Raw genomic sequence first — 144,179 nt, forward strand, 5'->3', positions numbered from 1 at the left:
TTTTCCTAAAGGTCATATGAGGTCAGGTCATTTTCGTGACCTCACCATTATAAGTCAATGGGGAAAAATGAAAACTGCTATTCTGGCGCCGGGAACGATCTCAAACTATTTCAAGCACACAGAATCGTGATTTGATGCACTCCTTGCAAGGTTAGATGCGTCACTTTTGCAATGTTGACCTTGCGTGACGTCATTTATGACGTCATCAAGGTCATATTAGTTTTTCGTCAATAACTCTTGATGAAATTGAGCTAGCGAGTCGAGAAAGCCACCAATGGACTCAGGAAGACCTTCCAAATAGAATGATATGCAACATGACCTCTTTCGACCAACTTCGTGACCTGGGGGTGCTGACCTGACCTTGACCTGAGGTCAACACCCCAATTTGACCTGACCCGGACAAAAAGTATATTATTCGACGCGCCTGAGCGAGACGAACACGATGCTGCCAAAATCGCGGCTCTGCGGTCGTTTTTTGCGAAGTTATTCACCAAAAACTGAACCGTGCCCTGGGGCACTTGACCTGACCTCAGAGGTCACCGGTTGACCTAGGACCTTAATATCGGGTACCAATCGCTGCGTCTCGTAACGGCGCACATGCTCGTTTTTTCCGCGACGCGCTAGCTCCACCAGGGGCGAAACGGCGAGGGGGGGGGGTCGTACCCCCCCCCCCCCCTCGGCCGGCGCGTATGTAGAAAACCAATAGGTCCGGCGAGGGTTAAATTGTTGTGTATCTTGCTTCAGGCCGAAGGCCTGAAGCCTGATGCACAACCACTTAACCTAAAAATAATTGACTTATCATTGTCTGCAATCTATTTATGTGAGTATCTTCTTCCTTATCCACGGGTAGGGAAAAATCAGTAGGTCAGGTTAGGTAAGGTTTGGTTATGTTTTTCTTATACTTTGGTGACATGTAAGTGGGTTTCTTTACCTTTGAAAAGCGAGTCGGTCCTAAAGTTAATAATTACGGGTCAGGTTAGGTAAGGTAAGGTTAGGTTAGGTTAGGTTAATTTCGGCTAATTGGCATTTCGGCAAATTGACATTTCGACTTATTGACTTTTCGGTAAATTGACAGTTCGACTAATTGACACTTCGGCAAATTTACATTTCGACTAATTAGCGTTTCGGCAAATTAGCATTTCGGCGAATTGACATTTCGACTAATTGACTTTTCGGCAAATTGACATTTCGGCAAAGTTACATTTCGAATAATTAGCATTTCGGCAAATTGGCATTTCGGCGAATTGACATTTCGACTAATTGACTTTTCGACAAATTGACATTTCGGCAAATTGACATTTTCGACTTATTGCACGTCGGCAAAAAGGCATGTCGGCAAATTGCATTTCGACTTTTAGCACTTCGCCCTTTTGACACGTCGGCAAAAAGACACGTCGGCAAAATGCATTCGACATATTGACATTCGGCGAATAAGCATTCGGCAAAATGCAGTTCGGCAAATTGTCCTGTAACCGCGGCTGGCGGGTGCCGCGGAGGCCCAGCTGCCGCCGGGTTATGTAAAATTGTAAGGGAACTCATATTTGTTTTTCAATAGAAAAACACGATTCTAACGAATAGTTTTTAACGATTGACAACAAACCTTCGGTTAAGACATATTTGCCATCCTGACGCTTCAAATGAATGCTTAGAGCAAAATGGAGGCCATATTCGTGATCAGCGGTGGCTATGAATCCCTCATAAACGGCCTTTCATTTGCTGAGGCCAACCAAGGGTCATTCGACATCACATGAGGTCAACAATAACCCACGCCCGTATAGGGGGGGGTCGAACGGACCCCCCTCGTTTTTTCGCGAATACCTCGCGTAAAAAGCGGTCGATCGCGACGAAACTTTCAGTACCCTCGCGTTAATCAAATTTATACATAACCTAAAATTTTCATGACCCTGACCTTAATGACCTTTGACCGGTGACCTACTTTTCGAGACCATGTTTGGCCGGAATCGCGATTCGGCGTATGTCGGCTCGCATTAGCCGCGCGTTTGCAGTCTTTTCGTGGTTTTAACACGGCGCACCGACGCGACGGGGGGGGGGGCGGATATCCGCCCCCCCCCCCTGAGGTTTTTCGCGAATAGCGGGAAAACCGCGGCGCAAATTTAGTACGACTATTTTCTCATCAATTTTACACATGGTGTGCAAGTTTGAACCTCCTACATTTTAAGGTCAGATCACCAGGTCACTTTGAATGACCCAACCTCAAGTCACTTGTTTGCAACTTTATCACCGTGCCAGAGCTACAGTAGACGTCGGAGGCCTTTGAAAGTCGCAGTATGTTATGAAGTCATTAGTTGCTACAATTTGTATATCACGGAATTTTGATATCGGTGACCTAAGGTCAGGTCAATTCGCGACCTCCCCATTATAAGTCAATGGGGGAAAAATCAACTTCCTATTTTTACCACTAAAACGGGTCGGAATGGCCCCATATACCATACATGACTTCATATACGACCAACCCTAACTACCTTGAGGTCTGTTTTGCTGTTGGGCAGCTGTGAGGTCATGTGACGTCATCAAAGGTCACCAAAGGTTTTTGGCCAATAACTCCGTACAGGAACAAGATACAGCCGCGTGGATGGTCTCATTGTGTTCAGGTCGTCAAGACGCATCGAATGATATACATGATGACCTCGAGGTCATGTGACCTGAGGTCAACCTTTGACCTTGACCTTTCAAGGTCAACATATATATCATTCGATACGGATTGACGAGAGCGATTACGATGATGCCCTTAGTTTGTTCCTATCTTGACTAATTCGAAAGTTATTCGAGAAAAACTCTCTCCATATCTAGCGCCGCCATTTTGACTTTTTCGACCCCTGTGACGTCATCTTTGACCTGACCTGAAAATGACCTTTGTAAAAATTGTAGATCTTGGCCGTGCGTATCCGATGCCGTTTACCGCTTGTCGCTATCTTGCTTCGTTCTCGAGATCTCAGGGGGGGCGGTCATCCGCCCCCCCGTCGGTGCGAAGTTGTCGCAGACCCCCGTCGGTGCGCGGGTTAAACTTATGTGAGACCTTTTACGATGCATTATAAATGCTTGCTGACATATTATGGCATAGTTCCGCCTCTAAAAGTAAGGAGAACCAGCTTACGACGGGTGATGTGCTTACCAGGGCTCTGAAGTCGATGGATTTACTCCGACTAGGCTTTCAAAAGTCAATTTCAACTCTGACTCCGGGCAAAACTGTCGACTACGATCGACTCTTACTCTGACTCCGCAGCCATGGCAAGGCCACGCAGTCGATGGATTTTCGGTGACTCAGACTACGAATCTTGGTCCGGATTCCAAAATCGATTCCGATTCCGACTCTGACTGGGTTCAGAACTGTTGACTCCGAACGACTTCGACTCTGATTACGAAATCCTGAAATTTAACCGCATATAAGAGGCATAAAATTGTGGGTCCCAATAATGATGAATTTGGCATGTGGGGAGGAGGAATTGTTTACGAAATTCCCATCATTTCTCTGGTAAATTCTTATGACTGTCCAAAGTTTGCTTGAAAAAGTCAACATCTAATTATGTTTCTGTGTGAATGTTCCTGGTGAAGCACATGAATCGGTAGATGGTTGCTAAAATACACGCACCGATAGGACTGAACCTCAGCAATGGGAGTAAAAACAAAAACTCCTACACCGTAAGCACCTTCATGTCATTAACCCTCGCCCGTATTGGTGTTTTGCTAGCCGCGAACATTGGTCGGGTCAGGTCAGCCGTCAGGTCAGGCCAACCAGTAGGCGTCCTGCCGGGTATTCATAATTAATAGGTGTCAACCGCCACTGACAGCTTCGTTGCATGTTACGAAGGCACCAAACTTCTTCCTAAATGTTCAAATGGTTACTAAATTCTAAATCAGCTCCAAAAACTAGCCTGGAAGCATGTAAAACTAAAAAAGGTGAATCGAGGTCATCAAAGGTCATTGAACTGACCTGACCTTCAAGTGATCTTGATACCGACCATAATGCATGGGATCAACATCATAATATTACATGTTTAGACGCTTGAAACCACGAAAAGACTGCAAACGCGCGGCTAATGCAAGCAAACATACGCCGAATCGCGAATCCGGCCAAACACGGTCTCGAGAAATATATCACAGGTCAAAGGTCATTGGGGTCAGGGTCGTGAAATTTAACCCGCGCACCGACGGGGGGGGGGCGGATATCCGCCCCCCCCCCTGAGGTTTTTCGCGAATAGCGGGAAAACCGCGGCGCGTAGCGCCGCGAAATTTGGTATGACTATTCCCTTATCAATTTTACACATGGTGTGCAAGTTTGAACCTCCTACCTTTCAAGGTCAGGTCACCAGGTCACTTTGAATGACCCAACCTCAAGTCACTTTTTTGCAAATTTGTCACCGTGCCAGAGCTACAGTAGATGTCGGAGGCCTTTGAAAGTCGCAGGATGTTATTAGGTCATTAGTAGCTACAATTTGTATATCTCGGAATTTTGATATCGGTGACCTAAGGTCAGGTCGATTTCGCGACCTCCCCATTATAAGTCAATGGGGGAAAAATCAACTCCCTGTTTTTACCACTAAAACGGGTCGGAATGGCCCCATATACCATACATGACTTCATATACGATCAACCTTCACTACCTTGAGGTCTGTTTTGCTGTTGGGCAGCTGTGAGGTCATGTGACGTCATCAAAGGTCACCAAAGGTTTTTGGCCAATAACTCCGTACAGGAACAAGATACAGACGCGTGGATGGTCTCATTGTGTTCAGCTCGTCAAGACGCATCGAATGATATACATGATGACCTCGAGGTCACGTGACCTGAGGTCAACCTTTGACCTTGACCTTTCGAGGTCAACATAAATATCATTCGATGCGGATTGACGAGAGGATCACGATGATGCCCTTAGTTTGTTCCTATGGCTAATTCGAAAGTTATTCGAGAAAAACTCTCTCCATATTTAGCGCCGCCATTTTGACTTTTTCGACCCCTGTTACGTCATCTTTGACCTGACCTGAAAATGACCTTAGTAAAAATTGTAGATCTTGACCGTGCGTATCCGATGCCGTTTACCGCTTGTCGCTATCTTGCTTCGTTCTCGAGATCTCAGGGGGGGGGGCGGTCATCCGCCCCCCCCCCCCGTCGGTACTAAGTTGGCGCAGACCCCCGTCGGTGCGCGGGTTAAAGGGTAGGTGTAAAATTGATAAAATCGAGGGTACTGAAAGTTTCGTCGCAATCGGCCGCCTTTTACGCGAGCTTTTTGCGAAAAACCGAGAGAGGTCCGTTCGACCCCCACCCTCACCCCCTATATGGGCGAGGGTTAAAAAACTGCCAAGATTTATTCATCGGCGACCGTATTCTGCAATATAACAAGTCAGAAATAAAGCGGTTGAGCCATCCACGTAACGTTACGGAGCCGCCGCCGCGCCCACCCTGTAGCCGGACCTCCCCGGGCGGGCCAACCCGATACGTTCAAAGCTGAGCCAAAGGCCGGGGGGCAGGTTGGGGCAGGGTTTCTTGAATGGATCATGTCCAGAAAAGTGTGGCGAATCTTCTCATGGTAGATTTGGCGTGGAGTTTTTTGGCCATTTTCTTATATCTCTACGTTTTTACGATGGACAGTATTTTCAGGGGATGTCTGAAAAGGTAATTTCATAATGAGCATAACTCATCGGTTAGTCCAAGGATGCCTATAGAATTCGGGTATTCTATCAAACATAGGCTCAGTAGTCATATACCACTACATTTATTTCCAAACCTCTCCGACAATTACGCCAAAATGTGTTTTTTTTCTATGCATTTCAGCACAGCCGGGACCGGCATTGCGTATGTCCACTTTAGCTAGCTTTTTGGACACCGAAAGGAAGACATTGAACCAAAGTATTGTGATATTGATATACATTGGACAATTTCCTATCGACTGATAGGTATAAAAAGACAAAATTCCAAAATTCGTTTTTTGATTAAATTCGCGCTCATCTGGCGTTAGGCCACACTGTGCGTCGGTGCGAAGTTTGCGCAGACCCCCGTCGGTGCGCGGGTTAACCCGCGACCGCCGGGGGGGTCGGATCCGACCCCCCTCCGTTTTTCTTGAATAACTCATGAACCACTTTCGCTATCTACTTGAAACTTGACATACCTTCTCCCCCATCAATTTGATGTCTCCTGTGCAATTTTTATGAAAAAAATTTCCAAATTTTTTTGAGATATATCGATTTTAGTGATGTAACTGCATGGCGTTTTTAGTCAAAAAGTGGTAAATGTTTAAAAAAATCGCCAAAAAACAGGATTTAAAGCAAATTTCAAATTAAGGACAAGAAAAGACGCAGCTCAACGAGTTCTTTAAAATGGCTATCTCGGATTTTCCATAAAATGCGTTTTTTACCCCCAAAAATTCATAAACCTATATTTTTTTGGAATACAGCTAATAAAATCCAAAATTTTGGGAATTTCCAAAAAAAACGGAATATATGTTATAGAGCTCTATTAGAACATTAGATTCCCCAAATTTCAACTTTCTATCTTGATTTTTGACCCCCCAAATTGTAAAAAATAGCTCCAACATGCATAGGACATGGTGACGTCATAAGCATTTTCGTGAATTAGAGGCACTTCTGAACATCGCATGTTAAAAAAGGCACCACTAGATTCCTGGGACAAAGCTCGTCTAGAAAAGTTCATTTTTATGTCAAAAATAAAAAGTTGAAAAGTTGACTTTTTTCTTAGCCCTCGATTAGTTATGTATGGTATAAACGGTTTTTTATGCTTTCAATGCACACTTATCACCAGCACAGTGACTTGGGGTCACATATAACCATTACCATCGGATTCGGCGTGAAAAATAAGCCATAAAACATGTGTTGCACGCCCATGTGGCAGAAAGTGAAAACCGTGACCTTTCGTGACCTGACCTGACCTTGACCCGTACTTAGTATGACCCCTATACGCACATGGTATCTTCACTAGGCCTTTGAGGTCATTTTTGGTGAGTTTCGAGCACCAGCTATCGATTCCGCTGTCCGTAAGCCTAATCATGCAAAACCCCTGAATTTGACCTTTGACTTGACCTTGACCCGAAAGTTGACCTCAATCTTAAAATCTTAAGAGTGCTTTGAGAAGGTCTCGTAGAGACCTTTCGAACGCCGCCTCGCGGGGCTCGATACGACCATTGGTTCTCGAGATAACAGGGGGGTCGGATCCGACCCCCCCCAGGCTGTCGTGGGTACGGATATAGCCCAGGCGGTGCCGGGTTAAGCGTTCAAACATGGGATATGATGTTGCTCCCATGCATTAGGGTGGGTGTCAAGGTCACTGGAAGGTAGGTTAGGTCATTGACATTTGTTGTCCTCGGTTGACTTTTTGGAGTTTTACATGTTTCTAGGCCAGTTTTTAGAGCTAATTTCGAATTTAGCAACCATATGAACATTTACGAAGTAGTTATGGTGCCTTCGTAACATGTTACGAAGCTGTCAGAGGCGGTTGCCACTTACTACGAATACCCTTACTGGTTGACCTGACCTGACCTGACCCGACCTGGCCTAAATGCATGAAGACATCATCTGTGATCAAAACTAACATGATATTCGTGATCAGCACCCCGAAAAACCCCATAGCAGCCACGCTTTACGACTTTCTAACAGGTCCCGATTTACCCGACTTTTGGGTAATTGACCTGACCTGGAAGTTCAAGCGATGATCTAAGACACCCATTCTCGAAATTCGTATATGCATGGACGGAAGTAAAGTCCGTGTTTACAGGGACGTCCACGTTTTTCGGTGTCACGCCGTTGCCGTTGAATTTTCGACGATGCCCTCTTGACATGACAACAAGCGAAGTTGCCCGCTTGTTACTAGCCCGATTCTGTGCCGAAATTGACGTGTTTAAGGGTAGAGAATTCGACCGACATACATGGACCAAAAAAAGATGTGATAAGGGTGTTTGCATGGACAGTGGGCGGAGCCTAATTTCTCTATGAGTTATTTTCATATATCCATGGACTTGTGGGCGGAGCTTAACACAGTCCATGTAAGCACGTTTTTATTCGCTTACTCGATTCGAAAGCATGAACCCGTTCTAGTATCACCTTTAATCGTGTTTTATCGCCATTAGATTGTATGTCATGCGCGTAATTTAACCCTCGCCAGACCACATTGTTTTTCTACATATCGTTGGTACGACCCCCCCCCCACCTTTTCGGCCCTAATAAATAACCTGAACTCATGTGACCTTTAGGAAAAATCCGAGATGTACAAGGTGTGAGGCCTCTAGATGATATTAGCCATTAGGCACTGTAAGTTTCATCTCCCTTTGAAAGCTCCTCTGGCACTGAGATCGTTGCGAAGTTGCGACATTTTAGGACCGTGCAGATGCTCACTTATGTCGTAGGTCATTGACTTGACCTGACCTGAAAATGCGGATGATGTCACAAGATTCGGGTTGAATCAAATGTCAGGTATGCTAAGGTCCAGCTCTCTATCTCCAGCGTGTCCCGAGCTATCGTAAAAAAAAATATAAAAGGCGCGGCGCTCCCCCCCATCATTTGGCCGGCGAGCGTTAGTTAAACCGCGCCTGACAGGGAGGAGGGCTATTTAGAGCCCCTCCCCCTCCCTACACACTATACACAAACATATAAACACTAAAATGTGTGCAAATTTTATATAAAAATGTGTGGAGATCTGATGATTGTTCGGAATGATGAACTCGAGTGAAGCGTGAATTGTCGGCACCGATCACCCCGTCAAAGAGCAAGAAAGTAGCTGCTAAAGAGTTAAATGAGGTCATATCACATGGGCATGAATACACTTACTATCGACTGTTCGAATTATTCAAATGTATTGCTTAAGTCTCGCTCAGCTTCCAAATTCTTCAGAACAGAAAAGACTCGGTTGATTATTGTTGCGAGAACACAGATGAGTTTTGAAATAAGAAAAAAATGGAACGCTTCACACTATATATTATCAAATATCAGCCTCGCAAGACAGCATGAATGATCAAAGAATGATATTACCTGGCGAACTGAGGGCAAACAATTGCATAATTTTAAGCCAGCTGATAATGATTTTCTTCGCGGTGAAAGGTAATCCGTCTATGTGATTGCGTCATACCGCCGCTCGTCAGGTCCGCATGAGCCATGAACAGGGCCAGGTCATTCGTTCGCGCGCCACCAGCGCGAGCGGACGGCGAATGCCGAGCGCATCAGTTTACATAACAACTTTGCACATGTTGAGGCGGAACAAGCAAATCCGCTGCCACAGACGAGGCATCTTTGTCACCACGCACCTTCATGAATGTAGACAATTAACATGAGTGTATGCCTAAACCTTGAACATGAATCTCGAGCCGCAGTCAACGGCGGCAGAGCGCATATTCTGGGCGGGCACGCACACGCGGCGGCTGCCGACTGTGCGCGCGCGTGGGGCGGTGGCACCAGTGGACGGGCGTCTAGCGTGCGCGTGGCGGCATCGGCGCCGGTAGACGGCCGTCTTGGCGCGCGCGCGGCGGCGGCGGCGGCTGTCTTGGCACGCACTCGTCGGCCAGCTGGACGGAGTCAGAGCAGCCAGATTCCCAACCAGAACTGACGGTCTTCCGATGCAGCGTCTTCAGTACGGCCAGAGACAGACTCGTTGTCCAGCGCCTCAGTCTCCTCCGTCTGGCATCACACAGGGGTGGGGCTGGGTTAATACAGGCTGACACGGGGAGTAGTTAGGTTTAATACCGATCTGGCAAGAGAGAGGGTAATGGGTCAAACACTGAGCTGACACAGGAGGAACGGCTGGGTCGAACACCGAGCTGACAAGGGGTGGGGGCTGGGTCAAATACCGATCTGACACGGGGAGGGGTCTGGGTAAGACATCAGGCTGACACAGAAGAGAGGTTAGATCGAACACCGAGCTGGCACGTGGGAGTAGTTAGGTCTAATACCGACCTGACACGATGGAGGGGGCCGGGTCAAACACCGAGCAAACACGGGGAGAGGGCTGGGCGAACACCGAGCTTTCAACGCATAGGCGGTTACTCGACAGGCCGAAAAGGGAATGTCAGAGAGTAAGTCACCACAGGAGCTAATGCAAAAGGTAGCTGATATTAGGAAAGATAATTACTGACAGCACGGACACGGAAAAAGGCCAAGCTAGTAGTACGAGACACTATAAAGTATCACAAATTACCAAGAACACGTCGTTAGCGGTTCATGGTACGGCACATAATTGCCGCACAACTGCTATACGAGGCTCGGGAGACCAATTCCCCGCTGACCCTGCAGATGCACTATCAGCCAAGCCAGTTCAACAGCCATATCAGAGCGACCATGACGTACGGCCCTCCAGCAAAAGAGTGGTTGGTTAGCCTATGTGCTTTTGGTGTAATAACTTTGAATGACAGAGACACTCCTGTAAAATGACTTAATATAAATGAGAAGAGGGTTCGTGGACACACTTCAGCAATGGTTTTCAACAGCCATTAGACGTACTCATCAATGCAGATCGCTTCTTGTGATGTTTGCAACCAACCACTAAATACCTGGAGGGCCGTACATAGCTTCCATCGGCACCCCCCCCCCCACACCTAGTACCCACCTGTTCAGTATAATCAGCTGAGATGTAGATCAGTGGCCGCCCTGCCCGCAGGTGCGCATCTCTGGAGCCGCGGCCGCCGTCAGCTGTTGTGGTGTCCCCAAAGCTGCCGCCGTAGCCAAAACAAGGCTCTTGTGGGCCTCGTAGCCGGCGACCAAGATCGCCACCATGTCGTCGCGTTCGACATCGTGGGCCGCGCCGACGATGTTTCCCCGCGCACGGAGCCGGGGGCCGTAAAAGCACGGACACTCCAGCAACACGTGCGCCTAATTGTCTGCTGCTTCGCCGCAGACCAGGCAGCGGCCTGTTGGACATTCGGTGTCACTGCTGACTGCACTGGGCGCACTCGGACGTTGGCCTTCTTTCAATCCGGTGGAGATGCTGCCCCGATCATCCCCAGTGGCCCGACCAGCGCTGATAAGTGTAACAGCCTTCTCCCTGGTAGCAGCTCGGACCGGAGCGGGGGCGCCGTGAGCTCCGCGCGCGCACTGGAGCAGAAGCGGCCCGCCGGGACCCATATGTCCCAGTCGTCTCCATCTGGTAGCGGCTTGGACCGGGGCGGGGGCGCGGTGAGCTCCGCGCGCGCACTGGAGCAGAAGCGGCCCGCCGGAACCCGTATAACCCAGTCGTCTCCATCTGGTAAGCGGAGCAGGGAGCCACCGCCGCCAAACCATCCTCCGCCGGCCCGTCCGAACAGATCCAGACGGCCTCATCCAGCAGCTCCCGGATGCATTCCTCCGCGCAGCACGGCCACTACAGATGCTGCGAGGCTGGCCCGCGGGCCCACTGCCGTCTGGACGCGCGCGCGCAACGGCGGCGCCAGCGAGCTGCTGTGTAGGCACTCGCCCGTCGGCCAGCTGGACGGAGTCAGAGGTCTTCCGACGCAGCGTCTTCAGCACGGCAAGAGACAGGCTCGTCCAGCGCCTCACTCTCCTCCGTCTGGCATCACACAGGGGTGGAGCTGGGTTAATACAGGCTGACACGGGGAGTAGTTAGGTTTAATACCGATCTGACAAGAGACAGGGTACTGGTTCAAACACTGAGCTGACACAGGATGAACGGCTGGGTCGAACACCGAGCTGACAAGGGGTGGGGGCTGGGTCAAATACCGACCTGACACGGGGATTGGACTGGGTCAAATTTTAGACGTTTCTGTCACTGGCGGTGGACCTGCGCGTCGCCCTCCCCGTCGGCGCCCACCTTCGGGACCACGGCCGTAGCCAGCTCGGCCAGCTCCAGATCACCCTTGACATTCTATAGCTTAATCTGAACACCAGAACACACAGGTCAGGTCAATTATCAGTATTTTGAGTAAATCAATAACATTTTACCAGTTTCCCATGCCTTTACTTTGAAGTTTGATGCACTATAAGAAGCGGCGGTTGCTGTGCACAAACGTTTTCCCTGTAACTACCCCCCCCCCCACACACACACACAGGCCTGTACCTTCCTGCCGTCCTCTCTTCAGTTCTTGTGTGCGGGTTCCCTCGTCCGTAGCAAGCAAGCCCCCCAGACCCGACACACCTGTATCCGATGGGCGTCCGAGCGCGAGACTGTTGGTGATGGCGACGGCGTCGCCTGTATGAGCGCGCGCGAACAGTTTTTCTCTGGAATCCCTTGTGCACTGAAGGTTCATTTTTCTGGAGGTCGCATCCTGCAACGAGGAAAAAAATGTTAAAGAATAGCAAAATCCTAAGGGATGATGCATTACTTACCTATATGGCGGGCATCACCATACAGTTATGAAAATGCCATCAACATTTGACTCCCAAAAATGGAAATATGGCTTATGTGGCCTGCATCACTATGTTGTCATGAAAATGCCATCAAAATTCAAACATGACCATTGACCTTGAGTCTGAGTAGGTATCTTTGTACCGGGCATGAGCTGAGTTTCTGCTTAGCCTGAATACTCTGAAACTGGGCTTCAGCCTCTTGGGCTCGGATGGGCTCTTTGACAAAAGCTTATCACATGAGCAAGTCTCTGACTGAACCGGTCAGCGGTCTCTTCAACTCAATGTGCTATAAATTGAAAATTTTGATGGAAAACAACATGCAGTTCCATTGATATTTCACTTTTTGGGTCATTAACCTTTCTGTTCTCACAAACCGGAGCTGAGTTTTACATAGGCGTGGGGACAGGGGGAAAGGGGGCGACCGGAGGGCCATGCCCCCCCCCCACTTTCGGAGGTGGGGGGCAGCAATGTTAACTCCCCCATTTTTTGATGAACTTTTGCGCCTGTATATACCACTCGGCACCCTGAACAGTGAACACCAAAACTTGACGATTCTTCAGGTTCGGCTTCCCTTCGAAATTCGATGAAGATTTCCTTTTTGTATCTACAGCGTTAAAGTTAACGAGCGCAAATTTCCTTCACTCAATGTAGGAAACCATATCAGAAGCAACAAAAGAGGGCAGTATTACGTTGAATACGAGGCGAGGCGTATGATAGCAGTGAAAGAAAAGATTAGACAACAGTGGCCAGAGGACCGAAAAACCCATGCTTTGCTGCAAATAAAATAAAAATAAATCTGCTTTGCTGAGCCGAACGCATTGAAAATTGCAGATGCTTTCATCACACTGTCATCATCATGTCTCCATCAAAAGTTACTGTCAAAAACTTATGGTGGGCATTGGTGAGATTTCTGGTGACCTCTAGGCTCTACAGTCTACAGGCTTCTGCACACACTGCTAGGGGCCATGCTGGTCACTGAGGAGCCACGCTTGTCAGTGCCCTTACGCCGGTCTCTAAGAGCTCCAAGTGGTCGATCTCTGAGGATCCCACGCAGTCTTTGGAGGCTTCACGTCGGCCCCCTGGTTCTTAGGTCATTAAGGACTAAGCTGGTCGATTTTAAGCCTCAGCAGTCAGTATAGGTCTAAGAGCCTCAGGTCGCCCTAACGGAGCCAATATCGATCTCTTAGGGGCCCTTTGCTGGTTGAGAGCTGATGCCCTAAGCTTTAAGAGGTCCCAACTCGAGTTATGACACCTGCTCTGGCCCCTGATGGCTCCATGTCGTCCTCAGAGACCTCACTCCGACCTCTGAGGTCTCATGCTGGCCTTTGAAGGCCCCATACGAACAGATGAACCCACGCTGGCCCAGGGGCGGATCCAGAAAATCTCCAAGGGAGGGGCCATTAGAAACCAGGAGGCCCCCATAATCCCACCTGTTGGAGGCCCATCTTCCCACTTGTTGGCCCCCCCCAAAAAAAACTGCGTCTATTGAGCTTATCTAGCTGTTCAGGCAACATCTCAACATGAATAGCCACTTTATTTTCAGGAGGCCCCCTTTTCAGCTTTTTAACTTTTTATTTTATTTTTGAAAAAAAATCGGCCAAGGGGGGGGGGGGCCATGGCCCCCATGGCCCCCCCCCCTTGTATCCGCGCCTGCGCTGGCCTCAGGGCCCTACGAACGATGGCCTTAAGAGGCCCCTGCTGACCTCATGGAACCCAGGGAACATCTAGAAGCCTATACCGGCCTTTGAAGGCCTCGTGCCGGCCTCTAAGGGTCTTCTCCGAGAGCCCAGTTCTGCATAAGGGCTTAAAACGGCTGGCGAGGTCCTCGAGATGGCCTCTGATGGTTTCTGAGGGCTTAGCCGTCGGAGGACCGAGGAGAGCAATTAGATGCATCGAGAGTATTCCGATAGGGTTTTGGTAGAAGGGATGCAACTACCTGACATAATGACATAAATGACCGTGAATTGATCGACCTAGCGGCTGCGGAGATCTCTAAAAATAAGCCTCCAGGCTCTAAACAAGCCTAAAAATACATCACTTGAGCGGATCAACATTGACACCCATGACTTTCCACGTGGCACGGCAAGGGCCGGGCCGGAAGTTGCGGGGTCATAAAAATAGGTGGAGCGGTGTGTTCGAGACTTGCGGGTGCCAGCGAGGGCCGGGCAGCGAAGCAGCACAAGCTCCAGGACATAAAACTCTTCTCGGCACACGGCGCAGAGCGCAGCGGGGCACCGCTTGTCCAGGCACTGTTGGCCTGCCGCGGAGGGGAGACGGCCGATTTGGTGTACGTACTGGAGCGAGCGGCCCCAGTGGCCTGCCCTCATGTGGTGCACCGAAACGGCGTCCCCCCGGTCCTCTCAGAGGATGGGGACTGGTGCGTGCTCCCGAAGAGTGGCTTGAATAGTGACTCGGACCAGTTGCTGCACCATTGACGCGAGGCCTCCCGGCGTCCCAGAAGACCCTGCTAGGAGCCGCCATCTGGACCGAACTAGCGGCCCTGGCCGGTCCGTCCCGCCGGATCCACCTGCAGTGGGTGCCGTCCCATTGCGGCGTCGACGGTAACGAGCGCGCCGACCAGATCGCCCAGAAGGCGGCCGCGCTCCCCCAGGCGGCGGTCCCGGTGGACGTTGCTACCGCCCACCGTGCGGCCGTCAGAATGGCCCGCGACCGCACCACCGCCGTCTGGCCGGAGGGCTGGTACCGGACCCTGATGGGGAACCGGCTGCCGCTACCGGTCGCGACGGGGGACAGATCGTCGGCCGTCGACGTCCATCAACTTCGCGCGGGCCACTGGTCGGGCTCCCGCCAATACCTCCACCGGATTGGACGGAACTCTTCCGAAGATTGCCGCCAGTGCCCTGACTGTGCCCTGACTGTGCGGCGGGCCGGTGCACCGTGTGCCGGGAGGAGGCCGACACGCCCCGGCACCTCTTCTTCCGGTGCCCGGCCCTCATGGGCTAGCGTCTCCGGAGGTACGGGACGATTTTCCCGAGCCCGGAAGACGTCCGCGACGACGGAGAGGTGGCGGCCCTGGCGGCCGCCGTGAGGGACCTCCAGAGCCGCACGGCTACACCGCGGTAACGCGGCTGGAGGGAACAACAACAACAACAACAACAACAAGGCCGCACAATGAACCGCCCGGGTAGCGAGCGGGCGTCCGAGGGCGGGGCGACCGCTTGTTTCGCCACGTCGTTCGTGCTCTCATTCCCCTCGATCCTGCAGTGGGCAGGAGCCTGGAACCCACTGCAGGATTACTTCACGACGCTCGGCCATGTTTAACAAGGTCTTCCATGCCTATCTCCGCGCCGAGGGTGGAGGCCTCACCTGGGCGGAAGCTCCCCCCCCTGAATAGACTCAGGGCGGCTCGCAAGTCGAAGCACACGACGACCGAGGCGGGGGACGTCCCATCCCAAACCCTCTCCAGAGCCGCCCGCAGGTGAATCTGCTGCTAGACTGACAAGCGTGGCGAAAAATTCGCTGACCGCCATTCGCCGAAAAAATTCTGCGGCCGCCCTGCTCCGAAAACTTAGCGGCCGCCATGCGCTGAATTCGACGCATGCGAAGTTACGCCGGAGCTGAAATTTTCGGCGCAATCCCCGCCACCACGCCGGACATATTCGGCATCACGTGTATTTTTTCCAGTCTGGCAACAGGAACGGAAAAATTATGGTCATTTGATGTTTTAACTGGATGAATTGTTTTGAAATGTCCAAGGAAGTGGCCCTTGAAAGCCGCTCTTCTGTAAAACTAACTGGCGCAGTTCAGAAGCTACTTGACAGTTGCCACAGCCAAGTTGATTTCAATTTTCAAACTCATGGAAGACTTTAAAAATCCCAAATTTCATTCCACAGGTTCCACTTCATTTTAATTTTCAAATTTGCGGAATTTTAGCTCAAAATTAGGTAGGTAGATGTGGTAGGTATAGATTAATATTTGTGGTTCTCATTGCAATGTCAACCTGCAGATTTTACAGCATTAAGTGTTTCTGCTTTTTATGACACAGATGCTGGGTGAAGATGAGTAAATTCACAAAAGAGAGGAAACACTTTGACCAGAGCATGGCCATGGACATTCACCTAAGTTACAAGCTTGCATTTCATACAAGGCTATTGTGCCTTTTCAGTAACAGCAGCAGGTCAGCAAACTCATCCACCAACTGTGCCCCTGCAACTGGGGGAAGCAGGGAAATGAAGTGTGACTAATGGTTGGTGACAAAGCCTATCTATTCATCTGAGTCTGTCTCAGCTGAGTCTTCATGGGTGGAAGCACTAATAGTTATGCAATGTCTGTAATAGTTATGAGGTAAAACAGTAGCTGCAATGTTGGATTATATACATAAAACATACCTATGAGGCAGAATAAAAGAAATCTGCCAAGTTAAATGCAAATAATTTTATAAAAAGGTAAATATCATCAACCATGGTGATCAACCATGTCTCTGAATATAGAGAATTGACAAAAGTCAAAGCAAGGTTGTCAAACAGCACAGCTGCCACATACCAAAAATACTCTATTAATTCAGATTTAAAAATGGATACACCCATAAATGATCACATTGATACATGCTTATGCAATCTCCAAATTAACATTTCCATACAATGTCCAGCAAAAATCCGCAGCATAGTAGGTACCTATCAAAATTAGGTGCCGGGGACTCCAAAATCCTTAAAACTATCAATTGACACCTCAGGCAGAATTTGAGGATTTTATAATTTATAAAACAATGTATGATTTTTCCCCTTTATCATAAAGAGCACAGGCCAGCCAATGACCATGCGCAACAACACAATTGGACAGTGATGAAATTTAACTATGTATGCCTCTGGGAAAAAAATCACATTTTCATTGCTCTAATCTACTCTGGATATTACCTTCAAAAAATTGAGCCAAGATGGTCTAGACCCTACCAACCAGGACTTCGGAAATGGCATTCGGAATTATGTCTAGTGTAGGTACTACACATGGCTACAGTTTATTATTTCTTGACAATAAAATGGCTAATAACATTTTCTTTTGTAGGTAATCAGATAGATCAGCACCACTGATAGGCAATATAACATCTATATATAAAAGTAAAGGAACACTCAGTAGCTGGCAACGCTGCAGACCTGTGCCGTCTGCAGTGTTTAACTTTGTGACTCTGCCTAAGAGGTTGGTAAATTGATTGATTTTCCCCAAATATTCCAAACTGACTTTGGAGCATAAGCAAGATAATGCTGTTCTTGCAACAAAACTAGATTTTAAGGATTCATAACTGTGACTGTGACTGTCTTGAGCAGGCTCAGCTCAACAGCCCCTATTAGTGTACAAATATAGAACAGCATGTCAATATATTGACAGTGGTAGTCTATTTATCATTAGGAAAAGGTCATCTCATTCAAGCACAGGAAAATCAAGCTTGACAAACATGGCATGCCTAAGTCTAATGCTGTGGCCATGCTCAGGGCTTAGAAAAGTGGGGCAACAATACAAAATACAAAAAGACATAGAAGTATGCCATACAGCCGAATGCTTACCTTTCTATTTCCACCCATCGTTATCCACTCGCCTAGAGCACAATCCAAACGCCAACCAAACGCGACACGACTCTTCCAACACAGAAAAACGGACATGGAAATTGCCGCGAGAACTTTCTCGGCGCCGCCGATGTTGCTTACCAACGGCTTCAAGCCTTGCAACAGCTGACGATTAGTGAGAACTGACTTCTTTTCATGGACGACCAATCAGAACCGGTCTTACAAAAATGCCAACCAATCAAAATGTCGCTCTAAAAGGGCGATGCTATCGCCACGTGGTGGTGAAAAAACACACTAATCTAGGATAGCATTTTACATAGGAGTATTCTCAAGGACGAACGGGCGCGTCCATGCATTTCGGATGATTGGTATATCGCTTCATCGTCCATGATAATGCCCGAAACTGCTATTAGGAATTCATGGACAGCGAGACGTCCATGCAATCCCAGCCGTCCACGTTAATACCCTAAAAATGTCCATGGGTTTACAACATTTCAAGCACCTTAACCCTCGCCAGACCTATTGGTTTTCTACATACGCGCCGGCCAAAGGGGGGGGGGGCGGGTACGACCCCCCCCCCACGCCGTTTCGCGCCTGGTGGAGCTAGCGCATCGCGGAAAAAACGAGCGTGTGCGCCGTTACGAGACGCTGAGATTGGCACCTGATTTTAAGGTCCTAGGTCAACCGGTGACCTCTGAGGTCAGGTCAAGTGCCCCAAGGTACGGTTCAGTTTTTGGTGAATAACTTTGCAAAAAAAACGGCCGCAGAGCCGCGAATTTGGCAGCATCGTGTTCGCCTCGCTCAGGCGCGTCGAATGATATACTTTTTGTTCGGGCCAGGTCAACTTAGGGTGTTGACCTCAGGTCAAGGTCAGGTCAGCACCCCCAGGTCACGAAGTTAGTCAAAAGATGTCATGTCGCATATCATTCGATTCGGCAGGTTTTCCTGAGTCCACTAGTCGCTTTCTCGACTCGCTAGCTCAATTTGATCGGGAGATATTGACGAAAAACTAATATGACCTTGATGACGTCATAAATGACGTCACACAAGGTCAACATCGCAAAAGTGACGCATCTAACCTTGCAAGGAGTGCATCAAATCACGATTCTGTGTGCTTGAGATAGTTGGAGATCGTTCCCGGCGCCAGAATAGCAGTTTTCATTTTTCCCCATTGACTTATAATGGTGAGGTCACGATATTGACCTGACCTCATATGACCTTTAGGAAAAACCCGAGATAAACAAGTTGTGAGACTCATAATCGATACTAGATCCTGCAAGTTTCATTTCCCTGTGACATCTCCTCTGGCAGTGAGGGCGTTGCGAAGTTGCGACATCTGAAGACCGTGCAGAGGTTCACTTATGACGTCATAGATCAGTGACCTGACCTGACCCAAAAATGCGGTTGGTGTCAAAAGATGCGGCTTGGATCAAAGGTCAGGTATGCTAAGTTTCATTTCTCCATCGCCAGCGTGTTCGGAGCTATCGCGAAAAAAACCTATGGGGGGCGGCACCCGCCCCCCCCCCCCTCGGCCGGCGAGGGTTAACCCTCGCATGTGTGCGGCGTTTGCCAGCTTCTAATGTGTAGGGGGGGGGGGTCGGTTGGACCCCCCCCTTGCCGTTTGGCCCCTGATCGAGCTAGAGCTTCGCGGAAAAAACGAGCGTGTTGCCCGCGACGAGAGGAAGCCGATGATACCCAATTTTAAGGTCCTAGGTCATTGGTTGACCTTCCAGGTCAGGTCAATGACCCAAAGTCGGGAAAATCGGGACCTGTTAGAAAGTCGTAAAGTGTGGCTGCTAAGGGGTTTTTCGGGGTGCTGATCACGAATATCGTGTTAGTTTTGATCACAGATGATGTCTTGAAGCATTTAGACCAGGTCGGGTCAGGTCAGGTCAGGTCAACCAGTAGGCGTCGTGATGGGTATTCGTAGTACGTGTCAACCGCCTCTGACAGCTTCGTAACATGTTACGAAGTCACCAAAACTACTTCGTAAATGTTCAAATGGTTGCTAAATTCGAATTCAGCACCAAAAACTAGCCTAGAAACATGTAAAACTCGAAAAAGTGACCCGAGGTCACCCGAGGTCACCAAAGGTCAATGACCTGACCTGACCTTCAGGTGACCTTGACACACACGGGAGTAACATCAAATCACATGTTTGAACGTTTGAAACCACGAAAAGCTTGCAAACACGCGGCTAGTGCGAGCCGACATACGCGAAATCGCGATTCCGGCCAAACATGGTCTCGGAAAAGAGGTCACAGGTCAAAGGTCATTTGGGTCAGGGTCATGAAATTTTCAGGGTAGGTGTAAAATTGATCAATGCGAGGGTACTGAAAGTTTCGTCGCGATCGGCCGCTTTTTACGCGAGTTATTCGCGAAAAACCATGGGGGGGGGTCCATCCGACCCCCCCCTACACATGCGAGGGTTAAAATTGGGTATCATCGGCTTCCTCTCGTCACGGGCAATACGCTCGTTTTTTTCTGCAAAGCCCTAGCTTGATCAGGGGCGAAACGGCAAGGGGTGGTCCAAGGGACCCCTCTCCCTCATACGTTCGCGGCTGGAAAAACACCAATACGGGCGAGGGAAAAATTTGACCTTTTTCAAACAAAATTTATGTGGTTCGACGCGTCTTGACAGGGCGAATGCGACGGTACCACTGCCGTAGCTCTAGGCCTATTTTTTGTTGAATTTATTTTCGAAAGAAATAAAACTCCAGCTCGGGGTCGTTGACCTGACCTCTGACCTCAGCTTAGCAAAGCTATTTTTGTATTTTTCCCTAGGTCATACACTACACAACTGTGCTTTTAATTTGTCTTTATCTCTAAAGCTATATTTTTGGCAGCTGTTCGAAATTCACGTTTGTGACGTCGAATGTTGCTGAACAGGGGTCTGGGAAAATCGACCCTGTGACGTGTTTTATAGGTGCTAGGTCCATTTTTCACTCCAGAAGATGTCAGATTGATGTGGGTAAGGCACTGAAAGTTCCGTCGTTTCGTCTTGGGGTGCTTTACGATTGGCATTGCTTTGTTTACTGTTGATTTACTGTTGTTTACTGTTATGTTTTACTGTTGATAGCATGCTTTGGTTCACGTGCAACGAAATCAACAGTTTTGCACCTTTTTTGCAGATTCACCACTTCGATGAACTGCCTGAAAAGGTACGATCCAATGTGGGTCACACTCCGAGTGGACTTGTCGACTATATAGCTGGCATGTTCCCTCTTCTGCTGGTGCATGTGTGGGAGGCAGCAAGAATCCGTCGGACAAAAACACACCTATCGAAGTTCTACACTGGTGAGTTTTTGGTTTAGCAGTCAGCAGTGTTGTACAGCCCTCTGCTCACTGCATGGTAGGCTATACTTGTTTCAACAAAACCGGCCAATATCTCAAAGGTTCTGCCATCGAGCGTGCGGAAGTCCTAACGGAGGGACGCGCAATACCACACCACTTTGTTATAGCCCCTTGTTGACTAGAGCTACCTCCCCGACCTCCCCGTGCGGCTGCAGTTGACATGGCTATCGAATGGGCGGCGGTCAGAGGTCGGCGGGAGGTGCTGTCTGAGTCAGTACTGAAAACTAACTGACGCACCGTCCGGCGGGAGCTCCTGACCTCGGCTCGGCCTATCACGTGACAGCACACTCGTTTCACATACGCGAGCACCCGCAACGGTGGCCGCGCGGAGCGGCCGCGCGAGCCGTGCTCAAAGTACCGGTGCACCCAGCCGCCGTGCCGGGTAAAGCCACAATCACCGGATGGAGAGCGTTACATAACCGCAACACGACCGTCACTTTTGGCAAAAGTCTGTATTTTCCGTCCTGAGACTAAGTTTTTTGCCCCCTCCTAGAACCGTCCCTGTCATGCCTTCAATGAGCTCAGCTGACAGTCGCTTACTACGGAATGGTAAAATCATTTGAAAACAAACACAACAACAAAAACAACAGTTGCAGAGTATCAATATTTGCACGCTGCACATCGGTCAGTTGACATAAGTCGCCTCTCTTCAATTAACCCATTAGATACGCTTGGGTTATTATAGGTATTAGATACGCAATCAGAACGTCTATCATTCCCGTTCGATAAAAGCTCCCCCAACCTTACTTCATCTGTAATAGTGGTGCCAATCGAAACCTGGACATTCGGAGTTCCGTAGCGTTGTCAGCGCGGCCACCGGCTGGGCGCCTTCCGTAATAACGGAACACCCGGGCCGCACGCACAGGGGTGAGACTAAATGCTTACTTCGAAATCTAAGCTGCGTTGCGGCATTGGCGGTTATGTGCGGCGTGTATGCCGCATGATAAGTAAGCGGCGACCACTTAATTAACCCTCGCCCTGGCAGGGCATTTTTCATAACACGGCCTGGCAGGGGGGGGGTCGATGCGACCCCCCCCTCGCGATTGGCTCCTATGGCACCTAGAAACACCAAATTTTATAGATAGGTGGGCCCCCTGGAGTTCTCGCCCCTGTGCAAATTTGGTTGCTCTAGGTCAATATTTAGGGGGTTTTGGGGGTTATAAATGTAAAAATTTCGCTTAAAACAGGTCAAAAGTTTTTCGCTTATAACTTTTGATCTAATTAAGATAGAGCAAAAAGAAAAGCACCAGTGAACTCAGCACGTCAAGGCGCGTCGAATGATGTACTTTTTAGCTTGCTGAAGTGCACGAAAAGTTTTTCTTAAATTTTAAATAAACTTAAATTGATAAATTAAGTTAAAGTTAACCGAATTGCATCATATCGCATATCAGTCGATTCAGCTGATCACCAGGAACACAATGATACCATTTTTTAAGCTCTAGCGTCATTATGTGCCAAGTTATTGGAAAAACGTCATTTGACCTCAGTTGACCTCATTTGACCTGACCCATGGATAAGTACACCAAACAAAGAAGCACCAAGTGACCTGCTGTTAAGTACTGTGGTTTCAAAGCACAAAAGTGATAGAACGAAGCGGATATCTCCAGTATTTTCCGAATTTAGTATTTTCCCATAGGCTTAACATTACGACGTAATGACCTCTAACTGACCTCAGGTCAGTGACCTCAAAAAACCCGACCTATATGTTATACAACTCGGTGAACTTAGCACATCCTGGAAGTTTGAAGGAAATCAGTGCAAAACTGTGAGTTGGACAGGTGCAAAAAGAAAATTGAAATTTGACCATGACCTTGTACCGTTTTTCTGACCTGGTGACCTGACCCAAGGTCACCCGGACCTGAAATTTTCAGGTCATATGTAAAAAGGCTGCCCCATAGGCTGTGCCAAATTTGGCGGCGCTGCGCGCCGCCGTTTTTACGCCATCTTCGAAAAACCTAAGGGGGGGTCGCATCGACCCCCCCTGCCAGGGCGAGGGTTAACACGCGCAGTGGAAGGGGGGGGGGGGCGGATTTCGCCCACTCCTCCTGTTTTTCGCCAATAACTCGCGCCGCAAGCATAATATCAATGTGAAATTTCGGCTACCTGTCCAGAATTGAATTGCGGATCTTCTCGTGCAAGAAGTAAGAAAATCGGTTCACAACTTTTCTAGTAATAGCAGTGTAAAGTCAAACATCCTGCCGCCGCGGCGGCGCGGCGGCGCGGCGGCCGGCGTTAGCCGTTACGCGCCGCCTGAATTGTAGACTGTGCCGGGGCGGGACGGTTCCGTCTTTACATCGCGCTCCTTACCGCTGATTATATCAGATTCGCGTCAAATTCGGTGAGAAGACTGAGAAATGTACAGGCAATCATATGGTCAAAGAATTTTGAAAATCGGCCGGTAACAACTTGAGTTATGAGTGTGTAAACACAAAATTGCGATTGCCGCGTTTCCCGCGTCGGCCGATGCCGCTTCAGCCGGCGACATCTTACCCTTAGCAGGCTTCTAACTGCCATATTTATTGTTGGATTATCTAGAAATTCACCATAAATACTCACGAATGTTTGTTCTTTCGTATAGTGAAAGATGTAAAAAAATCGGCCGGTAACTTTTTGAGTTATCGTCGTGTAAACGCAAAAAAGTCGCTAATATGGCAGATTTGACCACATTTGACCTCATTTGACCTTGAAGATATTGACCTAGGGTCATGAAATTCACACACAACAGAGTTCCCCATGGCCCCCACCTACCCTCCAAATTTCGTTTTTCTAGCTCCAGTGGGAGCTGAGATCTTAGGGGGGGGGCGACATCCGCCCCCCCTTCCACTGGGCGTAGTACACCTTTTTGCACTCAAAATAGGCATCTTTTCATTCAATTTCGGCGAATTACATTCAATTTTAGCGATCTCTCATTTGCTTCGAATAGAGAGATCGCTAAAATTGAATGCAATTCGCCGAAATTGAATGAAAAGATGCCTATTTTGAGTGCAAAAAGGTGTACTCGCAACCCTTCCACTGTGCGTGTTAAAGACTCAAACGCTCCGACCGGTTTTCAATGAATAACACTGCATACCAAGAATGCCGACCGCTCTCGTCGTAAGATAGTTAGCTTTAAATAACTAGGTTATGTATAGTCACTTTTCGGATTATTCTCTGGGATAATAATATCTAGCTCACAAGTCCATATATTTCGGATGATGTTGCTCACCCTTGGTCACTGGACAAAATAAAAACAATTACATATATGAAAAACCACACACCAAAATTATTCCCTAGACGGGTTAAATTTTTCAAAAATATATCACTTGCCAAAAAACTGACACGGTCTTTTAGCTTGCATGTTCCTCTACATAACAAGTAGTGCAACCAATCTTCTATATGGATACCTACTACCTTACTTGTGTCTACAGAGATACATACATCGGACACAATAGATCAATTTGCACAACCGGGTGTATGTTTAGTTCCTATGGATGACATCTTATGCTCATGTCGACCTATCTCTAAGGGTGAAATCCCATATTGGACTAAGGCCAAATTTTCCTACATCTATGTTCATGTATGGATCTTTTTCTTTTATTTCTATTGCTTCGCGCACGATTCTCTTTTTCCAGTTACTCTCACATGCCAAAGTTTTGCCTTCCATGGGGTGCATGTTTCTACCGCACTGCCTAGTGTGCCGAGCGGGTGCCGACTTTTGTACCCGCCCGTGCTCGATGTCTTTAGCATGCTCGTTGAGCCTGACATCTTTTGGGCGCCCTGTTTCTCCAATGTAAATTTCGCCACACTCACATTGCATTTCATATATCGTACCCTTTTGCTTGGCCTTGGGAATCCTATCTTTCACGTTAACTAGGTTATAACTAGGTTATCTACATCATCATAACTAGGTTATGAGTGATGTAGATAACTAGGTTATCTACATCATCATTTTGAACCAAATTGATACTTTCAACTTAACCCTCGCCGGCACAGGGGGAGGGGTTGATGCAGCCCCCCTGAGGTTTTTCGCAAACTCGCGTAAAAAGCGGCCGATCGCGACGAAACTTTCAGTACTCTCGCATTGCTCAATTTTACACCCACCCTGAAAATTTCATGACCCTGACCCAAATGACCTTTGACCTGTGACCTACCTTCCGAGACCATATTTGGCCGGAATCGCGATTCGGCGTATGTCGGCTCGCATTAGCCGCGCGTTTGCAAGCTTTTCGTGGTTTCAAACGTTCAAACATGTGATTTGATGCTGCTCCCATGCATTGGGGTGGATGTCAAGGTCACCTGAAGGTCAGGTCAGGTCAATGACCTTTCGTGACCTCGGTTCACTTTTTCAAGTTTTACATGTTTCTAGGCTAGTTTTTAGAGCTGATTTCGAATTTAGCAACCATTTGAACATTAACGAAGTAGTTTTGGTGCATTCGTAACATGTTACGAAGCTGCAGAAGCGGTTGACACGTATTACGAATACCCGTCACGACCCCTACCGGTTGACCTGACGTGACCTGACCTGACCCGACCTGGTCTAAATGCTTAACCCGGCAGTTGCTGGGGTATTTCGCCACCCACCGTTTGCTGGGGGGGGGGGGGGGGCGTTAAACGCCCCCAGCCGATAACTCGAGAACCAATAGGCGCAGCGAAACGCACGAGGCGGCAAACGAAAGAACGCGACGAGACGCTTCAGGTGAGTACTTTAACCCTCGCATGTGTGCGGCGTTTGCCAGCTTCTAATGTGTAGGGGGGGGGGGGGTTGGTTGGACCCCCCCTTGCCGTTTGGCCCCTGATCGAGCTAGAGCTTCGCGGAAAAAACGAGCGTGTTGCCCGTGACGAGAGGAAGCCGATGATACCCAATTTTAAGGTCCTAGGTCATTGATTGACCTTCCAGGTCAGGTCAATGACCCAAAGTCGGGAAAATCGGGACCTGTTAGAAAGTCGTAAAGTGTGGCTGCTAAGGGGTTTTTCGGGGTGCTGATCACGAATATCGTGTTAGTTTTGATCACAGATGATGTCTTGAAGCATTTAGACCAGGTCGGGTCAGGTCAGGTCAGGTCAACCAGTAGGCGTCGTGACGGGTATTCGTAGTACATGTCAACCGCCTCTGACAGCTTCGTAACATGTTACGAAGTCACCAAAACTACTTCGTAAATGTTCAAATGGTTGCTAAATTCGAATTCAGCTCCAAAAACTAGCCTAGAAACATGTAAAACTCGAAAAAGTGACCCGAGGTCACCAAAGGTCAATGACCTGACCTGACCTTCAGGTGACCTTGACACACACGGGAGTAACATCAAATCACATGTTTGAACGCTTGAAACCACGAAAAGCTTGCAAACACGCGGCTAGTGCGAGCCGACATACGCGAAATCGCGATTCCGGCCAAACATGGTCTTGGAAAAGAGGTCACAGGTCAAAGGTCATTTGGGTCAGGGTCATGAAATTTTCAGGGTAGGTGTAAAATTGATCAATGCGAGGGTACTGAAAATTTCGTCGCGATCGGCCGCTTTTTACGCGAGTTATTCGCGAAAAACCATGGGGGGGGGTCCATCCGACCCCCCCCCTACACATGCGAGGGTTAAAGTTGAATTTTGAGGTCACAGGTCGGGTCAAGGTCAGGTCAAACACCTGAAATCGGCCTTTCAGTAGCATGGACTTCAGGACTTCGCAATGAGCGCCTCTCGTCATAAACTCTGTCAAAACTTTGCACAATCCATCATATAAGGCCTACAAGAGTGTCAGCCCCATGTAGGTGTCAGTCAAGCATAGGTCAGGGTCAAGGTCAGGTCAACCGGGTAGGCACATATCCCCGAAAATCAAAACTGATATTCGCAGCATGTGACACGTGTTTTATGGGTAATTTGGGGCGTAGAACACGATGGTGACATTAATTTTATCATATGTGTACGTGTTTGGCTCGAAAAGTTCAATTTAAAAAATGTGTGTATCATGGTCGTGAAATAGTCACAAGAAATTGCCAAGATTCAGATCAAGATTTTGGCAAATGCGAAACGATAATCAATGATCGAAGATAGCCATTTGATTGCTCTTGGTATTGGCAGTCTAATGCCGTTTACGGCATGTCTGTATGTCTATTCAGTGATTTTATATGATTTTTTGAACATATGCCGTTTTTGGTCGAAAACTCAGAAATCATGACGTCACTAAAACCTCGATATCTCAAAATTTTCTGACCGATTTTTTTTTAATTTTGTCACAATAGACTTCAATCAATTCCGTACAGGTACCCAAAATTTAGCGCGCCTGCGGCGCGCCGTTTTTATGCTATGGCCCGGCGAAAAAAGTGGGGGCGTTTAACGTCCCCCCAGCAACTCGCGGGTTAAAGACATCATCTCTGATCGAAAGCAACTCGCGGGTTGAAGACATCATCTCTGATTGAAACTAACACGATATTCGCACCCCGGAAAACCCCATGGCAGCCACACTTATATGATATGGCCTTGTTTTTCAGGTCATGTCATGACCCAAATGGCCAATTCTCAACATCTTGCGTTGGCTATGGGCCTTGTGAGCTTTTGACACCTTGATTTCGGCCTTTTTTGCCATTCTTACCTCCCACCTATCATGGAACATGCTGTTCGACGATGTACAGGTGTCAAGGTCAGGGTCAAGGTCAACCTAGGTCATCTGAGATAATTGCGTTTTAGGCAAGTTGAATTTACTTTTTGTGAAGTTTTTTGACTGGATTTTTGGTAAAAGCTTCTCAGATCATGATTTCATGTAATATGGACACAAAAACAATCGGTGCACATATAGACGGTGTTACTGATTTAGGCGCCTCTTTCGGGAATTATTGGTGATGCCGACGAATAGAGGTCGCCTCGATCGGCGCTGACCGTCTGATCCGGTCGGTGCTGCCGAGAGACGGCGTCTGCGAGCTCTGATTGGTCGCCTCTGGCGGTCAGCGGACCGACGGCCGGGGACGAACGGCGGCCCGAAGGTTCGGGAGTCGGGTTTTCTATAGCCTTGGTCGGGTTGGAGGTTTTGTTGTGGTTGATGGCGGCGGTGTGCCGTGGTTGCTTGCTTGGTTTCTTGTCTGATGGCGGCGGTGTGCCGTGGTTACTGGTTTTGATGGCGGCGGTGTGCCGTGGTTACTGGTTTTGATGGCGGCGGTGTGCCGTGTTTTCTGTGCCGTGGTTCAAGTTTGAGTTATAAACGGCCTACAAGAATGAGCTGAGATTTTTGATGCTGAGTTCCGTGACATTTTGGTGCCGAAACCCGGGACGGAGCCTTTGGATGTGCAGTGAGTGCAAGCCGGTGACAGCCAGTTGAGATGGGGTGCTGTGAGCTTGCTTTGTTTTGCACCAGGCTGATGGTGATTGACTTTGGTCAAGTGAGTAGGTACTGGACCTTACTCTGATGAGTTTTGAGCTCCCAGTTGTTTGGCTCTGTGCCAAGAAGAGTTTCAAGATCTGTTGATTTTTCTTTTGCTGTTACTGTGGACCATTTGCTTTAACTCTTGCTGTTTTCACGCCTAAGCCATGGCGTTGGTCCCAGACTTGTCCATGATGTATAAGAAACGAGTGGCTGCCAAGGGGTGGCTTTCAAGAACTGTGAACAAGGCTCAAGAACTCCTGGATGCGGATCAGCCCGATCAGGAGGCCCTGAGAGTGATCCAGAAGGAGCTGGAGACCAGACTGAGCAACCTGGATGGACTACAGAGTGACTTGGAGCTGATGATCGAGTCGGAGAGCGAGATGCTGGATGACATCGAGAAGGCTGGAGTTTTTCGTGATTCTGTACTCTGCGTGCTCTCCAATGTGGTGAAAGCTGTGAGTGGTTCAGGGACTGACTCTGCATCGGGCGGCATCTCTGTGAGTAGCCACACTGTAAAGCTGCCTAAACTGGACTTGCCCAAGTTTGGGGGTGATGTACTTGAGTGGCAAGCCTTTTGGGAGATGTTCAGAGCATCCGTACATGACAGTGACTTGCCTGATATACAGGGTGGGGCAGAAAGATTTACCTCTTGATTTTCTTAAATACAGGGTGTCCCAAAAGTAAGGTCATCATTTGTTTTGGCCACACCGCCAAAAATGCGCGATGGATAGAGATAAATAGGACATCATATGAAAGAGCATTTTATAAAATTTTATTCTGATATACATATGAGTCAATACATTCGCTCGTAGCCCCACATTTGCTGCTTTTCTGCATGGCTACCATTTCGGGCCGCGTGCACGAATAGACTGCGTTATACTTCCTCCACTATTCTGGAGCGATTCTCTGGTGAGATGCCGCTTATGTTTGCTCGGAGGGATCATCCTTTAGTTCTTCCCGGCTCGTTGGGTTGTCCTAAAAGACAACCTTTCCGTTGTGTACCCAGAGAATAAAAATATGAAGATGTAACGTCAGGTGACCACGGAGGCCATTCAATGGCGTTGCCCTGGCTGAAAATTACGCGATCTCACATCCACTCTCGGAGACAATGCATGATCTTCAGGACGGTGCAAGCATAGTCCCCATCCTGCTGAAGCCACTGCTGGTTAATGGTGTCGGCACAGCTGCGTTGCGACGAGCAGAAGAACCACTGGGAGGACTCTCGGCCACCTCTCTTGATTTATTTTCACCCGATTCCCGCTGTCGTCCTCAGGACCTCGAAGCACAGGTGGCTAAGTATACATGCCCTGTGCGTACATTATACCTTTTTTTCTGACGTTTTACCGGTTGAGGCGAAACTATGCATCAGTTCAGAGATAGGGCGAGCTGATAGGGTCTGCTTAGGGCCGAAAACTGGGCGGTATTTACCCTTTGTTTTAATGACGGACCCTCTCTAAGAGTTGAATTTCGACCTTCTCGGTTTTATGCCTACTGCTCAGTGTAGTTATGATGAAAAATGGTTTAAGCATGCAAGAAAATAATTTTATGGATATACCTTGCACGTGTTAAAATTGGAAGTGATTCGGACTCATACTTCTCGAGATATTTAAGCTTTAAATCATGACCTTACTTTTGGGACACCCTGTATTTCGGCCCTGAACAAAGATATCAAATTGATTTCTGGCACATATGTGCAGTAGCATGTACACTTCTCAGCGACGGCATTATGGCTCAATATGGTCACCTTGTCCTTCACCACTGCCTCGAAACGTTCCTCTGCGGAGGGGCACGAGCGCCGCATGGTGTCCCCGCCAAGATTTGACGGTGCCGTCTCAAGGGCCAGCTTCAGGGCGGCGATTCTGCTGTGTGCTGCTGCGCACACCCTCCTCTCCAAGATGGTCCATATTGCGAAGTCCATCGGGTTCAGGTCTGGACTTGATGATGGCCGAATGTCTGTGTCCCAGAACCCAGGCATGTGGGTCTTCCACCACGGTTGAGCGATGTTGGCCGTTTGCGGCGGCGCACCGTCCTGGACGAAGACGTATCCGTCTCGGAACGACTGAGTGACCCAAGGCAAAACATGTTCCTCCAGCAGATGGACTTAAACCTGTACATTAACTTTCACAGCCTCCTTGATGAATACCAAGGATCCTTTTGAGCCGTCGGATGCGACGGCAGCCCAAACCAAGACACCAGCAGGCTTCTGGCGACGAAAAATGGTGCGAATAGCAGGATCAATACTGGATGAACCATCTGCCAAAAATTTGACGTTTTGGGAGTGTCTCTGGGGCTCAAGCATGAACATGTTGTCATTGGACCAGAAGAATGCCTTGTTACCGGCGCTCCTGATTTCCTCCCGTACCGGGACGGCTGGGATCACTTCTGCGCCTGCCATCTATCGGGCAGTGTTTGGAACTACAGCGGGCGCTGGCCGGCCGGGCCGCGCGGCGCCGTTACCGGGCTATGGAGGCGAATGAAGCGGTGTAAAACCAGACGAATTTTACGCTTGCAAAGCAAAAAACGAAAAATGTACACTCACCACAGTGTTCAGCAAAGTACTGGGAACAATATGGACATAATTTAAAGCCAGTACGATGCGAGCTGTTGGTTCCCTAGGGCAGTATTTACATACTTGTAGGAGATAGAACTTTAGCATTACGGGACCTTCTAAACTGCGCTTGCAAAGTACTTGATTGTAAATATTTTCATTTAGAGGCAAAAAACTAAAAATGTACAGTCAGAGCGTTGTTTCCAATGCTTCTAGGTACACAATGAGCATAAATTTAGCTCGAAATGTCATCACACATTGGTTCCCAGTCCAGTTTAAAACGACACTTTGTGCCGCAGAGCCTATCTCTTCCAATGGAGGGCGGCTGGGTGGCGGTTATAGTGGTGGACAAGACAATTCTTGAGTGAAATGAAATCATTTGCTTTCAAAGAAGATCTTTGAGGAACTTGTAATAATTGACAAATGATCGTTAATTACAGTGTATAATTTCAAGTTCATGGCAAATGAAAATATTTTAAACAATGCTAGTGAACTCCAGTACCGCCACGCGAGAAAGCAAGTACTCGACGCACGGTCTGCCCGCCACTTCTGAAAATGGTCCGCGGCCGGCCGGCCGCGACCCGACACGCAATGTTTTTTTTGGGTCCTGTGTAGCCGCTTTTCCCTGGATGCCGCCGAAATTAGGTGCCGATGTTCCATCCTGTATGAAATAAAGCCAAAGCCGTCGTTTATGATTCTCTTGGCGGTTCTGGGCGAAACACTGAGCTCCCTTGGCAGTTTGCGCATGCTTCGCCTAGAACTTGAAACACCTTCTTGTGCACGATATTAACCAGCTTTTTGAAGCAGATATCCCTTATTCTGCCTGGCATGGACTTCGTCGACACCAACCCTGTCTTTTTAAGTCATTTATTTACACTGTTAACAGTTTTTACGGCAACACCGAGCTGTTTGGCAACGCTTCAGGAGCTATGGCCAACCTACTTAAGCGACGCAATTTGGGCTCTCTTAGTCAGCTTCGCCATAGCTCACCAACAAATATTACGAAATGCAAAAACGATCTTAAGTTGATACATGAGTCAGTTGGGAAGCTGCATGCAAAATTTTATCAAAATCCGTTCAAAACTTTTTGAGTTATGGACTGAAAACAAACAGGTAAATCTTTCTGCCCCACCCTGTAACGAAGTTCTCGTATCTGAGATCACTGCTAGTGGGGGAGGCTAGCACATGTATTGCTGGGTTGCCACTGAGTGCCCCTAACTATGCATCCGCATGTAAGATCCTTACTGATCGTTTCGGTAGGACGGAACGTATCATCTTCAACCACATCCAGCAACTCCTTTCTATTCCTGCTCCTTCCGTTCCTGATGTCCATGCCCTTCGTGTCCTACAGGACAACCTTTTGTCGCATGTGAGAGCTTTGGAAGCGTTGGGAGTGCAGGGTGAAGCGTATGGCGTGATGATGGTGACTGTGCTCTTACAACGACTGCCGACTGCCATCAGGATGGAGTGGGCGAGGGATGGTGTGGGTCATGAGGCGGACCTGAACTGGTTGCTGGAGTCTTTGGACTCTGAGATCGGCCGTCGTGAGCGCTCAGGTGCGTACTCTGCTGCATCAGCTCCGGAGTCCCGGCGCAGCCCCGCTGGGACCCGCCAGAAGAGGAGCAGGGTGCAGCGCGCCCCTGCAGCAGCAGCAGCACTCTCGACTTCAACGGCGGTCTGTGGCTTTTGTGCTTAGGCCCACAGGTCAGACCAGTGCCCGTCTCTTGTGCCTCTAAATGTGCCTCAGCGGCTTGACAGAGTGCGTCAAGCAGGCCTGTGCTTCCGCTGCCTTCAGCGCGGACACAGGGCCAACAGATGTAGGATGAACTGCTCAGAGTGTGGTGGCAGGCACCATGCGGTGTGCTGCTCCAGAGTGATACGTGGATCGAACAGTGTCCCACCTCAGCGGGCTGAGCAGCAGGCCAGCCCAGCTATGACTGCAGTTAGTGCTAGTGTGCCGACAGATGCAGTGTTACCTTGTGGTAGTGACGGTGCAGTCACTGCACTGCCGCTTGTGAGAGCCCTAGTGAAAGACAAGCATGGTCAGGAGCTCTCAGTAAATGTACTGTTTGACTCTGCCTCGGATAGGAGCTATGTTTCAGCTGATGTGGTGAAGCAGGTGAGCCCAAAGTGGGTCAGATCAGAAAGTGTGGCCTATGCTGCGTTTGGAGGGAGGAGCTCTGGTGTTGTTGATCGTGATGTGTTCGAGCTGTCGCTGTCGAGTGCTAATGCTGATGTACCTTCCTCAGTGACGATGCAGGCCATCGAGGTTCCTGTGATCTGTGCGCCCCTGTCCCGGCCCAGCCTGCCTGCCTCTGTTATGGCGGAGCTGTCTCACCTCCCGATGGCTGGCCGCCCTCCTCCCGATGAGCCGCTGCACGTGCACATCCTCATCGGTATGGACTACTTTTGGAGTATGGTAAGGCCAGCGGCGCACTGCAACCAGGGGGGCCCTGTAGCTCAGGAGACAGTGCTCGGCTGGATGGTGTCCGGCCTGGTGGGTGACTGTGAGGGACAGAGGGGCTCACAGCTGGGGTGTCAATGCTCTGTCTGGGAGACCTGCATGAGAGCCGTCTCCGCCAGTTCTGGGATCTAGAAGGGATAGGGATCCATGATTCGAGTGATGCTCATTCTTCAGCTGAGGTTCAGGCTAAGTTTCGCGATTCCATTCGAATGGACGATGGGCGGTATGAGGTAGCTCTGCCGTGGAAGAGAGACCCAGGCGAGCTAGTCGACAATAGGCAGGCTGCTGAGGTACGACTGGCTGGTCTCTCGAGGAAGCTTGGAAAGGACTCCAAGCTGGGTGAGGAGTATGATCAGGCTCTGAAGGAGATGGAGGCGAATGGGGTGATCGCAGAGGTGCCACGAGAGGAGCTCGTGTCAGAGAATCCCACTTTCTACCTACCGCACAGGCCGGTAGTGAAGGAAAGTAGCACCTCAACGCGCGTGCGTCCGGTGTTTGACGCGTCGGCGACTGACAGGCACGGTCTTTCGCTCAATGATTGTCTCGAGGTTGGTCCGAATCTGATCCCCAACTTGTGTGAGGTGCTGTTGAGGTTTCGCCGGTGGAGATTCGCGGTCACCGGCGATATCCGGAAAGCTTTCCTGCAGATCCGGGTGAGGAGACCAGATCAGGACGTTCTCCGCTTTCTGTGGGAGCTGGACGGTCGTATTCGGACCATGCGGTTTCAGCGAGTCATTTTCGGAGCGGCGTGCTCGCCGTTCTTGCTGATCGCAACCATCCAGTACCATCTGGATAAGTATCCACCCTCTCGCGCTGTTCGAGAGCTCCAGACTTCTCTGTACATGGATGACTTTGTGTCTGGGTGTGATACCGAGCAGGGTGCTCGTGAGCTGCTCACCGAGGCCCAGTCTATCCTCAGTGACGCTGGGATGGAGCTCACGAAGTGCACATCCAATAGTGAGCTCGTACTCGATCGAACTCACGCGCTAGCCGGCAGTCCTGAGGACGAGAGTGTGAAGGTTCTCGGACTGAGATGGCTACCTGATCGGGACGTGTTCGTGTTTGAGGGTGTCAGCCTGCCTGACAATGTGGTGCCCACCAAGCGAGTCTTGTTGAGTCTGATCGCGAGGTTGTTTGATCCGATGCAGTGGCTGGCTCCTCACACAATGGTGGCAAAATGTCTGTTTCAGGAGCTGTGGCGGATCGGCCTGGGCTGGGACGAGATCCTGCCTCCTGAGCTCTGTGACGTGTTTTCTGACTGGGTGAGAGGCCTGGAGGTCCTGAAGCAGATGGAGATTCCTCGGAGCTACTTCAGCTCAGGTTGGAACGGTGGGGAGGGTGTGAGCCTTCACGCCTTTGGTGACGCCTCGCCAAAGGGATACGGGGCGGTGGTCTATGTGTGTGCCCCTCGTGAGGATGGCTCTCGTGACGTGTGTCTGGTCATGGCGAAGGCACGTGTGGCGCCGATCGCCGCTCACACTCTGCCTCGTTTGGAGCTGTTGGGCAGCCTGCTGGCGGCCAGGCTGGTGGTGTTCGTCCGGCGGGTACTGCAGCTGCCGGAGACCACGCCCTCGCACTGCTGGACTGACAGCAGAATTGTCCTCGGCTGGGTACAGGCGGACCCAGCGAGATGGAAACAGTTCGTGTCGAACAGGGTGAGAGAGATTCAGTCTCTCACGAGCCAGTCTGACTGGGGACACTGCAGCGGTGAGCTCAACCCTGCAGACCTGCTCACGCGCGGTGTGTCCGCCGAGTCCCTCCTGGAGTCGGATGTTTGGCTGAGGGGCCCTGTTTGGCTCAGGTCGGGTGACTCAGACGGCTCTGCGGCTCAGCAGAGCGCAGATGAGACTGAGGAGGAGTCGGCAGCTCTGACGTCACCGACGGCAGCTCTGACGTCACCGAGTGTGACGAAGCATGAGCCTGTGTTCCCAGTGGAGAGGTGGGGGTCTATGTGTAAGGCTGTGCGTATCGCTGGTTGGGTGCGCCGGTTTGTGCACAACGCTCGGAACCCCTCTGAGAGGAGAGATGGTGAGCTCACAACTGGTGAGTTGGACGAGGCGCGACTGGCTCTGATCAGAGACGTACAGGGTGACGTCTTTTCTGACGAGATCAGGCTGCTGCATGCCGGAAAGGCCCTTCCGCGGGGCTCGAGCCTCACTAAGCTGACTCCCTTCATCGACAGTGACGGTTTGGTCCGTATGACTGGCAGGTTACAGCTCTCAGATCTGTCGTATGCTGAGAAGCACCCTGTGATCTTGCCGAAGTGTCGTCTTTCAGAACTGTTAGTCAGAGAGCAGCACCTGCTGATGAGACATGCCGGTGTTTCGACGATGATCACCGCTCTGCGCGAGCGGTTCTGGATCGTGGGGCTGAGGTGTTTGGCGAAGCGGGTGAAACGCCAGTGTGTCGCCTGTCGGAGACATGACGCACGTGCGTGTAACGAGCCGGCGGCGCCGCTCCCCGCTGCTCGTGTCAGCGAGTCTCCTTGTTTTTCGACCGTCGGTGTGGATATGGCCGGACCTCTGTTCTGTGTTGATTTTCCGAACAAGAAGTTCTATGTGGCTCTGTTCACGTGTGCGCAGGTGCGTGCGGTGCATCTCGAGCTGACGGAGTCTCTGTCGCAGGCAGACATTTTGTTAGCATTCCGACGGTTCGCTGCCAGACGTGGCTTTCCGTCCCGTGTTATTTCTGATAATGCGAAATATTTCAAGGCCGCAGACGTGTCCCTGCGGAGGTATTTCGGAGACAAAGCTCCGGAGTGGAGTTTCACGACGCCGGTGGCGCCGTGGCACGGTGGTTTCTACGAGCGGCTCATTCGCTCTGTCAAGGTGGGTCTCAGGAAGTCCCTGGGGACCCGCTGTGTGACTCGGACTGAGTTGGAGACCATGCTGTCTGAGATAGAGGCATGCGTCAACTCACGGCCGCTCACGGCCGTCACAGACGACCCTGAGGACCCAGACGCGCTCACCCCGAGTCATTTTCTGATCGGCCGAGGCGCGGGCTTCCAGAGCCGGGTTGAGAGTGCCCGGTCGGTTGACGGCAGTGCGCTCCAGGAGAGGGCGCGGATCAGATAACGTCGTCTGAACCGATTTTGGCAGGTTTGGCGGAAGGAGTATTTGCGTAGCCTCCCACCCACTGTGCGCCAGTTCCGTTCTCACGGTAAGTTGACAGAGGGGTCAGTAGTGCTGCTGGAGGAGGACCATGTTCCCCGGCAGAAGTGGGTCATGGGCAGGGTCACGAGACTGCTCCCTGGGCGAGATGGGAAGACTAGGTCAGTGGAGGTAAGTACAGAGAAAGGACTGAGGACGCGCGCTGTGCAGCGGCTGTACGACCTGGAGGTCGTTCCCTCTCTATCCTCCCAGGATCCTACGCGAGCTCAGGAGTGATTCGGATCCTTGTGTTCCTGAGAGCCGGATCCAGCGTGCCTTTTATGGTCTGGTACGTCACTGAGTCGAAAGGGGACGTTGTGCTGACGCACGTCGTGCTGCGCGATTTGTTTTACGATTGATCGAAGTGATTTATTTCTGTTTGTAATCGTATAGCTTATAGGTTGTGTGGTGGCGTTGACTGGGAATGTGTTCCATTGTCGCTGTGCCTCACTCATGCTAGACTTATCGCCGATGATTGTCCTATTGATGGCTGATCAAACCTGTTTGCTAGTGTTACGAAGCTGTTTTGTGTTGACCTGAGGGTCAAGGTGGGGAGTATGTTACTGATTTAGGCGCCTCTTTCGGGAATTATTGGTGATGCCGACGAATAGAGGTCGCCTCGATCGGCGCTGACCGTCTGATCCGGTCGGTGCTACCGAGAGACGGCGTCTGCGAGCTCTGATTGGTCGCCTCTGGCGGTCAGCGGACCGACGGCCGGGGGCGAGCGGCGGCCCGAAGGTTCGGGAGTCGGGTTTTCTATAGCCTTGGTCGGGTTGGAGGTTTTGTTGTGGTTGATGGCGGCGGTGTGCCGTGGTTGCTTGCTTGGTTTCTTGTCTGATGGCGGCGGTGTGCCGTGGTTACTGGTTTTGATGGCGGCGGTGTGCCGTGGTTACTGGTTTTGATGGCGGCGGTGTGCCGTGTTTTCTGTGCCGTGGTTCAAGTTTGAGTTATAAACGGCCTACAAGAATGAGCTGAGATTTTTGATGCTGAATTCCGTGACAGACGGCTGAGTTTCGCCGCCCGCATCCGTCCGCGGGAGGAGGCCGTCGGCTGTCTCCTAGCAACTGTTGCTAGGGCAACGCCACCCCGCTCCCCGCTTGGGCAGTGACAGCTGACCAGAGACCAGAGAGAGTCGGCAGAGCAGGGGCCGGCCGTGCTTGTGCCTGTTTTGGGTTGTTTTAGCTAATATAGCAAACATGTGATTTTAAATATCGGCTTTGTCATAAGAGACTAAACCCCAAAGGCTACATGTGGCAACGGTGCGTGTTTATCGCAAAACTATGCCTTTTGAGAGCGCCGCTACAAAGTGAGAAGATTGAGATGTAAAGCCGATTGTTTTCTGCGCCTTTTGCACTGACATTTATCGCCCGCTTGATGCGTGGCGAGACAGTGAAGACTGAGCTAGCTTGCTTGCTGGCCATTATGAAACCAGATGAGACTACCACAGCTGCGGTGGCCAGCTACCACACCGTCTGCACTGCAACATCTTCGAAGACTGCGCCATGAGACAGGTCAACTTCGAGCTTTCGTCCATTGAGGTTGGTGACACGCTGCTCCATGACCTGTGTGCGCATATTCAACATGCCGCTCGTAGAAACTGTCACGGCTCCGGACAATGACTGCACAGTGGCAGTGAGTCGCGCAGTTTCTGTGAATATTGTCGAGCACCATTTGGCGCTTCGGAACTTGCGCTACGGTGCAGAGGAGCCCCTGGATGCATTCGTCATTCGTTTAAAAAAGCTGATGAAGCTGGCCTTCCCTACTGTAGATGACCTCACTCCTCTCCTGTTGTCACTTCCTCGCTACGCTTCCGCAGGAGTATTACACTGCCGTAATTGCCGACGGCATTTCTTCCTTTGACTCTGCCGTCACAAAGGTGCGCAACATTCAATGTTCACGAGTAACAATCGATGCTGCAGCATCCCCGCTTTCTTCCGCTGTGTCTCCCGACCAGCGTGCTCCAGGCTCTCAGTCATCTGTGAAACCAGTCCGTGTTCTTGAGTCTGAACAGTCTGTTGTCGATGCTCTAAACAAACGTGTCTCTGAGCTTAAGGCCCGCCTGGCTGCAGTGACGCACCAGGCCCAGATGAACCCAACCGTGTCAAACCGTCCCAACCGTGTCCAGCGTCCGAGAGGTGACGCCGCTGCTTCAGTGACGTGTCACTGTTGTGGCCGCGCCGGTCATGTCCGTAACCGGTGCTGTCTGAATCGCTGTCGATGTTTTGTGTGTGGCGGTGAAGGTCACATCGCTAGAGTGTGCCCAGAACGACAGCAGGGAAACGACCTAGGGTCCGGTCGTTCACACGGGGTCGCCGGTCGGACCCAGTAAGTAACGATGAAAAGTCAATCCCGATCACTGATACGATGCGCATTACGGCAAGCGTGTCTGGTGTCAAGTGCGAGTGTTTGTTGGACACCGGCAGTTCGATCAGTATTTTGCATAGCTCAGTGTTTGATGCCCTTCCAAATGTGACCCTGAAACGTACCAGTGTAACGGCCAAGACTGCGTCTCAAGAAGACTTGCCTTTGTTGGGTCGGGTCGTAGTGCCATTCCAGATCGGTGATGTCACTTACCCCCTTCCCCTTTTTGTGTCTGACGCAATTGACGTGCCTTGTTCGTTGGGAGTGGATTTCCTTCAACATTGTCCGTGTGTGATCGATTTGAGTCGGAGACGTCTTGTCATGGTTCCCAACGTGTCCGTTCGCTCAGTTTCTGCACAGGCTGTGAGTTTGGGCAATGTGTCTCTGAGCTGTGACCGTGTGATTGCTCCTGGTAGTGAAATGGTCCTACAAGGTCTTGTGCCAAATTGCGATTACGTCGGCCCAGCTCTGATTGAGCCAGATGATGTCCCCTCTGGTGTTGAGGTGGTGCGTGCTATTGTCAATGTTGATCGTGCTTGTATTCCCGTGGTCGTTCGGAATGTGACAGCAGAGCCGATCACGCTCTTCAAAAAGCGAAGTCTGGCTTCGGTCGAGGTTGGATTTGTAGAGCAGGCACCGGAGCTCTCGGCGTCGACAGATTTTGATGTGAAGAAACTGGCCAAACTCGATCAGTCTCTCCTCACTGACGAACAGCGTCAGAGAGTCCACGAGCTGTTGTCCCGCTATGCGGATATGTTTGACGGCCATATCGGCTTCACTGATGTGGTCACCCACGACATAGACACCGGCGATCACCCGCCCATTCGACAGGCACCCAGACGTGTTCCCCCTCACCTTGCAGCCGAGGTCAAGGCACAGATCAGTGAGCTGGTGGACCAAGGGATTCTCGAGGAGTCGAATGGCACATGGTCGTCCCCAATCGTTATGGTTCGAAAGAAGAATGGAAAGTTTCGTTTGGTTGCTGATCTGAGACGTTTGAATGCTTGCAGTAAGATTCCTGTGTATCAGATCCCGCGTATTGATGATACGCTGGATGCGCTGTCTGGTTCTGATACGTTTTGCCAACTTGACATGAACAGCGCGTATTTTCAGATCGGTGTCTCCGAGAAAGATAGAGATAAGACCACCATCACTACACCCTTCGGTTCGTACCGCTTTCGAAGGATGATTTTTGGTTTGGCGGGAGGACCTGCTACCTGTGCTCGTCTGCTTGATCGTGTGTTGGGAGATATCACGCCGAAAGACTGTGTTCATTATTTTGATGACATTGTGGTTCACGGGAATGGAGTGGAGGATGTGCTGGCCAAACTTGATAAGGTGCTGCAGAGGTTGCAGGCCGCAGGGCTTACACTGAATCTGGAGAAATGTTCTTTCTTTGTTTTGTAAAGAGGTCAACTTTTTGGGTCATGTAGTGTCAGGTGGTGGCGTGAGAGCTGATCCCGAAAAAGTAGCCAAGGTAGTAGACTGGCCTGTTCCTCGTACAGTCAAGAAACTGTCGAGCTTTTTGGGACTCGCGTCATATTTCAGAAAGTTTGTGCGCAATTTCGCCGAAATAACTGCTCCTCTGTTTCAGCTGACGCACAAAGATGCAAAGTTTCAATGGGGTGACATGCAGCAGAGTGCGTTTGAGCAGCTGAAGTGTGCGCTGACGAGCGCACCAGTGGTCTCATTTCCCAGATTTTCAGCTGGTGCTGGCCGATTCCGGCTGGATACCGATGCTTCTGACACAGGCATTGGTGCTACTCTCTTCCAGGAGCAGGATGGAGAGGACAAGGTGATCGCGTTCGCGTCTCACAGGCTGTCGAAGGCGCAACGCAACTACAGCACCACACGAAAGGAGTTGCTGGCTTGTGTTATTTTCGTCCAGCATTTCAGACACTACCTGCTTGGTAGGCGTTTTGAGCTGAGGACTGACCATGCGAGCCTTCGCTGGCTTCTCAATTTCAAAAATGCCTCAGGAGTGCTGGCGAGATGGCTGGAGATACTGTCCGAATATGACTTCGAGATCATCTTTCGTCCAGGGTCTGAGAACGTACCAGCTGATGTGATGAGCCGACGTCCGCCGGTAACTCAGGATGCCTCGACTCAAACTGTACCAGAGAGTGTCCCGGTCCGGAGAGTGTCTCCTGGCTCGTGGTCAAATGGCTTTCTTCGCCACGAGCAGGACCAGGACCCTGCGATAGCTGACATTGCGAGACACATGTCGACAGGAAAGAGGCCGAGATCGACGAACGTGACCCCCAGCGCTGTGACGCTGCTGAGACAGTGGCACCGCCTGAAGCTGCTGGACGGTGTGCTGTTCCGTTTGTATCGTGCCCGTGCAGGTGGAGAGGAGCAGTTGCAGCTGGTCGTACCGCAGCAACTTGTTCCCGGTGTGCTGACCTCTCTGCACGCAGGTCCAGCTGGAGGCCACTACAGTGCTGAGGCCCTTGTCGCGACTGCCAGACGCGAGTTCTGGTGGCCCAATATGGACGAATCCGTGAAGGATTTTTGCAGCCGATGCGAGCGCTGCAACACGAGAGCTGCCCCAGTGCCCCGACCGACAGCGTCGATGGGCGATCTATACGCTGAGAAGCCTCTGGAGACTATTTCAATCGATTTCCTTCCAGGTTTGCCGACTACTTCACAGGGCAATCGACATTTGCTTGTGGTTGTTGACCATTTCACCAGGTGGTGTGAGGCTTACCCAGCGCCAGACATGAAGGCAGTAACAGTAGCAGACGTCCTGGTGAATCAGTTTATTTCTCGTTTTGGCTGCCCGAGACGAATTCATTCTGATAACGCTGCCAATTTCACAGGAGCTCTCATCGAAGAGGTTTGTCGCCTGCCAGGCGTTGAGAAAACTAAGATTTCCCCCTATCATCCGGAGGGTAACGCCAAGTGTGAGCGCATGATGAGAACCATTTTGGGAATGCTTTCAAAGCATCTGGACGGTAACCATGATGACTGGGATGTCCATCTGCCGCTATTGATGTTGGGCTACCGTGCAAAGGTGCATTCGTCGATTGGTTACTCACCGTATTTCATGCTGTTCGGCAGGAACCCAACGATGCCTGCCACTCTTCAGTTTCATGTGCCGTCAACGAAGGCTAAAACAGCCACTGTGTCAGAGTACCTGGAGAAGCTCACGCAACGGTTGAAACTGACCCACGACATCGCTATCCAGTCTTCCAACAGCAGACATCAGCGCAACAAGAGGCTTTACGAGAAGAAGCTGACACAGCATCAGTTCGAGGTTGGTGACCCTGTTTATTTGTTCAAAGCTGTAGTACCACGTGGTGAATACTACAAGTTCGTCAGGCCGTGGAAGGCAGCTATTGTGACCGCGAAGCTGTCGGATTTGAATTACAGAGTTCGTTTGCTGGGTGGCAGAAAATCGGTTATTGTACATCATAACAGGTTGAAGCCCAGACCCGACGGCTCAGTGGTTCCAGTCCCAGATAGTGACCTTACCTTTTCAGAGACTGCTAACCTAAACGTGGCGGCCGGAGAGGCGATTGATTCCACAGATGCCCTCCAGCCGAATGGGAGGACTGCAGGTTCTCCGCTGGCCGCCGGGCCAGCTGGTCCGTCTCACCCACAGACTGTGTGGCCCACAGGAGATGATTATGTCCCACCGCCTCCTCTCGGCATTTCAGACGCTGATGAGCCTGCTGGCGTGACGGACGTCACTGATGACTTGTCGACAGGCATTGCAGTTGCAGGTGATGACTCCGCTGTGACGGTTCCTTCCGATGTCGCTGCTGGGTTTGCGATTGGTGTCGCAGACGTCACCGAGGCCGTAGAGCCGGTGGCCGCCAGCAACGCTGGTTCAGCGCCGGTGCCGGCGCCACGCCACAGCTCCCGGATTCCCAAGCCTGTCGATCGTTTTGTTCCCGGGTGATGTGCTAGATTAAGAGATTGTTGATTGTGAGATATGTCATTGTGCTGTGTTGTGACTGAGTTGTAAGTTGGTCTGTGAAATCGTAGTTGGTGTGCTGTTAGGCTTATTGGGACTGTGCAGAAACAGAAGGAAGTTGTCGAGTTTGGTAATGGTGTAGCACCGATGTGTTGTCCGAGTGGCCACGACGACATCGCTTGGTTCCCTGTGAACGGGGATAATGCAGAGCACCATTGACTTGCCGATTTGCGACTTCTGAGAACGCACTTATCCTTCTTCCTTTAGCCACACTGCCCTATCCTCTCAAGTCTTAGACCGGTTAAAAGAGATAATTTGATAAAGAGTACCTGCACCAGGCAAACCTCTGTTTCTGCTGTCGTAGGGTATCGACAGTCGACACGCTTTGTGGTGGGTACTGTGTTCACCGTTGTGTTCTTTTGCGCCCGAACTAGTGCCCGCCGTTGCGAGTTACCTGTAGTTTTGTTCCGGATATCACGTTGCTCCGGCTACTGTTCAGCTGTGGCTCCGCGAGCCATAGCCTGGCCTGCGGATTGTGTGGCCGACAGCAAGGACCGACGGCTCGCCATGCCGTCGCCGCTTTTCGCCTGGGACTGGCGTTCCGGGCGCGCCTGCCGCCGTCTGATCTGCACGCCCAGGACAGGCGGGCCGCAGTGAGACGGACACAGTGACACATCGGATGGTTGCCCCGGTGCACTGGACAGTGAAGTGCGGGAGTACCAGTATATGTGGTGTTTTATGCGTGGGACCAGGGACATGCGCTTCCGCGATGTGCTGTGTTTGATTAGGTGAGCGCTCGCTTTCGTGGATTGTTTCGTGTACCAGTGTGTCGTTTTTTATGGTGCGTCGGATATAGCGGCTGAGTTTCGCCGCCCGCATCCGTCCGCGGGAGGAGGCCGTCGGCCGTCTCCTAGCAACTGTTGCTAGGGCAACGCCAGCCCGCTCCCCGCTTGGGCAGCGACAGCTGACCAGAGACCAGAGAGAGAGTCGGCAGAGCAGGGGCCGGCCGTGCTTGTGCCTGTTTTGGGTTGTTTTAGCTAATATAGCAAACATGTGATTTTAAATATCGGCTTTGTCATAAGAGACTAAACCCCAAAGGCTACACACACATCAGTTTACACACAGACACACACAGACATACAAACGCATATAACTGACCTTGACCTAACTTGACCTGAAATGACCTCAGCAGCAAAAATCTGGTCGGGTAGTGTGACAAAGAGGTTCTAGCTAGCTTGGCACCAGAAAACGGCATCGTCATCGGTATATGATAAGCAGCGCACTTGATATCCAACGGTGACCCAAAACAGCAATATTTTTTTAGTTTGACCTGACCTGGAAGGTCAATGACTGACCTGAGAGGGTAAAACTGGGTATCATTGGATTCGTCTCTTCCCAAAGAATCTTTTTGGTCTTTACCGCTAAGCTCTGTCTCCAACTGGAACGAAATGGCGCGGGGGGGTGGCAACCCCCCTCCCCATGTGCGTTCTAGGATGGGAAATGGCATGTGCGGGCGAGGGTTAAATCTAAATATCTTATGACGAGAGCGATTGGCATTTTTGGTATGCAGTGTTATTCACTGGCGGATCCAAGGGGGGACCAACCGGGCCAAAATCAGGTTTAGGGGGGGGGGGCAAAATGGGATTTGGCCCCCCCTTTCTGCAACTGATTTCATCCCTGTAAAATCGCCTCTGGGACGCGATCGGCAACATGTGACAAATAGGGTGGTGGCCCTATCGTAGCACGTTGAGTCGAGAGGTGGACGTTTCGGTAGGAATGACAGAATCGCAAATTTCTTAGAGGCATGATTACTTATACTTGATCTGGTGACCTGCCCTTAGGTGACCTAGGGTCAAAATCTTATGCCCGATGCAAAATATATAATTAGCTGTGCTGTTTCGCGGCGCTGCATGTCGTTGTTTTCTTGACTTACGCAAAAGCCTGGAGTGTGGCCATGCCAACCCGGCCCTTTCCATCAGGGCGAATATCAACCCGCGCGCCCTGCTGGGGGTCCTGGATTTCCACGCTATGCTGGGGGGCGGGGGTGTTTGAACACCCCCCCCTTCTAACTCGGCTCCAGGGCCATGTAGCGATACGGGGAAGGCAGCGTTCGAAAGAGTGTCAAAATAATGACGAACTTAACCCTCGCCGGACCTATTGGTTTTCTACATACACGCCGGCCGAGGGGCGGGGGGGGCGGGTACGACCCCCCTCGCCGTTTCGCCCCTGGTGGAGCTAGCGCGTCGCGGAAAAAACGAGCGTGTGCGCCGTTACGAGACACAGAGATTGGTACCCGATTTTAAGGTCCTAGGTCAACCGGTGACCTCTGTGGTCAGGTAAGTGCCCCAAGGTACGGTTCAGTTTTTGGTGAATAACTTCGCAAAAAAACTGCCGCAGAGCCGCGATTTTGGCAGCATCTGAGTCCATTAGTGGCTTTCCCGACTCGCTAGCTCAATTTGATCAAGAGTTATTGACGAAAAACTAATATAACCTTGATGACGTCATAAAAGACGTGACGCAAGGTCAAAATTGCAAAAGTGACGCATCTTACCTTGCAAGGAGTGCATTAAATCACGATCCGGTGTGCTTGAGATAGTTGGAGATCGTTCCCGGCGCCAGAATAGCAGTTTTCATTTTTCCCCATTGACTTATAATGGTGAGGTCACGAAAATGACCTGACCTCATATGGCCTTTAGGAAAAATCCGAGACATGCAAGTTGTGAGACTCATAATGGATACTAGATCCTGCAAGTTTCATTTCCCTGTGACATCTCCTCTGGCAGTGAGGGCGTTGCGAAGTTGCGACATCTGAAGACCGTGCAGAGGTTCACTTATGACGTCATAGGTCAGTGACCTGACCTGACCCAAAAATGAGGTTGGTGTCAAAAGATCCGGCTTGAATCAAGTATCAGGTATACCAAGCTCAGCTCTCTATCGCCAGCGTGTTCGGAGCTATCGCGAAAAAAAAACCTTTGGGGGGGGGCGGCACCCTCCCCCCCTCGGCCGGCGAGGGTTAATCTGGTCACATTTTGGTCAGGTCAAAGATCAGATCACTAGAGCCCAAAGGTCATCGAAGGCCAAATTTTCAGGCTGAAGCCAAGTTTCAACAAACAGGCGCATAACTCGGAAACCAATAGAGTTACAGTGCCCCGGAAAAGCGTATTTTATAGCCCTATTTGCGCTCTTTCTGGAAAATTCTTTCAGATTTGACCCAAGGACAACGGTTTTACCTGCAGGGGGAAAAACTAGCAAAATAGACGATTTTTGCGGAAACAGTTTTTCTGCAATAACTTTTGACTCAAACCTTGCACGAGGTCACATTTACGGTGGACGGTGAAAACAGGACGCCGAAGCGTATATACCTACCTACAGTCAATTGACCATCAAGAAGTTCTCCCCCTCCCTATTCCTTCCACACGCCACTTGTCACGTGCTCTATCCAAGTGAATTTCAAAAGTCTTGATCAAATCGCCCCAGGCGCCCGGTTTTAACGTCCACCACTTTTACCGGCATCGTGGTCCTCTCGTCAAGAAACATCGAGTGAACTATAATTTGACCTCGAAAAGCCAGCTTGAAAATTTGACCTCAGGTTAGCCCTCGCCGGCACAGGCCATTTTGAGTCCTTCGACGGCACAAGGGGGGGGGGGGGTGGTACGACCCCCCCCCCCTCGCGTTTGGCCCCTGATCGAGCTAGAGCTTCGCGGAAAAAACGAGCGTGTTGCCCGTCACGAGAGGAAGCCGATGATACCCAATTTTAACCTTCGCCCGTAAACGGTGTTTTGCCACCTTCGCCCATGCAGGGGGGGGGGGTGCGACCCCCCCCCTGGCGTTTGAAAACGGAGCGTCGTAGAGCTTAGCGGAAAAGACCAACGGATTGCTCTCAACGAGATCTCGCGATTGGTGGTATATTTTTTGGTCCTAGGTCAACATTTGACCTACTTATGACCGGTCAAAGGTCAAATTTTAGGAAAAATCTAACTTTTTCAGATTTCCGCGCCGATTGCGGCAAAACAGTAAGAGATATCGACTTGAAACCTTCACTATCGTGATCCTTGATCAATTCTCTATCGTTTGGTGTATATTTCGATGTCATAACTCTAAAAATGATGCGTTGGGAGCATCGGAAGTCTGCAAGGTCATTTGTGCATTGGGTCACGTCAGGCGTGTGACGTCACTGACCTGACCCTGACCCAAAATGAACTAAAAGAAACAACCGACGAGGCCTGAAATGGATAGCAATTTCGAATTCAGGGCATCAAAATACCCCGAAAAGGCATACAAGTGCAAGAAGTCATTACAGGTCAACCGAGGTCACTGACCTGACCTTGACCTTTAGTAACCTTCAAAATGTCAACGGACATTGTGCCAATGTCAAATCAGCCAGTTGTGATTCTAAAACAATCCATCAGTGTGTCAGGTCAGTCGACATTTATACCAATGTGAAGCAATCTCCAATTTAGCGTAAATCTGGCCGGAGGTTGTACCCTTTATGACGTCATAACTCCGTGACCTGACATGACCTTGACAATTTTTTTTTACTGAAAGTTGCGCAAAGGATGCCCCAAAGGGTACTGAAAATTTGAGCAGGCTATCTGAAACGGTTCGGCGTGTAGCTAAGAAAAACCTCAGGGGGGGGTTGCACCAACCCCCCCCCCCTACATGGGCGAGGGTTAAGGTCCTATCATTATCGGGTCACCTTCCAGGTCGGTCAATGACCCGAAAACCGGGAAAATCGGGACCTGTTAGAAAGTCGTAAAGTGCGGCTGCTATGTGGTTTTCCGGGGTGCTGATCACGAATATCGTGTTAGTTTTGATCATAGATGATGTCTTTAAGCATTTAGACCAGGTCGGGTCAGGTCAGGTCAGGTCAACCGGTAGGGGTTGTGGCGGGTATTCGTAATACGTGTCAACCGCCTCGGACAGCTTCGTAACATGTTACGAAGGCACCATAAATACTTCGTAAATGTTCAAATGGTTGCTAAATTCGAATTCAGCTCCAAAAACTAGCCTAGAAACATGTAAAACTCGAAAAAGTGAACCGAGGTCACCCGAGGTCACCAAAGGTCAATGACCTGACCTGACCTTCAGGTGACCTTGACACCCACCCTAATGCATGGGAGCAACATCAAATCACATGTTTGAACGTTTGAAACCACGAAAAGCTTGCAAACGCGCGGCTAATGCGAGCCGACATGCGCCGAACCGCGATTTCGGCCAAACATGGTCACAGAAAAGAGGTCACAGGTCAAAGGTCATTGGGGTCAGGGTCATGAAATTTTCAGGGTAGGTGTAACATTGACCAATGCGAGGGTACTGAAAGATTCGTCGCGATCCGCCGCTTTTTACGCGAGTTATTCGCCAAAAACCGTAGGGTTGCATCAACCACCCCCCCCCCCCTGTGCCGACGGCGGCCCCCGGCCCGGCGGACCGGCAGAGGACGGCGAGGGTGTAAACTGAGGGAGAGAGAGTCGTCCCAGTTTACAGTCATCCGATCGTGGTGATCGGGAAACGTGTTCCTTTCCGAGCACTCGTCAGCCACCAGGGCTCTTCATGTCGCCCTCGCTTCCTCGTCTTCCGTCTTCCTCCAAAGCCTTCGTTTGATGAGTAGAGAAGTGTATTTACAAATGCTTTGCTTTATTGTGGTACCTGGCCTGCCGCTAACAAGCGATGTCGGCCGAGCTTGAGTTTTGTGGGTTGTGCTCGGTGTGGCTGGCGTCGTTGCGGGTGGCGTTCTCCATTTACGCCCTGAGAGCGTCGCGGGTCTCCTTGTGTTCTTGGGTGCGCTTGGCACCGCCATGGCGTGCTAGGCGTAGCGCACCAGAACTGTGGATCAGCTTGTTCTTCATCTTCGCTTTCATCTTCATGTCTTTTTTTTGGGCGGGTGATCTGCGGTTGTGACAAACAAACATTATTTATTTTTTTTTTCGTTTTTTTAATAATTTTTTTATTATTATTTTTATAATATATATATATTTTTTGTGGGCTTTCATTTCATTTTTTTTTTGCCTCTTTTGAAATGTACACGTTAATACACACGAATATACAAACACTCATTTTTTTAAGGGCAATTATTTCATCTTTTTTTTTGCCTCTTTTTTTAGCTCTTTTTTTTAATTTTTCTTGGGGGCGGCCCGGGGGACGGGCGGCGCTCTCGGAGTTGAAGTTCGCGCCAGACCGCCCCCCCCCCCAGACCGCCCCGTTGCTCTCCCAGATGTGATGGCAGATGCCGGTCCGGGGGACGGGCAGCGCTCTCGGAGTTGATGTTTGAAGTTTGCGCCGGCCCGCCCCCCAGATCGGCCCGTTGCTTCTTCAGATGTTAGAAGTAGGCCCGGGGGGACAGGCAGCGCTCTCGGAGTTGAAGTCAGCAACGCCCTGCCCCCCCGGACCTCCGAGCGCTGTCAGAAGCCGGTCCGGCGGACGGGCAGCGCTCTTGGAGTTGAAGCTTGCGCCGCCCGGCCCCCAGACCGGCCCGTTGCTTCTCGAGATGTTGTTAGAAGCCGGTCCGGGGGGGGGGCGGGCAGCGCTCTCGGAGTTGAAGTCCGCGCCGCCCGGCCCCCCAGACCGGCCCCCGGCTTATCCTTTGCTTGTTTCTGAGCCAGCCCGGGGGCGGGCAGCAGCCCCCGAGTTGAAGTCCGTGCTGCCCCCGCCCCCAGGCCGGCTCGCCTCCTCCTGGATGATGTCCGGGGCCAGCCCGGGAGGCCGGCAGCATCCCCGAGCGGCGGTTATTGCTGCCCCCGCCCCCCGGGCCGGCCCGCCGGCGCGCTGTTGCTGATTCCTTTGTGCATTGGATGAAAACGATTGATGCGTACATTCAAATATAAGAACACTTTTTTTCACATTTGCACGTACATATATACATGTATCCACTTTTTTTCCTCTTTTTTTTCTTTTTTTCCCTCTCTCTCTGTCTTTTTTTTCTCTTTTTTTTTAACTCTTGCATTTCTTTTTCTTTTTCTCTCCTCTATCTTTGAGAGAGAAGAGATAATAATTTTCTGGCACATGGCTGCACATCGCTGGAATGTGCGCCTGTGCCCGAAAATTTACACAACATTGCTTGTCTCTTTTAGAGCCAAGGCCGTTTCTGATTATTCCTTTTCTACTACGCGAGAGCAGTTTTTTTCTCTCTCTCTGTTTTTTTTTGAGCTGCTGATTCATTTTTTTTTAGCTCGTTTTTTTTTTTCTTTCTTTTCTGGGGGCGGCCCGGGGGACGTGCGGCGCTCTCGGAGTTGAAGTTCGCGCCAGACCGCCCCCCAGACCGCCCCGTTGCTCTCCCAGATGTGATGGCAGATTCCGGTCCGGGGGACGGGCAGCGCTCTCGGAGTTGAAGTTTGAAGTTTGCGCCGGCCCGCCCCCCAGATCGGCCCGTTGCTTCTTCAGATGTTAGAAGTAGGCCCGGGGGGACAGGCAGCGCTCTCGGAGTTGAAGTCAGCAATGCCCTGCCCCCCGGACCTCCGAGCGCTGTCAGAAGCCGGTCCGGCGGACGGGCAGCGCTCTTGGAGTTGAAGCTTGCGCCGCCCGGCCCCCAGACCGGCCCGTTGCTTCTCGAGATGTTGTTAGAAGTCGGTCGAGGGGGGGGGGGTGGGCGGGCAGCGCTCTCGGAGTTGAAGTCCGCGCCGCCCGGCCCCCCAGACCGGCCCACCGCTCGTCCTTTGCTTGTTTCTGAGCCAGCCCGGGGGCGGGCAGCAGCCCCCGAGTTGAAGTCCGTGCTGCCCCCACCCCCAGGCCAACTCGCCTCCTCCTGGATGATGTCTGGGGCCAGCCCGGGGGGCCGGCAGCATCCCCGAGCGGCGGTTATGGCCGCCCCCGCCCCCCGGGCCGGTCCGCCGGCGCGCTGTTGCTGCTTTGCTTTGTGCAGTGGACGAAAACGATTGATGCGTACATTCAAACATAAAAAAGACACCTTCTTTGATTTTTTTTCTCTCTCTTTTTTTACATTTGCACGTACATATATACATGTATCCATTTTTTTTTCTCTCTCTCTCTCCCTCTTTTTTTGTTTTTTTTTTGTCTTTTCTTTCTTCCTTTTTTTTCTCTCTCTCTCTCTCGATTTTTTTTTCTCTCTTTTTTTATCTTTTTTTGTCTTTTCTTTCTTTCTTTTTTTTTCTCTCTCTCTCTCTCTCTCTCGATTTTTTCTCTCTCTCTTTTTTTTCTCTGTCTATTTTTTTTTCTCTCTCTGTTTTTTTTCACTCTTTCATTTCCTTTTTTTTCTTTTTCTCTCCTCTCTCTTTAAAAGAGAGAAGAGATCGTAATTTTCTGGCACATGGCTGCACATCGCCGGAATGTGCGCCTGTGCCAGAAAATTTACCCAACATTGCTTGTCTCTTTTAGAGCCAAGGCCGTTTCTGATTATTCCTTTTCTGCTAAGCGAGAGCAGTTTTTTTTTTTAAATTTGATTTTCTAGTCCGGTTTTTGATAAGAAGTCGAAAAGATGAGTAATTAACTGAGGATATTTATCTCCGAGTAAATTTGTTAGGTTGAAGTTGATGTTATTTCTGGTGCAATAGTTAATGATTGTTTGTCTCTGCTGGTTGTAATTTTGGCAATCTAATAGAATATGTTTTATTGTTATTCGGGTGTTACAATCGGGGCAATGTGGTGGAATTTGATCTAAGAGAATAAAAGAGTGTGTTATTTTTGTGTGACCAAGACGAAGTCTGCTTAGACACCTTTCCTTTGTTCTTGATGGTTGGTTTACAGAATTCCACCATTCTATTTTTGGATGTATTTGTTTTAGACTTGTGTTTGTTTCGTCCCAGATTTTTTGATTCACTAATTTTATTTGTTTTGGAATTGTTAACAGAAAATCATCTGGATTTGGAGGGATGCTTGTGATATTTTCTAGGGTTAGGGCTTCTTTTGCTAATTTGTCAACATATTCATTTAATGGTATGCCCATGTGGGACGGGATCCAGAGTAGAATCGGTAGCTGGTTTAGTGTGTTTTTTATTTTAAGGATTTCTGTAATAAGTGGGTGTTTTTGAGATAGGTCTGTTGAGATTGATTGCAAGGCTGATAGAGAGTCGGAGATAATTATCGCTCTAGTTATATTATCTTTTTTGATTTTCTGAAATGCTGCTCGAATTGCGAATAGTTCAGCCGAGAAGATTGATGTGCCGTTTGGCAGTCTGGCTCTTACCGTCGTGTTAGCGCGAGCCCCCGTACGACTGATCGCCGCCGCTGCCGTTCGTTCGTTTATTTTGCTCCCGTCTGTGTAGAAGTGCGTGTAGTTTTGGTATTGTGCCATGAACTCGTTGAAAAGTGATTGTATTTCTATGTTGCTGTAGGAGGATTTTTTGCTGTCAAGGAGGAGGAGAAGTCTTGGGTATTTTTGGCCCCACCACGCCACCGGGCGCTGCGTTGGAGTAATGGTGGGGAGTGTGATGTTAAGTGTTCGTGAGTGTTTTGTGATGTTTGAGCCGTATGCGAGTCTGCGTTGTTTCTTTTTAGTGATGTATCGAGGGTGAGATCTGAATTTGATGAGTGGGATGCATGGGTGGTTGGGGATTTTTTGAACTTTGTAGAAGTATCTGAGTAGTGCAATGATTCGTCGATGTGCAAGTGTTTGTGTGTCTGTGTATGTGTGTAGGCTAATTGTTGGTGTAGTGTGTAGTGCTGCTGTTGAGATTCTGAGGGCGGTGTTTTGGATTATGTCTAATTTTTTGAGGTGTGTCCTAGCTGCATTGTCAAAAGCTATTGCGGCATATTCTAGGATAGGGCGGATTAAGGATTTGTAAAGGTTGAGTAATGTCTGTGTGTCTCCTCCGAAATGTGTTCCTGATAGTGTTTTTAGAATGTTTAGTCTTTTTGATGCTTTAGTGGTGGTGTTGGAGATGTGTGTGTTAAAGGTTAGTGAGCGGTCCAGAGTTATGCCAAGGAATTTTGCCTCCTCAACCATTGGTATGTCGTTTCCGTTAATAGAAAGGGGTAAAGGATGGTAAGGTTTATGGTTACTAAAAAGGACGCATTTTGTTTTCTCTGGGGATATGTGGAGGTTAAGTGGTTGAAGAGCTTGGTGCACGTGTTTCAGGGCTTTGTCGAGTTGTTGGAGGGCGTTGTTTTGGTGTTTTGAAGTTGTCCAGATCGCAATGTCATCAGCGTAGAGGACAATTTTGGCTGGATGTGGGACATGTCTAAGGGTTGAATTTAGAGCAATGATGAATAGGATGGGGCTGAGAACGGACCCTTGCATTAGGCCTGAGGTTGGATTTTTGGAGTCGGATATGGAATTCAGGTATTTCACTTGAAAGGATCTTTTAGTTAGATAGTTGTTCAAGTAATGTAGGAGGTGTCCGGAAATTTTGTGCTGGAGATAGTTCAAAAGGAAGGAGGTGTTCAGGGTGTCGTATGCATTTTTAAGGTCGAGGAAGAGAGCTGCTGTGGTCTGACTTGTGTGTAAGCTGTGTTTTATGTCTGCTGTAATGGATATTATGTTGTCTAGGGTGTTTTTGCCGGGGAGGAAGCCGCTTTGTTGTGGGATTATTAGGTTTTGAGTCTGTATGATGAAGAGTAGTCGGTGTTTTATTATGCGTTCAAAAATTTTGTGGATGGTATTTGTTAGAGAGATTGGTCTGTAGCTTGATAGGGAGGTTGCGTCTTTTTGTGGTTTTTGTATTGGAATGATATGTGCTTCGAACCATGTCTCTGGATATGTGTGTGTGGTGAATGCGTGGTTTAATGTGTGGAGTAGTAGTGTCTTGCCTCTTTTGCCCAAGTGTTTGTAGAGCTGGTAGTGTATTTTGTCCGGGCCTGGTGCTGTGTTGCCGGCCCTGTTGAGGGCGTTATCGAGCTCGGTAAGGGTGAATGGGAGGTTGTATGGGTGTCGGTCTGTTTGCTGTGGGATGTGAAGGGGGATAGGGGCTGTGCATTGTGATGAGATTTCGTTGTAATGGTTAGCAAATTGTTGGGAGATTTCTTCTGGAGTTGTGTATGTGGTGTTGTTGTGTGTTATGAAGGATGCTTTGTTGATAGGTGTTGTGATTCCTTTAAAGGCTTTTATGGTTCGCCAAATTTTGGATAGTGGGGTAAATCTGTTGAAACTGTTTGCTATTTCTTTAAAAGATGATTTTTTGGCCTCTCTAATAAGTCTCCGGCATCGCGCTTTGGCTTTTTGGTAGACGAGAAGGTTCTCGTCTGTTCTATTTTTCTCATATCTGTGTCGTGTCGTGTTTCTAAATGTAATGGCTCGCTGGCAGTCGTAGTTCCACCATGGGGCAGATCTGGGGCGGGGATGGTTTGTTTTGGTAACTGGTATGTGTTGTTCGGCTGCTTGTGTTATCATGGCTGTAAGTTGGGTGGCTGTTGGATTATTTATTGGTGTTTTATCAAAGTGTTCAGTGAAGGCTGTCCAATTGGCTCTTTTGAAGTTGAATTTTGTAACTCTGTTGGGAGGTGCGGTGGAGTGTTGTATGGTGATGTGTATGGGGCGGTGGTCTGAGCAGAGGGGGTCTGGTGATGTGCTCCATGTTGTGTAGAGTGCTAGTGCTGGTGTTGTTGCTGTGATATCAGGTGTTGTGTCGTGTTGTTGTGTTCGTCTTGCTGCAGGGAGCGTCGGGGATCCATCATTGTTTATAATTAGATTTTGTCTATCTGTCAATTCGAGAAATAATTGGCCTTTTTCATCCGGGGTTGTTCTTGTTCTGTCCCATAATGGGTGGTGTGCGTTAATATCTCCGCATGAAATGTATGCAGTTGTTATGTTAGCTAATGTTCTTTCAAGGTCGGTCAGAAATTCTTGGAAATTAACAGTTGGAGGTGCGTAAAAGTTGACAATCGTTATGTAGGGGAGAGCGGGGCCAGTTGAAACACGGGGTCAGGTGAAACATGGCTTTATTTTCAACAGTATGCAACATATGGCGTTGCCGACACCACTGCGCATCCGCGCTCGACCACTTCCTTTGTCAACGGCGTTTGGGCGGCAAACGGACGGTAATTTTGATTTGACACTTGATTTTGTGTTTTCGAGGGGCGTTTGGGAGAAATCGTTTTTATGAATATTTTGTGATATCTCATATACCTTTGTTTGCTGAAAGAAGAACTCCTGGCTCCGGAATAACACCTTATTTGGCCCTTCATTCAGCATGATGCCGTCCCTCCAGCTCGTTTGACATGTGCTTTACGGCGCGTGCGAGATGGCGGGAGCGGATGGGGTCAATTGAAACGCTTCTCTGAGGGTCAGTTGAAACATGGCCACAGACCGTTTCAATGGACCCCGGTGACCTTTGCAATGGTTATTGTTCAGGGGCTGTAAACATTAAAGGAAATAGTCCACCTTTGAAATGAGCTTTTAAACTGAAATAGTAGTTTAATAGAGCTCAATTTTTGACCCCTTTTCTCCAGCCTTTTGCTTGAAAGCACACTATAGCCTGAGATATTTCTGATTTTCCTCATCCGCCCATTTTACCATAGTCTATGTACTTTATGTCACCTATTATGAGGAACTTTGCATTTTTAGCTTTCCAACGACCTATTGAATGCAGCATTTGGAAAAGTAAACCGGACAAAATATCTCCTTAAAGGAAGACTGCCACCTTCAAAAAGTTTTCTCAGATTGGCCTATGATTTATTCCCTGGACAAAACAAAATTTTAGAATTCACCTGACAAAGTATCATCACGTGAATCGCGAAAAAAATTGTTGATTATCATACAATTATCAATCGGTTAATGTCTAGCGACAATGTTTACACATCACTAGACTTCAAGGTCATAAGATTATTACATTTTATTATTTATTTTATTTGAAAAAGTAAGGTATTTTATGATTTACTACTATATGATTTCATAAGAAATTGGCCATGTTTAATTTATTTTGCATTTAAGTTCGTAAAACATTTAAAAATCATGGCTCATTTGGAATGGGTCTGCCGCCCATGTTAAACCCCATTTCCCACACTTTTTTGGAAAAAATGAACTACTGAATATATAGGTTTAACTTTTATTTTGACACTTCAAAATTCTTCTCTGATCTCGAAACAATCAAAGTTTTGACATATATTTACCAAAAGATAAGAAAATTCGTGTTTCAAATTTATCGATAAACAGTAGAGATGTCGGTTTTCTTGGACTAAAAAAATGGCATCAAACTGAACTTTGGTCTCCGATTTCTCGCAAACGGGTTCGAATTTCGGAAAACCGACTTCAGTCTGGGACATAGGTGGCTCAGCTCTAGTGAAAACCGTTTTGTGGAAAAAAGGTGGCAGTCTACCTTTAAGAAAGTGGCCTTAAAGAGGAAAACATCCCATTGTTAAGGATAGGTGCAATTGACCCCATGGGCTGGTTCAATTGACCCTCGCATCGGGGTCATTTGAAACGGGCGTAGAGCTGTTTTATAAGCATGCGTTTGACAGCAAAATATGTTTGAATCATAATTTTACATATCTTAAAATAAAGCCAAAAGAGCATATTTTTTCATGGCATTGTGCATTTTTCGATATGACAACCAGATCTCGCTGTGCATGTCAATATATAAAAAGTGGTTCAACTGGCCCCGCTCTCCCCTATCGCTGCGTTGTTTTTATTTCAATAGCTTGTATGTCAAAGTTTGTTGGGAGATCAATGCTTTTAAAAGGGATGTGTTTCTCAATGAATGTGCACACTCCTCCTCTTCTTCTTTGTTCTGGAGAGATAGAGGCGTCTTTTCGAATGAGGGTGTAATTGGAAATAGAGAATTTGTAGGGATCGTTTTGTTTTAAGTGGGTTTCTTGGAGGCAATAGATTGATTTTTTGAATTTGAAAAGTGCCTGTTTAATTTCATGCCAGTTTCCGATAAGACCCCGGACGTTCCACTGCAGCAAGGATGTGTCAGTGTAGTGTCTGGCGTGGTGAGGATTTGTGTACATGTGGTTCTACTTTACTGTTTGTGTCTTAGAGTGTAGGTGTGTGTTTCTGCGGGTGCCGACTGGAGCCTCTTGCGGCGAGGTCGGCCCGGCGGGGTGGTGGGGCTGGGCGAGGAGGATTGGTCGGTGTTGGTCGAGTCGGAGGGCTCGGTATCGGACCCACTGCTGCCCGGCGCCGGGTTCACGTCGTTATCCTCCGGCTGTGCTGCCGGTGGCGCCGGGTGTTCATGGGCGGGTGCGGGTGCGGATGTGCCGTGGCCGTCGGCACCGGCGATCCGGGGGGATCGCGGCGGCACAGGGGAAGGCCTGGCCGCGCTGTCCGGTCGGGGAGGGAGTGGAGGAGGGGGGTTGGGAGTCGACCGGCCGGGTGCGGGAGTAAGGCGGGGGTCGAGGCGACGAGGTGGGACAGGGTTGGGTTTCTGGGGGAGCGGAGGGTACTCAGAGTGGGTGAGGGGTGGGGGATGACGTGTGGAGTCTGGGTTGGAGGACATGGTGGTAGGATCGACGTCCGGGTGGGTTACCACGTAATGGCGGGCTTCCCTTGGTTCCCAGCCCCGGCGGATGAGGAGGGATATGCGGCACTCAGCCAGCCACCGAGGGCAGCCGGTGTCGTCGGCGGTGTGGTCGTCTCCGCAACCGGCGCAGCACAAGGAAGAGGATGAGCAGGAGGGAGAGTCGTGCCCCTGCTGGGCGCAGGAGGAGCAGACGGGGTATGGGGCACGACAGTGCTGCTGGCGGTGCCCGTAGCGCTGGCACCGCCGGCAGCGGAGGGGTTTGGGGAGGACAGGGCGGACGGAGAAGGACAGGTAGGCGGCTCTGACAGAGGATGGTGGTTCAGGGGTGTCAAAGGTCAGGATCAGGATCTGAGCGGGGAGGGCGATACACCCCGCGGACGCCCACGCGGCGAAAGCCCTCCTCCAGCTCCGGGATGGACAGGGGTTGGAGGGATGGGGCGAAAATGGATCCCTGGCTGGTGTTGAGGTGTGGAGGGGCCCACGCCCGCACCTCCGCCCCCACGACCCGGGTGATCGCCAGCAGACGCTGGCGCTCCCCCGGATCGCACCGGACCATCAAGTCGCCGCCGCGGAGCGGCCGGGCGCTGAGACAGCGTCCGACCGCCCCGACGAAGGCGTCCTCGACGGCCCAGGGCGAAAGCCCGGACATGGGCGACCCGTCCAGGAGTCGGAACCGGATGAAGGATTGGGCAGAAGGAAAGGGGTTGGTGGGGTAGGAGGACATGGTGGAGAGGTAGGTGTAAGGTGTTGTGGGTGTTGGGGTAGTGGTGTTGTTAGGTGGTGAGGTGGGTGAATGTCAGTGGTGATGTGCGAGTGTGTTGCTGCAGGTGTATGTGTGCGTGTGCAAAAAGCAAGTGAAAAATTTACGTTAGGTGTGGAGGGTGAATCTTACTTGCGGCGGAGATCTGTCGTAGTCGGAGTCGAAGGCGCTGACAAGACGTGTATTTACAAATTTCAGATTTTACTAATGTACAGCACACACGGACGTTAGACGGTATACTAAAACTACGCGCATGCGCTAGACGGTCTATCTAGTAACGTGAGACATGCGCACTGCGCAGCGTGTGTGCGCGGATATACGAGTATACATAAGCAATGTCGCACCGACACATGCGCAGCAGGTGTGCGCGGCTGTAGGGAACTCCTACACTACCCCCTCCCTAGACGGGTCGCGAACGTGACGCGTCGAGATCGCTGTGGGGATCGAACGTCGCGATCGGTGCGAGAGCGCAAGATAGATCGCGGTGGAGCTGGTCCCGGTGCTGCTGCTCTTGGAGATGGTTGTTCTGCAGGCGGCGTGTCTTGTGGCAGCATCAGCTCCAGGCCGTCCGACCGGGCAGCTGATGGTGGCAGAGTCGCAGAGGCAGGAGACTGCTGCGTAGACTGGTGTGGCGTCTCTTCCGGAGACGCAGGCTCGCAGTGGTCGATGTTGCTGGTTGGCGCGCTGGCGGCTACCGGCTGCTTGTTGGGTGGAGCTGGCGTCGGCGTCGGTTGCTTCGGTAAGTTGCCGCGAGGAGATGCGCTAAGTGAGGCGTCAGCGTCGATCTGGTGCTGCTTGGCAGTCTTCGTGTTCTGTTTGTTAATTGGGGCTTAAGGGCGCGCCGACTACAAGGTCATTTTGCGCCCATAACTATATACAAGTAAAGCAAGTGTGTCACAAGAAAACCGACGTAATAAAAGGCTTAAAAAAGCCTAAAAGCTGGTTAAAAAGAGCAAAGAAGGGTAAAATACTCCAAGCGTATCGTAAAAGACAGCTGACTAGGCGTAAGGACTAGATTAGAATAGGCGTATGGACTAGTTGGTTTGGTATCAGATCGAGTAGATTACTTGGAATTTGATTGAACGGATAAAGGAAAAGATGTTGCCAGATAAAACCCAGGGTGACTCGTCACCCAGCAAGTGGCGGACGGTGATATCCGGAGCGATGCGGCCCAGGTAGCGAGTCCGGTCCGGTTCCAAGCGTCGACAAGATAAAAGCACGTGGGCGACGGTGAGAGGCACGGCGCACCCGCCGCAAACGGGCTGCTCATCTCCGCGGAGAAGGTGGCCATGCGTCGCATACGTATGACCGATGCGGAGCCTGCATAAAATCACTTCGTTTGACCCGTTGTCTTGCGAGCAAGACCTCCAATGCTCCAGAGTCGGCTTCACCTCTCGGAGCTTCCTGCCTCCACGCAGGCGCCACTCTGCCTGCCACTCCGTTAGAATAAAAGATCGTACAGCAGGGTAAAAATCACGCGCCGGCAATGGCAACCGACGAGTGCAGGGTGCTGCAGCAGCACGCCTTGCAGCCGCGTCTGCCAGCTCATTGCCATGAACGCCAACGTGACTGGGAATCCAGCAGAACTGAACAGATTTACCCGATTGTTCTACTGACTGAAGCCGAGCTAAAATGTCTTGAACGATCGGGTCGGCTGGATTAAAACTCCGTAGGGCCAACAGGCTGCTTAGGGAGTCCGATAAAATCAAGTAAAAAGGTCCGTCCGATACCTCAATAAAACACAAAGCCTTCTCGATGGCAACAAGTTCCGATGAAAACACCGAGGCGAAAGATGGCAACGAAAATGAACGGGTATCGTCGCCAGCGACGAAAGAACAGCCCGCTCCCTCAGGTGTTTTAGAGCCGTCTGTGAATACAGGAATAAAACCATCGTAAGAGGCAAGGTGTTCCAAGGCTCGGACTCGTGCCTCTGCAGGCAGCAACTTGCCCTTTGGAACTGCAGAAAGCGAAAGATCCACCTGTGGACTGACACTTTTCCACGGTGGAGGGGGCGCAGCCCAGGTACGACGAACGTTACGCAATGCTATGTCAACTATTGAAAACAGTTCTTTCATGCGCACTCCGAACGAGGGTCGTAACCTTCCGTTACATCGGGTGGCATGCCGTGAAAAAACGTATGGGTACGTCGGGTGCATAGGAAATTGGCGCAGTTTCAGCGCGTACCGCATACCCAACATCTGACGGCGGAGTGAAAGTGGCGGTTCATGCGCCTCAGCAAGAATGCTGCTCCTGGGCGAGGTGCGGAATGCTCCGGTGGCTACTCGGAGTGCTGCATGATGGACTGTATCCAGGACCCTCTTGCTAGATTCACTCGCTGAATCGTAGACAAAAGAAGCGTAATCTAGCTTCGATCGTACAATAGATCGATATAGAAGAAGAAGGGTCCTGCGGTCCGCACCATAAGATGTGCGGGCGACACATTTTAAAACGTTCAGGGATTTAAAACATCGTTCCCGAAGCGTTCTAAAATGTTCTTTATACGTTAAACGACTGTCAAAAAAGATCCCAAGAAACTTCGCCACCGGACGGGTAGGAATCACCTGTCCATAGAGCTGGATTCCCAAGGGAAGGTCGCCGCAGCGGCGGCGGCAAAAGTGCATAGCGACGGTCTTCGTTGTTGAAAAACGAAGACCGTTGTCACGACTCCATCTCTCCAACCGCGTCACTGCAAGCTGCAGCTGTCTGGCCATATGCCGAGCGCTTGAAGCGGCAAACCAAATGGCAAAATCATCCACGAAGAGCGATCTACCGATCGAGACCGGCAGATCATCAGCGATGTCATTAATCGCCACTGCAAAGAGAGCCACACTAAGCACCCCGCCCTGGGGAACTCCGTTCTCTTGAGTAAAACTGCTCGAAAGACTACTGCCAACTCGGACTTTGAACCGACGACCCCATAAAAAGTTCTTAATAAAGAGGCCCATCCGGCCGCGTATGCCGTACTTGTGTACTTTGGAAAGTATTCTGTGTCGTAACACTGTATCATTGGCCGCCTCAATATCAAAGAACAGTGCTCCAAGGTGCTTCTTTTCAGTAAAACAGGTGCGTATCTCGGTGTCGAGGGCTAAAATGTGGTCAACAGGGCTGCGGTGCGTTCTAAAACCGCACTGGGCGTTTGTAAAAACACCGTGATGTTCCAAAAACCAGCTAAGACGCACATTGACCATCTTCTCCATCAGCTTTGAAAGCGATGATGTGAGAGAGATGGGCCGATAGTGGAGAGGGTCATGTCCCGACTTGCCAGCCTTCAAGATAGGAATGATAGTGGCTTCCCGCCAGGTCTCAGGGAAAGTGCCAGTCTCCCAAAGCGAATTGAAAGTTGCTAGCAGCGCCTCGAGGGCAACCGCCGGGAGATGACGGAGCATGTCGTTGTGGACAGCATCCGGACCTTCTGAGACGCTGCGCAACGAGCTGATGGCAGACGTGAGCTCAGCCATAGAGAAAGGCTCGTTGTACACCAAATTTTCAGCTGTGCTGAAGTCCACGGCGGCTGGTGCAGGTCGTGAGGACGGCTCTCCTCGGCAGCGCTGATAGAGTGCACGGCCTATCGTCTCTGCGACGTCTAAAGGGTGGGATATGTCCGTGTTGTTCACTCTTAAAACCGGAAGCGGAACAGAGCTGAACCGGCCTTCAATGCGCTTCATGCGTGCCCATATCTGGGTCGTAGGAGTAAAACGGTTTAAGGAACTCACGTACGTGCGCCATGAAACAGCCTTTGCCTCTTTTAAAACGCGACGGGCAAAAGCCCGCGCTTTCTTAAAAGCGATGAGGTTCTCAGTAGTACTGCTCCGGTCAAACTTTCTAAAAGCGCGCTTCCTGGCACGAATCGCATCTCCGCATTCCTTGGTCCACCACGGGACCGGAGGACGACGAGGCTGACTCGACGTCTTGGGTATGCACCCGTTTGCGGAGTCAATGAGTAAACATGTAAAATCCTCTGTAGACATCACAGAGGCGTCGGCTCTGGATAAAACCGTGGCCTCTACGGCGGCCTGGAATTCGCCCCAGTCGGCCTTCCGAACATTCCACCTGGGTGGACGGTTGCCTGACACTGGGGTCTCCTGGTGCTCCAGCCACACTGGGAAGTGGTCGCTCCCGAGTGGGTCGTCATGGACGGACCAGGTAAAAAGCTGAGCTAGCCGCGGACTGACTAAGCTCAGGTCCAGAGCCGATGTTTGACCGGAGGGTGTTGTAAAATGGGTGCGCTGTCCTGTATTTAAAATACACAGCGCCTCATCGCGGATAAAAGATTCTAAAAGTCGACCACGAGTGCCAGTCGTGTCGCATCCCCACGCCAGGCTATGGGCATTAAAATCGCCGACTACCAGGACCGGAGGTGGAAGCTCATCGACAAGTCGATGCAGCTCAACCACCGGGAGCGCTATACCTGGTGGAAGGTATAAAGAACAAACTGTCAGCTCCCGGTGGTTGAAATCAACTCTAGCGGCTACCGCCTGCAGAGGAGTCTGCAGCGGAACCTGACGTGCGGGCACACTGTGGTGCACTGCCAAAAGTACACCTCCATGGGCAATGGTCGGGGTGTCTAAGTCTCTTCTAAAAACAGAGTAACCCTTGATGGCAAAGGTAACGTTTGGCGCTAGCTTGGTCTCCTGGAGACCTAAAACAAGGGGTGTGCGCCAACGGATAAGAGACTGTAGGTCCTGGTAGTTGGCCCGGAGGCCTCTACAGTTCCACTGTAGAATAAAAGGCGTGGTTAAAAAGGCGCAAAAAGGGCGCGTATAACATGAGGCAAAGGCGCACGCAGATACCTGACTGGCCACAAAAAAGGTAAAAAACACCGAGAGAAACGCACCTGGTAAAAAAGCGCAATAGCGCGAAAAAGATAAAAGGATAAAAGAGGAAATGACTAGAGTAAATGACTAGACTAAGTCCTCTTTTTCCAAAGAGGCGCTCCCCCCGTAGCGGATACGGGGGTGCCCCGAGCCCTCTCGGTGGAGTCTGCCTTCTGCGGAGGCAGATCGGGCGTGACTCAAGCCCTGCTGGGGCTTTTTCGCCCGAGGAGCGTCACCCTCCGAGGGCGACCAGCTCGGGGGCGTCTGCCGTTTGGCAAGGCGCCCCGGAGCCGCAGGGGGCTGAGGCTGCCCCGACGGGGATGTCGGGGCGGCGGCCTGTGTCCTTGACACAGGTGTGTCTGGCAGCGACGGCGGAGGCCGCCGCTGCTGCGAGAGCGAGGGAGGGGGCGGGGGACCCATGATGGGCCGAGTCCCCGCCTGAGGGGTCTCCGGGGTGTCAGCGGCGACAGCCGCATTGGCACTCCCGGAGGCGGAGGCGGCAACAGAGGCCTCCTTAGCCTCGATGGCCTTTTGAACGAGGCGAGCCCTCCTCGCCTCTCGTGCCCTCCTCTCCTCCTCTCCCCGCCGCAGAGCCTCCTGCACCGCCGTGGGCGGTCGGGGGCGGGGCGGGGTGGATGGCGCCTTACCCTGCGCCGGGGGGCGCTGACCACCCTGTCGGCGCTGGACGACGGTCCAATCGTCTCCTTCACCGCTCGCAGCTGGAGCGGGACTGGGTGGACCCCACACTGACTCTTGAGCAGTCTGCTCTGTGTCACTCGGCGGCGCACCAGGCGCCGAAGAGACCACGGAGTCACCAGTGGCTACGACAGTGAGGCCAAATCTTTTGAGAAGCTGCACGAGCTGTGCCACGCTCATCTGGGAGGCATCGGTAGCGTTTGTCACTTTCACCTTCTGGGCATACGAGGTCTTCGGGTGATTTTGGTTATATACCTCCCGGGCCTCTTTGAATGACAGATTCCTGGTAGCCTTGATGGTGTTAATCTCCTTCTCCTTGACGTATGTAGGGCAGGACCTGTCATACGCGGAGTGCGGTTTCTGCCCTTCTCCGCAGTTGACGCATCGAGGGGTCTCCGAGTCGCACGTATCGTCAGTGTGGTCCTGAGAAGCGCACTTGGAGCATGTGGGTCTACCCCGGCAGTTGTCCTTCGTGTGGCCGAACCTCTGGCACCGATAGCAGCGCATGGGTGCCGGGACGTATGGGCGCACGCGGACCTTGATGTACCCCACACGGACCTCGTTCGGCATGTCGGTGGTGTCAAATGTCAGAATGATGTTATTTGTCGGGACCGTGCCTCTCTTCGTCATGATGCGGCGAGCCGCTGTCACGCCGAAATCGGCGAGCCCGTCCGCAATGTCCTCGTCGCTCACTCCCCTCAGGTCGAAACAGTTAATGACCCCTCGTGAGGAGTTCTTAGAGCGGTGGGACTCCACTGTAAGCGGGATGGAGACGAGCCTCCGGCCGGATGCCCGTCCCTCGGAGAATACGAAGCGAGTAGCGTCCAACGCTTTCGCCGCCTCCTCGCTTTTCCTGAATTCGACCTCCAGCGCGCCATCACGCATCCGGTCACAACGAACGATCGAACCAAACCGGTCGCAGCCATCCTTCCGCTGGAAGGGCGTCAAGGAGCTCAGCTCCCTGTCGGCGCTCCGGAAGATGAGGATTTTTGGATTTTTCGGTCTTGGATCGTGCACCGTTCGCCCGTCGGCCGAGGCCGGCGGGCGAGAATCGGCCGAAGCCGAGGGATTGGTGAGAGAGGGGGAGGAGGGGTTGGTCTGGTTATCCATGTGAGTCTGTTGGTCTCCGCCAGCTCGGCCGCCGACGCTCCGCAACGGCGCCGCTACAAGGCCTAGGACGGCCGAGCTGACTGTACGGGACTTGGCGGCACCTTCCGCGGGGGAGAGAGAGACTCACCACCCCCCACGGTCGGATACCGCCTCCTCTCTTGACGCCTCGCCGAGTCACCGCCAGGGGCAGCGACAGATCAGTCCCACCGACGGAGGACGAGCACAAGTGCCCGAACCCCGCCGGCGACACTTCTCCGACACCACCCCCGGCGGCATCACGACTGGGAATGGCTCCTCAAGTGCGGCGCCCCACTGAGTGTCCCGCCCTTACAGAACTCAGGGCCAAAGAGGCGTGTTGCCCAGCCACCGCGACTGGCTCCGCACGGTGGGGGGCTCAACCTCCAGGATCCCGTTGTCCTGGGGTACGGGTCGGCTCGCCTAGCCTAGTAAAACCGGCTGGTACCCGAGGGGACGCCACTCCCCTTACACTAGCCCAACTCGGCTGTGTTCCTGCGGGTGCAAAAACAACGAAAAAGGTAGGAAAAGAATCAGAAAGCTGTGATCGAACGAAACGCGGACATCCGGTGAGAAGCAAAGCAAAAGCAAACAAAGACCGCTCAGGAGAAACAAAACCACGAAAAACCAAGAAAAGTCGGACCGTACCATCTGTCCATCCATCGATCAAAGCAAGTCATAAGCAAGCATGGGTCAAGCTGGGGCCGAGGGGGCGCTACTCCCCTTGCTGGCCGAGGCCAGGGCCGCCGCGGGGCAAAGGCCCAAGGAACCCAGTCCAACAGCGACCCCGGCCACTGCCAACCCCCTGCGGGGCCAATCCTGCAGACAATCCATCCAGTAAGCAAGGCAAGTCCAGGTCAAAACGCGCGTCAAGCTGGGGCCGAGGGGGCGCTACTCCCCTTACTGGCCGAAGTCACAGCCGCCGCACAGCCGGAGCCAGATGACCCCGGCTAAGCAGCAGCCCCGACCACGGTCAGCCCCCTGCGGGGGGCGTTCCGCACGAAGAGAAGTGTTGCGGCGGCAGATGCTTTTGCCCGGCTGCACGGAGGTTCGCAGCGGCGGGCCTTGTTGCCGAAACGCTGGTGGTACCAGCAGACAGAGCTGTCTGGGTACGTCGGCGTCGGAGGGCGTGACGGGCGAGGCGTCTGACGGCTGCGATGTCGACCTTTGTTGCGGTGGGAGAAACTGCACGGCGCTTTGCAGCGACGCGCTCTGGCACCGAAGCGCTGGTGGTACCAGCAGATCTCGTAGGTTGACGGATGCGCTGGCTTTAGAGGGCGGTTTTCATGGCGTCGTTGATGCTGGCTTCGTCCAAGTTGCGATGCTGCGCCTTTGAGTCGACGCTGGGTGGCCTCCATTTGCTGTACTCGGACGATGAGGGTCGCGATGGTGGCTAGCAGGGCTGTGAGCCGACCTGCTGCCTCGGGTTCGGGTGCCGGCGAGCTGAAGCTGGTTGCGGGAGGAGCGGTGTGCTGCCGGGTGGCTTCGCTCGACTCCATGGTGTGGTCCACGAGTAGCCCGGATCACGTCGGGGTCACCAGTGTAAACTGAGTCGTCCCAGTTTACAGTCATCCGATCGTGGTGATCGGGAAACGTGTTCCTTTCCGAGCACTCGTCAGCCACCAGGGCTCTTCATGTCGCCCTCGCTTCCTCGTCTTCCGTCTTCCTCCAAAGCCTTGGTTTGATGAGTAGAGAAGTGTATTTACAAATGAAGTGAAGTGAATGTGAATGATAGAAAAGTGAAAATGATAGAAAGTGAAAGTGAATGATAGAAAAACAAATAAAAAGCGATGATCCGTACCATTTCCTTAATGATGAAAAATTAATTGGAAAATTTGATTCGCGCGGAGCGCGTTGTCCTTTACAACATCAAAACGTATTGAAAACGCTGATCAGTCGCTATGAAACGTACATATTCGGAAAGAGCATTCTTTTCTGACCAATATCCACCCAAAATATTATCGAAAAGTCAATAAACTTTTGTGAAAATGACACAAACATACGACCGTGTTTTGTTAACGCTACAGGTATTTTTCGACAAAATGCGATCGATGGCTTATGGCCGGCAGGTCATACAACTTTTGACAATAGCTATCAAAGCATGGGCTGCAATGCACCGCCCGCAAAGGGGAATTACAAATACTGAAAATAAGCGCCTACCAGTAAACAGCACATTATTGTACTAGGAATCACTTAGCTGCTACTGGGCCGATTGCGCTGAAACTTGGACTGTGGGTGGAGGGGGCACTCACCTGGCGATGCATGGTCGTTTGTCACAGGTAGGGTGGATCGATTGCACGTGCGCACGTGAGGGGTCCACTTATACATCTTAGGAACGGCTGGGCCGATTTCGCTCAAATTTTGTACACTGTTGGGGACCATTTAGAAAGGTGGCTGGCACAAGTCATCTAGAGTCTCAGCGCGTGCGCACGTGCAAAGGGCCAGTTTTATATCTCAAGAACGGCTGGGCCGATTGCGCTCAAATTTGGTACGTTACTTTAATCGAGTATGAGAAGGGTAACTATGTGTAGGTTATTAGTAAGGTAGGGTATGGGTAGGTTAGGGTAGGGTAGGGTGTGTTTGAGTTCGATAAAGGCAAACCATGAGAAAGGTCTAACAACCCGCAACCAGCACCAGCATACCATGCCGTTCAAACAAATGTCCAACTCGAACAAAAGAAGACAAATAAAAATTATAAGTTCCCACACCCAAACTAATGCCCCCTCAAACGCATCTATCAAAACGCACAGTTATAGCGCAAAACATGCCATCTAGTTATTGTCTGAAGGACAAGACTGCATGGCCATTTAACAACTTTGAGGAGGTGAAGACCAGTTGGCCTCTCTTAATTTTGAATCTCTCCTGTCTGCGCGCGACTGGCACCAAGCTTGGACCAGCGCACGGCTGAGTGGTGTGGTGAATGTCGGCCGGAGTAACTGGCACCAAGCTTGGACTAGCGCCCGGCTGAGTGGTGTAGTGAGTATCAGCCGGCGTATCTAGCACCAAGCTTGGACCAGCGCACGGTTGAGTGGTGTACTGGGTGTCAGCCGGCGTAACTGGCACCAAGCTTGGACCAGCGCACAGCGGAGCCAGGAGAATTCTCGAGTGTGATTACCGCTAAGTCTACTGTTGAGATGTTGGGCACGGCACTTAACTGTTCGTTTATGTGTGCTTTAGAGTGCTCCTGTTAGCTTAGTGTCTTGTAAATATCTAAAGAGAAGTGCTAATAGCTAAGTGCTAATAAATGCCTTTTCGTTTCCAGAGATAGAAGCATGTCCAGGGATCCAAAGAAATTTAATGTTTCGTTTTTCAGGGATAGAATTTTGAATGCGAGAAATGATGAAATGTGTTGGGCTTGTGATGTTACTCAGGGCTTGTAAGACTGATTTTGAGTCGGTGCAGATTACTACGTTACTAAGCTTTTCATGGGTACATAATTTGACGGCGAATAAGAGGGCCATGGCCTCAGCTGTGAAAATGGAGAAGTTATCCGGTAAACGTCTGCTTAATTCAAAGTGCGGAGTCGTCAGTGCAAAAGCTACTTTGTGTTCCTGTTTTGAGCCGTCAGTGTACATGAATGTTTTGTTTGGGCGCTGTGCTTTGTATTCGTTAAATTTCGACTGCATTTCTGTTGGTGTGATGTCTGATTTGTTTCCAGAGAAAAGATATTCGATTTTGGGTGGTGCCTTTAGCCAGAAGGGTTTTGCTCGAGGCCTGGGTGCCAGATCCGGTAAAGTAAATTGCAGTTTAGATAAGCAGGTGCTCAACTGATCATTTAGTGATGGGTGTCGTAATCGGGAATGTCTATGACATCCGAGTCTGCTTATCGGCCGGAAGCAGTGTTGCACTGGGTGGTTCGGAGTTGTTTTAACGTTAATGGCATATCGGCAAAGTTGTTGCATACGTCTTTCCTGGCAATTCAACATGTTGACGTCGGCCAGAAGTGTCGTGTTTCGTGTACTGGGTATGGCCCCGGTTGCAATGCGCAGACATGTGTTCTGGATGGCTTCTATTTGTTTTATCTGGTGATCTGTTAGGCTTCCGTGATAAGCTATACTGCAGTACTCTAAAATGGGTCTGATGATGGCCTTGTATAGTTGCAAAATGGTTTTTCGGTCGCCGCCCCAGTCTGTGCCTGTGAGCGCACGGAGGAGGTTCATGCGCTTTGCGCACTTGTTTTTGATGTCTTTGATGTGCTTAGAAAATGTTAAGTTTCGATCTATGCGGACTCCTAAGAATTTGAAATCTTTGGCTTCCTTAACTGCTTTGCCGTTAAGGTTTAACCTAGTGTTAGTGGTTTTCCGGTTTCTAGTGAAGGTTACAGAGGCGGACTTCTCGGTTGATATGGTGAAGCCCCATTCTTTGCACCATAATGCAATTTTGTTCAGGCCAAGTTGGACGTCTTTTTCGACCTTGAAGAGGTCGTGGTGTGTAGCCCAAATGGCCACGTCGTCCGCAAAAAGTGAGTATTTTACATAGTACTTTGCTGTGGTGAACATGTCGTTGATCATAATAAGGAAGAGCGTTGGTGACAGAACACTACCTTGAGGGAGACCTTGATCCTGAGATGTTGCTGGTGAGAGTGTTGTGCCGCACCTAGCTTGGAAGGTTCGGTCCGCAAGAAAGTTGATGATGAAGTGAGCGAGATGTCCGCGCAGTCCTAGTTGGTGAAGCTTGTAAATAATTGCCGGTTTTTGTACTCGATCGAAAGCTGCTGTGATATCTAGAAATACTGCTACTGTTGTCCGTTTGCGGTAAAATCCTGTGCTGATGTCTGAGATGAGTCTAATGATGTTGTCTGTTGTTGACTTTCCGCGCCTGAAGCCGCATTGGTGTTCGTCGAGCAGGTCATTTGTTTCCAGGTGGTGTATGAGGCGTGTGTTGACCATGCGCTCGACTACCTTACTGGCGCAGCTAGTGAGTGAGATGGGGCGATAGCCACTGGGATGTTGCTTGTCTTTGTTTGGTTTTGAAATTGGTATGATAGTGCTTTCCCGCCAAGTGGTCGGGTAGGAGTGGTTTATGAAGAGGTTATTAATGGCCGCTAAGAGGTACGTTAATGATTGTTTACTGAGGCGTCGGAAAAATTCGTAATGTATGTCGTCCGGCCCAACCGACGTGTTTCCGCACTTGCTGATGGCATGTGATAACTCGTGTAGTGTAAATGGTTTGTTATAAATTTCGTAGTTGTTGGAGGTGAAGTCGCAGCTATTGGCAAGATTTCCTAGTCGTGACCTGAGTTGTGGTGGGTATGAGCTGTTAGCTGACACTGAATGGTAATGTTTCGCAAATTCCATCATGACTTGCTCTGGGTCAGTAATTTCCTGCCCTCTTACTTTAAGCGAAGGGAATGGCCCTGGGGGTGCGCGTTTGAGGTGGAAAGCTTTAAGAAGCTTCCAGATTTTTGCTGTTGGTGTGAAGCGATTGAATTTGGATGCAAATGATTGCCATGAGAGTTAGTGCGCTCTGTTTTAAAGATAGTTTTGCAAGATGCAGCAGCTTGTTTGTACGCTAGGCGGTGCGCCTCGCATATGCAACGTTTAAATTGTTTTAGTGCTCTTTTCCTGATTGCTATTGCTTGGCTGCAGGCTGGAGTCCACCATGGCGCTGATGCCTTTTTGGGTGGTTGCTTACTTTTGGGCACACTGGCTTGTGCTGCGGAGCCGATGGCTCTTAGAATTACTGAAATGTCTGGATGATCTGTGTCACCCAGTGAGAGGTTCACCATTTCCTCAAATTTCGACCAGTCAGCCCTTTTTAAATTCCAACCTGGAGTAAAGGTTTTAACGTGGCGAATTGACCTCGGACTAAGTGTAAGTTTAATTTGGTAGTGGTCACTGGGCCCTGGGTCTGACGATATTGCCCAATCAAATAGGTGATGGATTGAACTTGTGCAGCACGTTAGGTCTATGGCTCGGTCGATGCCCCTTAGGTTAAGCCTGGTGCCTTCGCCTGTGTTGAGTACTGTAAGGTTGTGTTTGTTTATGGCTGCTTCGATGGTGTTACCGCGGGGGTCGCTGCACGGGCTTCCCCATGCTGGGTGTTGTGCATTGACGTCGCCCATGAGAAGTAAGGGTGCTGGGAGCTGGCTGATTAAGTCATCCAGCTCCTGTGGTGTTGGGTTGGCTTGGCAAGGTGGTATGTATATTGACAGTGTGGTGACTTGTGTGTAGCCTATCCTTAAACGTATAGCAACGCAGTTGAGTGGTGTGTTGATAGCTACTCTATTGTGCGGGACACTGTTGGCTATGAGGATGGCCGCTCCTCCTCGTCTGTTTTGTTCGTTAACGTTATGTGTATGCCAAGTGTACCCTGGGATTTTAAACCATTGGTCTGAATCTCGAAAATGGGTCTCTTGGAGTGCAGCCAGGACCGGGTTCGTTCGGAGAATTTCACCTTTGAACTCCGGCCACTTCGTAAGTAGCCCGCGTGTGTTCCATTGTAGCAAGTGCGTCATTTAGAGGGAACTGCGCGGTTGATATGAGTAGTCTCTGACACATAGTGCGAGACTGGAGTAGGATTGGATTGGTCAGCCAGATCCCTCGCCTTTCGTTTGCGGGAGGCGCGTGTCATGAGAGGGGAGGGAAGAGGTTGGTGGAGGGATTCGATGTTTCGCTGAACGGGAGATAAAGAGCGTGAGCGGACGTGTTTTGGAGGCGAGATGGGACGAGGAATCCGTGTGTTTGAGGCTGGGCCTGAACTTGGGTTCGAAGCGGATGATCGGGTTGAGGAGTTGGAGGGAGTGATGTATAGGCTGGAGCTGCTCTGAGAGCATGGATGGGGATCAGGGTCAGTCTGCGTGTAAACAGACCGCAGAGTGGGTGGAGGAGGAGGGTCTGTGGAAGTGGAGACGGTCTGGGTGATTGGTGGGGGGCCGGTGGAGGTTGCAGTGGTGCGGGTTGGAGGCTTGGGTCGGGTGGACGGAGGCTGGTTAGGGTGGGTGGGAGGTATACAGTGTGGAGGTGGAGGTAGGAGCGGGAAGTCCCGCCTCAAGAACGGGGGTCCCGGCAGCGGACCGGGCACTCTCCATCCCTGTGGCGGTCTGGGGTGAGGCGGATAGGGCGGTGTAGGAAGGAGGGCCTCCCTGGTGGGGATCCAGCGAGGTGGGTGAGGTGGTGTTGGGATGATGGCAGGTCGGCGACAGCTCGGTGGGTGCTGTGCTAGTGGCTGGAGTTTTGCGTTGGTGCGTGAAGCGACTGAGGCGTAGGTGCTTCCTGTTACGTTTGCGTGTTTAAATGTTTCGGCTAGATGTACTGCTGGTGCCTTGGAGACCAGGGTGCGTGAAAGGGCTGGTGGTACATGCATGCTCGCCGCGTACCTGGTCACTTCCCGCTCAAATAGCCACTTAGGGCATTTGGAGTCAGTGACCGGGTGCGATCCGTCACAGGCAGCGCATCGAAAGGGACGAGTGCACCCCTCTGACGGATGCCCCTCGCCACAACGTGCACAGCGTGCAGTACGGGAGGTGCAAGCACGTTCTCCGTGACCGTAGCGCTGACACTTCTTGCAGCGAAGGGGCAGTGGCGCGTGAAGACGTGTGCTGTATCGGCAGTGTTGTAGTGTAACGTGAGGAGGTAGGATCGTGGTGTTAAAGGTGAGTTGCAGGATGGTGTAGTGGTGGGTGGAAGCCAGTCGACGAATTGAGCTGACGCCCTGGGACGCCAACTCGTCTCCGATGACTGCTAGTGGTGTGTCTAGTGGGTTCGTGCGGATAGTGGCTCGGGTCGTGTTGAGGGTGCGGTGTAGTGTGAAGGATGCGTCGTGATTGGCGAAGGTGGTGGTGGACAGAAGTGCTTTTGTCTGTGTTTCGTTGGATGTCTTGATGAGGATGCATTTGTGCTGGGGTGTGATGCGTAGCGTAGTGCTTTTTGTGATGTCTCTGAGTGTGCGATTTATTTTGAATGCGGACTCCTTGGCCATATTCAGCCGGGGGTCCGTGTATTGGCCGACGACGTAGGAGCCGAGATGGTGCAGTTCGATGTCTTGTGTTGTGGTGGTGTATGAGTCCATGTCTGTTAGAGTTATTTGTAGAGTGGAGAATCAGGCGCAAAAAAAGAATAGAAAATTAAACAGATGTAATTTTAGTGGTTGTATTTGGCAATTTCAAGGTCGGTAGGTTGATGAGAGATAGTGAGTTTTGGAAAGCCGTTCGTTAAGCTCCAGCTGCTCATAGAAGACGCAGCCTGTTACGCCCTGGCTTGACGAACCCGACCGAAGTCAGGTTCTTAGGCCCCAAGCGTGGAGGTATCACCGTTAGGTATCCCGGCTGGGTGGTGGATAGTTGGATCTGAATTGAAGGAGAAAGAGGGAGGCGTAGGAAGGGTGACCGGTCACGCCGGTTGGTAGGTAGACGGCAAGGGCAGCGCCGGACCACACCTTCAATCCAACGGTAGCTCCGAGCCGGCTTTCCGTCAGTCAGATGTAGCCCTATGGAACGCTTTGCCGGTGCCGTATCTCGAACGCTTGCTGCTTCTTCTTCCTGCGGCTTCACCCTTTCGCTGCTGCACTTGCTGCCGGCGCGAACTGACGTGTATTTACAAATTTCAGATTTTACTAATGTACAGCACACACGGACGTTAGACGGTATACTAAAACTACGCGCATGCGCTAGACGGTCTATCTAGTAACGTGAGACATGCGCACTGCGCAGCGTGTGTGCGCGGATATACGAGTATACATAAGCAATGTCGCACCGACACATGCGCAGCAGGTGTGCGCGGCTGTAGGGAACTCCGTGTAAACTGAGGTGTGTGAAGGTCGTCCCAGTTTACAGTCATCCGATCGTGGTGATCGGGAAACGTGTTCCTTTCCGAGCACTCGTCAGCCACCAGGGCTCTTCATGTCGCCCTCGCTTCCTCGTCTTCCGTCTTCCTCCAAAGCCTTGGTTTGATGAGTAGAGAAGTGTATTTACAAAGAGTGAAAATGAGGTTTTAAGGCGTCCCTGTCCATTGGACATTCGGCCGCCTGTAAAGAATCTGTTTGCTAGAAAAATATCGAATTGCTTGAATTTTGATATTGCAAGTGCTCATTTACTTCAATTAAGTGTGTGAGTTCTAAAATTTTGACCTTTAAAGTGCTCGGTAACGCGTTGTGGGTTTCTTGGGAGGTGAGTGGGATCCTGGGACTTACTTTACCTACTGTTAGAATTAGTTTTACGTTATAGTTACTTTAAAGGGTTGTTAAGATACCATTTTGTCCTCCATCAAGACAATAAATTCGATTTGGGATTAATTTTGCCATGGTGCCGGCACATGGCCTACTCTTCACGAACTACACCATGGGTTCTTTATCGTGCGGGTTAGGAGGCAATCCCCACACCCCCTCTCACGCCGGGTGTCGCGTTCACCCTACAATGCCGGGTGGTGCATGGGCCTAAATAATTATTGTCTGAAGGACAAGACTGCATGGCCATTTAACAACTTTGAAGAGGTGAAGACCAGTTGGCCTCTCTTAATTTTGAATCTCTCCTGTCTGCGCGCGACTGGCACCAAGCTTGGACCAGCGCACGGCTGAGTGGTGTGGTGAATGTCGGCCGGCGTAACTGGCACCAAGCTTGGACTAGCGCCCGGCTGAGTGGTGTTGTGAGTATCAGCCGGCGTATCTAGCACCAAGCTTGGACCAGCGCACGGTTTAGTGGTGTACTGGGTGTCAGCCGGCGTAACTGGCACCAAGCTTGGACCAGCGCCCAGCGGAGCCAGGAGAATTCTCGAGTGTGATTACCGCTAAGTCTACTGTTGAGATGTTGGGCACGGCACTTAACTGTTCGTTTATGTGTGCTTTAGAGTGCTCCTGTTAGCTTAGTGTCTTGTAAATATCTGAAGAGAAGTGCTAATAGCTCTGGGTGTCTGTCACCTAAAAGCTGATCTAAGCTCAACGTTACGTTCTCCTGCCGACAGAAGGCAATGATGTGTTGTCGGTGGAGGTTGAAGTGAGAGCACTCTAGCAGGATGTGTTGAACTGTAGGCACTGTGTTGACATTGCAGAAGGCACAAATGTTATATTGTTGTGGTTCTAGCCATGGTGCGTTGAGTCTGGTGCGTCCGGTTCTAAGTCTGGTGAGCATTACTTCCTTTTGCCTTGTGTTTTGTTTTGAGGTCGCCCAGAAGCCTAATCGGGGTTTGATTGAGTGCATGTGTGCTGGTCCTATCTCGTCCCATGTCGTTTGTCGTAGTTGTTGTATGTGAAGTTCGAGGATGGCCTTGCAGTCGTCTGCCGGGTACTGTATTGCAAGTGGTTCTGCTAGATGCAATGCTTGCTTTGCTAGTTTGTCTGCCTTTTCGTTTCCAGAGATAGAAGCATGTCCAGGAATCCAAAGAAATTTAATATTTCGTTTTTCAGGGACAGAATTTTGAATGCTAGAAATGATGAAATGTGTTGGGCTTGTGGTGTTACTCAGGGCTTGTAAGACTGATTTTGAGTCTGTGCAGATTACTACGTTACTAAGCTTTTCATGGGTACATAATTTGACGGCGAATAAGAGGGCCATGGCCTCAGCTGTGAAAATGGAGAAGTTATCCGGTAAACGTCTGCTTAATTCAAAGTGTGGAGTCGTCAGTGCAAAAGCTACTTTGTGTTCCTGTTTTGAGCCGTCAGTGTACATGAATGTTTTGTTTGGGCGCTGTGCTTTGTATTCGTTAAATTTCGACTGCATTTCTGTTGGTGTGATGTCTGATTTGTTTCCAGAGAAAAGATATTCGATTTTGGGTGGTGCCTTTAGCCAGAAGGGTTTTGCTCGAGGCCTGGGTGCCAGATCCGGTAAAGTAAATTGCAGTTTAGATAAGCAGGTGCTCAACTGTTCATTTAGTGATGGGTGTCGTAATCGGGAATGTCTATGACATCCGAGTCTGCTTATCGGCCGGAAGCAGTGTTGCACTGGGTGGTTCGGAGTTGTTTTAACGTTAATGGCATATCGGCAAAGTTGTTGCATACGTCTTTCCTGGCAATTCAACATGTTGACGTCGGCCAGAAGTGTCGCGTTTCGTGTACTGGGTATGGCCCCGGTTGCAATGCGCAGACATGTGTTCTGGATGGCTTCTATTTGTTTTATCTGGTGATCTGTTAGGCTTCCGTGATAAGCTATACTGCAGTACTCTAAAATGGGTCTGATGATGGCCTTGTATAGTTGCAAAATGGTTTTTTCGGTCGCCGCCCCAGTCTGTGCCTGTGAGCGCACGGAGGAGGTTCATGCGTTTTGCGCTGTATTTACAAATTTCAGATTTTACTAATGTACAGCACACACGGACGTTAGACGGTATACTAAAACTACGCGCATGCGCTAGACGGTCTATCTAGTAACGTGAGACATGCGCACTGCGCAGCGTGTGTGCGCGGATATACGAGTATACATAAGCAATGTCGCACCGACACATGCGCAGCAGGTGTGCGCGGCTGTAGGGAACTCCTACACTGGCGGCAACGTGGAGACCTTGGAAACGGTCTCGTGAGATAAATCGCGCGACAACCGCCAACGCCGTACAGCGGCCGACGCGCTCGCTAGCTTGATCGAAGGAAGGAGAATATCAGGGTTTGGGATACTATGAGGGGGTGCCAATGTGTATTGTGTTATAAGAGTATAGGTGGCGGTAATGTGTTCATGTGACTGTGCAGTGTGTTTGTGTGTTGTGTATGTGTGTGTGTATGTGTTTTTTTTCTTCATGTCCTATTCATTTTTAATACAGTCTTCACTGTTTAAGCATTGATATGCCTAAGTGCTCCCCATTTCTCTTGAAAGTTATTTTGTTTGCCGAGCAACTCGCCAACTTTGCTTTCTGTTTCGATTTCTTGTTTTAACATGTTCATCCAGTGTGTGATGTGTGGTGTGCTATCTTTGCAGCGCGCTCTGTATATTGCTATTTTTGCTAATGTGAATATCAATGTTTCCCTGGCTGGTAAATCTGTGGGAAATAACCATGTTTTTAAATGTACACTTACACTTACGTTGTACTTGTTTAGAAGTTCAGTTTTCACTGCCGTGATAAATTCTTTTGTTATGGGACAGTACCAAAATAAGTATGATATTGTCTCGGGCTCAGCATTACAGAAAGTACAGTTTTCGCTTTCTTTCACATTGATCATCCGCAAGTATTTGTTGGTAACTGTGATGCGATTTACAATTTTATATTGAAACATTCTGTTGTAACTTGAGTTCGTAGCATTGACGGCTTCGACAAAACTGCTAGCTTCGAAGCAACCTACATCCCTGAGCCACTTTTGCTCTAGACGTTCATTTGCATCTTTTATTTCCTTTTGCCTATGGATCACGAATTGCATGTAGGCGAAGCGTGTGAAATAAGTGTGATTTAGTGCCAAGTTCATCCTTGGCGGCATGTTTGGTTCAGATCTTTTCTTAATTGAGGCGTTTTTTATTGAATCAGGTAAGCTTCTTACCAGGCTCGCGTAACAGAGAAATGTCATCTTAATGTTGTATGCTTTTTCTAAACTTTCTTTGGTGTGAAGATGTCCTGTATTTTCATCGAATAAATCATAAATGAAGCGTATTCCTCTTGAGTGCCAACTTCTTATCATCGATCCCGTGAATTTTGTGTAATCCGAAAACCATATGCTTTCAGACAGTATTTCTTCTGTGTCGGAGGTGTGTTCTCGGGTAAAAAATTCGAACGCTTCTAACACGTCTTTCCAAAAGTGGTTTGTAACTTTCACCTTGATTTTCCTTATAAATTTGCTTCCGTGGGACATTATTTCTTGGATTGGTTTGGGTAATTCCAAGACCGAAACTTTTGTCCATTGAGCCTGACTTTGCATGAGTCTCTTCAACCATGTGAGCTTCATGCTGTTAACGAACGCTTGGATATCGATCATAGATAACCCTCCATTGGTGTAGTTTTGGATGAGCTTGGCACGTTTAATGGGGTCTCGCCTACCCGCCCATATGAACTGATATAGTAACTTATTTAAATTTTTAAGGTCTTTTTTAGGTGGATTTGGCAAGGCTGTGAACAAGTGGACTAACTTCGATATCAGTAACGATTTGACTACGGTTATTCGCCCCAGAACTGTTAAATTTCTTCTACGCCAGTGCGCGATCTCTTTCTGTATTTGAAGCAATTTGGGTTGCAAGTTGACTTCGGTTATATTAGTGTTAAGGTTCAGCAGGGTTCCGTGAGTTCACACACTGGTGGCTTATTCGACTCGCGAGATTAATTCCATTCAAATTTATTGACAAAAAGAAAAACGATGACCTCAAACGACCATACAAAGTACCAGCATATACGACGTCATGGAAGGTCCTCAATGCAAAACCTAAGAATCGCTCTTTGCAAAGTGTATGAACTCACGATTACAGGTGTTTGATAATTGATTATAGGCTTCGATCGTTTCCGGCGTCAAAATAACAGTTTCAAATGTTTCAATATTTCCCATTGACTTGTAATAGTGAAGTCACGTGACCAGCTTGAACTCGGGTGAAAGTTAGGAAAGTTGGAGGAATTGATGTGAAATCTCAAGAGCCGTTACTATATGCCGTTACTTGTTTCATCCCCTGCAAAAGGTTCACTGAGGGCGCTGTAAAGCTGCAACTTCTTGCATCGTTCCGAGATTTATTTGTGACGTCATAGGTCAGTAAGCTGACCTCAGCCTCAAAATTATGTTGGCGTAAAAAAATCCGGCTTAAGCCAATGTTCAGGTACAGGTAGGCTTGTCAAATTTCAGCTCTCCAGCCTTACCGCGTTGCAAACGATCTCGAGAAAACCGTTGGGGCTGCACATCAAACCCTCCCCTTCGGCCAGGTGGGAATAAAAATACTATGAAAGTGAATGTTAGTGAAACATGGAGCATCCCAACTCCCAAGCCACTTAACCCGCGCACCGACGGGGGTCTGCGCCAACTTAGTACCGGTGTCCGGACAATTTGCCGAAAGGCGATTTACCGAATGTCATTTTGCCGAATGCATTTCGCCGAATGTCATTTTGCCGATGTGCTTTTTGCCGACGTGTCAAAAAGTCGAAATGCTAAAAGTCGAAATGCCATTTGCCGACATGCCTTTTTGCCGAAATGCCAATTTGCCGAAATGCTTATTAGTCGAAATGTAAATTTGCCGAAATGCGATTTGCCGAAATGTCGATTAGTCGAAATGTCAATTAGTCGAAATGTCAATTAGTCGAAATGTCAATTAGTCGAAATGTAAATTTGCCGAACTGTCAATTTGCCGAAATGTCAATTTGCCGAAATGTCAATTTGCCGAAATGTCAATTTGCCGAAATATCAATCTGCCGAATTGGCAGTTTGCCGAAATGTCAATTAGTTGAAATATAACTTCGCCGAAATGTCAATCTGCAAACCTAGGTTAGGTTAGGTTAGGTTAGGTTAGGTGGTGTTTATTTACTTAGGACCGATCACCAATTTACTTTTGGTGCAATCCCCAAGTAAGAAGCAAATCACATGATAGGTATCCTTTGACCTCCTGATTTCATAACTAATAATTAGGTATTCATGGCACAAGCAAGTTTAACCCGCGCACCGACGGGGGTCTGCGCCAACTTCGTACCGACGGGGGGGGGGGCGGATGACCGCCCCCCCCTGAGATCTCGAGAACGAAGCAAGATAGCGACAAGCGGTAAACGGCATCGGATACGCACGGCCAAGATCTACAATTTTTACACAGGTCATTTTCAGGTCAGGTCAAAGATGACGTCACAGGGGTCGAAAAAGTCAAAATGGCGGCGCTAGATATGGAGAGAGTTTTTATCGAATAACTTTCGAATTAGTCAAGATAGGAACAAACTAAGGGCATCATCGTGATCCTCTCGTCAATCCGCATCGAATGATATATATGTTGACCTCGAAAGGTCAAGGTCAAAGGTTGACCTCAGGTCACGTGACCTCGAGGTCATCATGTACATCATTCGATGCGTCTTGACGAGCTGAACACAATGAGACCATCCACGCGTCTGTATCTTGTTCCTGTACGGAGTTATTGGCCAAAAACCTTTGGTGACCTTTGATGACGTCACATGACCTCACAGCTGCCCAACAGCAAAACAGACCTCAAGGTAGTGAAGGTTGATCGTATATGAAGTCATGTATGGTATATGGGGCCATTCCGACCCGTTTTAGTGGTAAAAACAGGGAGTTGATTTTTCCCCCATTGACTTATAATGGGGAGGTCGCGAAATTGACCTGACCTTAGGTCACCGATATCAAAATTCCGAGATATACAAATTGTAGCTACTAATGACCTAATTATATCCTGTGAGTTTTAAAGGCCTCCGACATCTACTGTAGCTCTGGCACGGTGACAAAGTTGCAAAAAAGTGACTTGAGGTTGGGTCATTCAAAGTGACCTGGTGACCTGACCTTAAAAGGTAGGAGGTTCAAACTTGCACACCATGTGTAAAATTGATGAGGTGATAGTCATACCAAATTTCGCGGCGCTACGCGCCGCGGTTTTCCCGCTATTCGCGAAAAACCTCAGGGGGGGGCGGATATCCGCCCCCCCCCGTCGGTGCGCGGGTTAAAAGCACCAATACCATGTGGAAATAAACATCAAATTGCTCGTGGCGAAGCAGTGCAGTGCCGAAGGCAATGCCTTAGGAGAGATTACAGGCAAAGGTAAGTCAAATATTTTCAGGTTAACCCTCGCCGGCCAAGGGGGGTGCGGGTGCCGCACCCCCATAGGGTTTTTCGCGATAGCTCCGAACACGCTGGCGATAGAGAGCTGAAACGTGGCATAGCTGACCTTTGATTCAAGTCGGATCTTTTTACACCAACCGCATTTTCGGGTCAGGTCAGGTCACCGACCTATGACGTCATAAGTGAACCTCTGCAAGGTCTTCAGATGTCGCAACTTCGCAACGCCCTCACGGCCAGAGGAGCTTTCACAGGGAAATGAAACATGCAGGACCTAATATCCATTACGAGTCTCAAAGCTTGTATATCTCAGATTTTCCTAAAGGTTATTTGAAGTCAGGTCATTTTCGTGACCTCACCATTATAAGTCAAGAAGAAAAATGAAAACTGCTATTCTGGCGCCGGGAACGACCTCTAACTATCTCAAGCACACAGAATCGTGATTTGACGCCTTTCTTGCAAGGTAAGATGCGTAACTTTTGCAATGTTGACCTTGCGTGACGTCATTTATGACGTCATCAAAGTCATATTAGTTTTTCGTCAATAACTCCCGATCAAATTGAGCTATCGAGTCGGGAAAGCCACCAATGGACTCAGGAAGACCTGCAGAATCGAATGATATGCGACATGACCTCTTTCCACCAACTTCATGATCTTGGGGTGCTGACCTGACCGTGACCTGAGGTCAACACCCTAAGTTGACCTGACCCAAACAAAAATTATATCATTTGACGCGCCTAAGCAAGGCAAACACGATGCTGCCAAAATCGCGGCTGTTTTTGGCTAAGTTATTCGCCAAAAACTGAACCACCTTGGGGCATTTGACCTGACCTCAGAGGTCACCGGTTGACGTAGTACCTTAAAACAGGTATCAATCTCTGCGTCTCATAACGGCGCACACGCTCGTTTTTTCCGCGACGCGCCAGCTCCACCAGGGGCGAAACGACTAATAAGCATTTCGGCAAAAAGGCATGTTGGCAAATGGCATTTCGACTTTTTGACACGTCGGCAAAAAGCACATCGGCAAAATGACATTCGGCGAAATGCATTCGGCAAAATGACATTCGGCAAATCGCCTTTCAGCAATTACCACCTCGGCCGGCGCGTATGTAGAAAACCAATAGGTCCGGTGAGGGTTAAATTGTTGTGTATCTGGCTTCAGGCCTTCGGCCTGAAGCCTGATGCACAACCACTTAACCTAAAAATAATTGACTTATCATTGTCTGCAATCTATTCATGTGAGTATCTTCTTCCTTATCCACGGGTAGGCAAAAATCAGTATGTCAGGCTAGGTAAGGTTTGGTTATGTTTTTCTTATACTTTGGTGACATGTAAGTGTAAAGTGTGTTTTTTTTTTACCTTTGAAAAGCGAGTCGGTCCTAAAGTTAATACTTACGGGTCACGTTAGGTTAGGTTAATTTCGGCTAATTGGCATTTCGGCAAATTGACATTTCGACTAATTGACTTTTCGGTAAATTGACATTTCGACTAATTGACACTTCGGCAAATTTACATTTTGACTAATTAGCATTTCGGCAAATTAGCATTTCGGCGAATTGACATTTCGACTAATTGAATTTTCGGCAAATTGACATTTCGGCAAATTAACATTTCGACTAATAACATTTCGGCAAATTAGCATTTCGGCGAATTGACATTTCGACTAATTGACTTTTCGGCAAATTGACATTTCGGCAAATTGACATTTTCGACTTATTGCACGTCGGCAAAAAGGCATGTCGGCAAATTGCATTTCGACTTTTAGCACTTCGCCCTTTTGACACGTCGGCAAAAAGACACGTCGGCAAAATGCATTCGACATATTGACATTCGGCGAATAAGCATTCGGCAAAATGCAGTTCGGCAAATTGTCCTGTAACCCTTAGTACCGACGGGGGGGGGCGGATGACCGCCCCCCCTGAGATCTCGAGAACGAAGCAAGATAGCGACAAGCGGTAAACGGCATCGGATACGCACGGTCAAGATCTACAATTTTTACACAGGTCATTTTCAGGTCAGGTCAAAGATGACGTCACAGGGGTCGAAAAAGTCAAAATGGCGGCGCTAAATATGGAGAGAGTTTTTCTCGAATAACTTTCGAATTAGTCAAGATAGGAACAAACTAAGGGCATCATCGTGATCCTCTCGTCAATCCGCATCGAATGATATATATGTTGACCTCGAAAGGTCAAGGTCAAAGGTTGACCTCAGGTCACGTGACCTCGAGGTCATCATATATCATTCGATGCGTCTTGACGAGCTGAACACAATGAGACCATCCACGCGTCTGTATCTTGTTCCTGTACGGAGTAATTGGCCAAAAACCTTTGGTGACCTTTGATGACGTCACATGACCTCACAGCTGCCCAACAGCAAAACAGACCTCAAGGTAGTGAAGGTTGATCGTATATGAAGTCATGTATGGTATATGGGGCCATTCCGACCCGTTTTAGTGGTAAAAACAGGGAGTTGATTTTTCCCCCATTGACTTATAATGGGGAGGTCGCGAAATTGACCTGACCTTAGGTCACCGATATCAAAATTCCGAGATATACAAATTGTAGCTACTAATGACCTAATAACATCCTGCGACTTTCAAAGGCCTCCGACATCTACTGTAGCTCTGGCACGGTGACAAAGTTGCAAAAAAGTGACTTGAGGTTGGGTCATTCAAAGTGACCTAGTGACCTGACCTTGAAAGGTAGGAGGTTCAAACTTGCACACCATGTGTAAAATTGATAAGGGAATAGTCATACCAAATTTCGCGGCGCTACGCGCCGCGGTTTTCCCGCTATTCGCGAAAAACCTCAGGGGGGCGGATATCCGCCCCCCCGTCGGTGCGCGGGTTAACCCTCGCCCATGTAGGGGGGGTGCAACCCCCCTAAGGTTTTTCGGAAATAGTGCAAAAACGGCGGCGCGCAGCGCCGCCAAATTTTGGGTACCTTATGGGGCAAACCTTGCGCATCTTTTGCTAAAAAAAATTGACCGGGTCATGTCAGGTCACGGAGTTATGACGTCACAAAGGGAACAGCCTCCGGCCGGATTTTCACAAACTGAGTGCCAACGCCCGAGGTTTCCTGCCGGTGGTACGGACATCGGTTGATGGATCGTGATGAAACTTCCCATGCATGTTGGGGCAAGTATTGGCTATCATATGGTATAAGAAACTTGACCGGGTCAGGTCAGGTCACGGAGCTATGACGTCACAAGAGGAACAGCGTCCGGTACTATTTTTGAAAAGCGCCCGAACCACTATTTTGCTAATTCTTGTCACCTCAATGGGAATATGCAGCAATATTAGCTTCTATAGGGAGCAAATGGACATCCCAAATCCAAAAATACAATCAGATTTCAAAAATTTAAATTTTGATTTTTCGAATTTCTGCCGCCGACTGTGACCTTGCCGACTTCCGGCGCTCCCAACGCGCCATTTTTAGAGCTAGGGAAACGAAATACATACCAAACGATAGAGAATTGATCAAGGAACACGATAGTGAAGGTTTCAAGTCGACATCTCCCACCGTTTTGCCGCAATCGCCGCGGAAAATTTGAAAAAGTCTATTTTTCCGAAAATTTGACCTTTGACCGGTCAAAAGTAGGTCAAATGTTGACCTAGGACCAAAAAATATACCACCAATCGCGAGATCTCGGCGAGAGCAATCCGTTGATCTTTTCCGCTAAGCTCTACGACGCTCCGTTTTCAAACGCCAAGGGGGGGGGGTCGCACCAACCCCCCCCCCCTGCATGGGCGAAGGTGGCAGATCGCCGTTTACGGGCGAGGGTTAATACCTTGAAATACGTTAATCCAAAACGTTAGAGATGCTTCCAGTTCCAGGAACACAATACAATCTCGGCCAGTTTTCACGTAGGTACTTGTAATTTTGTTACCTCTACCCTCTCTGACCTGGTCACGCCCCTGGCAATTGCAATGAGTTACTTCCAAATGCCGCACTTTTGTCTGCATATATTTTGTGTGTGGCATATTCAATAAGCAAAATCACTGAAAGCTCATTATTACATGGACAGAGCGAACTTCATGCGATTACTAGGGCGAGCCTTCTCCTCACTTGACCCTAACACAGCCTCGGCTGTTATGAACGGATTTTTTTTTTTTTTTGCATGTCCGCCCACAACGTCCGATTTGCATTTTTGATAATTCCTAGCCTTTTATCAGAGCAAGCTGCATAGAAGCGCGTCAGAATTACATGCAAGGCAGCACACATCGGTGTTCGGCTCTAAATTAACTTTCTTGACCTTGAACAATGCCCGAAAGTGAAGCGAAAGTGAAATGAAAGTGAAGCAAAGATCATTGAATAATCGTATGCCGGTTGTGTGAGTGTGAGTTCCAGGCTTTTATTTCCAATTTTCATAACCTATTTCGAGGGCATGAGGGTAGGAGAATGACTGGTTTCGGAACGTGTCACCAAATGTTCCCTTTTACCCTAAACATTGCCGTAAATAAAAAAAATATAAAAACTTAAAGGCAAAACACCTCTCCAAATTTTTTACATTAAATTTCCATATCCAGAGGCATCTTTTGGTGTAATCTTTTTGTCAAAACTTTAATGGCCACATTTTAAAAATGAAAAATCAAAAACGTATTACTAAAAAAATGTTCAGATTTGGAAAATTTTCAAAATATTTTGATTGATTAATTTTCTACAGTCAATGAGGATTCAAATGATATGCATCATAATGTAAGTTACTGGCCACATTTTATATAATATGAATCAAAAAGAGGGTTACTCTGAGCATTTTGAAAAATGCCACTGACTTTAACCCGCGCCCGGCTGGGGGTCCTGGATTTCCACGCCCTGCTGGGGGGGGGGGGGTGTTTGAACACCCCCCTTGTAACTCGGCTCCTGGGCCACGTAGCGATACGCGGAAGGCGGCGTTCGAAAGAGCGTAAAAAATAATGACGAAATCACTTAACCCTATTCCTGGCGGGGGGGGCCTCAGGAGCCCCCCCCCCTGAGGTTTTTTGGTTATATCTCCCAAACGCGTTGAGCTAGGAAGCTCAAATTTTCTGACTTTTCCTAAAAGGCTTCTACGCAACATGTCTGAAAATTTTGAGTTGATCTGACCTCAGGTCAGGTCACCAGAGGCGGTTTGGTGACGCTACCTCAGAAAAGTTTGCAACCACGCCAGAGCTAGAGTTTTTGACCGATCAATTTCTTCTCTTCAGGGTTTAGTTAGGGTACCAGTATGTGCAATTTGTATATCTCGGAATTTTGATATCGGTGACCTAAGGTCAGGTCAATTTCGCGACCTCCCCATTATAAGTCAATGGGGGAAAAATCAACTCCCTGTTTTTACCACTAAAACGGGTCGGAATGGCCCCATATACCATACATGACTTCATATACGATCAACCTTCACTACCTTGAGGTCTGTTTTGCTGTTGGGCAGCTGTGAGGTCATGTGACGTCATCAAAGGTCACCAAAGGTTTTTTGGCCAATAACTCCGTACAGGAACAAGATACAGACGCGTGGATGGTCTCATTGTGTTCAGCTCGTCAAGACGCATCGAATGATATACATGATGACCTCTAGGTCACGTGACCTGAGGTCAACCTTTGACCTTGACCTTTCGAGGTCAACATATATATCATTCGATGCGGATTGACGAGAGGATCACGATGATGCCCTTAGTTTGTTCCTATCTTGACTAATTCGAAAGTTATTCGAGAAAAACTCTCCATATCTAGTGCCGCCATTTTGACTTTTTCGACCCCTGTGCAGACTTGTAAACGATTCAAAAAAATTCAATCAATTCAATCACGACTCACTTGATGAAATGACCGATTCAATCATAACTCAATCAAACAGTCTGATTTTCCAAGCGATTCAATCACGACTCATGGACCCTGTGATTCAACTCAATCACGACTCATCCCATTATCAGTGATTCAGGGAATGACTCAACTCATGATTTAACTCAACGCGATTCAATCAAGATATTATCTAAAATTTATACATATGTGATATCAATTTAAGTCATTTTTGGAAACTGATACCAAACAGATACCAACCAAATACACTAAGAAAATACCAAAAATCATAAAAAAGTACTGAATCTATACTGAACTCAACAAAGTTGTAGATATTTATATAAATACGGTGTAAAGATGATAATTTAAGTACAGAAAAGACAAGCTCTGTTACAAATGAAGCTACCAGAGACTTATAAAAATCCATTTATCTGCTTGGCACTTGCAAAAGGAAACATGCAAAATTGCACAGGACACTACCACATATTATCAGCATCATCGAAAAGGAACAAAATTTGCAAATCAATTGTGATACCCAAACTTAAATAGCTGGTGATCAGCCATTAAAAAAAAATATATTGATTGATACTTTATGAAGCAGTGGTAAAGCCAGTAAAGCATTATACAGGACTAGACATTTTCGGCGTGCTACAAGTTTTCTTTACTATCAAGAATACGGAATATCGACACATACGAAGTTATTCAATAGTTACATAATATAAACTGAATGCTCTCATGATAAAACTACCTCAACCATCCATATTTTCAATGACAAAATAACAATTCCAAGCCCGCCCCACGAGACACCAAACTTCATACGCGGCGGCCGGGGCGGAGCTGAGTTGCAAGTTGTAAAGGCCTGGCTACCAGGACGCGTTTTCTTCGTGCGTTTTTTGCTTTTGCGAGTTTGCGTGATTTGCATAATACGGTTCTAGAAAGGAACGATATTATGTTTTGTTTTTGTTATATTTTTTATAAAAATTTTAATTAATACATTATCATGAAAGGTTTTATTAACGTTTATATAATATACGCAAAACATGCAAGCTCGCAAAAAACGCACGCAGAACACGCGTAGTGTAGCCAGGCCTTTAGTACTGAAGTACGCATGCGCTAAGTGGGCAGCCATCTTTAATTTAGCAGCAGAACCATGGATTAGTTAACTATATAAAATACATAGTTTATATTTTTAGATTCAATTAAGCATATTTATGCATGCGTGTAAAACAGTTTTTTATCCTGTCCAATTCATTAAAGAAAAAATATCCAACAATAGAAATCTAAATTGGTTTGGCAATATGTATTTAGCCCAGCACTAGGTAGTTGCAGCGTATATTGACGCAGCTGCGACATAAAAAGCGTATTTTGCGTGGTTTGCATGTGGCAAATATTGCGAGCAGTCTGGCAAATCTCTAATCCGAATTTAGCATCGAATGCAAAACTGTTAGCGGTCCTCAAAACTAGAAGGTGAAGAACACCAAATGGATAAAGATTGTTTGTTGAGCTATGAAAACAATAGTTTTTGGGTGATGGTGGAGGTGATGGGAAGGTGGTTGTTTTTTAATACCTAGTAGGGTATGTATCTACTTTTTGCCATTGTATCTTTACTTTTGTGTAATTAGGAGCCACCACGGCAATATGTGACAGATCCATCAACGCTCATAAGCCAAGGTATTCCAATTATTTACGTTGATAGGTAAACGCTGATTCTGCTGGGAAATGTAAAGTGAGTGAGAAGACCATGGGTTAGATCAAGCAATTTATGACCCTTAGCCCAAAATCAAATCAGTAACTAAGGTTACCAAATTATAATGTAAACATGCATTGTGTATTCATCAATATGTTTTGCTTACTCACAAATGTCCTGATGAAACAGGGTATTGAAAATATAAAGATTAACATGATATCTAAAACATGTGTGTTGAGCAATGTGCGCCTGCTGACTACTACTGTTAACTTGATTACTATACTGATTTTAGGGCACTGGAAAGAAACATTACATTTATTTTTTCATCTACATGCACTGAAATTTATGTATAATTTGTGTTCACAGTTTGATTAAAAACTTAAAACAAAATTTTTATGTTTTTTTCAATAATGATAGCTGTGCGCATTTATAATACTGACAAAATACCTAAAAATTTTGCAGTGCATTGTGTGTGACTATGATGCAAATGCCACATATATTTCTACATAATATAGTACTAAATATGGTCATAACTTCAATTTCCAGCACATGGTGATTGAATCATTTTGTTAATTCAATCAACTTGAATCGATGAGTTGCCGATTCAATCACTTGCAGTTGCCATGTGTGACCGATTCAATCAGGATTCATATGGTGACAAGAGGTGATTCAACCGACTCAATCACAGCGAGTCGGCATTTTCAAGCGATTCATGAGAATCGATTCAATCAGAGTTGAATCGCTTACAAGTCTGCCCCTGTGACGTCATCTTTGACCTGACCTGAAAATGACCTTAGTAAAAATTGTAGATTTTGGCCGTGCGTATCCGATGCCGTTTACCGCTTGTCGCTATCTTGCTTCGTTCTCGAGATCTCAGGGGGGGGGGCCGAATCGGCCCCCCCCGCCAGTTTCTTGTCCCGGCGGAGCCCGCCAGGAATAGGGTTAAGCCAATTTTTTGGTCAGGTCAAAGGTGACGTCACCAGAGGTCATTGAAGGCAAAATTTCGCCGATTTCCAGGTCGAATGTCGAAAATTTCCAAGAAGCCAACGCATTACTCAGGAACCAATAGAGCTACAGCGCCGCGGAAAAGTGCATTCGATAGCCCTATTGACGCCCTTTCTGAGTAATTCCCTCAGATTAGACATAACGTGAACGGTTTTGTCTGCAGGGGGCAAAAACTGCAAAAATAGCCGATTTTTTTCGGAAACAGTTTTTCTGCAATAACTTTTGACCCAAGCCATGTACGAGCTTACTTTTACCGGCATCGTGTTCCTCTCGTCAAGACGCATCGAATGAACTATAACTTGACCTTGAACGGTCAACTTGAAAATTTGACTTCAGGTCAAGGTACATGACCGGAAAGGGTCATGTTGCATATCAGTCGATCCGTATCGTCGAGCTGAACACATGTAAGGCGTTTTCACCGCTCTAGCATGCATGCCTCTATCAAAAGTTATTTGCGAAAAAAACTGTTAGATACCATTCGTGACCTAAGATGACCTCAGGGCACAAACAAGGGTCACGGACACCATTTTCATGTTCAGTGTGTCTAAACCACTTGTAATTCGGTGTTTTGGAGTGTTTATAATGTCTTTCGTCCAAAAGAGGCGCATTTCAATTTTCTCCCATTGACTTATAATGGGGAGGTCGCAAAATTGACCTGACCTTAGGTCATCGATATCAAAATTCTGAGATAAACATTTTGTACATGGTATTGCTCTTAGCAATCGCTGAAAGTTTCATAGCGATCGGTCACTCGGTGTAGCTATGACAGACATTGAAACTTTTTATGAGGTGAGGTCACTTCAAGTGGCCTGGTGACCTGACCTTGAATGACCTTGGTCTGAAATTTTCACAGCATGTGTAGAATTAATGTATGATAAGGTGTACCAAAAACGGCGGCGCTCCGCGCCGCCGTTTTTGAGATATTCTTGAAAAACCACAAGACCCCCCCCAGCAGGGCGCGGGTTAACTCGTAAACCGTTTGTAGCATAACACTGAAAATGGGAGATTAACCCTCGCCCATGTAGGGGTGGGGGTTGGTGCAACCCCCCCCCCCCTGAGGTTTTTCGGAAATAGTGCAAAAACGGCGGCGCGCAGCGCCGCCAAATTTTGGGTACCTTATGGGGCAAACCTTGCGCATCTTTTGATAAAAAAAAATTTGACCGGGTCATGTCAGGTCACGAAGTTATGACGTCACAAAGGGAACAGCCTCCGGCCGGATTTTCACAAACTGAGTGCCAACGCCCGAGGTTTCCTGCCGGTGGTACGGACATCGGTTAATAGATCGTGATGAAACTTCCCATGCATGTTGGGGCAAGTATTGGCTATCATATGGTATAAGAAACTTGACCGGGTCAGGTCAGGTCACGGAGCTATGACGTCACAAGAGGAACAGCGTCCGGTACTATTTTTGAAAAGCGCCCGAACCACTATTTTGCTAATTCTTGTCACCTCAATGGGAATATGCAGCAATATTAGCTTCTATAGGGAGCAAATGGACCTTCCAAATCCAAAAATACAATCAGATTTCAAAAATTTAAATTTTGATTTTTCGAATTTCTGCCGCCGACTGTGACCTTGCCGACTTCCGGCGCTCCCAACGCGCCATTTTTAGAGCTAGGGAAACGAAATACATACCAAACGATAGAGAATTGATCAAGGAACACGATAGTGAAGGTTTCAAGTCGATATCTCTCACCGTTTTGCCGCAATCGCCGCGGAAAGTTGAAAAAAGTCTATTTTTCCGAAAATTTGACCTTTGACCGGTCAAAAGTAGGTCAAATGTTGACCTAGGACCAAAAAATATACCACCAATCGCGAGATCTCGGCGAGAGCAATCCGTTGGTCTTTTCCGCTAAGCTCTACGACGCTCCGTTTTCAAACGCCAAGGGGGGGGGGTCGCACCAACCCCCCCCCCCCTGCATGGGCGAAGGTGGCAGATCGCCGTTTACGGGCGAGGGTTAAGAATCTACGGTACAGATTACAGTTCACCCCCTGGACGCAATTTCATCAAAATCTGAAAGGTAGGGTGGTATGGCTTGGTCGATCTGTCATGGAACGCACCAGTTGCTAAGTCATTCGTGCTTCAAGCCAACCAGTTCTGAACAGCTGGTTTATAGGTTTGTTGTACTACGAAGGCCTCGTTTTGCTTTATGTTTTGTTCGCCCCTCCTGCCACACCACAACTATGGCGTTTAGCGCTCGCTGGCTGTGACGTCACGGCCACGCCGGCGGGCCGCGGCCCGGCTGACCTCCAGTGACCTTGAGACGCGCTGCCGGCCGCGTCAGCTGATTGTCGGCGGTGCGTGGCGACCCCAAACGCTGCCGGACTGGTCAGGTGCAGGTGGCGCTGCCGGGCGCTCCTGAACGGGGCTGGGGGCTACACGGTGACACCAAGAACGGAAGAGCTGAAGACATACGGTACGGTGACAGGAACGATACGGTGACACGAAGAACGGAAGAACAGGCCGGCTGCTCCGTACTTTGCTCGTGATTTTTGCTCAAAGGTACTGCCTTTTTTGCAAATATCCATAAATCATGTGGAGAAGGCAGGAGCAGTTTATTCCTGAAACTCTGAACTGAAGCCTAAATCAAACAAGGAATCACTGGATCCAACACATACATGTGTAGGTAATGCTACCTGATCCTAAGGTAAGAGTAAGACGAAAGTCGTAACTCGTAAGCCATGGTAAGCCCTAGGATAACAAGTCGGGTGGTGACTGGACACTGGTGAATGGTGATGGTCAATGATTTGAGCCTGTATCCGACGAAGGATTTAACATAACATAACATAACATGTATTCCATGTAACAGCAGGCCACTTGGGCCCAACAAGGTTACAGGTAGATGAAGAAACACTGTATGTAAAACACGGTACAATTACACCATTTCATCGAACACTAGCCCACGCTGTTTATGATACAAGTTTAGCTCATTTTTAAAATTACTTAAGGAGGAACTATTGATAACTCTAGGAGGTAAACCGTTCCAAGCTTCTATGACCCTACTGGTAAAAAAGGACTGTCTTAACTTGGTTCTGGAAAATTTCTTTACTAGTTTGCACCCATTTCCTCTCGTGGAATTTGTATTGAGTGTAAACATCTTCCCAAAATCTAACTTATCAATCCCTTTGTATATTTTAAAAAGTTCAATCAAATCCCCTCTTATCCTGCGGTAATGAAGTGAAAACATATTTAAGGAAGCCAGGCGTTCTCTGTAGCTCATTTCACCCAGCCCACGAACCATCTTTGTTGCCCTCCTCTGCACACGCTCCAAAAGTTTTATATCCTTTTTTAGAGACGAGTGGCATGCTTGTGCACAGTATTCAAGATGAGGCCGAACTAATGAACAATAGAGTCTTTTCATTACTTCTTTACTTTTATATGATACATTTTTATTTATAACCCCCAACATTTTTAAAGCCTTTTTTCGAGCTTGTACATAATGGCCACTGAACTTCAGATCATTTGTCACCAAAACACCCAGGTCCTTTTCTTCCCTCACAGTTGCCAACTTAGTTCCATTCAAATAATATGCATCGTTACTTTTTACTCCCAGATGAAGAACTTTGCATTTATCAGCATTAAATTCCATCTGCCATTCCTTGCTCCATTTTAAAAGAACATCTAAGTCTGCCTGTAGTGCTCTTCTATCGTCATCTGAAGTAATATTTTTAGCTATCTTGATATCATCCGCGAATTTCCATATGTTACTTGTTAAGTCAGAGTCTATAAGATCTACAAAAATAATGAAAAGCAATGGTGCTAAAACAGTTCCCTGAGGCACACCACTCTTGACAGCTTTCCAGTCAGCTTGATGGCCATTTAGAATGACTCGCTGCCTGCGACCTACTAGCCAGGCCCCTATCCATTTGAGCAGAGGACCGTCTAAACCATGACGCTCTAATGTGATCAAGAGTCTTTTGTGTGGAACTTTATCGAATGCCTTGCTGAAGTCTAAATAAACTACTGATACACTGTTACTCCTGTCCAAAAGGTCTGTCGAATATTCAAGGAAATCTAATAAGTTTGTCAAACAGGAGCGTCCACTACAAAAACCATGTTGAGATGGAAGTAAAATCTCGTGTTCCTCAAAATGAGCAACTATTTGACGTTTCATGATTCTTTCTAGCACTTTACACACGACCGAACTTAAACTTACTGGTCTATAATTGCTCACTACAGTTTTGTTTCCACCTTTGAAGATTGGAATGACATTCGCACACTTCCAATCATCATGAATTTCACCTGATTCTAATGACTCTTTAAAGATAGTGTAAAGTGGAACAGATAATTCTCTTGCTCCTTCTTTTAAGACCCTAGTGCTAATATTATCTGGACCACTTGTCTTATTTGCTTTAAGATTACACGTGATTTGCTTTAAGATTATTTGTGATAAAACATTGGCAACAATACAAAGCTGAAATGATAACTTTACACATAAAGGATGAGCAAAATATATAAACACATTTTGAAGGTCAGATTGAAAATGTGACAAGATAAAGTTATCCTTCTTACGGAATACACTGTTATTCCGCGCCCCAGTGGCGGTCTCAGCCAACTTCGCCCTAGTGGGGGGGGGGGGCATATGTTACCACCCACCTCTAACTCAAAAACTAAGAGGGCTAGAAAGACGCGGTAAAAAGCGGTCGATAGCTCTTAATGCATACGTTTGAAAGTATTTCAGTCATTTTTCACCTTAGAGCAATATTGGGGTCACCAGAGGTCATCAAAGGTCAAAATTTGCCAATCGTCATTATATTTTTCAGAAAACATGCCGCTTTCTCAGGAACTATGGAAGCTAGAAAAACGCATGGAACAGCAATCGATAGCTTTTGAACTCTTCTTTTGAAAAGGTCAGTATCAATATTGCCCTCAGGTCAACGGTTTAGCCTCCAGAGGGCAAAAACTCCAAAAATAACTGTTTTTACGAAAAGTGTTTTTCGACCATAACTTTCGACTACAGAAAGCCAGGACATTTCTATTGCCAGAATCGTGTTCCTCTCGCCGAGACGCGTCGAATGAACTATAATTTGACCTTGAAAGGTCAACTTGAAAATTTGACCTCAGGTCAAGGTCATGACCTGACCGGAAAAGGTCATGTTGCATATCAGTCGATGCGTCTCAACACGACAAACACAATGAGACCAACCCCAGCGTTCTATCTCTTTCCAATCGCGAGTTATTGGCAAAAAACTGTTTGTAGCCTCAAATGACCTCGGATGACCTTTCTAGAGGCTATCAGCAAAAATGACACCTTGGTCATCACGAGTGGACTAAGTCGTGATTCTGAAATATTTGGACTGTTCCTATGCGTACACACGGATCTAACATTTTCATTTTTCTCCATTGACTTGTAATGGAAAGGTCACGCCACTGACCTGACCTTAGATCACGGATATAAAAAATCCGAGATATACAAATTGTAGGAGTCCATAACAGCATGCAACCCACCAAGTTTGAAACCTTTCTGACAAACACTGCAGACTGGACATGATTGCAAACTTTTTTAGGCTTGGTCAGTTAACTTGACCTGGTGACCTGACCTGACATGACCTGGGGTCAAACATTTCACACATTGTCCAAACTTGATGTACCAAAAGCTACCCCAAGCGGCGCGGCGCTACGCGCCGCGGTTTTTTATTCACACGCAAAAAACGCGACAGGGTGGTAACATATGCCCCCCCCCACTGGGCGAAGGTTATAAATTAACCCTCGCCGGCACAGGCCATTTTGAGTCCTTCGACGGCACAAGGGGAGGGGTGGGTTGGTACGACCCCCCTCGCGTTTGGTCCCTGATCGAGCTAGAGCTTCGCGGAAGAAACGAGCGTGTTGCCCGTCACGAGAGGAAGCTGATGATACCCAATTTTAAGGTCCTTGGTCATCGGGTGACCTTCCAGGTCAGGTCAATGACCCGAAAACCGGGGAAATCGGGACCTGTTAGAAAGTCGTAAAGTGTGGCTGCTATGTGGTTTTCCTGGGTGCTGATCACGAATATCGTGTTAGTTTTGATCATAGATGATGTCTTTAAGCATTTAGACCAGGTCGGGTCAGGTCAGGTCAGGTCAACCGGTAGGGGTTGTGACGGGTATTCGTAATACGTGTCAACCGCCTCGGACAGCTTCGTAACATGTTACGAAGGCACCACAACTACCTCGTAAATGTTCAAATGGTTGCTAAATTCGAATTCAGCTCCAAAAACTAGCCTAGAAACATGTAAAACTCGAAAAAGTGAACCGAGGTCACCCGAGGTCACCAAGGTCAATGACCTGACCTGACCTTCAGGTGACCTTGACACCCACCCTAATGCAGGGAGCAACATCAAATCACATGTTTGAACGTTTGAAACCACGAAAAGCTTGCAAACGCGCGGCTAATGCGAGCCGACATGCGCCGAACCGCGATTTCGGCCAAACATGGTCTCGGAAAAGAGGTCACAGGTCAAAGGTCATTGGGGTCAGGGTCATGGAATTTTCAGGGTAGGTGTAAAATTGATCAATGCGAAGGTACTAAAAGTTTCGTTGCGATCCGCCGCTTTTTACGCGAGTTATTCGCGAAAAACCTTAGGGGGGGGGGGGTTGCATTCTCTGCCGGCGAGGGTTAACCCGCGCATGGCTGGGGTAGTGGGGTATTTTCCATAACGCGAGTGACTGAGGGGGGGCTCTCCAGAGCCCCCCTTCTATCTCCGAAACTACTTGGCCGATCGTCAAAATTCAAACGGCTTCTGATAGCCCTGGAAAAACTGATGAGCAAAACCTATTTTCATTGACCTCGAGGTCACCGATGACGTCACAGGTCAGGTCAAGTAAAAATTATCGGCATTTTTGCTTGTTTACAATTTAGGCTCTGGCCGCCGACTGACAAGTCCCATCAGGGTCATGTTTGGTTTACGCACTCCTTGATATGTGCCTACCCTGAGGGTACCGAACTTTTAATTTGAATTTTTCAGGTCAAGCCCAGGTCATCCTAGGTCACGAAATTGTATATCATGTATCGGTCACGTGACGCATGTTTTATGGTCCATTTTACACGTAGATTTCGCAAACTATGTCGTCTGTGTCATTTGAGGTCATTTTCAGCTGAATTTACCGGAGGTCAGGTCAAGTTCAAGTCAGAAAAGGTCAAATTGTAAAAATCAAATGTTTCAACAAAAAGGTGCCTATCAGATGCAGTTTGAGCTCAGGAACACCGCGATGGTACAATTCATTTTGCTGTACAATGTAAAAAAACGTACTAAAAATGGTTTTGAAAAATTAAATAATTATAAAATTTTGACAATTGCGGCTGCATTGCCGATCAGCAGATATTGCATATAAATTCTTTGCTTGGACTTTCCAACTCTGACTGGTCTCATCGCTGATGACATTTTAACCCACGAGCCGCTGGGGGGCATAAAGTTGCCCCCCCTTAACCCTATTAGTGGCAGGCTCCTGGCTACCCCTATTAGTGGCAGGGGGGGCTGTTTACGACCCCCCCTTGATATCTCGAGATCTAACGGGCCGATTTTCAAAATTCAAACGGCATTCGATTTCGCTCAACGTGATCTACATTTCTATAAAATAAAAATTAAAAAATGTCAATTGGGGGGGTAGAGGGGGGTAAAAACGGGCAAATTGCAGATACATTTTAGACTGTTTATCACGGCCAGGTTTCTGAACCAATCTTAACGCAACTTTTGCCGATCGATAGAGAATGAACCAGGAATTCACATGGATCCTAAAAATATGCATTTTCAAAAATCATAGGCGGATACAGATCATTGAGATTTGGGGTACACAAAAAGTATAGTAAATAAGGTTTTTGTTGGTACTGTTTCTAAAAAGGGTGGTAATGGTCTTGTTATGTTACAATTTTCTTATGAGAGAGCGACTACAATTGTATTGGTCATGCATAGGCGGTGTCAGGGCACCTATGTTGGGAGGTAAAGCATAACCCCCCTTTTTGGACGCCTGGATCCGCCTATTATAGCAAAAACGTGTCAAAAGAGGATGCACAATAACTGTATATGTTATCACATGATGCCTTTCATTCACTGTTCGTAAAACTGGTGCAGCATCGTGATCTTCGCCCAAATGACTCGCTTCACGAATAGGACCCCCCAATTCCCAGTGCTCTGGAGCCGCCCCTGGTAAAGTTATGAACTTGAAATTTTCAGGGAATGTGCCCAATTTAGTTTTAGGAAAAGTCAGAAAGTTTCAGCATCGTAGCTTCAGCGGTTTCGGAGATATTCCCGAAAAACCTGAGGGGTGGATGAAAACAACCCCCCCTGCCACTAATAGGGTTAACGTTTTGTAAAATATCTCCGAAACCTGATGAGCTACGAACGTGAAACTTGGCATAGCTTCAAATGAATACCTAGGCAATGTTTGAGGAAAGTTTGGTGGTTGAAGCACCTAAGATGACGTCACAGTGACGTCATAAAGTTTTGTCGTTTTCCGATATGGACCGTTTCTGATGACGCTGAGCATATAACTCAACTGTAAATGAACTAGACAGCACCTGCTGTCATCTTAAAACATCTAACTACACTTCCATCTAGTTTCTGACCAATAATCGACCCTTTATATTCGGTCCCAAATATCTGATGTATGAGATAATAATAAGAATATGAGAGACGTAAAGAATATGAGAGACGCAAATCTATAATTTCACTTATGACGTCACTGTGACGTCATTTTAAATGGGATCGACACTAAATTTCGACACAACCTCGGCTAGGTATTCAGGAAGATGTGTGCAAAGTTTCGCTTCTCTATCTCTTCGCGTTGCGACGATATCGTCGCAGAAGTAAAGGGGGGCAACTATATGCCCCCCCCCCCCCCAGCGGCCGGTGGGTGGCGCGGAGGCCCAGCAGCCGCCGGGTTAATGTTTCGCGTCACGTGCGAATTTTACAGTCTGTGCTGCGCGCGCAATATTCTCGGCCCTCGTCAACCTCCGGTCTAGCAGCATGGTTTACGCATTTTTGGAGGCTCGGTTGTAAATTAACCTTCGCCCCAGTGGGGGGGGGGGGGCATATGTTACCAACCTGTCGCGTTTTTTGCGTATAAATAACAAACCGCTGCGCATAGCTTTTTGTACATCAATTTTGGACAATGTGTGAAATTTTTGACCCCAGGTCATGTCAGGTCAGGTCACCAGGTCAAGTTAACTGACCAGGCCTAAAAAGAAGTTTGCAATCATGTCCAGCCTGCAGTGTTTGTCAGAAAGGTTTTAAACTTGGTGGATTGCATGATGTTATGGAAGCCTACAATTTGTATATCTCGGATTTTTTATATCCGTTACCTAAGGTCAGGTCAGTGGCGTGACCTTACCATTATAAGTCAATGGAGAAAAATGAAAATGCCTCTAGATCCGTGTGTACGCATAGGAACAGTCCAAATATTTCAGAATCACAATGAATTGGACCACCCGTGATGACCAAGGTGTCCTTTTTGCTGATAGCCTCTACAAAGGTCATCCGAGGTGTCACCGCAACGGTGGAGAATTGATAACACTACATATTGGAAATTGGCGTGGATATATATTGCGGTACAACGTTGGTAGTCAGTGTAGACGAAGTATCGCTCAAACGCCTTCAACTTGACATGTAGGTTTCTGAGAAACAAAGAAAATCCTAATTAACCCTCGCATGTGTGCGGCGTTTGCCAGCTTCTAATGTGTAGGGGGGGGGGGGTCGGTTGGACCCCCCCTTGCCGTTTGGCCCCTGATCGAGCTAGAGCTTCGCGGAAAAAAACGAGCGTGTTGCCCGTGACGAGAGGAAGCCGATGATACCCAATTTTAAGGTCCTAGGTCATTGGTTGACCTTCCAGGTCAGGTCAATGACCCAAAGTCGGGAAAATCGGGACCTGTTAGAAAGTCGTAAAGTGTGGCTGCTAAGGGGTTTTTCGGGGTGCTGATCACGAATATCGTGTTAGTTTTGATCACAGATGATGTCTTGAAGCATTTAGACCAGGTCGGGTCAGGTCAGGTCAGGTCAACCAGTAGGTGTCGTGACGGGTATTCGTAGTACGTGTCAACCGCCTCTGACAGCTTCGTAACATGTTACGAAGTCACCAAAACTACTTCGTAAATGTTCAAATGGTTGCTAAATTCGAATTCAGCTCCAAAAACTAGCCTAGAAACATGTAAAACTCGAAAAAGTGACCCGAGGTCACCCGAGGTCACCAAAGGTCAATGACCTGACCTGACCTTCAGGTGACCTTGACACACACGGGAGTAACATCAAATCACATGTTTGAACGTTTGAAACCACGAAAAGCTTGCAAACACGCGGCTAGTGCGAGCCGACATACGCGAAATCGCGATTCCGGCCAAACATGGTCTCGGAAAAGAGGTCACAGGTCAAAGGTCATTTGGGTCAGGGTCATGAAATTTTCAGGGTAGGTGTAGAATTGATCAATGCGAGGGTACTGAAAATTTCGTCGCGATCGGCCGCTTTTTACGCGAGTTATTCGCGAAAAACCATGGGGGGGGTCCATCCGACCCCCCCCCTACACATGCGAGGGTTAAATAACGCCAATCACATCAATAGGGCAAGAAAACTCAAATTCACACGACTCATAGCATTTTAACAACTCAAACTTCTTACCAACGTAAGCCCGACCGTCACAGAAAAGGCTCAGACAAAGACCATGCCGGTATTTTTCCAACCACACCCTTCTGCCTTCGAACGATCAGCTGGTTGCATGAAAATCCAGCTGATAGCATGACACTTTCAGTTTCGGTCTCAGTCGTCGGCGCCACCAGACAGAGCACCCACGCCATCTAGCGACATACGGCGGCACTCTCCCGCAGTCGGACTCGGGTTGGTACGCAGGTGGCGCCACACGAGCAACGTGCCACCGAGAATATCCGCTTCGCTCGTCACATACTCCACCCCCCAAACGCCGATGACACTGAGACGAGCCCCACGGACTATTCTAGCACTGTCATCACATATGCGTCCGAAATACCCCTGTCAGCGCTGGGTAGTGCAGCCTTGCCAGCTATGTTAACGCGCACGGGCACCGCTGTTTCGCACTGAGCACAATTCGACCACGCTGACAGCCGATAGCAGGAACTGAGGCCAGCTAGTCCCATCCGGCACTAGCTCATACCGGACGACCCTGAGCTCCGTCCCAGAGCATAGCTCCACAGTCTGTTCCACCGGACGGTGTCGCCCGCCCCGACCGCGCGCGCCGCCCGCTCCAACTACGCTGTCCAACTGGCCACCGCTCTGCGCCAGCGAGTCGGGAGTTCATCCAGCCCCAGTGCGGCAGTCCGGAGACGAGCGTCATGCGACGCGCGACCGTCCTCACGCGCTCCACCTAGCAACGCGACAGCCACGCCGCCGCTGCCCCGCCGGCGGCGCCGGAGCGCCACGGTCCGCCCGAATCCAAGTAGCAGCCGCTGCAGTCGGAGCTCCACGGTCCGCCGGAGGACACCAGTCAGTCACCACCAACGAAGCCGCCGAACATCTTCGTCGACCCCCGCCAGATCCGGTAGTGTAGCCGCAGCCCGTCGCCGGTCAATAGGAACGGTCCACGACTCTGTAAGGAACACAGGATCCTAAATAGGACAGATCTAAGGAAGCGGATGCAGTACATAATCACTAGCGCAGGATAGTCAATGACACAGGACATTCAAAGACACAGGATAAAGCCAATGACACTGCACACATTACCCCGCCCTCGACTCGTCTGCTTGCATCAGACACAGCTCTCCAAGAAGCAGATCCTGTTGGAGGGTCGTAGGTAGATTCTTCCCGTGGCAGTGCGAACTTTCACTGCTCGAATGGTTCCGTCTGCACCCGGCATAACTTCTGTCACTCTTGCTAGCGGCCAGTAGCCGCGCGGAGAGTTTTGCTCCACCATCAATACCACGTCTCCAACTTTCAAATCACGTGTCTTCTGCATCCACTTCTTTCGTTCGATGAGAAGAGGCAGGTATTCTTTGCGCCACCGCTGCCACAGCTGGTTAGACAGAGCTTGAGACTGTCGCCATTTTCCGCGTCCACACGTGTCGCTGTCTGAAAACTTTCCAGGCGGCAGGGCAGCTTGAGGATAGCCCAAAATGAAATGGTTCGGGGTTAGTGGTTCAGCATCGTCGATAGCAGAGCTAACGTACGTCAGGGGCCGACTGTTCAATAGAAAATCGACTTCAAGTAGGACGGTGTGCAGTACATCCTCGGCCACGCACTGATTCCCTAGCACCACGCGCAGCGACCGTTTAACGGAAGCTACCAAGCGCTCCCACACACCGCCCATGTGGCTGGCCGTGGGTGGGTTGAAGCGCCACTCAATGCGCCTCTGAGTCAGCTCATCCACGATCTGTGACTGATTCCAATGTTCCAGACAAGCTTCCAGCTCTTTCTCGCCAGCGACCAGGTTCGTCCCGTTATCAGACAGGATCAGTCTTGGTCGTCCTCGGCGGGCGATGAATCTTCTGAGCGCCATCAGAAAGCCATCTGTGTCCAGTGACGCAGCGAGTTCTAGGTGTAGCGCTCTGGTCGCAAGACAAGTGACAAGAAGCACGTATCGCTTCTCGCTTTTCCGGAACTTCTTGACCGTCAGTGGTCCCAAATAGTCGATACCGACGCAAGCGAATGGTCTGGAAGTATCGAACCTGCTTTCGGGAAGATCCGCCATGATCGGAGCTCTAGGTTGAGCTCTCCTGTTTCTGCAGAAGGCACAGCGGTAGATGTTCTTCCTCACCGCCGATCTCGCTTTGGCAATCCAGTAGCTGAGACGTATCTCACTGAGAGTCTGCTCTATTCCTGAATGTAGGACACGTCGGTGGGCATCAGAGATGATCAAGCGTATGATATCATTCTCACCGACTAGGATGGGATGTCGGGACGACTCAGGAAGAGGCGCATGGAGAAGGCGTCCTCTGGCACGCATCAGTCCCCGCTTATCGACGAACGGAGACAGGTGTTGTAGGGAGCTGCCGGCAGGCAGACGGCCTCCGCTGACGATCAGCTTCTTCTCCTCGTTGTACACAACGTCTTGAGACTCCTTCAAGATGAACTCTTCTGCAGCTTCGATCTCGGGAGCAGTGAGAGGACCTCCCGCTCGCTGACCGCTGTCCTTCCGGCCCCTCGCATTCCTGCTGAAGCGGATGATCCAAGCGACCACACGCTTATACTTTGACCAGGATGAGAAGCGGGAAGGGTCTAGAAGGTGTTGTTCGGCGATACTGGCTGTAAAGACCGCCTTCTGTGTCGCTTTGACTTCTGGTCCGCTTGCCTCTAGTGTTGACTTCACTTCTTCAGCTGGCCATTCCACCTGATCTCGCGTCAGGAACGCTGGTCCTTTCCACCACAGGTCACATTTCTCGAGCTCTGGTCCTGACGCGCCGCGTGAGCACACGTCCGCTGGGTTCAGGTCGCTGGGAACGTGGTGCCACTGACCTATCTCGGAAGACTCCTGTATCTCCGAGATCCTGTTGGAGACAAAGGTGTGAAAACGCCTACTTTCATTTTGCAGAAAACTCAGCACCACAGTGCTGTCAGTCCATAGAAAGGTCTCTTCGAGATGACAGGACAGCTCCCTCTTTACAAAGTTCGCCAGTCTCACTCCAAGTACGGCTGCTTGCAGTTCCAGCCTGACTATCGTCAACTGCTTCAGAGGAGCAAGCCGGGTCCGCGACATCACAAACGCTGTGAAGTGCTCACCTCTCGTGCAAGACATCCTGAGGTATGCTACCGCGCCAAAGGCCAGCTCGGACGCGTCGCAGAAGATATGTAGTTCTCGATGCATGACTTCCGTGTCCTGCGGAATCTCGACTTTGTAGCACCGGGGAATCTCGATGTCTCCCAGGAGAGGCATTTCCTGGAGCCAGCCTTGCCAGGCTGTGAGCATGTCTCCACTCAGTTGCTGGTCCCATTCGTGCTTCCGCATCCAGAGCTGCTGAACGAGCACCTTCGCCTTCAAGACAAAGGGAGAAACCACCCATGTCCGTCACAATGTTCCTAACCATCTGTGAAAAAATTGGAGTGGGCCATTCATAACTTTCGCGGCAAACGCCGTTTTCATACATCAACATCACGCAACCGCGCGTGACCTTGAAAGACAGAGTCAAGACATGCTTGCTTGTGTACACTTTCTGAAATGAATGATTGCTGATTAGTGATATCCCAAACTCTGCGAGAATGGAAATGCATAGTCATCGTAGTCAAGCATTTACGTTCCATTGTAAAAGTGTCTCAGGCAAACGGTATTTTGCGGTGAATTTTGAGCCGTGTGGAAATGCATCATGAAATAAATTCAACGAAAACATTATCACGCAACGATATCTTCACGTCTTTTGATCTTCACTATACGAAAGAACATACATTTTTGAGTATGTATGGGGAATTTCTAGTTAATCCGATAATAAATATGGCAGTTAGAGTCCTGCTAAGAGTAACATGTCGCCGGCTGAGGCGGGATCGGCCGACGCGGGAAACGCAGCAGTGACAATTTTGTGTTTACATGTTCATATTTCAATTGTTTACCAACCTATTTTCAGAATTCTTTCACCATAAGATTGCCTGTACACTTCTTAGTCTTCTCACAAAATTTGACGCGAATCGAACGTAATCAGCGGTAAGGAGCGCGATGTAAAGACGGAACCGTTCCGTCCCGTCCCGGCACAGTCTACAATTCAGGCGACGCGTAGCGGTCGGCGCCGGCTGCCGAGTCGCCGCGTCGCCGCGGCCACAGGATGTTCACTTTACACCGAGCTATTACTAGAACAGTTGTGAATCGATTTTCTTATTGCTTGCACGATGAGATGTGCAATTCAATTCTGGACAGGTAGCCATAAGTAATTTCGCATCAATATTATGAGATATTGGCGAAAAACAGGAGGGGTAGGGCGAAATTCACTCTTCCCCCTCCACTGCGCGTGCTAACATACGTTTGCATATGTGCCATTTTCTTCACAACTTATCAATGGCCCACTCTAATTTTTTCACAGGTTGTTAAGAATATGGTAGGCAATAAAATATATGAAAATGAGCCAAATCGAAGGTGGCGTGTTTTTTGCTATTTCAATTTTTGTGCTTAACCTTCGCCCTGGTGGGGGGGGGCCATTTTGGCCCCCCCCTGTGGTTTTTCAGCGATAACTCAGAAACCACTTGAGTTAGCGCCCTGAAACTTTGTATAGCTGTTTATTCAACATTTTTACATCATGTCCTTTTTTGGGGGGTTCGGGTCAGGTCAGGTCAGGTCACAAGGTCACCAAAACTGACACCACCTCTAAAAAAGTTCAAAGCTCTCTCAAAGGCACAGCTTTTATCCGATCGATGTAAAATTTACAGTACTTGAAGATGTCACCCAGCTCTACAAAATGGCTATCTCGGATTTTTTATAAATGTGACCTAAGGTCAGGTCAGGTCATCGCTGCTCCCCATTATAAGTCAATGGGAGAATCGAAAAGTAGTTGTTTTTCAGCTAAATCGGGCGTGATTGTTCCTATATTTCGTTATTGAAGTGTCTTGGGTCAGCAAATCACAGCCCATGTGAAACCATTTGCTTGTGACCTCGCTGAGGTCACGCTAGGTCATCTCCCTGGTCACCAGAGGTCACCAGCGGTTTTTCTGCACTTACTTGTTATTGAATAGAGATAGAGACTCCGTTCGACGTTTATCGTGTTTGTCTCGTCAATGCGGATCGAATGATATGCAGCATGACCTATTTCGGTAAGGTCATGACCTTGACCTGAGGTCAAATTTTCAAAATGACCTTTCGAGGTCAAACTATATATCATTCGACGCGTCTCGACGAGCCAAGCACGATGGTGCATGAATCGTTTCTCTATTTTCTCGTGAATGCATGCTATAGTTAAAAACATTTTCAACGAAATTTGCCAAGTTGACCTTGCATGACCTCTGTAGGCCAAACCGTTGAGCTGAGGTCAAATCTGACGAACCTTGGCGAAAGAGCTTGAAAAGAGCTATCGATTGCTTTTTTCCGCGGCTCTCTAGCTCTTCTAGTTTCCGAGCTACAGCGGAATATGTCCGGCAACACCGAAAACACTGAAATTTGACCTATGATGACCTCTAGCGACCTCAATATTGACCTTAGCGAAAAAATGACCGAAATACTTTCGAACGTACTTGTTATGGGCTTTCGTTTGCTTTTTTCCGCGTCTTCCTAGCCCTCTTCGTTTTCGAGTTAGACGGGGGGGGGGGGTCATTTTGGCCCCCCCCCACCAGGGCGAAGGTGGCTCAGACCCACACCAGGGCGCGGGTTAAGAACAGAGTTAAGCACATTTCAAGGTCATATATTTAAGTCGATGCAATTCTAAACAAATGCTTAAGAAATTACCTAAACAGTAAGGTTTATTTCATTCAAATCAAACAAGTACAACCAAAGTTATGGTCGTTCAAAAATATAAAGATGCAACATTTTGTAAAAATTTGAAGCCCTATATTTAGAAGACCTGTGGTCAGAATGTGCAAAAAAACATCAATGTAATGTCCGGGGCGACACAGGAACTCGCTCACAAATTTATAATGAAATCGCTGATGGTAAGGTGCAAAACAGCCGATTTTTGTTCGATTTGACGTGGAATGCCCCGGCTGTCAACGGAGCAGACGCGGACGGCCGGGTTTCTGGTCCGTCCCAAAATGACCATCTGCCATCTGCACATAATATGGTCGATGACTGCGAAATTGTAACAAATCAACGCTTTCCAGGAATCAAAACAGATTGACATTTTATGTCTGACTAACACACTGCTGACGGAAATCATACAAAAGGACTTTCTAGTTTCTAGCCCGCGCCGGGCCAGCCCGGTGCTCGGCGCCAACCGAGCCGGGCCGGGAGGGGGGGGAAGGTAGGCCGTCTGAGCACCCCTCGTCTAAACTCGGCTCCTGGGCCACGATAGGTACGACGTGGGCGAGGGGGCGGTCGAATGGATCCCCTCGGTTTTTCGCAAATAATTGGGGTAAACAGTGGCCGATTGCGACGAAACTGTCAGTGCCCTCAGGTTAATCAATTCTACATCTACTCCTAAGATTTCATTATCCTGACCCAAACGACCTTTGACCTGTGATCTATTTATCTAGACCATGTTTGGCCGGCATTGCGATTCGGCGTATGTCGGCTCACATTAGCCGCGTGCTTGCAGTCCTTTCGTGGTTTCAACTTTCACGCGTACAAACATGTGATATGATGCTGGTCCCATGCATTATGGTGGGTATCAGCTGTCAAGGTGACCCAGAGGTCAGGTCAGGTCATTGACTTTTGATGACCTCGTTCCACTTTTCGCAAGTTTTACTTGTTTCTAATCTAGTTTTTGGTGCTAATTTCGAATTTAGCAACCATTTGAACATTTACGAGTTAGTTTTGGTGCCTTCGTAACATGTTACGCAGCTGTCAGAGGCCGTTGGCACCTACTGCGAATACCTGGCAGGACCGCTATTGGTTGATCTGACCTGACCTGACCTGGCCTAAGTGGATGAAAACATCATTGATTATCAAAACTAACAGGATATTCGTGATCAGCAACCCTAAAAAAGTAATATTCTCACTCAACGACGCTTTAACACTTAACAGGTCCCGACTTTACCGTCGTTTGGGTCATTGTTCTGACCCGGAATGTCAACCAATGACCTTGGACCTTAAAAATTAGGTATCATCGGCTTCCTCTTGTCACGGGCAACACGTTCGTTTATACCGCAAAGCTCTAGCTCGATCAGGGGCCAAACGGCAAGGCGGGATCCAACGGGCCCCCCCCCCCTACCTTCGCTGCTGCAGCAAGACACCAACACCGGCGAGGGTTGAGTGGCATTCGAAAGAACGTCAAAAAGCAAGACGAAACATTTCGGTCATCTATAGGTCAGGTCAAAGGTCCGGTCACCAGAGGCCATCAAAGGTAAAATGTTACCTACTTCAACATTCTTCGAAAATCCGGTGCATACCTAACTTGGGAACCAGTAGAGCTACAGCGCTGCGAGAAATCGCATTCGATAACCCTTTTAACGTTCGATCCGTAATGTGTCCTCATTGTTGACCCCACGTCAAGGTTTAGTCTCTAGAGGGCAAAAAGTAAAGAAGCCGTTTTTACGAACTGTTTTGCTTCAATAGCTTCAATAACACAAAGGCCCAGGTAGCCACCTGGTAACAACAGGAGCGTCGTGGGTAGCCACCCGCCCACTTTTATGACCTTTGACTGTTCAATGCCTTTCGTGACATGAAATTACCCCAGGGAAATAAGAACGGGTCACGTGTGCCATTTTGCAATTCAAGGTGTTATGTTTGCTTGTAATTTGGTGTTTGGAGTATTTAGAGTGACGCTCATTTCAAAGCGAAACTGTCAAAGCGATTTGCGACTCGGTGTAGCTATTGCAGCATCGAAACTTTTTATGAGATGAGGTCACTTGACGTTGCCTGTTGACCTGGCATTGTCAACAGGCAAAGTCAAGTGACCTCATCTCATAAAAAGTGTGCCAAAATTTGAGATATTTCCAAAAAACGTAAGAGGGTGCTCAAACAGGGTGCCCCCCCCCCCACCCCACCCCGTAGCAGGGCGCGAGTTGATAGGTAATGCCCTTTTTATTGCACTTTTGCCTATAGGTATGTTATAGGTATTCTGTGAAAGTCTGTGGATAAATCCGTTTAAAATCATCCCGTTTTACTTCTGTGTCACTTTTTTAGCCGTGGATGCTATCATCAGGGTGGAGCCAAACACTATCATCCTTCCGGCCGGAGTCGGCCTCATCGAGCTGACGGAGCTGCGGAGCTCACGGGAGACTGTAAAACGCCTGTCAGTCTCCGCCGCCGACCTCCCGCGACTGAGGGGGCAGCTGCCGGAGGGCCTCAAGCGCCTCAATATCAGAGGTGAGATACCACGGATCATGCATGTAATGCCGGTATGATGGACAATGCATATGGATATACAAATGGACAGGGAGACGGCAAATGGACGAACCGATCAAATTCAGCCAACATCTTACAGCCTTGTTTGTGTTATATGGTATTGTTAGAGTGATGCAATGCATGCATTTGCATATAGTGTGAGCATCAAGTGCATGCATGAAATATTATTGTAGCAATTATTGTAATTTGAAATGGTTAGATTGCAACCACTGCGAACCATATAGTTATGTAGTTTACCAACCTGATCCGTTACTATACCTTGACTGGCTGCCTAGTGCCTAAGCCAATGTGCCTTGCAAACATCGTATACTTATGTTGCCCACATTTGAATATTTACGTATGTATGCTGTTGGTAAAAATATCGTTGTGCAGCCGCTCGGCTGTGTCAGTGCTGGCTGTGTCAGTGTCTGACACTCTGGTGTCAGTGGTGCAGCGGGGAGCTGGCCGCAGCTCTGTCCGACTGCAGTCAGCTGACACAGCTCTGTCCGACAGGGCCGGAGGTGACGGAGCCGAGGTGGCCGAGAGAGTCCCGTAGGGATTGTCTGTCAGTGTCGCTCCAGGGGGTGGCTGCCGACACCATCAGTCACCTGGCTGACCTGGGACGGACGGTCACAGTACTGGAGATATACGGTGAGCAGCGGCAGCACGGACAGGCCGCTGATATACGGGCTCAGCGAATGGCGGACACCGAGTAACGGTGTGCCGTTGTCGGACCTTATGGAGACAGGTGTGATACATAGCCAATGTGCTTTGCGAAATAATGAAGCCAATTGAGCTTCAAAATGGAGGACTGTTCACTCAGTGACATATTCGTTCAGAGTTAGTTGATCATACTCATAACAATTGTGTTGCACTGTTCAATGAAGTTCAATGCATTTTCTTAACACTATTAGTGGCAGGCTCCTGGCTACCCCTATTAGTGGCAGGGGGCTGTTTATGACCCCCTTGATATCTCGAGATCTAACGGGCCGATTTTCAAAATTCAAACGGCATTCGATTTCGCTCAACGTGATCTACATTTCTAAAAAATAAAAATTAAAAAATGTCAATAGGGGGGTAGAGGGGGGTAAAAACGGGCAAATTGCAGATACATTTTAGACTGTTTATCACGGCCAGGTTTCTGAACCAATCTTAACGCAACTTTTGCCGATCGATAGAGAATGAACCAGGAATTCACATGGATCCTAAAAATATGCATTTTCAAAAATCATAGGCGGATACAGATCATTGAGATTGGGGGTACACAAAAAGTATAGTAAATAAGGTTTTTGTTGGTACTGTTTCTAAAAAGGGTGGCAATGGTCTTGTTATGTTACAATTTTCTTATGAGAGAACGACTACAATTGTATTGGTCATGCATAGGCGGTGTCAGGGCACCTATGTTGGGAGGTAAAACATAACCCCCCTTTTTGGGCGCCTGGATCCGCCTATTATAGCAAAAACGTGTCAAAAGAGGATGCACAATAACTTTGCATATGTTATCACATGATACCTTTCATTCACTGTTCGTAAAACTGGTGCATACAGTTATAATACATCAGCATCGTGATCTTCGCCCAAATGACTCGCTTCACGAATAGGACCCCCCAATTCCCAGTGCTCTGGAGCCGCCCCTGGTTAAGTTATGAACTTGAATTTTTTAGGGAATGTGCCCAATTTAGTTATAGGAAAAGTCAGAAAATTTCAGCATCGTAGCTTCAGCGGTTTTGGAGATATTCCCGAAAAACCTGAGGGGTGGATGAAAACAACCCCCCCCCCCCCCTCCTGCCACTAATAGGGTTAACTACTTGCATATATCATATAATAGCACTGTTATACCATTGTCTACTGTGTCCATAAAACCATGTGAATTATTAGGTGTTTTTTCGTTTTGTCATATATTGACATGTATTACAGCTAACTGATCGTGTCTGTATGTGCGTCTGTGTGTTTTCCAGATTGTACTGATCTTACGGCCGGCAGCCTGGAGCCCCTCACCAGGTGCCGTGGGCTGCGATGCCTATCAGTCACCGCCACCGACCTCCCGCTACTGAGGGGGCAGCTGCCAGAGGACCTCTGGTACCTCAATGTCAGAGGTGATATACCGCAGATCACACATGTAATGCCGGTATATGCAAATGGTCAGCGAAGACGGCAAATGGACGAACCAATCAGCCTCAACTAGCAAGTTTCGTCGTTAATCGTGTATATTACTCGTATTGTGGTGAGAGGGGGAAGGGGTTCAATGCATACCCTTCGATAGTGTTAATGCTTGTGGCATATGCGTGGAATATTAGTGTTACGTCACGGGGTGATTTTAAGTTGAGGACTGAGGTACTAGCGATAGTTGCATTGTCACAAGCAACAAATTTCCAAACAAACGTATTGAGCATTAATCGTCGACTGGCACTGACTGATAGCTCGCTGACGACGAGTCTGAGCAGACTGACGGGACTGACTGGCCGCGGCCCTGGCGCGGCGGTTATACAGAGTATAGGTGGCGACACGATCGAAGGCGGCCAGCTCGGGAATGCATGCATTGTTACAATTAGTGAGCAGTTGTTCCAATGAGGAATGATTATAGAAATAGTGCAACCAAAAACAGTAGTATAAGTAGTTTCATAGACTACTGTATTATGCATATACTTATCGCATATACATACCTATTATGTTCATATTCACATTCTACATATGACTGCTGGTGCCAATTGCTGTGCGGCCGCTCGGCTGTGTTAGTGCTGGCTGTGTCAGTGTCTGACACTCTGGAGTCTGGTGTCAGTGGTGCAGCGGGGAGCTGGCGGCAGCTCTGTCCGACTGCAGTCAGCTGACACAGCTCTGTCCGACAGGGCCGGAGGTGACGGAGCCGAGGTGGCAGGAATGGTACGGGGATCTGTCAGTGTCGCTCCAGGGGGTGGCTGCCGACACCATCAGTCACCTGGCTGACCTGGGACGGACGGTCACACGACTGGAGATATACGGTGAGCAGCGGCAGCACGGACAGGCCGCTGATATACGGGCTCAGGGAATAGCGGACACCGAGTTGAGGTGTGCCGTTGTCGGACCTCATGGAGACAGGTGCGATAGGTACATAGCCAATGTGCTTTGCGAAATAATGAAGCAAACTGAGCTCAAAAATGGAGGACTGTTCACTCAGTGACATATTCCCTCATGGTTAGTTGAACTACATATTGCGCTTGTAATGCAATGTTCAATGCAGTTCAATGCATTGGCCGAACTGATTGCATATCCATAGATAACATGAATATTCATGTTATCATGTTCATTCATTCATGTTATCACATTCATTCATGTTTATGTGGCATATCATATAGTACCACTGTTATACCATGGCTTACGGTGTCCATAAAACCATGCGAATTCATAGATGTTTGTTTTTTCCATATATCGACATGTGTTGCAGGCGGCTGATCCTGTCTGTTGTATGTGTGTTTGTGTGTTTTCCAGACTGTCCTGGTCTCCCGGCCGGCAGCCTGGAGCCCCTCACCAGGTGCCCTGAGCTGTACAGTCTCACCCTGTCCGGCGGCGTCCCTGACACCCTGAGTCTACAGCCCCTCACCAGGTGCCCTGAGCTGCACAATCTCACCCTGTCCGGCGGCGTCCCTAACTCCGTGAGTCTGGAGCCCCTCACCAGGTGCCCTAAGCTGGAGAGTCTCACCCTGTCCGGCGGCGTCCCTGACGCCGTGCTGGACAGTCTCAGCGGCTGGCCCGGGCTGTTGTTCCTTAGACTGGGGGACCGCCAGCGGCCGGCAGAGACGGCCTTCACAGCAGCAGCGGTCACCAGGTCAGTCAGCAGACATTGGCGAGGGGTGTCCTGTCAGACACTGACACTGACATACTGACACTGACACACTGACACTGACACACTGACACTGACACACTGACACTGACATACTGCACTGACATTGACACGCGGACACTGACACACTGACACTGACACACGGACACTGACACACTGACACTGACACACTGACACTGACACACTGACACTGACACACTGACACTGACACTAACACTGACACTGACACTGACACGGAGACACTGACACTGACACTGACACACTGACACTGACACACTGACACTGACACACTGACACTGACACACTGACACTGACACACTGACACTGACACACTGACACTGACACACTGACACACTTACACTGACACGGAGACACTGACACTGACACACTGACACTGACACACTGACACTGACACACTGACACTGACACACTGACACTGACACATTGTCACTGACACCAACACACCGACACTGAAAAACTGACACACTAACACTGACTCGTACGTCCGGCCGGCTGGTGCCGCTGTTTGTGTGTGACGTCTCTGCTGCTCTGCTCTGTTTACTGTTACAGACTGGTGAAGTCGTGTCGGGAGCTGCGGTTTCTGTTCCTTCACTGCACGGCAGACACCACCCGGGCCGTGCTGACCGCCCTGAAGGAGGCGAACCTGGGCTGGGACTTATTCGGTACCATCTATATCAGTGTCCCCGGTAGGTGAGAGGGCGCCGCGCGCCGCGCCTCTGACCAGTCAGTCCCTCACATCAGACGCTGCACGGCGCCACCGGCCTCTCAGACACACACACTCGACCACCGCCGCAGGCCACGTCACGGGCGGTGACGTGACGCGTCACGGCCACCGTTCCGTGCTTCTATCCTCAGGATACTGAAATCCATCTCCTCCACGCCGCAACCCCCTTCCGGGCTGGACATGCAACTTTATCTCATGCGGGCTGCTCCCTTGGAGCGGCACCGCTGCTCCCGAGGGAGCGCACCCCGTAGCCGGGTGCAGTGAGTGCCTTGGGGCTGGGTGGCCTGTCCTCTGGATGGGCTCAGCCCCGGCGACTCACTAGGGTGCCTGCCCAGACCAATGTCTCCCCCTAATTCCTATCATCCTTCCGGCTCTGAAATGGTCTTGACGACCGAAAGGGCCTAACCCAACAAAACAAACAAAACAAACAAACGCGTCACGGCCACCACGGCCGACGGTGACGTCACGTCAGCCGTCTGTCCTGTGTGTGACGTCACTGGCCGGCGGTGTGTGGACATGGCTGTACCGCTGTCTGTGTGTGTGTGTCTGTGTGTGAGGTGTCCACCTCAGACGTGTCTCTGCTCTGTCCACAGGGGAGCTGTACGATCAGCTGAAGAGCCAGCAAGGCGGTGGGGTCAAAGTGTATCCGTGGGAGGATTGATGCGCTGCACTACCGACCGTGCAGTGATGAGCTGACTGCAGAGAGGCCGAGCCAGTCGGCCGGGGCCGCCAGCTGACTGCTGCCGTGTGTGCTGCACCAGCCGGCACTGAGAGCGGCGCCGGTCAGCCGGCACACGGCCCCGGTGTCCGCTCTAGTGTAGTGATCTAGTTGTAGTGGTAGTAGTGTAGATGTAGTAATAGCACACGGATGTGATGTAGTGGGTAATTACTGGGCGGATATTGTGGGTAATTGGACGAGAGATATGGCCAAGTTAGTGGGTAATTGCCGGGAGGGTATTGTTGGTAATCGGACAGTGAAAAGTGATGTGATTGAGTGTAGAAACTGATCGTGACATTGCGATATTTTGTTTATAGAACCCACATCTTAGCTTAGCTGTATAAATGGGGGCCCTCCCGGACCGTCCGACTCGGTTCACCGCGCCTGGTCCCGGCGGCACGGCCGGCACGGTCACGTGACCGCCGTGCCGGGCCGGCTCGGCGGGCAGTCGGACGGGGACGCTGTCTCACCGGGCACCGAGGTGCACAGTAGTGATGTCAATTACAGAAAATCAGAATACCGATACCTAACTAAATACCAACGAAAATCCCGGGAAAATACCGAAACCAAACCAACTTGGGAAAATGAAGGAAATACCAACTTTTTACCGATTTCTTAGCCTCTTATACATTAGTCAGGGTTCATGATACCAACAAAATACCAAACACATTACGATTGAAATACCAAGTACCAAGTTGGTATCGGTTTGGTATCGGTATACCAAAACGTTGGTATCCGATTGACATCTCTAGTGCACAGCGCGCCATGTTGAGTGCTCTGGATGCGTGTTGTGACACTCACACGGACAGGTATATATATCAATATACTACTGGATAGGCCGTCCGAGCTGTATAGGCGGTGTCAGTTGAGACGGCGGCTCACAGCCGCGCCCGCCCGGCCGCTCCGGCAAGCGGGTGTCTGTTCTACTCTCTGTCTACTATACATACACGGGAGGAGTTGCTTGAGCTGTATCATATATGTAGCCGTCAATAAACCAATGAGCAGTGTGCCGAGTGTTTGTCCGACTGCACCGTCCGCCCCGCTCCGCTGTGAACCGTCATTTTCCGCCCCGCCCCGCTGTGAACCGTCATTTTCCGCCCCGCTCCGCTGTGAACCGTCATTTTCCGCCCCGCTCCGCTGTGAGCCGTCATTTTCCGCCCCACCCCGCTGTGAACCGTCATTATCCGCCCCGCTCCGCTGTGAGCCGTCATTTTCCGCCCCGCCCCGCGCGGTCACAGACAGTCCGCCCCGGCGGAGCGGAGCGACAGTCTCCGTACACCGTCTCCGTACCCGTCATATACGGACCGTACAGCGGCCGTCCACACTGCAGTGACACTGCAGTGACACACACTGACAGACACGGAGACACGGAGACACGGGAGACACGGAGACACGGAGACACGGACACACACGGAGACACCTCGACACGGACATACACGGTCCCCGGTTTCTGCCCGGCCATATCCACTCGAGCTACAGCGAAACAGGTGGGTGAAAGTCAGAAACTCAGAACTACTCGACTGATGTGGTATTATAATCAGCACCAAGTCCCCCCGTCCCGGCCATACAGCGGTGCGGCGCGGCTGCAGAGCTGTCTGCCGACTGGTGCGGTGCCGCCGGCCGTGGCCGCTCGTCTATGGGCGGGCCGGACTGCAGCCGGCGGCCGAGCTGCCGGTCCCGGCGACTCGCTGCCGGCTGGGCTGACCGCCGTCAGTCACCTGAGCGGTGCTGGCCGGCCCGAGCCGGGGCTGCGGCGCGCCGCGGCGCCTCAGCGACGCACCCTCTGGGACACTGAGCGGCGCGCACCGGTGGGACGGTCCCTGCCGACTGTCCCTACCCCATGAGTGGGACCGGTGGGACTGTCACTGCCGACTGTCCCTACCCCATGAGTGGGACCGGTGGGACTGTCTCTGCCGACTGTCCCCACCCCATGAGTGGGACCGGTGGCACTGTCTCTGCCGACTGTCCCTACCCCATTAGTGGGACCGGTGGGACTGTCTCTGCCGACTGTCCCTACCCCATGAGTGGGACCGGTGGGACTGTCTCTGCCGACTGTCCCCACCCCATGAGTGGGACCGGTGGGACTGTCTCTGCCGACTGTCCCTACCCCATGAGTGGGACCGGTGGGACTGTCTCTGCCGACTGTCCCTACCCCATCAGTGGGACCGGTGGGACTGTCCCTGCCGACTGTCCCTACCCCATGAGTGGGACCGGTGGGACTGTCTCTGCCGACTGTCCCTACCCCATGAGTGGGATCGGTGGACTGTCTCTGCCGACTGTCCCTACCCCATGAGTGGGACCGGTGGGACTGTCTCTGCCGACTGTTCCTACCCCATGATTGGGACCGGTGGGACTGTCTCTGCCGACTGTCCCTACCCCATGAGTGAGACCGGTGGGACTGTCTCTGCCGACTGTCCCTTCCCTATATGTGAGTGTCCGTTTCTGCGGCGGCCGCTGAGCCCCCAACCCTGTCCTTCTCCTCTCCCCAGTCCGCTGTGCAGGGTCACTCGAGGTCACGTGGTCAACTGGGTGTCTTCTCCAATGCACCTTGTATTCGTCGATCGACCTTACACACCATCGTGCAGTCACATGGCTCCGAGCCGACTCCCCTCCGTGCCGTCCGACGCGCCGGCATGGCCCCACAACTGGGACAAACGGCCGCCGGGGACGCTCCTATGTCCGATGTTCGTCTCCGTCCACACCGGAGAGGACAGGGCAGGCGGCGGCCGGCCGACGCTGCCCGCGGCGCCGAGGTGACAGCCTCAGACCTCGCTGCTCCCAGTACGCTACACTGGTCAGGCCGGGCCGGCGGCGGCGTGCCATCGGCCGCCGGCCAGCCGGCCTCCCCGTACTGACCACTCACTCACATACAACACACACACCCCTGTTTATCGAGAAACATACACAACATACGCTCTGAACTATGTTATCAGCAGTCACGAACGAATAACGATGGTCTTCCATAACTCAATGGTCTCAAATGTCCCGCCCGCCCCCCTGATCATCCACCGGTGCCGTCCCAGTGGTCGGTCGGGGCTCGACCGGTGGTCGGTCGGCAGACAGACCGACCGGTCACCGCCAGGTCACGGCCGGCCCACTGACAAGCACGCCGTGCCGCCGCCGGGGCCGTGGCCGTGCTCCGGCCGTGCCCTGACCGGGCTCACCGGCTCTGACCCACCGGCCTCAGAGATCTGACACCAACTACCGGCTGGACGAGCCGCCGAGCGGCCTGCCGACCGACCGCTCCCGTATGGCAGCGGGCCGCCGCCAGCTGCACCACCCGACACCGACAACAAGCACCGACACACTGTCACAGCACATCCAGCAGCCGGCTTGTCTCGCTGTCAACCACGGGCACTCGCCTGTCCATCAACGCACTCACAAAATCAACTGATCACCCTCGCCTGTCCATCAACGCACTCACAAAATCAACTAATCACCCTCGCCTGTCCATCAACACACTCACAAAATCAACTAATCATTCTCGCCTGTCCATCAATGCACTTACAAAATCAACTAATCACCCTTGCCTGTCCATAAACGCACTGACAAAATCAACTAATCACCCTCGTCTGTCCATCAACGCACTGACAACATCAACTAATCACTCTCGCCTGTCCATCAACGCACTCACAAAATCAACTAATCACCCTCGCCTGTCCATCAACGCACTCACAAAATCAACCGGTCTCCTCTCGTCAAATACACACAAAACAATACCGAGCTCACAACCATTCCCGTATTTATCGGAAAATCCCACCACAGCAGTCACCGCCGTTGCCGTCGTGTGGCCTTTCCGTTGCCGTGCGGGACGATTGTCAGCACCGTCGCTGCTGTTGCCAGTGGGCGGCTCCAGCACAGCGGCGAGCGTTACTGGCTGCAGCCGGTGTGTCCGTGCCCACAGCCGGGTGCAGCTGTTGGAGGCCGTGTTGGAGGCCAGTGTGACGTCACACCGCGCGTGCCGTCCCAGTCCGTGTCAGTGTCCGAGTGACAGTGGTCTATATATATATATATATATATATATATATATATATATATATATATATATATATATATATATATATATATATATATATGTTACAGGGAGTATGCGATTTCAGTTAGTTTGCAACGACCCTAGGGTGGTTGTAACCTCCCTGAACGATCAGTTTGTTTGCAACGACCCTAGGGACGTTACAAAATAACTGCTCGTTCCGGGACGTTGTAACGAAACTAGGGTCGTTGCAACCTCCCTAGTTAGTATGCAACGAACCTAGGGTTGTTACAAAATAACTAGGGAGTTTAAGAATTCATTGAGTCTCGTTTCACAGGGGGCCGTCAACAATCTTGTCCAATGAAAATCTTGTTCAATCTAGTTCAGTTTAAAAGTAAAGGAGAACAAAATTTAAACATTCAGCTCAGGAGTATTTCACGACGGCCATCAAGTACACATTTCGTGCAGATTAGGTGCACATTTGGTTCAGATTTGTTCAAATTAGATGGGCATTCGCCCGGAAGCCCTTCGTAAAAACGGCTATTATCCGCTCGTTTCCAGTCTTTTTGTGATTGTAAACGTTCAAACATGTGAAATGATGGTGGCATGGTCCCATGCATTGTGGTGGGTGTCATTCAGGTCACGTGAAGGTCAGGTCAAGGTCATTGACCTTTGATGACCTTAGTTCACTTCTTCTGGGTTCATATATTCTAGGCTAGTTTTTGGAGCTGATTTCGAATTCAGCATCCGTTTACGATGTAATTTTGGCGCCTTCGTACCATGTCACGAAGCTGTCAGCGGTGGTTGACACCTACTATGGACAGCTAGCAAGACGCCTATTGGTTGACCTGACCTGACCTGACCCGATCTGGCCTAAAAACATCAAGACATCAATCATCGATGATCGAAGTTGACATGAAATTCGTGATCAGCGCTCCGAAAAACCTCATTACAACCTAACTCTCCAAAGTTTGAACAGGTCCCGATTTTCCCGACTTTTGAGTCACTGACCTGACCTGGAAGGTCAACCAATAACCTAGCCCCGCCCTGTGCGTTTGCGGCTAGCAAAACACCAATAAGGGCGAGAGTTAACCCCGCCGGACCTGTTGGTTTTCTACATACGCGCCGGCCGGGGGAGGGTTGGTACGACCCTCGTGTAGTTTTTCGCCCCTGATGGAGTTAGAGCGTCGCAGAAAAAACGAGCGTGTGTGCCGTTAGGAGACACAGCAACTAGTACCCGATTTTAACCCGCGCCCGGCTGGGGGTCCTGGATTTCCACGCCCTGCTGGGGGGGGGGGGTGTTTGAACACCCCCCCTTCTAACTCGGCTCCTGGGCCACGTAGCGACACGCGGAAGGCGGCGTTCGAAAGAGCGTCAAAAATAATGAGGAAATCACTTCGGTCAATTTTTTGGTCAGGTCAAAGGTCAGGTCACCAGAGGTCATTGAAGGCAAAATTTCGCCGATTTCAAGGTCGAATGTCGACAATTTCCAAGAAGCCAACGTATAACTCGGGAACCAATAGAGCTACAGCGGCGCGGAAAAGCGCATTCGATAGCCCTATTAACGCCCTTTCTGAGTAATTCCCTCAGATTTGACCTAACGTCAACGGTTTTGCCTGCAGGGGGCAAAAACTGCAAAAATAGCCGATTTTTTCGGAAACAGTTTTTCTGCAATAACTTTTGACTCAAGCCTTGTACGAGCTTACTTTTACCGGCATCGTGTTCCTCTCGTCAAGACGCATCGAATGAACTATAACTTGACCTTGAAAGGTCAACTTGAAAATTTGACCTCAGGTCAAGGTCATGACCTGACCGGAAAGGGTCGTGTTGCATATCAGTCGATCCGTATCGTCGAGCTGAACACATCTAAGGCGTTTTCATCGCTCTAGCATGCCTCTATCAAAAGTTATTTGCGAAAAACTGTTAGATACTATTCGTGACCTTAGATGACCTCAGGGCATAAACAGGGGTCACGGACACCATTTTCATGTTCAGTGTGTCTAAACCACTTGTAATTCAGTGTTTGGGAGTGTTTATAATGTCTTTCGTCCAAAAGAGGCACATTTGAATTTTCTCCCATTGACTTATAATGGGGAGGTCGCAAAATTGACCTGACCTTAGGTCATCGATATCAAAATTCTGAGATATACATTTTGTACATGCTATTGCTCTTAGCAATCGCTGAAAGTTTCAAAGCAATCGGTCACTCGGTGTAGCTATGACAGACATTGAAACTTTTTATGAGGTGAGGTCACTTCAAGTGACCTGGTGACCTGACCTTGAATGACCTTGGTCTGAAATTTTTACAACATGTGTAGAATTGATGTATGATAAGGTATACCAAAAACGGCGGCGCGGAGCGCCGCCGTTTTTGAGATATTCGCGAAAAACCACAGGGGGGGGTGTTCAAACACCCCCCCCCCAGCAGGGCGCGGGTTAAGGTCTCGGTCAACCGGTGACCTCTGAGGTCAGGTCAAGTGACTCAAGACGCGGGTTCGGTTTTTGATAAATAACTTCTTAAAAAAAAAAAACAGTCGCAAAGCGCGATTTTAGCATCAACGTGCTCGCCTTGCTCAGGCGCGTCGAATGGTATACTTTTTGTTCGGGGGAGGTCAACTTGAGGTGTTGACCTCGGGTCAAGTCAGGTCAGAGACCCCTAGGTCGCGAAATTGGTCAAAAGAGGTCATGTTGCATATTATTCGATTCCGCAGGTCTCCATTGGTGGCTTGACCGACTCGCTAGCTCAGTTTGATCGGGAGTTATTGACGAAAAGCTCGTATGACCCTAGTGACGTCATAAATGACGTCACGCAACGTCACCAATGCAAAATTAAAGCATCTAACCTTGCAAGAAGTGCATTAAATCACGATCCGTGTGCTTAAGGTAGTTTGAGATCGTTCCCGGCGTCAGAATAGCAGTTTTCATTTTTCTCAATTATTGACTTATAGTGGTGATGTCACGTGACCGACCTGACCTCATGTGATCTTTAGGAAAAATCCTAGAGGTACACATTGTAAGACTTCTAAAAGTTGCACGTACTGTAAGTTTCATCCCCCTGTAAAAGTACAGCCCTCTGCAGACTGCGTGGTAGGTATTCTTTTTTTGACAAAACCGATAATAACTCAAAGGCTAAGTTATCGGTCGGTCGGATCTCATTGCATAAAGATGCGCCATGCTCCACTCTTTCGATTGGTTCTATCACTGAACAAAGTATATGACAATAATAGCAACAAAATGCAAAAGCTTGTTTTGGGGGCAGATATAAACTTTTGTGTGTTGTTGCCAAACTAGCTGGAAAATGTATACCAAAATAAGCCCAATCTAAGGTGCGGAGTCTCGCGCCTCTTGCTGTTACGATTTGCGAGTGACCGTTAGCATAATATTCGCGTTATTCTCCGTTTTGTAGAAAAAAGAATACCTACCACGCAGTTTGCAGAGGGCTGTACCTCTGGGACTGAGGGCGCTGCGAAGTTGCGGCATCTGAGGACCGTTCACTTATGACGTCATAGGTCAGTACCCTGACCTGACCTGAAAATATGGTTGGTGTCACAAGATCCGGCTTGAATCATAGGTCAGGTATGCCTAGTTTCAGCTCTCTGTTGTTAGCGTGTTCGGAGCTATCGCGAAAAAAACTAGAGGGGGGGGGGCGAGGATTAAGCTAGGCTGGGTTGGGTAAGTTTGGGTCAAGTAGTAGGCGTCCCACCCGCACCACCTGTTTATAGCAGGTGTATGTATCTAAACCACCAGCGAGAGCTTCGTAGCAAGTGGCATTGGCACCACAACTACACGTACTTCTCAAACGTCTCAACGAATGCTGGATTCGAAATAAGCTAAAAAAATCCCTTAAAATCGTAAAATTTGAAACAGTCACCCGAAGCATGGGACAACCATCAGTTCACATGTTGGCACGTTTATATGTAATCACAATAGAAGTCTGGAAACGCAATTTTATGTGCGCTAATATAAACAGCAAATCACTAGGGTTACCCGCGTGCTCCGCAACGCTAAGGGAGGATTTTTTGACCCGTGGGTTGGTCTGTGTCGATTTGGTTGGTAAATATCCATTTCGTTCGATTGCTTTTTGACGGCCAAGCATTTTGTAAGAAAACAAAAAGATACATCGCATCGAGGTGCCCGTGTCGTATTATCATGCGTTCTACTTTAGAATGATTTGAAAACTGGCGTGAAGTCTTTTGAGGGCCATCGATGAATTTCGCTAAAAATGACAATGTAATGGTTTGGAACATTTACATTTTTAAGGATACTGTTGCTAATTATGCAAAAATGAAGAGTGAATATTGGACAGAATTGAATGCTCTATCCAATGGTACACTCGGGGGCAGATTGATGTTCCACCACTCCCTACCCACTTCGGGCTCCCATGGCTCAGCACTGGCTGCTGCCAGTGTTGCCTGCCCTCAGCACTGCTCAGCACTGCCTGCCAGTGCCAGTGCTGCCAGTGCTGCCACTGGCAGCAGCCATTGCTGGGCCATGGGAGCCCGAAGTGGGTAGGGAGTGGTGGAACATCAATCTGCCCCCGAGTGTACCATATTCAATTGCCAAAGGTATCAGGTTATGCAGCAAACCCCGTGTGATTAATAAAGTGGCACAAAATTGACAAACACCATTTTCTCCTGTGATTTCCACCACCTTGATTTGGATCAATCAGCTTTTCATAATTTTTATATGAGAGGCGGTACCTTTCTCTTGCAAATAGGCGTTGATTCAACTCGCTCCATTTAACGGTCACCTAAAAATAAAATTAATTCCAAAATCCCTCAAAAACCGCAATTTTTCAAATAAAAGTGCCCTCTCCGGTGCACGTGGCGCGTGCTATCCTCTGCATTGCACACCATTCAATAGCCCGTTCAATTCTGTACACGATGCTGTTTTCCCCGTGCCGGTCGGATCCCTGGTCACCAAGATATTGCACGGGAACTGGACCCGTGTCGGCCAAAATTAGCCATTTTCGCCCGATTTCGCACGCCGATTTATACATGTAAAGTCTATGACGCGAATTTGCACTTTTTGAGCACGCACCACGCGCTCCCTATCGACCCGATCGAGCTGAGACCCCTCAAAGGCACGTCGCGCATCCTTGATCTATGAGTTGTGCAAATTTCACCGGGCTAGGTGCAACGGTCTGGCTTGCAGTCCACGCAAAGCACCACCAAGTCGGGACCTCGGTAACGGACAGACGCACCCTCCTCAAATAGTAATATAGATTTCGGTCTGGCCCATGGTCTCAGAAATCAGATCAAAGGTCAAAGGTCATTGGTTTCAGGGTCATGAACTGTATAGGGAATGTGTAACCAGTAACGTAGATAAGTTCGAGGACACTCAAAGTTTCGGTACGATCGGCCGCTTTCAGCGCGAGATAATCGCGAAAAAACGAAGGGTTTTATCACACCCGCACCCCTTGAAGTGTGAGGAATAACCCGCACACGGATAGCGACGGATATCTATCACACCTACCACGGTAACTATATTTTCTACATGTAAGCATATGCTGGCGGTATAATGCAGTCAAAATAATCACAGTTACGTGCTTTGTCCCGGGCACCACATCTACATACTCCTGAGCTGGATGTTCAAATTTTGTTCTCCTTTTTTTAAAATGAACTAGATTGAACAAGATTTTCATCGGACAAGATTGTTGACGGCCCTCCTGTGAAACGAGACTCGATGAATTCTTAAACTCCCTAGTTATTTTGTAACAACCCTAGGTTCGTTGCATACTAACTAGGGAGGTTGCAACGACCCTAGTTTCGTTACAACGTCCCTGAACGAGCAGTTATTTTGTAACGTCCCTAGGGTCGTTGCAAACAAACTGATCGTTCAGGGAGGTTACAACCACCCTAGGGTCGTTGCAAACTAACTGAAATCGCATACTCCCTGTAACATATATATATTTTATATATATATATATATATATATATATATATATATATATATATATATATATATATATATATATATATATATACAGTGTCAGCTGTGTCCAGCTGCTGGTGCTCCGACTGTCAGCTGAACTGACACACTGACACCGCAGCCCCTGACAGTGTCAGACCGGCCCCCGGTCAGTGTCAGCTGCCGGCACGGAGAGCGGTCCGGTGACACTCCCAGCTGCAGCCCCCTCCCCGTGGCTGGTGCCGCTGCAGTCTTATTGTGCCGGTGGTCAGCTCCGTCAGAATCCACCACAAACAGCTGCCGTCACTCCTCTGCCGCCGCTCCGACACTCTATTCCGGCAGCCGGGCACCAAATAGCTGCAGTGGCTAGCAGTGCATTCACTCCACATGGACACACCGCTCGGAACGTCTCGCCAGACGGACCCGTCTCGGCCGGAGGGGTCGGTGAGGGGGACGCGGCCGATCGGACAGACGGCCACAGCGAGACGCGCCACGGCCGGCCCGGCCCGGCCGAGGGACTCAGCCCGCCGGAAACGGAACACACCGTGCACGGCTGGACGATAGCCAGACGCTCCACTGGTCAGGCCGGGCCGGCGGCGGCGTGCCATCGGCCTCCCCGTACTGACCACTCACTCACATACAACAGGCTTAGCGAGCGGTAGATGGACTCACGGGTACGTCTGATCGTAGTTGACATGCCCACTGCATTGCCTGTGGCATAACGATACACATTGCAGTTGTGGTATGATACTGCAATTTGAAGGACGTCTATGCTTATGTAATACTCGATTTGTTGTAATATGGGTGGGTCCCAAGAACAATGAAATGCAGCCTCTGAAGATACGCCTTTCCTTAGAAGAGTCATATGAATAAATGGCATATCTCTGCATATCAGGGGTGGAGAATTAGGGGTTTTTGGGGGTGCTCGAGCACGCCCCTGAAATTCAAAGGTTACCACGTAATAATGCTCCAATAGTTGCTTGCATTTCATCTGAGACACAAGCTGCTTTGCGTAAGTCGTGAGGATAGGTATGTTGTTGGAAAGCGTGCTTATATTCGCTTAACTGTGCAATAATTTGACTCTGCTTCTCGCCAGGTGCTGGAAAAACACCCCCTGGTATTATGACAATTACCCACCTAGATGATGCATATATTTTTGTTGGTGCTATGTCAATACTGAACAGCCGAATCATTGCATGAACGCCAATTTATTAGTTATGTATTCTTCTTAGCGTCCTCAGCAATGAGAATATAAATAAAAAGTAATACCTAAATTCATGGACTTTTCTCCCCGACTACCTGGTATCAGCGAAAATGAATGATTCGAAAATTACTCTTTATTGTTGAAGTAAAAAGTACTTCTTACCAGACTTGTAAACGACTCTGAGTTGATTCGTGAATCGACTCAGAATCAAACCATTTTTCGATGAGTCGTGAGTTGATTCGAATCACTTCATCGAGGATCTTGATGAGTCATGAGTTGATTCGAATCGATTAAATTTAGCATCATGAGTCATTTGATGAATCGATTCAAAATTTCCGACTCAAACAAAGAATCGACTCAAAAAAATTTGAGTCGTTTACAAGTCACCATCAACACCCTAATAATCAATGCTAGATCACTCCCTCAGCTTTAGCCATCACTTAACTCCATATTTCAGACTTACAAGAGCCTCAGAGGCTCAGGCACAGGCGCCTAATGAGCCAAAAGCATTTGGCAGTTGGTAGGTACTTAGTCTTACCAAGCCAAGTGCCTGCTACACTACCTAGGTACCTACATTTTACATGTCAGAAGTCAGAATTGACACCTGCGGCTGCCTCCCCTTCTCCCAGTCCCAATTTGGTCCCAATAATCAATCAACAGCATACCGGCATCTGCGATGCCGGGCTCCGCATCGCGGGACCGCAGGTTGTTTGAGCAAGCACCTTTTTAAACGCAGCAAAAACGCCCGCCACCAAACGAGAGGATGAGCCTTGCACGTGCAGACCGGAGTCGGTGTGCTACGGTCTGACGTGCACGGCACCCTATTCGTCGGTCTATAGCGGTGTGCCAAATTTGAGTGCAATCGACCCGGCCGTTTTCGAGATCTGGAAGCGACACCCTGCACGTGCGCACGTGCAGCCTAGGCCCCAATTGACTTGTGCACGGCACTCTATTCGCCGGTTTCTAGCGGTGTACCAAATTGGAGCTCAATCGGCCCAGTCAATTTCAAGATCTGGAAGCGACCCCTACACGTGCGCTCGTGGAGCTGCACCCCAACCGTAACACATGAAAATACACACTAACTGACTTGTGCACGGCACCCTACTAACCAGTCTCTAGCGGTATACCAAATTTGAGCACAGTCGGCCCAGCCGTTCTTGAGATCTTGAAGCGTCAGCCTGCACGTGCGCACGTGCATAACGGGTCCCATCTGACTTGTGCACGGCACCCTACTTACCAGCCTCTAGCGGTGTGCCAACTTTGATCACAATCGGCCCAGCCGTTCTCGAGATCTGGAAGCGTCACCCTGCCCGTGTGCACGTGCAGCGGCACCCCAACCGTGACACATGGAAATGCATTGCGCGGCAGGTGCCTACAACTATGCCAAGTATCAGCGCAATCGGCAAACTAACTACAGAGTTATTAGACTTGTTACCGAACTGACACCTCTTCGTTTTGCACGTGGCACGTGCATTAGGGGTCACCCATACGCATCGAGAACAGCACACTACGTGTAAGAAAGGAAGAAGCTATCCCACACAAAAGACCGCGAGTGAATCGGTCCAGTGGTTGCAGAGATATAAGGTTTGTAAAGGCACCCCACAGGCGGCCTACTGCTAATATTTAGCAATAATCAGTGTCGCATCCGCACACGGGAGGCATCCCCGTCACCTGTTCGTATACTCTAATGTGGTTGGGTTCAAGTCACAGTCGAGCCCTGCTTTTTTACAACTTTTCTTAAAAACGGCACATCGTGCAGTGACGTTCTATACATTGTTGGAAAGAGCATCGAAAGTTGTATATTATATTAACTTTTCACCTATATATCTTACTAAAGATAAAAGTTATAGAGGAATAAAGACGCTCCCATTGACTTTCCATGTTAAAAATTTTAATTTTCAAATGAACTTTATAAGAAAAAATGAGTTTTGCCAGCTTAACGAAGCATAACGGCATGTACTATGCTCTTTCCTCTACAAGATATAAGAGTTTGGGCGAAATCTATCTCTAAAATTTTGTACAAAGATCGAATGAAAATGTCTCTGCAAAGGCTCGACATCGCCGTCCATTGACTTAACATGGGACACAGCAAAATTCCAACTTTGACCTCGTGCAAAGACACGTTCCGAGATTCTGAGGGGTAAACAGCGCACACTGGCGTGTACCCAAACGTGTTTGCCATAAAATGCTGTGAAGAAAACCACCTCTTCCTTGGCTCGTTTTTCCGCCATTCGCGATCGCGCAAAAAGTGTCCAAAACCCCGTTCACTTAACATGGGGAAAATGGAATCGCACGTGCCACGTGCCACGAGGTTTTAAGCGAGTAGCGACCGGTGCCATAAGGTAGATCGCCTCCAGGAGCCCATACCCTGAACTTTTTACGAAGATTGTACATTTCGTCTAGGCCCCACCCAAGTTGCCCCAATTCGCGGCCAGACTTGCAAAACATAGCCCGGACAACGACCGCTCCGGTTGTTTTTCAATAGAAAAACACAATTCTAACGAATAGTGTTTGTCTTTTCAAACAACCTGCGGTTAAGAATTTGGGCGTCTATAGAGTCAAATACGCCCAAACTACCTATAGGCTATAAACTACCTATAGGCTATGCTATAATATAAATAAACTCACCTAGGTCGGTAAATTTGTTTGTTTGTTTTCTTGGTTGTTTAACGACGCATCAGTCAGACTTGACTATTAGCGTCGGTTCTTCTTATTCGTCTTGCTGTTCTTCGGGGCTGGAAAGCCTGGCTAAAGCCAGTGGGTCATAATCGAGTCTGGGGAATGTGAGACAGGTATACCAGGAATTTAGGACTGACAGGGGCATGAAGGACATGGAGGATGGGAAAGAGAGAGTAGGAGTATGATGAGTTCCAACATGTGGGATAACCATCTGTGTGTAGTATGTGTAATCATGATGAGGTCGTTCAGCTATAGTTGTTCTAGCAGCTGGGTTCTCCGAAGGTAATCACAGACTGCCTCTATGAGAACCGGATATTCATCACTCAGGAGATGTGTTAGATCGAAAGAAACATTCATTGTAGTACATAGTCGTCTGAGGTTTCGTCTGTCCATTGTGTACTTGCGGCAGTGTAAAATGATGTGTACCACACTTAATGGGCTGTTGCATGTTGTGCATAACTCAAATCTCGAGTTGTTGAAGAGCCCGCTATGGGTCAGTCTAGTATGCCCTAGTCTAAGCCGAGCAAGGGCAACCTCTTCCCTTCTTGACTTTCGGTTTGATGATTCCCATTCCCCGGTGTCAGGTTTAATCGCTTTAACCCTCGCCCGCACATGCCATTTTCCCATCCTAGAACGCACATGGGGGGGGTGGTTGCCACCCCCCCCGCGCCATTTCGTTCCTGTTGGAGATAGAGCTTAGCGGTAAAGACCAAAAAGATTCTTTGGGAAGAGACGAATCCAATGATACCCAGTTTTACCTTCTCAGGTCAGTCATTGACCTTCCAGGTCAGGTCAAACTAAAAAATGTTGCTGTTTTGGGTCACCGTTGGATATCAAGTGCGCTGCTTATCAAATACCGATGACGATGCTGTTTTCTGGTGCCAGGCCAGCTAGAACCTCTTTGTCACACTACCCGACCAGAATTTTGCGGCTGAGGTCATTTCAGGTCAAGTTAGGTCAAGCTCAATTATATGTGTTTGTATGTCTGTGTGTGTCTGTGTGTATACTGATGTGTGCACCGATTGTTTTTGGGTCCATATTACATGAAATCATGCTCTGAGAAGCTTTTACCAAAAATGCAGTCAAAAAAATTCAAAAATAGTAAATTCAGCTTGCCTAAAACGCAATTATCTTAGATGACCTAGGTTGACCTTGACCCTGACCTTGACCCCTGTACATCGTCGAACAACATGTTCCATGATAGGTGGGAGGTAATACTGGCAAAAAAGGCCGAAATCAGGGTGTCAAAAGCTCGCAAGGCCCATGGCAAACGCAAGATGTTGAGAATTGGCCATTTGGGTCATGACATGACCTGAAAAACAAGGTCATATCTCCGAAACCAAAAATCACAGAAACCTGAAATTTTCAGTGGACATCAAGAAAGGATAGAGGAGCAGCTATACGAAAAATCAGCCTTCTAGCGCTAAAAATGTTGAGTGCAGAGCAGAAAGACTACCTGGGGGGGTGGCAACCACCCCCCCCATGTGCGGGCGAGGGTTAAGGAAAGTCGGTCCACTGTCCTTCCACGACCTGGAAAACCAATTTGCAACAGATCGTCTGAGCATGGGCAGTATATCTTTGTAATCGGGGGGCATGGGTGTGATGTCCTCTTTAGTCAGTGCTTGTTTAGCGCGACTGTCTGCCATTTCATTTCCAGGTATTCCAACATGGCCTGGAATCCACATGAGGAGGACATCCTGATGATTTTGGTCTATTTCATGTAAGGTCATCTGGATGTCCCTCACCACGGACCTCGAGTTACCAGTATTTGTGAGACTCTGCAGTGCCGATTTGCTGTCACTGCAGACAATGGCTCTGGGAACTCTGCGAGAAACGATATACTGTAGAGCTCGTAGGATGGCAAACAGTTCAGCACAGTGCACACTGGTCGGTAAAGCTGGCGTCACCGTCGCCTTCCCGCCAAGGTAGGCCGTAATGACCAAGGTCACGTATGTCAAACTAGTGACAGCTTCAGATCGCAGTTACCGTGCGATCGTACTAACTTACTGCAAATTTGTGCTAACCTGCTGCAGTGGAAAACAAATAAGTATTATGTCCGTGAAGTTAGCGTCAGCAACAACAACGAATACAGCGTCGGATTCAGAATCGCTCAAAAAACTTATATTCGGTCAATTGGGGGACGGGGAGCAAGAATATGACCTTTATTTGGCCCTAGCTATTATCCCTTACCCCTTAATCGGCCCTTAAAGGAAGGGGCGCGTCAAAAGTGCCTCAAGGGTTCGTCTGATCGCCAAAATAAGGGTCGCAATCGATTCCCCGGGTTAATATCTAGCCGCAGCCTTGGGTTCCAGATGTGTGCAACTTACCCCTTACCCCTTAATCGGCCCTTAAAGGAAGGGGCGCGTCAAAAGTGCCTCAAGGGTTCGTCTGATCGCCAAAATAAGGGTCGCAATCGATTCTTCGGGTCAATATCTAGCCGCAGCCTCGGGTTCCAGATGTGTGCAACTTACCCCTTACCCCTTAATCGGCCCTTAAAGGAAGGGGCGCGTCAAAAGTGCCTCAAGGGGTTAGGGGTAAGTTGCACACATCTGGAACCCGTGGCTGCGGCTAGATATTGACCCGAGGAATCGATTGCGACCCTTATTTTTGCGATCAGACGAACCCTTGAGGCACTTTTGACGCGCCCCTTCCTTTAAGGGCCGATTAAGGGGTAAGGGGTAAGTTGCACACATCTGGAACCCGAGACTGCGGCTGGGTATTGACCCGAAGAATCGATTGCGACCCTTATTTTGGCGATCAGACGAACCCTTGAGGCACTTTTGACGCGCCCCTTCCTTTAAGGGCCCATTAAGGGGTAAGGGGTAAGTTGCTCACATCTGGAACCCGAGGCTGCGGCTAGATATTAACCCAAGGAATCGATTGCGACCCTTATTTATGCGATCAGACGAACCCTTGAGGCCCTTTTGACGCGCCCCTTCCTTTAAGGGCCGATTAAGGGGTGAGGGGTAAGTTGCACACATCTGGAACCCGAGGCTGCGGCTAGATATTGACCCGAGGAATCGATTGCGACCCTTATTTTTGCGATCAGACGAACCCTTGCTTGAGGCACTTTTGACGCGCCCCTTCCTTTAATGGCCGATTAAGGGGTAAGGGGTAAGTTGCACACATCTGGAACCCGAGGCTGCGGCTAGATATTGACCCGAAGAATCGATTGCGACCCTTATTTTGGCGATCAGACGAACCCTTGAGGCACTTTTGACGCGCCCCTTCCTTTAAGGGCCGATTAAGGGGTAAGGGGTAAGTTGCACACATCTGGAACCCAAGGCTGCGGCTAGATATTAACCCGGGAAATCGATTGCGACCCTTATTTTGGCGATCAGACGAACCCTTGAGGCACTTTTGACGCGCCCCTTCCTTTAAGGGCCGATTAAGGGGTAAGGAGTAAAAGCTAGGGCCAAATAAAGGTCATATTCTTGCTCCCCGTCCCCCAATTTACCGAATATGAGTTTTTTGAGCGATTCTGAATCCGACGCTGTATTCGTTGTTGTTGCTGACGCTAACTTCACGGACATAATACTTACTTGTTTTCCACTGCAGCAGGTTAGCACAAATTTGCAGTAAGTTAGTACGATCGCACGGTAACTGCGATCTGAAGCTGCCACCAGTTTGACATACGTGACCTTGGTCATTATGGCCTACCTTGGCGGGAAGGCGACGGTGACGCCAGCTTTACCTTGAGTTGAGACTTTCAATGAGTCTCAACTCAAGATCATATCTGATTCTGTGGCCTGAGCCACCCATGCAAGGTCATGGCCTCCTCGTTTGAGTCCCTGCTGATGCTGAATGTGTCACAGGTGGGATTAATCCTATTTTTGAGGTTGTACTGTTTGAATAATTTTATGTGATAAGTAAGAAGTAGTAACATTTGTTTCATTATCATGTAGAAAAAGTTTGATTAAAAAAACATGAATGCCTCTCGGAACTTGTGCTTTTGAATTTTCAAAAAGACTTTCTAGGTAATAATAAGAGATAGGTTACTATGCTACTCCTTAGTCCTCACTTATATTATAATTGTCTCTCAGAGTTACTTACAAATTTATCTGATATTGCACTGTTGACTGTTGAGTGTTGAAGATAGGTAGGTGTAAGGTAGGTACCTATGTACCTAGTCCTACTAGGTAGCTGCTTGAATCTTCGGTCAAGGCTACTATGCTGCTTAATACAATTGTGGTATGCGGCATATTCATTTTATCATAGCTTTGAGTCAAATAATCAACAAATGCCTATAGTGAGTCATGGGTTGAATGAAATAAGTTCAATAAAAATGTCGTGTGAGTCATGAGTTGATTTGAATCGATTCATCAAAATGTGAGTCATGAGTTTATTCGAATCATTCCGTTGGCTAGTTGCTCGAGTCATGAGTTGATTCGAATCATTTTATCGAGGAACTTGATGAGTCATGAGTTGATTCGAATCAATTAAATTTAACATCATGAGTCGTTTGATGAATCGATTCAAATTTCCAGACTCAAACAAAGAATCGACTCAAAAAAATTTTGAGTCGTTTACAAGTCTGCTTCTTACAAACAAAGAAGTGGGATTTTCTAACAAAATCACGGATTGGAGTCTCAAAACTATACGGACAGATAGGACCAGAAGCCGCCACTGGTCCTGCGGCTACGCTCGGCCGGCGCCACGTCCACTGACCAGGAGGTGGAGCGTCCCGGTCAAGGAGGCAGAAGACGGCGCAGCCCAGGCAGCTGGCCAATCAGCAGAAGACTTCGCGGCACGCGCACCACGCACAGACCAATCAGCAGACGCTTCTGCGGCTCGCGCGTTACGCACAGACCATCAGCAGACGTCTCTGCGGCTCGCGCGTTACGCACAGACCAATCAGCAGACGCTTCTGCGGCCCGCGCGTTACGAACAGACCAATCAGTAGCACCGCCTGCGACTGGCTCCGGCCGGCCGCTGGAAAATGGCCGTAGAAAAGAGGCACACCCGCCGACACCTTAGGGCTTGTCAGTGGCGTTCGGTGGTGTGGTGGCAGCACGGCACGGGGTGGGTCCGGGATGACATGTCGTGGACGAGATGGTCTCCGAAACACCCGGGAAATCTGACGTCCCAGCCGGTACGTCCCCAGCTGTCCTCAGCCGGTACAGTATATCTAAAAAGTATGTCCCCTGGTTTGGCTCTCCCACAGGAGGCGAATCGGTAACTTGGCTGAATCCCAATTGCGGCACCCGGCCGCCAGGGTCGCTGCCGCGCGAGCGGCCTTGACCGCTCGCATGTCATTGGCAGTTCGGTCCCTCCCCATCTATACCGAGGTGGGGAGGGGAGAAGAGGGGAAGAGAGGGAAGGGAGCGGCTTTCGCTCGGCACTTGGCGATACCTGGCTGACCCCGCGCTCCCTCCTGCCCTCAGGCGAAGACCGACTTCCTGGCCTGTAGCGGCCCAGCGGAAAACCGAGCTCGCGGGGCGCGACTCCATTGGCCCAATCTTATAAATGGAATGCTGTCGTATTCACGGCATTAGATAATATTGATAGTGATACCAGCAGTGGATGTGGTAAAATACAGTCTAAAATAAACGAAAGCACACGATTCGTGCATAATGCGCCCTCCCATTCAAATAAGCCCGCCCACTTCGATAGATGGTGTAGTTTCTTAGGGCGTAAAAGATGCAAAACACTACCGATTTTTTTTTAAGCTCGGCCACTGGGACCGACAATATACAATTGACTGAAATGCATGAAAACCATTTTGCATTTAGGTAATAGCCGTTTTCTGCACCCAAACTTTAGCCAGTGACACCCTGTCCATTCTAAAGCGTTTATAAGATTGGTCCCAGCACCCGATTTTATATGAGTAAGTCGTGTAGCCAGGAGCCTGCCACTAATAGGGTTAAAAAGCATCTTATTTCTAACGAATTTATTATTATGGCCACTTTTACAGGACGTCTATAGAGCTTTGACTTTCACATTTCTTCCTCGTTCAGGAGAAACGTTTTAACCCTCACCGGACCTTCAGGTTTTCTGAATACCGAGGGGACGTTGGGGGTTGGAAGTGAGGAAACAACCCCCTTCGCCGATTCGCCCCTAATTGAGCTAGAGCCTCACGAAAGAAACGATCGTGTGCGTCGTTACGAAATGCAGCGATTGGTCTCCGATTTAAAGGGACCCTCCCACCTTAACATTAGATTTGAGTTGAGATAGCCCAAATGGGGTCCCTAGCTCACAATTACCGGTTTCGGCACTCACAACATAGAGAAATGCCTTAAATCGGAAATATTGAATTTCAAAATTGCAGCATTTTGATTCAGAGGGGCTAATGCTTAGGAATACCCCTCTGAATGTGTGACGTCAGCGCAAATATCTAACGATTTTTAAATGTTTGACTAAAACGTTTTGTAGCACGCGGTGGTATATGCTACTTGCGCGCAACATCTGCCGCAAACGCCGCACTTCTAAAATAAAGTCGCTAGAAACAGCGGAGATCCCAAAAAAAGTAAACAAAAGTAAAAGTCTAATATCTTGAAAACCGGTGAATATTTTTCGGTGAAATTTGGTAGATGTTCGTTTTCGCTCTTTCTGAACCGAGCGACATCACTTTCATGCCAATTCATAAACTTTTTTGAAGGTGGGAGGGTCCCTTTAAGGACCAGGGTCAGCCGATGACTTCGGAGGTCAGGTCAAGTGGCCCAAGGCACAGGTTCGGTTTTTGGTAAATAACTTCGCTAAAAATGATCGCAGATCCGCGATTTTAGCAGCATCGTGTTTGTCTAGCTCAGGCGTGTCGAATGGTATGCTTTTTCTTCGGGTGAGATCAACTTACCCCTCGCCGGTATAAAGGGAAGGGGGTCGAACGGACCCCCTCCCTCGGTTTTTCGCGAATAACTCGCGTAAAAAGCGGCCGATCGCGACGAAACTTTCAGTACCCTCGCGTTAATCAATTTTACACCCACCCTGAAATTGTCATGACCCTGACCTTAATGACCTTTGACCTGCGACCTACTTTTCGAGACCATGTTTGGCCGGAATCGCGATTCGGCGTATGTCGGCTCGCATTAGCGGCGCGTTTGCAGTCTTTTCGTGGTTTTAAGCGTTCAAACATGGGATATGATCTTGCTTCCATGCATTAGGGTGGGTGTCAAGGTCACCGGAAAGTCAGGTCAGGTCATTGACATATGAACATTTACGAAGTAGTTTTGGTGCCCTCGTAACATGTTGCGAAGCTGTCAGAGGCGGTTGCCACCTACTACGAATACCCTTAGTGGTTGACCTGACCTGACCTGACCCGACCTGGCCTAAATGCATGAAGACATCATCTGTGATCAAAACTAACATGATATTCGTGATCAGCACCCCGAAAACCCCATAGCAGCCACGCTTTACGACTTTCTAACAGGTCCCGATTTCCCCGACTTTTGGGTCATTGACCTGACCTGGAAAGTCAACCGATGACCTAGGACCTTAAAATTGGGTATCATCGACTTCCTCTCGTCACGGCCAACACGCTCGTTTTTTTCCGCGAAGCTCTAGCTCGATCAGGGGCGAAACGGCAAAGGGGGGGGGGGGGGTCCAACGGACCCTTATACGTTTGAGGCTGGAAAAAACACCAATACGGGCGAGAGTTAGGTGTTAACCTCGGGTCAAGGTCAGGTCACAGCCCGTCAGGTCACGAAGCTGGTCAAAGGAGGTCATGTTGCATATCAATCGATTCGGCAGGTCTTTTCATGTCCATTAGTGGCTTTATCGACTCGGTAGCTTTATTTGATCGGGAGTTATTGACGAAAAACTGATAGCCTTAGTTACGTGATAAATGACGTCACGCAAGATCAACAAAGCAAAATTGAAGCATCAGACCTTGCAAGGAGCGCATGAAATCACGATTCCGTGTGCTTGAGAATTTGAGATAGTTGTATATCATTTCCGGACCAAACTAGCAATTTCCATATTCCCCTGACTTTTAATGGTGAGAGACTGACCTGATCTCAGGCGACCCTTCAGAAAATCCTAGATATACATTTATACAAGTTGTGAGACCTCTCGATCATACTATAAGATCCTGTAAGTTTCATCTCCCTATGAAAGCTCTGCACTGAGGGTGTTGCGAAGTTGGAACATTTTAGCATAGTCCTAAAATGTTCATTTTAGGACAGTTTAGGACAGTTTCACACAGTTCATTTTAGGACTGCTCATTTATGACGTCATAGATCAGTGACCTGACTTCACTTAAAAATGCGGTTGGCGTAAAAAAATTCGACTTATCAAATCCCGACTAAAAAAAATCGACTTATAATCCGGTTAATCAAATCCCGACCATGTTTTTACCTGGCCATTAATGTTCTAGCCTTACAGGTGATTGTTTGAACGCGGAAGATGCTGAATCTTGGTTAACCCCATACTTATCGTATGATAAAGAACGTCAGTGTTAGAAAGTTAATTAACAATTTTATTTAGGATAGTTTAATTCAAGTGGGTATAATCCGACTTGACAATTTACTAGGAGGGTTTTGCAGCGCTATTAGTTCGGCATTTAATTATAAATCATTGCTAATTTCGATCCGGATATCGTTATTCAATGCTGGCCTTTGCGTCCTCAGAAAAGTTGTTTATACCTAGTCATGAAGGCTTGCATTGCCATTGACCCATACTTTCCATTTTTCAGCACCATTATTCGCCGTAGTTGACCAGGTGTTTTTCTTCAGCTCTCCCCTGAATCCTTTGGCTTAGACCTGGCGTATCACCCGTGCATCGCAAGACGCATCTACCACACACAAGATCATGATCCCCACGAACCCACATCAGCGTCCGTTCGCTTGGTGTGTGACCCCTTGACCTTTGGCCGCGACAACTGCCAGATTGCCGGAGCACCCCTCCCTACACGCGCTGCCCCGCACGCTCCCCTCCCTCTCCCCCCCCCCCCCGGGTCGTGTCACGAAGGTTCGGGCTTACGCTACTACCGGCCGCTGCGCAGCTGTCACCTAGCGCTTGGGAATGTGTGGTCTGGTGCGGATTCAGCCAACTATCGGCTCGCGACACCAGCGCCACGTAGTGGCGACGGTACATTCTTTTTAGACACACTGTACATCCCCATTGATGCATAGGTAGTTTGAACAGCTACTTCTTTGTTCGTTTGGAAATACATTGTTTTGATATGCAAGATGACATGATTGGGTGTAAAACGTCATGGTCCTGCAATACACAGTATCACTTCGCTGTAAGTCCGACAAAACGCTGTAGGTGTGTCAGCTTGCGTTTTTTTCTAATGCGAGCGGCCAGGAGGCGGGTGTATGACCCCCTGGCGAATGACTTATATAGCATCTAGAAACACGATATTTAAAGGGTAGGTAGTTAATAGGTGGACCAATAAAAATGTCCCTCCTGTACAACATTGGTAAACCTAGGTGTTAGCGAGCAAATACGTTGGTATTTTTAGGTATTTTCGCAAAGACGGCCGGCGCTTGAAGCGCGGCGGTCGGTCCGCCGCGCCGCGCCGGGCACATATGTGTCATCTGGCCCCTGTCCTGGTTCTCAGGCCCACGTGTTGTGCTACCACGAGGGCTGAGACGGGACGGGGGCCCGACAGTCTTCGACGGGACTCCACCGGTGCGCGACGGCCCGGTGCACGACGTGGCCGACGTGGCCTTACGTACGACGCGGCCGACGTGGCCCTACGAGAGCGATTAGTGAACCGCATTTGTGACCGCCGTATTTTGTGCATTTTAACTGTTTCCATTTCATTCAAGAATAGACTTTTACTTATTCATGTATAAAAGCTTTTCATTCCCCCCCCCTCCCTCCCGCTTAACGCTCGTCACCGTTGTCACCGTTGGGTCACCGTTGGATATCAAGTGCGCTGCAAATCATATACCGATAACGATGCCGTTTTCTGGTGCTAAACCAGCTAGAACCTCTTTGTCACACTACCGGACCAGATTTTTGCTGCTGAGGTCGTTTCAGGTCAAGTTAGGTCAAGGTCAATTATATGTGTTTGTATGTCTGTGTGTGTCTGTGTGTATACTGATGTGTGCACCGATTGTTTATGTGTCCATATTACATGAAATCATGATGTGAGAAGCTTTTACCAAAAATGCAGTCAAAAAACTTCACGAAAAGTAAATTCAGCCTGCCTAAAACGCAATTATTTTAGATGGCCTAGGCTGACCTTGACCCTGGCCTTGACATTTGTACATCGTCGAACAACATGTTCCATGATAGGTGGGAGGTAAGACTGGCAAAAAAGGCCGAAAGCAAGGTGTTAAAAGCTCACAAGGCCCATAGCCAACGCAAGATGTTGACTTGGTCATATGGGTCATGAGTCATGACATGACCTGAAAAACAAGGTCATATCTCCGAAACCAAAAACCACAGAAGCTTCAAGAAAGGATAGAGGAGCAGCTATACGAAAAATCAGACTTCTAGCTCTAACAATGTTGAGTGCAGAGCAGAAAGACTACCGGGGGGGGAGGTAGTTACCCCCCCCCATGTGCGGGCGAGGGTTAATCAATCTCCCCCTCCCCAACCCCTGACCGGGCGAGGGATGAGACGTAGGTCCGAACCCTCCATTTTGTCGAGATATCCACTGAGATCATAGACCCGCCTCTTCCATCCCTGCACATGTCTGCTCGTCACTATGTTTTGTTTTGCCGAGTTGCATGAGTTGTCCCGGGTACTGGGGAAGGGAAGGGGAGGGGTGGGGGGACTGCACATCGACCGGCGGCCCGTGTTGTCCCTGTAACCCTGGTGACCCCCCACTGACGTCATCAGGCCAGGACACCGCGCCGCCGACTCACTGAACACGATCGATTCTGCCGACACACCGACTCGGGGTGTTGATGTTCGACGCAGTTCCTGACAGGGACAAAGGCCGACGGAGGAGCCGGAGCCGCACGAGCTGCACTGCGTCCACCGGCCGGGTCAGCGGACAGAGCGGGTGGTCCAACAGAGTGTGGACGGTACTGAGCTCTGTCCACCGGAGCCGACCACGGCGGAGGCGGCGAATATCAGGTGAGCCGGACCGACCTGTGTGTGTGTGTGTGGGGGGGGGGGGTCTGTGTGTCCCTGTGTCTGTTGTCTGAGTGTGTTTTGTGCGTCTGTGTCTATAGATGTGTTTGTGTAACGGTGTGTATGTGATTCTGTGAGTCTTTGTGTGTCTTCTCTGTGTGCTAGGTACCCGTCTTGATGTGTTTGGATGTCTGTGCTTCATCATATGCCTGTATGTTGGCGTGTCTGGCCTCGGCTAACATGCATTAACTGGGGGGAGGGCATAAGGGGCGGAACGGGGGGGGGCACCGGGGAACCGTGTCCCCTTGATTTCGGCATTTTAACCCGCGCACCGACGGGGGTCTGCGACAACTTCGCACCGACGCACTATGGGTCCGATGCACGATTTAGCACGCCAAAAATGATTTAGGTGACTTTCTCAAAATGGCTTGAAATGTGACGCAAACGACGTAAAAATGTCCATATTTTGCGAACACAACAGTAATTTTTGCCAAAAATGTCACATGTACCCAATATTTATCGCAAACTGACACATATCATGGAACGCCATTGCCTTGTCCACGTCCGAGAGAAAAGGGACGTTGGAATTATCCGAGTATAGGCGGTTCTAAATAATAGTTAAACGGAAATCTTTGGTCAAAAGTAATCATTTGAAGCTTGGGCAATGTGATGAATGCAAAAAAGTCAGCTGTATCATTGTTTGTTTATTGTCATTGTTTGTTTGTTATTGTTTGTAAATGTCCATGTCACAGATGTGTGTGCAATGCTTCAAGAGACTTACAAATACAGAGCAATACTAAATGCCCCCCAATGCCCCCCGGTATTTATGGTATTACCTTGCTCCCCAATACTTGCCTGCCTAGAAACAAGGTCATTTAGCTGCGTCCACCTGCGACGAAGCAAGTTATGAAGCTTTTTTCCGATGATGTCACTGCGCTTAGCTGCGGCTGTGACATAGAGGCAAAAAGACCAGGGTACCTATTGGTGGATACGACTAATGTTTTATAGACATATATGACAGAAGCTCATAACTGATGGCTTTGCAAAAAAGATACATGTTTTAAGAAGATACATGATACATGTTTTATGGTCCATTTTACATGACAAATGCGATTATGTGGGTCAGGCAGACTTTTGGGCCAGCTTTGGTCACTTTTTGGTCAAGGTCAGGTCAAGGTCAGGTCAAATTAGGTCAAATTTCAAAGTTGATATTTTTGCAAAAAATGGATATTGAATTGATGCAGCTCGTCACGGGGAGTTCAATGGTGGTCTTTGTTTTGCCCTACGTGGTCTAGAATCGCTAAAATTGAGTTAAAAAATTTGACGTCATCATTTTTGCACAGTTTTTTCGCTATATCTTGACCAAAAAACGAGATATCGATCTGAAATTTGGTATGTATATAGAAGAACGCAGGCACTATCACATATATTTCGATTTTTTTCGAAATTCGGAAAATTTTGGGATTTTTTTAATTTTGGAAAAAAAATCATTTTTTTTGAATTTTTTGGGTCAAAAACCCAAAATTTTAAAAATCCAAGATAACATTTTTGTAGCGCCGCTTTTTGTCGACTAGACCATATAAAGAAGTTTGAAATTGCTTTGTAACTGTAGATTTGGTGAGCGTTTCAAGATTGCATGTTTTTTGCTCATTTTTGCTCGAACACGACCTCAGTTTGACCTCAATAACTCCTTACCTAAGGTGACCTAAGACTTGAAATTTGGTTTGAAGGTGTCAAATTGATGCCCTGGAAGGAACTGACAATTTAGCGGCGCTGCGCGCCGCCGTTTTCTTGCTATTCAGGAAAAACCACAGGGAGGGGCCAAATTGCCCCCCCCCAACGGGGCGAGGGTTAAAAAAGTGACTTTTGAAATAATCCCCTAAAATGCAAAACAAAATAAAAAACTGATCTTTTTGGTTTGCATTTTAGTTTTGCAAAACAAAAAGATCATTTTTTTGCAATGCCGCGCCCCGAATGGGCGCAAGAATTGCGCGTGAAACACATATTTTGATATTTGAGGTCACTGATACCAGGTCAGGTAACAGAGGTCAGGTCACTGAGGACCACAATATGAAAGTGATGTGTAATCCTTGTTTAAAGTACCCGGCGGCCGCTGGGCCTCCGCGCCATCCGCCGTCCGCTGGGGGGCATATAGTTGCCCCCCTTTACTTCTGCGACGATATCGTCGCAACGCGAAGAGATAGAGAAGCGAAACTTTGCACATATCTTCCTGAATAGTGAATACATAGCCGAGGTTGTGTCCAAATTTAATGTCGATTTCATCTGAAATGACGTCACAGTGACGTCATAAGTGAAATTATAGATTTGCGACTCTCCAGTTTCCTCACGATATATCAGATATATGGGACCGTATATAAAGGGCCGATTACACTATGCAACAAAAATGAAAGATTTTCTGTTCCTGGAAAGCGACCAAATTTTTCTTATTCATTGGGTCCTATCATAACCGAAATGGGCATTTGCTTTGATCTGAAAATGCTTTTCCGGTTTTCAGAGATGATTTTCGATTTTTGGCCCCGAAATTCGGTTTTTGGCCCACCGTGTCCGGTGTAATTGAGTAATCGACTCGCGGTAACTTTCACCGCCTTTCCTATGCCACAAGCTTTCGAATGATATCCGTTTTTGCATATTTGCATATAAAAATAATGTCATAAATCTATGCTAAAGTAAGAAAATGTTGAAATTTTGTAAAAATTTGACATTTTTTTCGATTTCATTTCAAAATAGAGAAAAAAACTAAAGGTCCTATCAAAATTCTGAGCCCAGTTCCTTGAAGAGCATTCAATTTCCGTTCGGAAGGTACTATTTTAGTGCATTTTATCGGTTTACTGTGCCGTCCAGATTGAGTTAACCCGCGCGGGGCTGGGGGGGGTAAATTTTACCCCCTTCGCGAATTTTTGCAATTTCTCAAAAACGGCGGCGCGCAGCGCCGCCAAACTTTCAGTACCTTTTCTTACACCAATTTGACACGTTCCCTGAAAATTTGAGCGAAATCTGTCGGAAATTTTTTGAGAAATTGACGTTTTAGTGACGTCATGTTCGCCATTTTCGCCTCAAAAACGGCAAAAGTTCAAACGCCGCTAACTTCTTCATTTTTAAAGGAATCAAGACGTAACAAAAAAGAATATACGTAATTCTACTTTGTCTATCAAATGGTTATCTCGGTTTTTTGAAAATTTTGGATTTTGGCCCACATTTTTTCAAAAAACTGACTTTTTTGGGGAAAATAGCTATAAAATCCAAAATTTTGAGTTTATCGAAAAAACCGGAATATATGTCAGAGAAGTGGTCTATGTGCACCTACATACCAAGTTGTAGAAGAATCGGTTCAAAAATGTGGGAGTTATTCAAAATTGTATGACGTCACGACACACAAAATTTTTGAAAAATGACTTTTTTGGAAGTTCTAGACCTCGTACGGAAACAAAAATAGCATCATTCGATTCGCCGTGAAAAACTGCATCAGATAGACACCTTTTTAGGCCTTAACAACCAACTTCAAAATTTGACCTCACTTGACCTGACCTTGACCTGACCTCGACCTGAAATTCATCCAGAGGTGGTCGATATCACTTATTGAGTGTGCCTATTGAATTCTATGAGTAAAATGACCCATAAAACATGTGTCGCACATGCCCTTTTCTATACTTTGTTTTTGGTGACCTGACCTGACCTGACCTGACCTTGACCTTGACCTCTGAATGATATTGTATGCAACGAATATTGTCTTGGTAGCCTAAGAACACGTTTTGGGCGATAAGTCTCAGTCCATGACTCCATTCTTCGGCAACTACGGTGCAAGGCCGATACTGTAGGAACTTGCAATTTGTACCCTTGACCTGACCTTGACCTTGACCTTAAACTTAAAATTAAGTACATGTTTTTAGTTGTTCGTGATGAGATCTTTCGATTGGCGTTTGAATTTTCCAAATCGGACCATTAGTTCGGGAGATAACAGGGGGGGGGGTAAAATTTACCCCCCCCCCCAGCCCCGCGCGTTCGGCTGGAGACCCCAGCCCCGCGCGGGTTAACCTAAACACGTCATATCCTAGGTCATATCACATAGCATTAACCTGATAACGTATGTTAACGCCATAGGGTCAACGAGGGGTCAACTGAGGTCATGTTGTTGACCCCTTGTGACCTCGGGTCACACACAGGAACTTACTTTTGAGCAGTACTGTCGCTCAGAATCTTGATCTGTACCTCCATTTGTTAGAATGATTCTTCATGCACTGAACACATATTGTCATGGAAATGGCTGGGGGCCCGTTTTTCAAGTGACTCAATCTGGACGCCACAGTAAACCGATGAAATGCTCTAAAATAATACCTTCCGAACGGAAATTGAATGCTCTTCAAGGAACTCGGCTCAGAATTTTGATAGAGCCTTTAGTTTCTTCTCTATTTTGAAATGAAATCGAAAAAATGTCAAATTTTTACAAAATTTCAACATTTTCTTACTTTAGCATAGATTTATGACGTTATTTTTACAAGCAAATATGCAAAAACGGATATCATTCGAAAGCTTGTGGCATAGGAAAGGCGATGAAAGTTACCGCGAGTCGATTACTCAATTACACCGGACACGGTGGGCCAAAAACCGAATTTCGGGGCCAAAAATCGAAAATCGTCTCTGAAAACAGGAAAAGCATTTTCAGATCAAAACAAATGCCCATTTCGGTTATAATGAGATCCAATGAGTCCAAAAAAATCGGTCGTTACTCAGGAACAAAATGACTGTTGCATAGTGTTATTGGTCAGGACCTAGATGGAAGTGTATTTAGGTGTTTCAGGATGACAGCAGGTGCTGTCTAGTTCATTTACAGTTGAGTTTCATGCTCAGCGACATTAGAAACGGTCCGTATAGGAAAACGACAATATTTTATGACGTCATTGTGACGTCATCTTAAGTGCTACAACCACCAAATTTTGCTCAAACATTGCCTTGGTATTCATTTGAAGCTACCTTGAGTTTCACGTTAGTAGCTTATCAGGTTTCGGAGATATGCCGCAAAACGTAAAGGGGGGCAACTCTATGTCCCCCCCCCCCCAGCGGCTCGTGGGTTAAACATGCATAAGGGCTACAGTCTGACCGTCGAGGCCCTCTAGGTGGCCTCTGATGGCCCAAAGCCAGCCTCTGAGGGCCCAGCGCCAACCTTAGACTTCAGAGGACAGAGGGCCCCACGTTAACCTAAGAGGGCCTACATTGTCCTTAGATAGCCCCAAGCTGAGCTGTTCCCAGTGGGCCCCAATCTGGCCTTAGAAGACCCCACGCCGCTGGTCTTAGAGGAACCCACGCTGCCCTTATATTACCCCACGCTGGTCTAAAGGGCTACGCACTGGCTTCTTTGGGCCCCACGTCCACATTTGGCTATTTAAGGTCCCAAAGCGGACTCTAAATGACCATGCTAGCCTCCGACCAGGCGCGCACACAGGATTTTTGAATGGGGGGGGGGGCACGACCTTCGAACTGGGCCCCCATGCCGAAGGGCCCCCCCCCAAAAAAATACGGCCCACGGTGCTATATTTCGGTTGGTTTGAAGCTTGAGCAATTGGTTTGTCAATGCATGGTAAAGCAATTATTTCGGTACCAGCTTAATTTTCAAAACATATATATTTTTACGCTAGGCTGTTTTTTCTCAAATGCGACTCAGAGCCGGTACATATACCTAAACATCTAATTTATTACGTAAAACCAGGGCTGCGGAGTCGATGGATTTACGGCGACTCCGACTCCGACTCCGACTCCGGCTTTCAAAAACCAACTCCGACTCCGACTCCGACTCCGGGCAGAAATGTCGACTCCGATCGACTCCAACTCCCGACTCCGACTCCGCACACCTGCCAGGGCTGCGGAGTCGACAGATTTTCGGTGACTCCGACTCCGACTCCGGCTGGGGTTTCCAATATCGACTCCGACTCCGATTACGACTCCGGTCACAACTGTCGACTCCGACCGACTCCGACTCCGACTCCGACTCCGACTCCGCAGCCCTGCGTAAAACATTTCATTAATAAACATTTTTGCAGGTCCCTGAGAAATCAGCCCCGGGCAGCGACTGACTGCCGGCCGGCCGACCGGCCCCGGGTGGTTAGAAGCAGGGGCCGGTCAGTGTTTGGCCCGGATGTGTAGGAGCGGGAGCAGCACTCCTTTTTCACGTATATTCGCATATTTTTTTAGACACATCGACATGAAATGTCATTATATCTGATACGATGCGGGATCACAGACTAGAGATCCAGCTTATAACTTATATTTAATGCTTAACCAATGAATCAAATCAACAGGACTATGTACGATGCATGTCGGACACGTACCCAGAATTTCGCCCAAGAGGGGGTTACCTGCTGGTCACCTAACCCCGGGCCCGCGAGTCACCCGGGCGCCCGGGGTCAGCTCAGGCAAGGATGTACCCAGGACCTTTCGATGGGAGGAGGGAGGCACGGTGGGTCCAGTCTCACTGGCAGACGGGTCTCTTTAAAACGGTCTTTGCATGAGAAAATGTGGAAAATTGGCAAGCAAAAGTATCATTTATGCCCGAGGAGTGTGCCTAATGTAGGTACACTAATGCCTAATTTACATGGTATTTTACGAGCGAGCG

The 144,179-nt window shown here is 49.0% G+C and overlaps 1 protein-coding gene and 2 long non-coding RNA genes across 3 annotated transcripts; 2 read left to right on the top strand and 1 right to left on the bottom strand.

Annotated features, from left to right (window-relative positions):
* Window positions 1-9,131: 9,131 nt before the first annotated feature.
* Window positions 9,132-18,240, bottom strand: LOC122388130. Its single transcript, XR_006257737.1, has 4 exons — window positions 17,810-18,240; window positions 12,079-12,208; window positions 10,558-11,493; window positions 9,132-9,632 (listed from the first exon to the last, which is right to left on the bottom strand). It is a non-coding gene; the product is annotated as an uncharacterized LOC122388130 (long non-coding RNA).
* Window positions 18,241-20,944: 2,704 nt separating this feature from the next.
* Window positions 20,945-109,968, top strand: LOC122388119. The gene is made up of 5 exons (XM_043378918.1): window positions 20,945-21,106; window positions 107,340-107,522; window positions 108,054-108,191; window positions 109,499-109,636; window positions 109,961-109,968. Exons 1-5 carry the CDS (start codon window positions 21,025-21,027, stop codon window positions 109,966-109,968), a joined length of 549 nt encoding a protein of 182 aa, XP_043234853.1. The 5' UTR covers window positions 20,945-21,024.
* Window positions 73,593-93,821, top strand: LOC122388120. The gene is made up of 3 exons (XR_006257733.1): window positions 73,593-74,055; window positions 81,553-81,557; window positions 93,811-93,821. It is a non-coding gene; the product is annotated as an uncharacterized LOC122388120 (long non-coding RNA).
* Window positions 109,969-144,179: the final 34,211 nt, after the last annotated feature.

The sequence above is a fragment of the Amphibalanus amphitrite genome, unplaced genomic scaffold (genome assembly GCF_019059575.1).
Source record: "Amphibalanus amphitrite isolate SeventyFive unplaced genomic scaffold, NRLGWU_Aamphi_draft 000309F_arrow, whole genome shotgun sequence".
In the NCBI taxonomy this organism is placed as follows: Eukaryota; Metazoa; Arthropoda; class Thecostraca; order Balanomorpha; family Balanidae; genus Amphibalanus; species Amphibalanus amphitrite.

Bases quoted from the DNA above. Each gene is read 5' to 3' on its own strand.
- LOC122388119 (XM_043378918.1), top strand. From the start codon at position 21,025: ATGTTCCCTCTTCTGCTGGTGCATGTGTGGGAGGCAGCAAGAATCCGT. The intron at 21,107-107,339 runs GTGAGTTTTTGG...TCACTTTTTTAG, and splicing joins CCTATCGAAGTTCTACACTG to CCGTGGATGCTATCATCAGG. The intron at 107,523-108,053 runs GTGAGATACCAC...TCTGTCCGACAG, and splicing joins CAAGCGCCTCAATATCAGAG to GGCCGGAGGTGACGGAGCCG.